The sequence below is a fragment of the Oncorhynchus keta genome, chromosome 4, assembly GCF_023373465.1.
Source record: "Oncorhynchus keta strain PuntledgeMale-10-30-2019 chromosome 4, Oket_V2, whole genome shotgun sequence".
Classification (NCBI taxonomy): domain Eukaryota; kingdom Metazoa; phylum Chordata; class Actinopteri; order Salmoniformes; family Salmonidae; genus Oncorhynchus; species Oncorhynchus keta.
In genome coordinates, this window is record NC_068424.1 from 36,770,270 (window position 1) to 36,914,448 (window position 144,179).

Here is a 144,179-nt window from a genome sequence, read left to right on the forward strand (position 1 = left end):
TTCAAGTGCAGTTGTAAAAACCATCAAGTGCTATGATGATATTGGCTCTCATGAGGACCACCACAGGAAAGGAAGATCCAGAGTTACCTCTGCGGCAGAGGAGATGTTCATTAGAGTTACCAGCCTCAGAAATTACAGCCCAAATAAATGCTTCACAGAGTTCAAGTATCAGACACATCTCGACATCAACTGTTCAGAGGAGACGGCGTGAATCAGGCCTTCATGGTTGAATTTATGCAAGGAAACCACTACTAAAGGACACCAATAATAAGAATATACTTTTTTGGGCTCAGAAACACGAGCAATGGACATTAGAGTGGTGGAATCTGTCCTTTGGTCTGATGAGTCCAAATGTGAGATTTATGGTTCCAAATGCCATGTCTTTGTGAGATGCAGAGTAGGTGAACAGATGATCTCTGCATGTGTGGTTTCCACCATGAAGCACGGAGGTGTGATGGTGTTTTGCTGGTGACACTGTCAGTGATTTATTTAGAATTCAAGGCACACTTAACCAACATGGCTACCACAGCATTCTGAAGCTATACGCCATCCATCTGGTTTGCTCTTAGTTGGACTATCATTTGTTTTTCAACAGAACACTGATCCAACACACCTCTAGGCTGTGTAAGGGCAATTTTACCAAGACGGAGAGTGATGGAATGCTGTATCAGATAACCTGGACTCCACAGTCACCCGACTTCAACCCAATTGAGATGCTTTGGGATGAGTTGGACCACAGACTGAACAGAAAAGCAGCCAACACGTTCTCACTATTTGTGGGAACTCCTTCAAGACTGTTGGAAAATTATTCCTCATGAAGCTTGTTGACAGAATGCCAAGAGTGTGCAAAGCTGTCATCAAGGCAAAGTGTGGGTACTTTGATGATTCTAAAATATATTTGTATTTGTTTAACACTTTTTTAGTACCTACATGATTCCATGTGTTATCTCATAGTTTTGATGTCTTCACTATTATTCTACAATGTCGATAATAGTAAAAATAAAGGAAAACCCTTGAATGAGTAGGTGTGTCCATAATTTGGACTGGTGCTGTATATCCACACTCTCTCAAAAATTAGTACTGTTATAATACAGTGTTGTACCCTGGTGTACAAAAAGGTCAAAGGTACACATAAGGTACTTTCAGAGGTACACATAGCTAACATATGGAATTGTTTACGATGGTCATACCAAGGATAATTGAGCTATTTGATTATGAATTGTAAGACCTCTCCCTTTAGGTATACAAAATATGTATCAAAAAATGTATTGATGAAAAATTGAATTTGGCGTTACTACTATTAGCCCATAGAAATGCATTGAATAAATTATTTATACGTGGAAAAACAGATATAAATCAAAGGAAGTTTGTTTCTGTCCTATATCTGAGAGATACTGTATAAGAAAGATCATGAAATGATGTGACATTTTTTGAAAAGTGTTTGGCACTAATCTACTTCCATATACACAGAGTGTACAAAAAAGAAGGACACCTGCTCTTTCAATGACATAGACTGACCAAGTGAATCCATTAAAAAGGTATAATATATTTTATGTCACTTGTTCAATTCACTTCAATCAGTGTAGATGAAGGGGATGAGACAGGTTAATGAAGTATTTTTAAGCCTTGAGATAATTCAGACATGGATTATGTATTTGTGCCATACAGAGGGTGAATGGGCAAGACAAAGTTTAAGTTCCTTTGAACGGGGTATGGCAGTAGGTGCCAAAAGCACCGGTTTGTGTCAAGAACTGCAACACTGCTGAGTTTTTCACGCTCAGCTGTTTCCCACGTATCAAGAATGGTCCATCACTCAAATGACATCCAGACAACTCGACACAACTGGGGGAAGAATTGGAGACCACATGGGCCAGCATTCCTGTGGAACGCTTTCGACAGCTTGTATAGTCCATGCCCCAATGAAATGAGGCTGTTCTGAGGGCAAAAGGGGGGACGGGACTCAATATTAGGAATGTGTGCTTAATGTTTTGTACACTCAATGTATACTTTCATTCATTTTCTTTAACTGGATGCGGGCTACCTTCAGACGAGTCTTGTGAAGCTTGTGGGCATCCTAGAGGTGTACATGTTCATCAGAGTCTCATCATTCCATGGAGTGGTCATATTAGTTTGTAGGCTAAACTATTCGGACGGTACATATGTTTTTGTAAAAAGACTGGTTTTCGTGACACCTCATGTTCTGAGAACACCACAATAGCTTGGCCACTTTCCACTCCAGATGCGAATGGCCGCCATTGTTAGATGTGGTGGATAGAGAAGTAGCCCATGCAAAAATTCAGATATCCTTAGCTTAATAAACAGACAGATTTTGATGGGGATTTCTTTATTAGACTAATTAGAGGGCACGTGAACATCGGCTCTGGGGGTTTACACCTACATTTAGATGTAAAAATCCATTAGCTAGTTGTAAATTTACCATATTTTCACCACAACTAGACAAAACCTCCAGGGGTCCATGACACAACTTTCTAAAAACAGCCTTGGGGACTTCCCTGTAACAAACCTGGAACTGAACTATACCTGCAGTGGACCATGACTGTTCAAATTTAATGAATATAAATTATGCCTTTCAAAGTAAAATATTCTAAATTACATTTGACACCTGGGTTTTTACATGTGCTCAAATATTATCATGGTATTACATGTTAACATTTTATAAGACCATGTTGTCACATTTATCTCACATGTGATTATGTTTTCACATGTTGAAATGTAGCATCCCCATTCCAGATGTATTTCACTGTGATGGCACACTGTGGTTTTCCCCCCAATAGATATATGGGAGTTATTCAAAGTTGGGTTTGTTTTCAAATTCTTTGTGGATCTCTCCCTCTTTCTCTCTCTGTTTCTCTCTCTCTCTGCGTCTCTTTCGCTACAGTATGTTTGAATTCAATTTCAATTTAAGGGCTTCATTGGCATGGGAAATGTATGTTTACATTGCCAAAGCAAGGGAAATAGATAAGAAACAAAAGTGAAATAAACAAGAAAAAATTTACAGTCAACATTACACTTACAAAAGTTCCAAAAGAATAAAGACATTTCAAATATATATATACATTTATAATATATATATACAGTGTTGTAACGATGTGCAAATAGTTAGTACAAAAGGGAAAATAAATAAACATAAATCTAGGTTGTATTTACAATGGTGTTTGTTCTTCACTGGTTGCCCTTTCTTGTGGCAACAGGTCACCAATCCTGCTGCTGTGATTGCACACTGTGGTATTTCACCCAATAGATAAGGGACTTTATCAACATTTGATTTGTTTTCTTTGTTCTTTGTGGGTCTGTGTAATCTGAGGGAAATACGTGTCTCTAATATGGTCATACATTTGGCAGAATTATAGGAAGTGCAGCTCAGTTTCCACCTCATTTTGTGGGCAGCCGGTCTGCCTTCGGCGGCATTTCTCAATTGCAAGGCTAGGCTCACTGAGTCTGTACATAGTCAAGGCTTTCCTTAATTTTGGGTCAGTCACAGTGGTCAGGTATTCTGCCACAGTGTACTCTCTGTTTAGGGCCAAACAGCATTCTAGTTTTCTCTGTTTTTTTTTGCAAATGATATTCAATGTGTCAAGTAATAGTATTTTTGTTTTCTCATGATTTGGTTGAGTCTAATTGTGTTGCTGTCCTGGGGCTCTGTGGGGTCTGTTTGTGTTTGGGAACAGAGCCCCAGGATCAGCTTGCTTAGGGGGCTCTTCTCCAGATGTATTGTTCTGTAGGTGATGACTTTGTTATAGAAGGTTTGGGAATTGCTTCCTTTTAGGTGGTTGTAGAATTTGACAAATAGCGGGTATCGGCCTAATTCTGCTCTGCGTGCATTATTTGGTGTTTTACATTGTACACAGAGGATATTTTTGTAGAATTCTGCATGCAGAGTCTCAATTTGGTGTTTGTCCCATTGTGTGCATTCTTGGTTGGTGAGCGGACCCCAAACCTCAAACCCATAACGGGTAATGGGTTCCATAACTGATTCAACTATTTTTAGCCAGATCCTAATTGGTATGTCAAATTTTATTTTCCTTTTGATGGCATAGAAGGCCCTTCTTGCCTTGTCTCTCAGATCGTTCACAGCTTTGTGGAAGTTACCTGTGGCGCTAATTTTTAAGCCGAAATATGTATGGTTTTTTGTGTGCTCTAGGGCAACGGTGTCTAGATGGAATTTGTATTTGTGGTCCTGGGAACTGGACCTTTTTTGGAACACCGTTATTTTTGACTTACTGAGATTTACTGTAAGGGACCAGGTCTCACAGAATCTGTGCAGAAGATCTAGGTGATGCTGTAGGCCCTCCTTGGTTGGGGACAGAAGAACCAGATCATCAGAAAACAGTAGGCATTTGACTTCAGATTCTAGTAGGGTGAGGCCGGATGCTGCAGACTGTTCTAGTGCCCTCGACAATCCGTTGATACATATGTTGAAGAGGGTGGGGCTTAAGCTGCATCCCTGTCTTGTCCCCCGGCCCCGTGGAAAGAAATGTGTGTATTTATTGCCAATTTTAACCGCACACTTGTTGTTTATGTACATGGATTTTGTTTTTCGGATGTTTTTCCCCAACACCAATATCCAAAAAGTTTTATAGCAGGCCCTCGTGCCAAATTGAGTCGAAAGCTATTTTTAAATCAACACCTTTTGAGAAGACTTTGCCTTTATTTTGGTTTGTTTGTTTGTTATTTGAGGTGTGCAGGGTGAATACGTGGTCCGTTGCATGGTAATTTGGTAAAATCTCTCTCTCAGATAGACATTGACTAATCATTTTTTGACACAAATCCAACAGTACATAACAATTTATTAAATGTACTAGAGAAAAGACTTTCAGTGCTGCTGAATATCTCCGACCCCTGAAATCTCAGAAAGGAAATATGAGGTTGATAAATGAGTGAGAAGTCAGATGAATCCATTGCCAGAGAGCTTCCAATCTGCACCCAGTCAGAGTGTCAGCTTTTTCACTCACTGAGAGGTTTGGACTGCCATCGAAGGAAATTGATGAGTGCCTTAGAGATTTATGATGCTTTCTCAAGCATATTAAATATTGACTTTCTAACTTGCACTGAGAACCCCTTTTGAAAATGTAATCTTGCAGTAAAGATGCAAATAAATAGTTGTAGGCAGACAGCAATACAATAGATGACATACAGTATTTATATAGGAGAGCATGTAAAACAAGCATTCATAAATCATGAGCTTGAAGCCAATAGATGACAATCTGATTCAGATGTACGTATGTATGCACACGGCAATGTTTTACCCTCTTTCTCCTAGATATTAAACTTTTTTCAATTTCTTTAATTGATCATTATCTCTGGACTTCTATTAGATCAGACCAAATGGCCACTATAAAGACCACTTCACTGGACAACAGTATAAATGCTCTGCATGACAAGTCCCTGGGTATCCATAGAAACATGACACACCTTAGAGCCTTAAATAGTGACTGCAATGTAAGATGAGGGTTAATCACTAAGAGTGGGCCATAAGTATTCATTTCAGCAAGCCTAGGTCTACTTAATAGGGGCAATTTTCTAAAATATCATCTGGTTGTGACATTCAGACAGTTTAAAAGAGGCTGCAGTGAACAACTCTATTGTCCATTCATACTAGCATTAAACATGATTTTTTTGTATATTTATATAGCAATCTGATATGTAATATTCAGGGACCAAGCCCAGATATACACTACCATTCACAAGTTTGGGATAACTTAGAAATTTCCTTTTTTTAAGGAAAAGCACATTTTTGGTGCATTAAAATAACATCAAATTGATCAGAAATACAGTGTAGACATTGTAAATGACTATTGGAGCTGGAAACTAAATGTAAAAAGTGATGGAATATCTACATAGACGTACAGAAGAGCATTATCAGCAACCATCACTTCTGTGCTCCAATGGCACATTGTGTTAGCTAATTCAAGTTGATCATTTTTAAAGTCTAATTGATAATTAGAAAACCCTTTTGCAATTATGTTAGCACAGCTGAAAATTGAAAATAAAACTGGCCTTTGGACAGGTTGAGTATCTGGAATATCAGCATTTATGGGTTCGATTACAGGCTCAAAATGCCTAGAAACAAAACTTTCTTCTGAAACTCATCAGTCTATTCTTGTTCTGAGGAATGAACGCTATTATCTGTGAGAAATTGCCAAGAAACGGAAGATCTCGTACAATGTTGTGTACTACTCCCTTCACAGAACAGCACAAACTGGCCCTAACCAGAATAGAAAGAGGAGTGGGTGGTCCCGGTGAACAACTGAGCAAGAGGACAAGTACATTAGGTTCTAGTTTGAGAAACAGACGCATCAAGTCCTCAACTGGCAGATTCATTAAATAGTCCCGCAAAACACCAGTCTCAACATCAACAGTGAAGAGGCGACTCCGGGATGCTGGTAGTCACATTTGCAGTTGTTTAAGGTGTTTTCTAGAGACATTTATTTGGATACATCCATAACAATGAGCTAATGAGCTGTGATTTTGCCTGGCATAGATTATGTTTTCACTCGTGAGGGCACTGTTGTTCAGAGGAGCTAGCCAACCACACAGCTATAGTGGTTCCTCCTTTAAAAGTTGCGAGCATACACCGCGGTACCCAGTGTCACGGCTTCATTGCTCCAGACCACCACAAACTGACTAGCTAACATTTGCCAGCTATCTAACTGGTGTTATGACATGAAAACAGTATGACATTGTAATTTGTGTTGCTTAATGTTTTAGGGACTCCTGAGAAAATCAGAAAACCAGGCTGGATGTAAAGAATCTAGCTAGCTAATGCATTTACCGCAAATTAAATGTACAATTGTGTAGCTTGCTTTGCAATGCAGCTGACGTAACAATTTACTTGCTCATTGTGTAGTGGAGGATAAAAATAACAGTATGCCAATGGATGTGTAGCTAGCTACAGTATGTAGCCAATCTGTGTATGGACCCTAAAACATTAGGTTCAGAACTAATAATCATACCAATCTATGAACCTTAGCTTTCATAGTTGTTGATTCAACTTCAAGTCTGAATGGCATGAATGTAGCCTGTAGATAGAGTAGAATATAATAACTTCATTGTGCCAAGGATCCAATTCCAATATACGGTTGACGTCAGAAGTTTACAGAAGTTTGCACCTTAGCCAACTCAGTTTTTCACAATTCCTAACATTTAATGAAGTAAACATTCCCTGTCTTAGGTCAGTTATGATTACCACTTAAATTTAAGAAAGTGAAATTTCAGAATAATAGTAGAGAGAATTATTTATTTCAGCTTTTATTTCTTGCATTGCCTTTACATTTTTTTTAATTGGGTCAAACTTTTCGGGTAGCCTTCAACAAGCTTCCCACAATAAATTGGGCAAATGTTGGCCCATTCCTCCTGACAGAGCTGGAGTAACTGAGTCAGGTTTGTAGGCCTCCTTGCTCGCTTTTTCAGTTCTGCCTACACATATTCTATAGGATTAAGGTCAGGGCTTTGTGATGGCGACTCCAATACCTTGACTTTGTTGTCCTTAAGCCATTTTGCCACAACTTTGGAAGAATGCTTGGGACTTTGTCCATTTGGAAGACCCATTTGTGACCAAGCTTTAACTTCCTGACTGATGTCTTGAGCTATTGCTTCAATATATCCACATTCCTCATGAAGTCATCTAATTTGTGAAGTGCAACAGTCCTTCCTTACAGCAAAGCACCCCCCTGCCACCCCCATGCTTCACTGTTGGGATGGTGTTCTTCGGCTTGCAAGCTTCCCCCATTTTCCTCCAAACATAACAATGGTCATTATGGCCAAACAGTTCTATTCATCAGAGCAGAGGACATTTCTCCAAAAAGTACGATCTTTGTCCCAATGTGCAGTTGCAAACCGTTTGGCGTTTTTTGGGCGGTTTTGGAGCAGTGGCTTCTTCCTTGCTGGGCGGCCATTCAGGTTATGTCGATATAGGAGTTGTGCAATTACAGATCAGATGTACAGGTCAATGTGGTACCTTCAGGCATTTGGAAATTGCTCCCAAGGATGAACCAGACTTGTGGAGGTCTACAATTATTTTCTGAGATCTTGGCCGATTTCTTTTGATTTTCCCATGATGTCAAGCAAAGAGGCACTGAGTTTGAAGGTAGGTCTTGAAATACATTCACAGGTACACCTCTAATCAGAAGCTTCTAAAGCACAGTTTTCTGGAATTTTCTAAGCTGTTTAAAGGCACAGTCAACTTCCTGCATGTAAACTTCTGACCCATTGACATTGTGGTACAGTGAATTATAAGTGAAATATTCTGTCTGTAAACATCGGTTGGAAAAATGACTTTTGTCATGCACAAAGTAAAATGTCCTAACTGACTTGCCAAAACAAGTTTTAATGACTCCAACCTAAGTGTATATAAACCTCCGACTTCAACTGTACATGTTCTGTAGTTATTACCATACATGGACCCCCACATTGCAGCCTGTACATTGAATATATTCACTGATCATGTACTCTTCCTTGGCAAATAAAGGTGCGGTTCAGGTATGAATCTCTGTGAGACATTATTTTTCAGGCAAATCCAATACCAGGTGTGTCAAACTCCATTATTTGAATGATGCTGTGTCTGCATGTATGTATTACAATTATACACTTCAACAGGGTTTACAACTCCTGCTCCTGGGACATCAATGATTACACATTGTATCTATGCATTAGAGAAGAAACATGATTTAAGTAAAGGCTGATCTGTAATTCATATATACAGAAAAAAATCCATGCATTTCTAACTCCCTTCATCTGCATTAATCTGAGGACACGGGACAGTATTTCAATGAGATACTTAATTTCAACCAGTGGAGAATGTGAAACACATTATTGAAAGAAGTTCATTATCCTGGTGTTATAAATACATAATACATGCATTATAATTATGATAATTGTAATATTATATTATAAATACGTTCAATTTGCATATGGTGTGCATTATAAAACGAGGAAGTAAAACGAGGTGGGGAGAGAGGTGTAGAAGACAGAAAGGGAAAGAGGTAAGAACAGAGGCAGACAGCATATGATTAATGAATTACAGTGCTACCCTAATATTCTCTCAGTTCATCCCAATTACAGTGTATCTATCGGTGTCTCCTAACCAGCCTTGGGCCCCAGTTGGCCCGAAAGTTGGCAATGGCGGGACTGGCTTCCTCTCTCACATCAAAACATACTTGCAGACGAGAGACAGATGGATAGAGAGAGAGCATGATTTATCCTTTTTTTTATTCTAACATCATCAATCAACATAATCATCATGAGGCGAAATGCAAAACTGACCTTGGATCCTTAACTCTGGGACTACAGCATCTCAATCTGTATTTCAATGTAAATCATCTCTTTAATAATACTTCCTGTTTACCCAACCAAATGACCTCTCACCTATGGTCATGCTTTGCCCTCTGTGTCAGCCAGGTGAGATGCTGGAAGGGTTCACCAAAACAGCTGATATAACCTAGAGGATTTAGGGAGAAGGGGAAGAGGGATGAAGTGAAGAAGATAAATCAAATCAAATCACATTTTATTTGTCACATACACATGGTTAGATAGACTGTTTTTACGTGTGTGTGTGTGACCTTACCTGGTGTCCACACTAAGTGGCTACAGAGTACTTTATGCTGGAAAACAGACACATTTTGAAGATAATGTCATTTTTAGATGTAAAAAAAGCTGACCGTTACACTGTCATGAAATATGATTATATATTGACTATGAAACAAATATGACATGGCCTGCTTATGAGTTGCTATGAAAGAAAGTTAGATTAATTCAACTGACAATGGCGAGAACAGGCGTTCGTAGCTAAATGCTTTTGGTTAGCTTGAGAATAATAAATGCATGATTTATCATTCTACGGTATGTAATACAGTAGAATGTTATGAACCTACACTGAATCGTAGGAGCTAACTACTAGCTATGTAAAAGTTGGACGCCCAGTGCTGCTTACCTGAGATGCCATCTTCACACAATCCTTCTTCGTAGGTGTCCGCTATGACTTCCTTTGTGTCGGAAAAAAAGTTGCTTTCAGGACAATCATTTTTATTGAAAATAAAAAAGTTTTGCTCTCGACAAAAAGACACAAATGTACCTCTATAGCATATAACAATTTGCCTGTGAATAACCACACCTTCATACAAACTTGCTACTGTATGCAGAATATTATTATATTATTATTATATATTAATTCTTGACCCACAACCGAAGATGCTGCCATATCCTGCCAACAAGCGAACCGCTCAGGCGCAGAATACTGACCCGCGAAAGAGAGCGAGGAATGAGATGGGAGTAACAGCAATTTGTTATGAGTTGGGAAGGGGGGCTAATAGCTGAACAATAGAGTATTCAACGTTTACTAAAGAATAGCCTAATAGCCTAGGTAGGTGTGAAAAAAACTGATTTGCCCTAACAGCCAAGGGGTAGCTTGCTACTTAATGTAATAAAGTAATGACTTTTCAAATAAGTTACCATACACGTTATGTTGGCTGACAATTTGATAGCTACGCTGTCCTTACGAACCACATAGAATATCATTACAGCAGTATTTACCAGTATGTTAGCAGTTATCTTCTTAAGGGTCCGCCCCTTTTTTAATCAATTTTCGTCTAAAATTACATACCCAAATCTAACTGCCTGTAGCTCAGGACCTGAAGCAAGGATGACGTTTGTGGAAATGTGAAAAGAATGTAGGAGAATATAACACAAAAGATCTGGTAAAAGATAATACAAAGAAATATACCATCATCTTTGAAATGCAAGAGAAAGGCCATAATATATTATTCCAGCCCAGGTGCAATATATAGTGAATGTGCAAAGATTTAGACTGATCCAATCAACCACTGCATTTCTGTTCAAAATTTATCAGGACTACACAAATATGCCTAATTTGTTTATTCATAACTTTTCACGTTTAAAATGTTGCACTATCGTCAAACAATTGCATGGTATTATTTCGCTGTAACAGCTACTGTACATTGGATAGTGCAGTTAGATTAACAAGAATTTAAGCTTTCTGCCAATATCAGATATGTCCATGTCCTGGCAAATGTTCTTGTTACTTACAACCGCATGCTAATCGCATTAGCCTATGTTAGCTCAAACATCCTGTGGAAGGGACACCGATCCCGAAGAAGTCATACATCAAACTTGCCAGTATATTAACTATAACTATACATCAAACTTGTCAGTATATTAACTACCCAACGTTTATTGACCTGATTATTCCCCCCATTCTTAGCTTAGCTGAATGTTATAGTCATTGTGCGTTCTCAATGGACATTCGGGTGCTTTCGTAAATTCGCTCTGGCTATCTACACCGATTTCAGAGCACTCTCGTCTGACTGTACCAGAGCGCAGAATAATGAATTTACGAGTTCTTAACACCCGGTGAATATGGCCGGTGTCAGAGTGGTCTCGTGTGTCTGCAAGTATCTAGCAAGCTAGCCAACGTCAGCTTGTGTGCTTGACTGCAGTTGTAAGGCCAGAACGCTCAAATCAACACTACTCCTCGGCCCGAATGTCCAGTATGCGCTCCAAGAGTGAAACGTCTGAATTTACAAACTGACAATCTGACAACGCTCTGAATTTATGAGCGTCAAGTTCTTCAGCAAGTTGTTCAGCACCATATTTCCTGTCCCACCCTGACGGAAACCCAGAGGGTTTTCCGTTTTTCCATGGAATAGAAACACTATAATGTTAATCAAATGAATTAAGCAAGTACCAGTCTATATTTAAAAAAAATATATTTTCTATATTGTAGAATAATAGTGAAGACATCACAACTATGAAATAACACATATGGAATCAGTAAAGAACTAATTCTTATTTTCAAGGACAGCCTCCTCTTTCCTCCCACGTTGGGAGATTGTACCCTGGTCTCCCACGTTTCTGCAATATGGAAGACTATCAAATCTGAGGGCTTGTAGGCCTGTTGTAAGGCAGGTCCTCACTAGAAATCCCCGGCAACAATGTCGCCTATCGGCACAAACCCACCGTCGCTGGACCAGACAGGACTGGCAAAAAGCGCTCTTGACTGACGAGTCATGGTTTTCTCTCACCAGGGGTGATGGTCGTATTCACGTTTTTCATCGAAGGAATGAGCATTACACCGAGGCCTGTACACTGGAGTGGGATCTATTTGGAGGTGCAGTGTCCGTCATGGTCTGGGGCGGTGTGTCACAGCATCATCGGACTAAGCTTGTTGTCATTGCAGCTAATCTCAACGTTGTGTGTTACAGGGAAGACATCCTCCTCAATCATGTGGTACCCTTCCTGCAGACTCATCTAGACATGAACCTCCAGCATGCCAATGCCACCAGCCATACTGCTCATTCTGTGTGTGATTTCCTTCAAGACAGGAATGTCAGTATTCTGCCATGGCTAGAGAAGAGCCCGGATCTCAATCACATTGAGCACGTCTGTGACCTGTTGGATCGGAGGTAGAGGGCTAAGGCCATTTTGCCCAGAAATGACCAGGCACTTGCAGGTACCTTGGGGTGAAGAGTGGAGTAACATCTCACAGCAAGAACTGGCAAATCCCGGTGCAGTCCATGAGGAGGAGATGCAATGCAGTACTTAATGCAGCTGGTGGCCACACCAGATACTGACTGTTACTTTGATTTTGACCCCCCCTCTTTTTTCATGGACACATTATTCCATTTCTGTTAGTCACATGTCTGTGAAACTTGTTCAGCGTATGTCTCAGTTGTTGAATCTTGTTATGTTCATACTAATATTTATGCATGATAATTAAGTTAGCTTAAAAAACACACAGTTGACAGTGAGAGGACGTTTCTTTTTTGGCTGAGTTTATAACAAACATACTGTTCACATGTAGGTAATGGTGTAATGGAATGTTTTGCCTTGTGTAGTAGGTTTTGACACTCTTATGTAGGTGTAATAACCATCCATAAAATAACCCAATATATGTCATGACAGTGTTAACATGTTATGTCAGCTGTAATTACATATTATGACATGGTGTTATGACACTGAGTGTCAAGTAAAGTGTGCAGTTCTTTATTTAAAAAATGAGTTACAGTGGCTTGCAAAAGTTTTCACCCCCTTGGCATTTTCCTATTTTGATTCCTTACAACCTGAAATGAAAATAGATTTTTTTGTGGGGGTTGTACCATTTTATTTGCACTTTGAAGATGCAAAATATATATGTTTTGTGAAACAAACAAGAAATAAGACAAACTGAAATTGAGCGTGCATAACTATTCACCGCCCATAGTAAATACTTTGTAAAGCCACCTTTTGCAGCAATTTCAGCTACAAGTATATTGGGGTATGTCTCTATATGCTTGGCACATCTAGCCACTGGGATTGTTGGCCATTCTTCAAGGCAAAACTCCTCCAGCTCCTTCAACTTGGATGCGTTTCACTGATGTACAGCAATCTTTAGGTCACACCACAGATTCTCAATTGGAATGAGGTCTGGGCTTTGACAAGGCCATTCCAAGACATTTAAATGTTTCCCCTTAAACCACTTGAGTGTTGCTTTAGCAGTATGCTTAGGGTCATTGTCCTGCTGGAAGGTGAACCTTTGTCCCAGTCTCAAATCTCCGGAAGACTGAAACAGGTTCCCTCAAGAATGTCCCTGTATTTAGAGCCATCCATCATTCCTTCAATTCTGACCCGTTTCCCAGTCCCTGCTGATGAAAAACATCCCCACAGAATGATGCTGCCACCACCATGCTTCACTGTGGGGATGTTGCTCTTGGGGTGATGCGATGTGTTGGGTTTGTGACAGACATAGCATTTTCCTTGATGGTCAAAAAGCTCAATTTTATTCTCATCTGACCGTAGTACCTTTTTCCAAATATGGTGGCTAAATAAATCACAGACAGTGTCACCAGCAAAACACACCCACAGAATAACGCCTCCTCCTCCTCCATGCTTCACAGTGGAAACCACCAAAAATCGCACATTTGGACTCATCAGACCAAAGGGCAGATTTCCACAGGTCTAATGTTTCTTGGCCATAGCAGGTCTCTTGTTACTATTTGTGTTCTTTGGTGGTGGTTTCTTTGCAGCAATTTGACCATGGTGATCTTGGGGTATTGAGAGGTGTTGGGTTTGCGCCAGACATAGCATTTTCCTTGATGGACAACAAGCTAATTTTTTGTTACATCTGACAAGAGTAACTTCTTCCATATGTTTGGGGATTCTCCCACGTGCCTTTTGGCAAACACCAAACATGTTTGCTAATTTATTTCTTCAAGCAATAGCTTTTTTTCTGGCCACTCTTCCGTAAAGCCCAGCTCTGTGGAGTGTATGGTGTAAAGTGCTCCTATGCACCGATACTCCAATCTCCGCTGTGGAGCTTTGCAGTTCCTTCAGAGTTATTTTTAATCTCTTTGTTGCCTCTCTGATTAATGCCTTGCTTGCTTGGTCCATGAGTTTTGGTTGGCGGCTCTCTCTTGGCAGTTTTGTTGTGTGCCATATTCTTTAATGGTGCTCCATGGGATGTTCAGAGTTTTTTTATATTTTTTTATAACCCAACCCTGATCTATACTTCTCCACAACTTTGTCTCTGACCTGTTTGGGAGCTCTTTGGTCTTCATGGTGCCGCTTGCTTGGTGGTGCCCCTTGCTTATTGGTGTTGCAGACTCTGGGGCCTTTCAGAACATCTATATATATACTGAGATCATGTGACACTTAGATTGTACACAGGATGACTTTATTTAACAAATTATGTTACTTCAGAAGGTAATTGGTTGCACCAGATCTTATTTAGGGGCTTCATAGCAAAGGGGTGAATACATTTGCACACACCACGTTTCCGTTTTTTGAAACGTAATTTTTTTTCATTTCACTTCACCAATTTCTACTATTTTGTGCATGTCCATTACTTGACATATAAATATAAATCCATTTAAATTGCAGGTTGTTGTCACGCCTTGGTCTTAGTATTTTGTGTTTTCTTTAATTATTTGATCAGGCCAGGGTGTGACATGGGTTTATGTTATATTCTATGTTCGTATTGGGGTTTGTAGTATTTGGGATCGCGGCTGATTAGGGGTGTTGTATAGGCTTGGCTGCCTGAGGCGGTTCTCAATCAGAGTCAGGTGATTCTCGTTGTCTCTGATTGGGAACCGTATTTAGGTAGCCTGGTTTCGCTTTGTATTTCATGGATGATTGTTCCTGTCTCTGTGTAGTTTCACCAGATAGGCTGTAATAGGTTTCACGTTCCGTTTGTTGTTTTTGTATATGTATGAGTTATTTCATGTATCACGATCTTTGTTCATTAAAGACATGAGTAACCACTACGCTGCATTTCGGTCCGACTCTCTTTTGACAAACGAAGAACGACGTTACAGTTGTAATGTAACAAAATAGGAAAAACGCCAAGGGGGATGAATACTTTTGCAGGGCACTGGATTTGTTCCATTTCACTGTGGAAAACCTCGCAGTCATACCTATATCTGTCACGCCCTGGTCGAAGTAATGTATGTTTGTCTTCATTTATTTGGTCAGGCCAGGGTGTGACATGGGTTATTGTGGTGCGTTTTTGTCATTGGGTTTTTTTGGGGTGTCTAGCATAGTCTATGGCTGCCTGAGGCGGTTCTCAATCAGAGTCAGGTGATTATCGTTGTCTCTGATTGGGAACCATATTTAGGCAGCCATATTCTTTGAATATGGGTGGGTGATTGTTCCTGTCTCTGTGTTAGTTGTCACCAGATAGGCTGTATAGGTTTTCACGTTCCGTTTGTTGTTTTTGTATTGTTCGTGTTTTTTATTTATTAAAGATGGATCGAACTAACCACGCTGCATGTTGGTCCGACTCTCCTTCACCACAAGAGAACCGTTACAATATCTCTGTTAGTGAGGCAATACAGTGCCTTCAGAAAGTCTTCCTACCCTGTGACATGTATTCCACATTTTGTTGTTTTACAGACTGAATTCTAAATGGATTAAACATATATTTGTCTTACCCATCTACACACATTACCCCATAAACACAAAGTGAAAACATGTTTTCAGATGTTTTTACAACTCTAAAAATTAAATACATTAATATCTCATTTACATAAGTATTCACACCCCTGAGTCAATACATGTTAGTTTAGGCTCTTAGTGCTTTAGACACCTGGATTGTAGAGGTGGTTGTTGATCATTGCAAGACAGCCATTTTCATGTCTTGCCATAGATTCTCAAGGCGATTTAAGTCAAAAATGTTACTAGGCCTTTCAGGAACTAGGTCTTTCTATTTTGTCGAAGCACCTTTGGCGTCGAAGTTAGAATGGGAGTGGTGGCGAACAACAATCTTGAGTGATCATTGTGTTCTTGGTCACCTCCCTGACCAAGGTCCTTCTTGTCCGGTTGCTCAGACATCCAGCTCGAGGCAGATTCTGGGTAGTTCCATATTTTTTTCCATTTCCCAATGATGGAGACTACGTTGCTCTTGGAAACTTTCAACACTCTAGAAATGGTTTTTACCCTTCCCCAAGTATATGCCTCATCACAATTATATATAAGAAATTTACTGTGTATGTAACCTTTATTTAACTAGTCAAGTCAGTTAAGAACAAATTCTTATTTACAATGACGGCCTACCAGAGAACAATGGGTTAACTCGGGGGATTCGATCCAGCAACCCCTCAGTTACTGGCCCAACACTCTAACCTGCCACCTCTGACAGTTGCTTGGACTTTATGGTATAGTTTCTGCTATGACACACACTGTCAACTGTGGGGCCTTATATAGACATTTGTGTTTCTTTCTATATCACTTCCATACAATTGAATTGGCCACAGCCAGACTCCAATCAAGTTGTCGTGACATCTCAAGGATGATCAAAGGAAATCGGATGCACCTAAGCTCAATTTGTCATAGCAAAGGGGTGTGAATACTTATGCAAATTAGATATTTCTGTGTTTCATTTTCAATAAATTAGCAAAATTTTCTAAATACATATTATCACTTTGTCATTATGGGGTATTGTGTGTATATGGGTGAGAAACAAATATATGTAATCAATTTTGAATTCATGCTGTAACCCAACAAAATGTGGAATAAATCAAGGGGTGTGAATACATTCTGAAGGTACTGTATAGCGTTTTGATTATTGGTCTCTCTCAAATGAAAACCATCAAGTGATAGATTTCAAACACATACATGTCTATCATTGAACAACCCCATGGCATGACTAGATAGTAAAAAATAATATTTACCAACATTTCTGAAAATGGATAGCAATTTGGAAAGAAACTCTTCATGTATATAGAACAATTGAAAACCAAACAATACCCAGATATAGTTGACTCTCGATTATTATTAATCAACAAGAAATACTGTATACCAGCCAATTCCCTAGCAAGCATGCATGTTTAATTCCAATATAACCTCATTTTCTTCAAGGTCAAAGCTCACATATGGTGGTCTGTGTTAACTACATTGGCATTTTTCTCCCCTCACTTGCTTGGGCCATATTCTCTGGGATCCATGTTTAATCTCCTCACCTTATTGCCTGCAGAAATATTGTCATCACTATCCTTGATTTCTGGCAGGGGCATAAAATGTAAATCAATATATTCATTACCATGTGTCGAATACAAAACAACTCTGTAAGGGTAAATGGATACTGCTAACAATGACAACACCATAAATAAATAGATAATGCATCGCAAGGCCCAGACTGTCAACTTTCCTTTGAACACTATAGCGAAGAAAGAATCAGGAGCAGATATCTTGGTCATACAGTATATTTATATATAATACAGTATACTTAGTATTCCAGTCTCATAATTATTTTGCTACTGTTCTCATCACTCAGATTGTCTGTAACATGAAGTCAATAAAACTAATTATGACTGAATGCAGAGGAGAGAGATATATCTAGTGGTCTTGCTGGTGGAAATGAATCTCCCTCTCCCCCTCTCTGAAAATAATGTCACACGCTCGGCAGCCCCCAACTTTGTAGCCTTTTTGTTTGATGCAGCCACATATCATTTATTTCATGCAGTCGGTGTAGTACCTTAAGGTGTCATCTGTTCATCTGCTCTGACTTACTTCCACCTGCTGCATAATACAGTGTGTGTCACAAATGGTATACTATTCCCTATATGGTGCAATGCTTTTGGCCAGAGCCCTATGCCTGTTCAAAAGTAGTGCACTACAATGGGAAAAGGGTTCCATTTGGGATGCAGAGTGTCATACTTATGAAGTGTCTCTCACAACACAGTTGAAAGTCACACAATCGGTGTCCAAAGACAGAATCAAACAGAAAGTAAAACGAGTGGAGGGAGTCATTGAAAACTTCTATCACACTTAAAACCTCTCTGGGATATGTAGGACGGCAGCGTCCCAACTGGCCAACATCCAGTAAGAATTCAGAGCGCCAAATTCAAATAAAGGCGCAACACAAAACGCAGATATAAAGATATAAATCATGCCTTACCTTTGACGAGCTTCTTCTGTTGGCGCTCCCATATGTCCCATAAACATCACAAATGGTCCTTTTGTTCGATTAATTCCGTCAATATATATCCAAAATGTCCATTTATTTGGTGCGTTTGATCCAGAAAAACACTGGTTCCAACTCGCGCAACATGACTACAAAAGTTACCTGTAAGCTTTGTCCAAACATTTCAAACTACTTTTGTAATACAACTTTAGGTATTATTTAACAGAAATAATCAATGAAATTGAAGACAGGATGATTGATCTGGGTTCAATACCGGAGGAAAACAAAGTGTAGCATGCTTTCAGGTCACCTGCCTCTAACAAAGAGTACACTTCCCTCGAGCCCCATTCTGAACATGGCTACTTCTTAATTTCTCAAAGGAAAAACATCAAACAATTTCTAAAGACTGTTGACATTCAGTGGAAGCGATAGGAACTTCAAGAAGGTCCCTTAGAAATCTGGATTCCTAATGAAATCTCATTGAAAAAAGAGTGACCTCAAAAATAAAAAATCTCAATGGTTTGTCCTTGGGGTTTCGCTTGCCAAATAAGTTCTGTTATAGTCACAGACATGATTCAAACAGTTTTAGAATCTTCAGAGTGTTTTATACCCAAATCGACTAATAATATGCATATCTTAGCTTCTGGGCATGGGTAGCTGGCAGTTTAATTTGGGCATGCTTTTCATCCAAAATATCTAATGCTGCCCCCTATCCTAGAGAAGTTTTAAGGTGTACACACATTTATAATGAAAGTGTGATATAACAGGTCTTTACATGATTTTGCTTTGCCAAATGGGGAATAACCTCTAAGCCACCCGTCATATAGTATGACATTTGCTTATAAAGGGTTTGTGAAAAATGTATGTAGACTTATAAAGCACTTATGAAGGTTTAACTAAGTCTTTATGAGAATCACCTAATTAGGAGTTTATAGGTTAACTCACAGAAAGATTGTTTCCTCTCTGGATAACGGTCTAAATGCACAGTGGAATGGAGAGTGCTTACTACTTTGCCTATTATGTATAATTGTTTTCAATGTACAACTGTATTGCAGGAATTCAGACACATCAATTCATTACCTCGAATATGCTAAACGAGACAATACTTGGTTTTGCCTCTCCTAATGAATGCAGCCAGTCATATTGAGCTTATAGGGTTTAATGGCTGATCCTGAATAACCCTTATGGAAAAATCACATGATCACATGTTTTATCTGAAGAAACATGTACAGTCGTGGCCAAAAGATTTGAGAATGACAAATATTAATTTTCACAAAGTCTGCTGCCTCAGTCTGCTGCCTCTGTTTGTATGATGGCAATTTGCATATACTCCAGAATGTTATGAAGAGTGTTCAGATGAATTGCAATTAATTGCAAAGTCCCTCTTTGCCATGCAAATGAACTGGATCCCCCCCAAAAAACAGTTCCACTGAATTTCAGCCCTTCCACAAAAGGACCAGCTGACATGTCAGTGATTCTCTCGTTAACACAGGTGTGAGTGTTGACGAGGACAAGGCTGGAGATCACTCTGTCATGCTGATTGAGTTCGAATAACAGACTGGAAGCTTCTAAAGGAGGGTGGTGCTTGGAATCGTTGTTCTTCCTCTGTCAAACATGGTTACCTGCAAGGAAACATGTGCCGTTATCATTGCTTTGCACAAAAAGGGATTAACTAAATTAACCATTCATCTGATCATCAAGAACTTCAAGGAGAGTGGTTCAATTGTTGTGAAGAAGGCTTCAGGGCCCCCAAGAAAGTCCAGCAAGCTCCAAGACCGTCTCCTAAAGTTGATTCAGCTACAGGATCAGGGCACCACCAGTACAGAGCTTGCTCAGGAAAACTTTTGGAGGATGGCCTGGTGACAAGAAGGGCAGCAAAGAAGCCACCTCTCTCCAGGAAAACACATCAGGGACAGACTGATATTCTGCAAAAGATGCAGGGATTGGACTCTGATGAATCCCCTTTCCGATTGTTTGGGGCACCCGGAAAAAAGCTTGTCCGGAGAAGACAAGGTGAGCGCTTACCATCAGTCCTGTGTCATGCCAACAATAAAGCATCCTGAGACCATTCATGTGTGGGGTTGCTTCTCATCCAAGGGAGTGGGCTCACTCACAATTTTGCTTAAGAACACAGCCAAGAATAAAGAATGGTAAAAACACATCCTCCGAGAGGAACTTCTCCCAACCATCCAAGAACAGTTTGGTGATGAACAATGCATCTGACAAAAATATTTAAATACACTGAAGTAGCAAACTTCGTGGAAATTAATATTTGTGTCATTCTCAACTTTTGGTCACGACTGTACTGTAATAACATGAAACTACACGTGACAACATTTGAGCCATGTGGAAACATGGGAATGCAAACTTTTTACATGTGATACCATGAAACTACTTGTCTGTCAAATACAATTGGGCCCGATTCAGAATTAGGACACTTGTGACTTTCCTTTGCACACCTTTCCTATGCATTTCTCAGTAGTTGATATGAAGACTTGCTTTAGACAGGCGCGTAATAGGCATTGCAGGTGTGAAACATAGAAATCTCCAAATCATAGAAAAACAAACATAGACTGCCCACCCCAACTCACGCCCTGACCATACTAAATAACAACAAAACAAAGGAAATAAAGGTCAGAATGTGACACATTCTGAAAGTTGTCATATTCAAGTTCAATCCATTAAATATTGGAAGGTGGAAAAAGTGAACAATAGGGGTTGAACAATAGTCCTATAAATTTACCCTAATTCTCAGTAATCATGAAACTGTATGATAACGGTCCAATCGTTATGAACCGTGCACCAGGCTCCAGCTTTAACCTGCTACATGGGGCCTGAGTTCCATAATTATTCAAATAGGCTACATGTTTCAAATTATTGCACAACGCTATAATGCTAGTGACCCACATGAAAAACTACAGGGACATGACAGAGGAAATAAAGGTAAACATAATGGAATAGAATGAAGCAAAATGTAGGCAAAATATTGAAGGAAACTAACACTAAAGTGACAGTTATAAATCAATGTATGTGGGTATTGCTGATGGTGGCTCTCGATAGTTGCTAATATTTAACATTATACAAATTGTAAAATAAAACTGAGAAAAGCCTGGGCATATAATTAAAACAGTGCATGGAGAATTCTGTTATTTCTATCGTAAAAAAGCAAGTAGATGTTTTTTCCACTTAAAACCGGAGGGTTAGCTAAACCTTATACGCGGTATACAAACCTCCGCCATACTTAATCTTTTTAGATCTCTAGCCCAAACAAATAGCAGGTGAATAACATGCTATTATCATGTTTAATTCAAGGTCAGAATGGTGTGTCATAGTGTTTGCTGTCATTAAATGTGAAGACTGTGATATTATCAAATAATTTCTCTATGTGATTAAACAAATCAAGGAATAGTAATTAACTAGCAAGTCAGAGCACCATGGGAAAATATTGTTTATAGAGTTGCAATTTCCCTAATATAAGTCTTCAGATATTTTATTATCTTATCAATTAGTCTTCTAGTAATGTATTATTACCTTAAATCACGGCTGTGACTATAACAGAACGTGCATTTCATCGAAAAGTGAAGGAAAATCTGATCACTGAAAATGGGAAAATATATCCATGCGCCACTTCAACCAATTGTTAAAAGTGACCCACATTAAATGGGGCTGAGGTTGCAATACCTACAGCTTCCACACGATGTCAACAGTCTTGTCATTTGTCTCGGATTTGTTTCTTGGTCAAACCGAAACAAGGTAGCCGATTTCTTCCGGTCTCCGACAGGATGTATTGGTTGAGAAATATCCGGACATGATTTCAAGACGTGGAGCTAAAGAATATACATCGCCCCGTGATCATTTTGATAGATTATTAACGTTTACTAATACCTAAAGTTGCATTACAAAAGTATTTCGAAGTGTTTTGTGAAAGTTTATCGTCGACTTTTTTAATTTTTAAAAATTACGTTGCGTTATCAAACTCAGTTTTTTCCTTGATTACACAGTCTTCATAGATTGATATCTAGGCTATATATGGACCGATTTAATCGAAAAAAGACCCAAATAAATGTTTATGGGACATCTAGGAGTGCCAAGAAAGAAGCTTGTCAAAGGTAATGAATGTTTTATATTTTATTTCTGCGTTTTGGGTAGCTCCGGCTAACGCAAAATCTGTTGTGTTAGGTGATGTTGCAGTATTTTGGGGGTACATGTTATCAAATAATAGCTTCTCATGCTTTCGCCAAAAAGCATTTTACAAATCTGACTTGGTGGATAGATTCACAACAAGTGTAGCTTTAATTCACTACCTTGAATGTGTATTTTAATGAAAGTTTGAGTTTTATCAAAAACTATACGTGGCGCACTTGAAATTTCCGCTGATTTGATCCCCACAGCGGGAGCACTTCCCCAACAAGTTAAAGGGCAGAGGAGGGGGATGAATGAGGCAATTGTAAACTGGGGATTATTAGGTGACCATGATGGTTTGAGGGCCAGATTGGGAATTTAGCCAGGACACCAGGGTTAACACTCCTACTCTTACAATAAGTGCCATGGGATCTTTAATGACCTCAGAGTCAGGACACCCATTTAACATCCCCCTACACAGGGCAGTGTCCCCAGTCACTGCCCTGGGGTATTGGGATATGTATTTAGACCAGAGGAAAGAGTGCCTCCTACTGGCCCTCCAACACCACTTCCAGCAGTATCTGGTCTCCCATCCAGGAACTGACCAGGAACAACCCTGCTTAGTTCCAAAAGTAAGCCATCAGTGGTTTGCAGGGTAGTATGCTGCTGGTACGGAGATTGCATGGCTGTGTGCATGATTTTATACACCTGTCAGCAATGGGTGTGGCTGAAATGTCCAAATTCACTAATTTGAAGGGGTCGACATAATTTTGTATTTAAAGTGTATGTCGATGTTGGGGTGGTGCTGGAGATGATGAATGGCAATTTGTTGCCAGAAGTTGATGTTATTTTATAATTTGTACTTGAAATACATATTTGAATTTCTTCTGAGTATTTAGTATTTTGTACTACACTGGGCTGAATTACAGTATTTTAAAATAAGATATTTTTGAAAGCTGTAAATTTGAATTTTTCAAATACAAATTACATTTCTTCATAATTGTGTGGCCCCTTTCACCCTACATTGGAATCAAAAGTCTGATGGCAATATGGTGTGATAAGAGTGTCTGCAAAATTAACTAAATGTATATGTAAAAATGTACAATTGCTAGTATTACTCTAATGAGCTCCGCACCAAAACAAGGCCAATGACAATACCTAGTGTCCTTTGCCGTTGTTAAATTCTCACATATACATTTTGGTCATTTAGCAATGCATTCAACTAACGTAGATTATTAACAACAACATATCACAGTCATTGTAAGAAGTTTCTGTAACCGTTAGTGAGAATGGTGTTGCCGTTAGGCCGGGTATTTGCTATTGTATTATTTATAATTATTATTTATTTTTAAATACAATACTTTGCAATAGTAACTTTATATTTTATTTTGATACATTGGTATTTAGAGTATTTTCTAATTGTAATTTATGCCATCACTGCCTACAGTCAACTTGCTGCCACTAGAAATACTTTCCAGTAACCTACTGTGTGTTCACTGACTCTTCTTTTGACCACATGCAATACTGTATCAACGGCAGCCAATCAGAATATTGCAGGCGTGACTTCAACTAGCTCTTTTTGGTCTCCCATGACAGGGAGTTAATCTTTTTTTTTGTATTCTGTTCCTAATAAAACAATTGGGATAGGGGGCAGTATTTTCACGTCTGGATGAAAAACGTGCCCAAAGTAAACTGCCTGCTACTCAGGCCCAGAATCTAGGATATGCATATTATTAGTAGATTTGGATAGAAAAAACTCTGAGTATAGTTTCTAAAACTGTTTGAATGATGTCTGTGAGTATAGCATAACTTAATTGTCAGGCAAAACCCAGAGGACAAACCATCCAGGAATTATTTTTTTGACGTCACTCTCTTTTCAATATGTTTTCAATGGGAATCTAGAATTCTAAGGCACTTGTTTGCATTTCCTATCGCTTCCACTAGATGTCAACAGTCTTTAGAAATTGGTTGATGTTTTTCTTTTGAGAAATGAAGAAGTAGCCCTGTTCAGAACGAGGGTTGAGTGATGTGTGCTGTTTGTTAGAGAGGTGTGAACTGAAGCATCCCCTCTTCAAAGGGGGGGATACTCTTGACCCAAACTGCTACAGACCTATATCTATCCTACCATGCCTTTCTAAGGTCTTCAAAAGCCAAGTCAACAAACAGATTACCGACCATTTCGAATCTCACCATACCTTCTCTGCTATGCAATCTGGTTTCAGAGCTGGTCATGGGTGCACCTCAGCCACGCTCAAGGTCCTAAACGATATCTTAACCGCCATCGATAATAAACATTACTGTGCAGCCGTATTCATTGATCTGGCCATGGCTTTCGACTCTGTCAATCACCACATCCTCATCGGCAGACTCGACAGCCTTGGTTTCTCGAATGATTGCCTCGCCTGGTTCACCAACTACTTCTCTGATAGAGTTCAGCGTGTCAAATCGGAGGATCTGCTGTCCGGACCTCTGGCAGTCTCTATGGGGGTGCCACAGTGTTCAATTATTGGACCAACTCTCTTCTCTGTATACATCAATGAGGTTGCTCTTGCTGCTGGTGAGTCTCTGATCCACCTCTACGCAGACGACACCATTCTGTATACTTCTGGCCCTTCTTTGGACACTGTGTTAACAACCCTCCAGGCAAGCTTCAATGCCATACAACTCTCCTTCCGTGGCCTCCAATTGCTCTTAAATACAAGTAAAACTAAGTGCATGCTCTTCAACCGATCGCTACCTGTCACCAAAGCCCCATATACTACCCACCATTGCGACCTGTACGCTCTCGTTGGCTGGCCCTCGCTTCATACTCGTCGCCAAATCCACTTGCTCCATGTCATCTACAAGACCCTGCTAGGTAAAGTCCCCCCTTATCTCAGCTCGCTGGTCACCATAGCATCTCCCAACTGTAGCACACGCTCCAGCAGGTATATCTCTCTCTTCACCCCCAAAACCAATTATTTCTTTGGCTGCCTCTCCTTCCAGTTCTCTGCTGCCAATGACTGGAATGAACTACAAAAATCTCTGAAACTGGAAACTTATCTCCCTCACTAGCTTTAAGCACCAACTGTCAGAGCAGCTCACAGATTCCTGCACCTGTACATATAGCCCACCTATAATTTAGCCCAAACAACTACCTCTTTCCCTACTGTATTTAATTAATTGATTTATTTTGCTCCTTTGCACCCCATTATTTTTATTTCTACTATGCACATTCTTCCATTGCAAATCTACCATTCCAGTGTTTTACTTGCTATATTGTATTTACTTTGCCACCATGGCCTTTTTTTCCCTTTACCTCCCTTATCTCACCTCATTTGCTCACATCGTATATAGACTTGTTTATACTGTATTATTGACTGTATGTTTGTTTTACTCCATGTGTAACTCTGTGTCGTTGTATGTGTCAAACTGCTTTGCTTTATCTTGGCCAGGTCGCAATTGTAAATGAGAACTTGTTCTCAACTTGCCTACCTGGTTAAATAAAGGTAAAATAAATCAAATAAAATAAAATAAATAAATATTTGCCACCTTATGTGTGGTGCTATGTTCGTTGACATTATACAATGCATTCTGGGTGTCACGTAATCTGTCTGACCAAAGATGTTCTTATGAGGTGAAGAAATGGTTCACTCATCTTTCGGGTAAACTTCCGGAAGTGAATGAAGGGAAGTGAAGTTGTAGATGACACACTCCCTTCAGCATGCATACTATAAACAGACCAAACTCATCTTGTTTCCTATTATTAACTTTGGTTGATGCGGAAAAAAAACAAGCATGGTGGTGTGCAGAAACTACCCATCATTGGATTACCATCTATTTCTAAAAAGTGTTTTACTCAGTTATTTAGATCAATGATGAGCTCACCCGTGATGTGAATAATTATAAATAGTAATTGCTATTAGCTAATTCATATTGTTGTTTCTGTCAGCCGAGAATTATACAAATATGACCGCTTGTGTTTTGGCAATCTTTCCTCAACGCTAGGACAAATGTAGCCTACATTTTCCAGGTTTGGATGATTGTGTTTGCTGTAGCTACTTCTGTGAATGTCTTCACATTACATCCAAAAATAAACTACTCACATTCTGGACATAACTTTGTAAGGACTGTGTTTATGCAAAATGTTTCTGAAAAACAGTGTGACCAGCTCAAATGCAGATTGCTGCATCATACCAAAACTGGATGTTCTAAATAAGCCTTCTAATCACACCGGTTTGATTGTACACTACAGGGACCACTGTAGAATGATCACACCCATGTGTTGGTACATGTGAAAAGGTTAACATACAATAAAACCACTTAAATTAATACAACAGTTCCACTGACGGTTGGCACAAATACCATACATTTTAGACCATGCCCACAAATATGCTAATTGCACGTGAAATCATGTAAAAAAAATAGTTTCTTTAGAACATTTCACATGTGAAATGTCATATGTTAAATTGTTTTTAATAACACATCACATGACATTTCACATGTGAAATAATGTGAAAAAGTGTTTTTTGAAGACTTCACATGAAATTTCACCTCTGGTTTGAGGTGTGGCAATCTTTCTGTTGCACCACAAAGTCTGTAACATTCCCCTACACATTGATTACCTATAATGCATCTCTGTACTTAGCAAAAGAGTGCCTTCTGCACTTCTATTAATCAGTTAACCTGCCTATTTGCTAAACATTGAATTAATTTACTTATATTAGCAATTTTAGAGGTTTTCTGTAGATGTCTATGTTTGGTGGGACATATTATTCAGTTTTAATGTTACTCCTGAATCACTATGATCAATACAGTGCATTCGGAACGTATTCAGACCCATTGAGTTTTTCCACATTATGTTGCTTTATTTAGTGTATTTTTAACAAAGCTGGGAATGTAGGAATACAGGTGAAATTCATGATTGACACAGAAGTGGTGGCGTAGCAGAAATTTCAGAATGTCATGAACCAAGAGGTTGTCAGTTCAAATCCCAGGTTGAAGACATGCTGAATAATAATTACTGTATAAACATGCACAATTTAGTCAAGAGTGTGAAATATGTAAGTTGAACACTGGTAACACTGGTAAATGTCACATGTTAACAGTTCCAAAAACTAATGATTTCAGATGTAAATCATGTGTTTTCCACATGTGAACATGTGTTTTTTCAAATGTATACAGCAAATGTATACAGTATGTTTTCTGTATAATTTCATTCAAACTCAGGAATCCCCACAAGTGTGGAAGTGTTTAGTTTCTATATGAGTTTCTATTGACGAGTAGAAGTTCCATAGAGGCACCACACAGATGACTGGTGGTTGATTGATTGTGACATAAAAACATATATAATAATTGTCTAACCTTAAAAGCTTTTTCAACAGCTTCTTGTTGATGGCTGGGGATTTGGTTTCAATATGTCTTCTGTCCCAAATTAAATAATAGGGGATGGTTCAAAGTTGAAATTGCATGGGTTAGGGTGTCTGCATTGTGACATGCAAAGATTAGTCAGCATGTACAGGCATAATGGGGACCATAGCAGTCCCTGAGTCACTGCCCCAAGGTATCAATATGTATGACAGTAGTTCCACACGTTCCCGCGACACTCATGTTGTGTGGTAAAAATATGATTGATTTATATTTTCTTAACATATATTCCATTATATTCTTACTGTAAAATGTATGTGTGTTGACTGTCATCAGGTCAGGGGAATGTAACTCTGTCTGTTCAATGAACAAAAAAACAAACTATTGCTTTAATGTGCATGGCACAGCCATGTAGCTCATAGGCTGCACAGACAAGTAACATAATGAAACAAAAATATGCTATTCTATTATCTTGAAAATACATTTTATTAGTCTTATAATTTTTCTGAGGACCTGCCTTAATTAATGAATCATATTTCTTTGCAATGGTGTATATTCAATGGATTTATTAAAATAACGTCCACCCACATATGCACAGACCTACTCCCATGCACTCAACACCTGTGCCGGCATTTGGACGGGAGGTATAAAAGGCTAGAATGTGGTAAAAATGCTGGTTGATAGTGTTTAGGTCAGGTATGTGTGCATTGTATCTTGAGACATTTTGTAGTATTTCTCAGAAATCTGTTAATATTAATTCACATCTTCAGAGAGAATACATGCATAGAAATAGTTGGACATTCACATACTTTACATCAGAGCATTTTTTTACCACATGTTTTACTCAGAAGAGTTTCTATTTACTCGTATTAAGCCCAGATATATTCACAGATGTATGTGTTTAATTAATGACATTCTCAGGTTACAAAGTCATTTGATTTTATGGACAAGCTCCGCCTTATCTCAGTTCACTGGTCACGATGGCAACACCCATCCGTAGCACGCGCTCCAGCAGGTGTATCTCACTGATCATCCCTAAAGCCAACACCTCATTCGGCCGCCTTTCGTTCCAGTACTCTGCTGCCTGTGACTGGAACGAATTGCAAAAATCGCTGAAGTTGGAGACTTTTATCTCCCTCACCAACTTCAAACATCAGCTATCTGAGCAGCTAACCAATCACTGCAGCTGTACATAATCTATTGGTAAATAGCCCACCCATTTTCACCTACCTCATCCCCACAGTTTTTATTTATTTACTTTTCTGCTCTTTTGCACACCAATATCTCTACCTGTACATGATCATCTGATCATTTATCACTCCAGTGTTAATCTGCAATATTGTAATTATTCGCCTACCTCCTCATGCCTTTTGCACACATTGTATATAGACTCCCCTTTTTTTCTACTGTGTTATTGACTTGTTAATTGTTTACTCCATGTGTAACTCTGTGTTGTCTGTTCACACTGCTATGCTTTATCTTGGCCAGGTCGCAGTTGCACATGAGAACTTGTTCTCAACTAGCCTACCTGGTTAAATAAAGGTGAAATAAATAAATAAATAAAAAAGGGAGAGCAGGGATCCATGTCTGTTCCCCATCTCGGGTTAAGTACTTTGGTTCCATTGAAATCATTATATTCTCAAGTATCGGTACATTAACATATAACTTTGTTAATAATGGAGCAATCTAATAATCTCATGTGACTGGATCGTAATTGCCACTGAGATCAAATTTGAGTCACCTGTCATATTCATAAGGCTTTCGGCCGTACGTGTAAATATCACGTTACACAATATCACATTTGTTTTATTATGTTATTTTATACTGATACAATTTCTTAGAGAAGGATATTTTGTTAAACAAATAATCATTTATTTTCTCAAAACGGTGTGGGTCAAAATTATAGACACACCTAAAAATTCCAATAAATAATGTAGTAAAAAGTTTACTATTTGGTCCCATATTCCTAGCAAAAACACCTAACAGAAGAATTCCCACTATTGAAAATAAATGGAGAGAGTAGGTAAGGATTAGAGGCAGTCATATCAGGAACTTCAAATATGACAAAATATAATGTATACCCCCTGGGTTTAGTGCAATCATAGTGGGTGTGGAAATAGCCCTCAATCTGTATGAAATAATATTTGCTCGCCGATGTTTCAACAAGTCTATGTGGTGAGAAAGGTGTAGTCGGTAGGAAGGGAGTCAACCGCTATTGACAGCATAGAGCAATATGGAGAAGTACACCATACAGAAAAAAGGCCTCTGTTCCCTTCATCCTTATTACGGTTATTGATTTCTGTTCAAAAGGAGCCGACATCAAAGGATCGCTCAGAAATTCATAAGTCACAAGCTTCAATGTAATTCATTGTGAGCCAAGAAAAGGAATGTCAGAAACGACATTAAAAAGAAATGATTTTTCACATATGAAAGGCAGGTGTCTTTTCCTCCCTAAAGAGACTGTAGACACCAGCCAGTCTGTGGACTGTGGGTCTCTATTTTCTACCGAGGTCGGTACTGTAAAATCTAACTCCATTAGTTAAGCTACAGTATACATAAACAGTGTTCTCATTCCTCTGTGTTTGCAATTTAAATAGGTTATATAGTGATGCACATCTGCACCAATCCCATTTTGCATTTGTTTACCATGTTTATAAATTGTCATGTCACATAAATGTAGTACTGTATGTTTGTCCATTGGAATGCAATGTTAATTAAAGTGCCTCTGTCAAAGTGCCTTCTCTCTCACGCATGCACACATACTTTTACACACACGTGCATACACACACACTCACATGCATGCACGCACACACACACACACACACACACACACACACACACACACACACACACACACACACACACACACACACACACACACACACACACACACACACACACACACACACACACACACACACACACACACACAAACAGAACATTTATTGGCCCAAGAAGAATATCAGGTATCAAATAACTTTACTTAACACTATCTCTAATTCTATTTACTGACCATACCTACTTTTAGGAATCAAGAATAAGATGGTGGAACAATGACACCTCAAGGTGACATGAAACAGGTGATTATATATTGATAACCCTTTAAAACCCATTACCCCTTTAGCTCTGTAGGTTTTCTGTATGGTTTAGCAGGGAGCTGGAGCTTTGTTCTTCAAAGCTAACCTCCCACTTCCCTGATTGATGGATAATGGCCCACCATTGATGCCTGAATATCCAGCAAGGAAAGCCACCCATGATGAATGAATATGTCCTCTATCAACCATTCATCACCTCAACACCAAGTATTGTCCTTTTTCACCAAACGTATTCATCCTTCAGCCAAAGATTGATTAACTATGGACGTGATTGAGTCAGCAATTATGACTTCATCGCTAATCAATCTCCCTTCAGCCAAGGAGGACACACACACACACACACCATTTATTGGCACAAACCTTTATCCCACAGGATCATGGGAAAGTATTTAGTAAGGTGGCTGTATCACAGATATTTAGTAAGGTCCCATTGTAATCCTGATGACCTCAACTCAACAATGTTCAACCAGCTAAATTAACTAGAATAAGCTAAATACGCAATTGTTTCTTTAGTCTCTCAGATGTATTCAAGGTAATATACAGTACATTGAGATCAGTAGAGGCTGGGGGTAGCCGCTATAAGAAGACATGCTCAGTGTAATCACTGTAATGGAATCAATGGAATGTAGTCAAACACATTGTTTCCATGTGTTGGATGTGTTTTTTACCATTCCATTGGTTCCATTCCAGCCATTACAATGGTGATGCATCCTGAACTTCGCTTCATGGTGATGCATTCTTAACTGACTTGCCTAGTTAAATAAAGGTAAAAAAATATACAGTATATATATCCTTCTTAGTGAGCAATTATCCTTTGCCAAGAGAATCCATTCACCAGACAGGTGTGACATATCAAGAAGCTGATTAAACAACATGATCATTACACAGATGTAACTTGTGCTGGGGACAATAAAGGCCACTCTAAAATGTGCAGTTTTGTCACACAACACAAAGCAGGAGACGTCTCAAGTTTTGACGGAGCTTGCAATTGGCATGGTGATTGCAGGAATGTCCAGCAGATATTTTAATTTATCTACCATAAGTCACCTCCTTAGAGAATTTGGCTATATCTCAAACCGGCCTCACAACCGCAGACCACGTGTAACCACACCAGTCAGGACCTCCAGCTTCTTCGCCAGCGGGATTGTCTGAGACCAGCCACCCAGGCAGCTGATTAAACCTTTGTGGGGAAAACTCATTCTGATTGTCTGTGCCTGGCTCCCCAGTGGGTGAGCCTATGCCATCCCAGGCCCACCTATGGCTGCATCCCTACCTAGTCAAGTGAAATCCATAGATTAGAGCCTAATGAATTTATTTCAAATGACTGATTGTCTTATATGAACTATAACTCAGTAAAATTGTTGAAATTGTTGCATGTTGCGTTTTATATTTGTGTTTAGTATACTTTTCAACATCTGTGGTCTTGGTCGGTGCTCAGTGGGTGAGGATGCTTGCTACTAGCAATGTGCATGCCCAGCTTACCTGAGGATCTGTCTTTTCCAGCCATCTGTTTCCTGTGTTTGAGGGGTGCAAAATGCACTTGTCACTGAAACCTCACTTGATTGATTGCTTTCATTTTACTCCTGTGACTTTTTCATACACTTGCGTGTGCCTTTCTTTTTTCCCGTTAACGTCACAACCACAGAAATGTTTGTAATGGCCTGTCAAACACCCCGGTAATGGCTGAAATGGGCTCAATGGAATACATTGGCTTTCTGTTGCATTTATAAGAACGGTAACTCTTCGTCTACGATTTAATAATCTCAACACTTACATCACAAGAAAGAGAACTTTATTTGGATGTTTCTTCATTTTCTGTGGATTTGAAAAAATTAATAATTTAATACATTTGTAATGTTTACAAATTATATGTGCTGAAATGAAATGACTTCCGAAGATGAACACTGATTATAAGTGACATCATGTCTGATCTTGCAAACAATGTAAAGTATGTTTCGATAAGTACAAACTAGAACTAAGCATGTTGACTTTTAATCCAAGGGTATCCTGGTGTGTGCTGCTAGGGTAGACAGAGCAAGTGTTTGGTAGTTACATCCCTGTTCCACCCCTTTGGTATTAATATATTCATATATGCAAATGTAGCACATATATTATTGTCTTTATTTTAACACAACATGTATTTTTAAACATGATACAATAATAAAATGAGTGCGTTTTAAGAAAGAAATGTGAATTTTTCCACTAAATAGAATACCTGGAGAGAGAGAGAGAGAGAGAGAGAGAGAGAGAGAGAGAGAGAGAGAGAGAGAGAGAGAGAGAGAGAGAGAGAGAGAGAGAGAGAGAGAGAGAGAGAGAGAGAGAGAGAGAGAGATAGTCCAGACTGTTTTCACACTCTTGCTTTGTGGTTTGTGACTGCTCTGATTTCCCATTGTAGCCAATTCAATTGCAGTAATTCCCTTACTGATTTGGTAATAGAATTGAGTTTTAATCACTTAATAGTTCATAAATAAACTTGATAAAAGTACAAACACTTTAACTATAACTACTTTACTTTACTTGCTTCTGTGAACTTTATCCTCCTCCACATGTTGGTGCTCATGGGTCCTTTTAGATGGAAATGCACTTCTATGTTTGTATCCCCCGCAATATAAACTCAGCAAAAAAAGAAACGTCATCTCACTGTCAACTGTGTTTATTTTCAGCAAACTTAACATGCGTAAATATTTGTATGATCATAACAATATTCAAAAACAGAGACATAAACTGAACAAGTTCGACAGACATGTGACTAACAGAAATGGAATAAGGTGCCCCTGAACAAATGGGGGTCAAAATCAAAAGTAACAATCACTATCTGGTGTGGCCACCAGCTGCATTAAGTCCCTGCACCAGATTTGCCAGTTATTGCTGTGAGATGTTACCCCACTCTTCTACCAAGGCACCTACAAGTTCCCAGACATTTCTGGTGGGAATGGCCCTAGCCCTCAACCTCTGATCCAACAGGTCCCAGACGTGCTCAATCGGATTGAGAGCCGGGCTCGTCGCTGGCCATGGTAGAACACTGACATTCCTGTCTTGCAGGAAATCAAGCACAGAACGAGCAGTATGGCTGGTGGCATTGTCATGCTGGAGGGTAATGGCAGGATGAGCTTACAGGAAGGGTACAACATGAGGAAGGATGATGTCTTCCCTGTATGCACAGCATTGAGATTGCCTGCAATGACAACAAGCTCAGTCCGATGATGCTGTGACACACCACCCCATACCATGATGGCCCTTCCACCTCCAAATCGATCCCGCTCCAGAGTACAGGCCTTGGTGTAATGCTCATTCCTTCGACAATAAAAGTGAATCCGACCATCACCCCTGGTGAGATAAAATCACGACTCGTCAGTGAAGAGCACTTTTCTACCAGTCCTGTCTGGTCCAGCAACGGTGGGTTTGTGCCCATAGACAACGTTGTTGCCGGTGATGTCTGGTGAGAACCTCCCTTACACTAGGCCTACAAGCCCTCAGTCCAGCCTATCTCAGCCTATTGCGGACAGTCTAAGCACTGATGGATGGATTGTGCGTTCCTGGTGTAACTCAGGCAGTTGTTGCCATGCTGTACCTGTCCCGCAGGTGTGATGTTCGGATGTACCGATCCTGTGCAGGTGTTGTTACACGTGGTCTGCCACTGCGATGACGATCAGCTGTCCATCCTGTCTCCCTGTCTCAGGCATCTTGTAGTACGGACATTGCAATTTATTGCCCTTGCTACATTTGCAGTCGTCATGCCTCCTTGCAGCATGCCTAAGACACGTTCACGCAGATGAGCAGGGACCCTGTGCATCTTTGTTTTGGTGTCTTTCAGTGTCAGTAGAAAGGCCTCTTAGTGTCCTTAGTTTTCATAACTCTGACCTTTATTGCCTACCGTCTGTAAGCTGGTGCATGTTCATGAATTGTTTATGGTTCATTGAACCAGCATGGTAAACAGTGTTTAAACCCTTTACAATGAAGATCTGTGAAGTTATTTTGATATGAATGAATTATCTTTGAAAGATAAGGCACTGAAAATATACAGAACATCCTTGATGTCCTCTAAGCAGTCTGTCTGTATCCTCCTTCCTCCTGAAAACCAGCTGAGACATTCATCTTGAGTTTGACTGCTTTTCCTAAATTACTCTTCAGGGTCACCCAGTAATGGACTGGCTTCCTAATCAGAGACCAAGAGAAATCTCTCTCTCTATTCTATCTCTACTCGATGGTGTCTGTGTCTGAAAGGGAAGCCTATTCCCTACATAGTGCAATTCTTTTGACCAGAGCTCTATAGGATGCCATTTGGGACACAACCTCTCTCTAAAATATGATCTGTCTGTCTGATGCTCTCGTGATTGTCATCTTGTAGTCCCTACAGCAGTGTGACAAGAAGGACTCAACAGTGTGAGAGGCAGGGACAACATCTCAAACCCCGGCCGGCCATACAGTCCAATGTGAAAATTGTAAAGTTATTTCACAGTATGCAAGCTTTAGACCTGCGGTAAAATGTAGTCAACATTACTGTTAAAATAAACATATGTCTGACCCTATGTCAGGTGGTCTCTGACCTATATTTTTAACTCTTAAATAAATACAAATGATAAGAGACAGAAGGTTGTGCTTCAATTTCTGATGTGAAAAAAGAACCATCAGGAAACAGGAGAATGTTCTGTCTCGGAATAACAGGCATCGCCCTCACCCACTCACGCAGTATGAGTGAATGCTAACGCTAACAGTGTTAATGCTGCATTTCCACTCTGCCATACGAAACCTCCATTTAGCTGTAGTGTATTTGCACGTAAGACCACACCTGTTCCAACTGAATCATATGGAAATGGGTCTCATTACTGTGTAATTGGAAACCATCAGCTGTGATCATAACGTTTGAATGGATGATTCTCTCTCGCTCGCTTTACAAAGGGGGTCAGGTAATTGAGTTGAGACAACATTAACTGGGGGGGGTTCATTCAGATACAGTATATGTCAGACTTGAACGCTGTATGGCAATGCTTGCTAGCTCTGTGGGCCTCATGTTGGGGTATTATGCCATGGTGGTGTTACTGCTGGAAAAGAGATGCACAGCAGGAATACTTGCTGTTAAGTGTGGAACAGTTCTGGCTGTGCTATTCAAGGAATGTATGCAGGTTCACCTATAACTAAAAGCAGTGGCGACCTGTTTTGAGCCCCACATGTTTTGCTAAAAAAATACCTGTTTTTCATTTTGTTATTTTGGCATTAATTAATACATGCCACATATCAGTTTGCAAACAATGTAACAAAAATGTATAAATCATTGAGTTAATAAAGCCACATACCCAATAAAATAAAAAAACAGACCATGTTTGTAAGGCAGCTCCAAAATACAGGTGGTTCAGCCTAGCTCAGTGTTTTCTGTGGTGGTGGGGCTATTTTATCAAATAGATTACCTAACGTTTGATTGATTATGTGATTTAATTAAACCATGCAAAAATTAACTTGTTAATAACCTGCAGCACCACGGAAGAGTGTTGATAGACCTGTTGTCTTTTGAAAAAACTCTTAAAGATCTGAATATATTTTATATCAATAGCAGTCAATTGCTAATTGTCACCTTATTCAGTCTCATCTGAACGTTGTAAGATCTTCACAAACCCTGGCTAACAAGTTGAATCAGCAATACAAACATTTTTGTACTTTAAAAAAAACTAAATACCTAAATAATCACACAGAATTACATATACACAGGATGGATCATACATTGATTACTAATCATGTCATAAAAGAAAAAGTCCCTAGCGGATGAAACCGATATGATGGCTGGTTACACAAAGAAATTAGGTTGGGTTTGAATGAAAGAACGGGAAGACTGAAGGACAAAGGGGATTGGATCTCTATTGGACCTTGAGAAGTTATGCTACCGTAAATACAGAATCTTATACATTCTAATAACTGCCCATTCGGAAAAGGAAAATGCAAGATATATATTTACACTGAGCTATGCTTCAATAGGTGGGTTGAAGATGGAAGACTGGTTTGCCCAGCAGCGGATACATTGAAGTACCCTGTCATTCTCAGGAGATTGTCTGTATTTTCCTAGGCCATGTACGTATACAGCTGCAGCTGATATGTCAACGTCTAGGATTTATCACTTCTTCTTTAGTGAATAAGAGTTCAAAGTTCGTGCCATTTTGCCATAATCAGCTCGTGACGAATTCTGGCTGGTCTAATAGAAATTCATCCTTCCATTGTGGTAATCGTCAACTCCACCTGATCTGGTCTCATGTAAATTTTGTTATGTAGAGTAGATATTCAACCATTCACAACCACAGCTCACGGTGGTTTGCTTAGTCTGACATGAATTGGGTCTTGGGGGCTTTTATACTGGAGAAGGGTGTGTCTCGTCCCTCTCCAAACAATGTCTGTTCACTTGGGCATGGCCACTGAGTGAGCATAGTTTACTTATGAAAATAAATTCAAATCAAATGTATTTATATATCTCAATATCTGATATCTGAATAGCTGATATCTCAAAGTGCTGTACAGAAACCCAGCCTAAAACCCCAAACAGCAAGCAATGCAGGTGTAGAAGCACGGTGTCTCGGAAAAACTCCCTAGAAAGGCCAAAACCTAGGAAGAAACCTAGAGAGGAACCAGGCTATGTGGGGTGGCCAGTCCTCTTCTGGCTGTGCCGGGTGGAGATTATAACAGAACATGGCCAAGATGTTCAAATGTTCATAAATGACCAGCATGGTCGAATAATAATAATAAGGCAGAACAGTTGAAACTGGAGCAGCAGCACGGCCAGCTGGACTGGGGACAGCAAGGAGTCATCATGTCAGGTAGTCCTGGGGCATGGTCCTAGGGCTCAGGTCCTCCGAGAGAGAGAAAGAAAGAGAGAAGGAGAGAATTAGAGAACGCACACTTAGATTCACACAGGACACCGAATAGGACAGGAGAAGTACTCCAGATATAACAAACTGACCCTAGCCCCCCGACACATAAACTACTGCAGCATAAATACTGGAGGCTGAGACAGGAGGGGTCAGGAGACACTGTGGCCCCATCCGAGGACACCCCCAGACAGGGCAAAACAGGAAGGATATAACCCCACCCACTTTGCCAAAGCACAGCCCCCACACCACTAGAGGGATATCTTCAACCACCAACTTACCATCCTGAGACAAGGCTGAGTATAGCCCACAAATATCTCCGCCATGGCACAACTATATGCCAAAACTATTCTCTCATTTAGAAGGCTAAAATTACATTTCACCTTTTCACAAATAGTTTCATATTTAAACATTTAAATTGCGCAACAATTCCATGTGAATCTCAGAACTAGAATGTGTAGACTTTCCAAGACACAATTTATGTTGTCCTGTTATAAGTAATAATGTCCCAGACAACAAATGATCTGACATCGTATCCTTTAAGTACCAACGGATACTTTCAACTGGTTGGATTACAGATATTGTTCCATTTCCAACCTTTTGACGTTACTGTATTGCAAAGTCTCTCTCTGTGGTAAAAATGAATTTTCAAAAGTACATTTTTGTCGATTGGAGAGAGAGAGAAGCGGGAAAGGCATAAATGGGGGGGGGGGGTCATAAACCATTGTGTGGAAGAGAGGGAAAGGTGGTTTTATGATACTCACCCAACAGGACAAAGTCATGACAGGGTATACTTCAAATATACAAGCCCCTTGGGTGTTGCTATAGAGTCAGAAGTGCCCATCCAAGAAGGCTCAAGGTCACTGGCCACAGATAAAATGTAAAATCATGTTATATCTACAGTAGCTTTGTTTGGACCTCCAAAATCATACTTTAAACATCTTAGCTAGCAGTGGTCTTCATCGTGAATCAAGTCAATAATATACTGGCAAATCCTTTTTAATCCTTGTCATATGAAGAGAAATAATGAAAATAAATTATAGATAAAATGTATCTGTGCTCATCGGCCATTGGACATAAACATTATGTCCAACACAACAAGTTGCAAATTCAACAAAGAGCATTTTGGAAGGAATCCATGACAGTGGCTAACTGCAAGCATTGCAAAGCAATGCACTAGCCTGTTGTTCAGTGGCGTGGCTGTGTGGTCCCAACTCTGGACTCTGATAACATTGGCATTGCTGTCAATGAAGCATGATTTCTGCCATACTCAAAACAATTGTTAACTTGGAACTTGAAAACTTCAGTGAGTTCAAGACAACTGGGAATTCCATAAAACACTATCTCTGACTGGGAAATATGTTTTGAATGATCATCCAACTCAGAATAGTAAATCGGGAACTCTGGCCTATTTCTAGAGCTACGACATGAAGATCAATGACGTTATCATGATTCAACCTGTTTTTTTTCCTCCAGAAATCCCAGTTGTCTTGAGAGCACCATAAAACCAAAGAATGCTTGACTTTGCAAAATTTTCCCACGAAGGGCCGCCGTGCCACCTTCCTTTTCAAGTGAGCACAGCACAACAAGGTGAGTCCTGTATGCTGCTGCATAAATGGTGCAATATGCCAGGGAGATATGTATACTGTAGCTAAGACAGTAATACTAAGTGCATGTTGTGTAGTAAGCTGTTAGTATCCCATGTGCCTCACTTAAATAATTTGGTTTATTTACCCCTCTTAAATTTGCCTACAGTTCTTAATTGGTGGTACACATGTAGCCTATAACCTGTTTTAGAGAAATGTAATCATCTAATTTTGTAAGAGCTTTCATTGTCTGCTAATATGCCCCCTTTATTTTTCCTACGGTTCTGACTTGGTGTACAAGGAGAACACTGTACGAACGGCCCATGTTCTGAATTCTGTCGCTGTACATTTCAAAAGTGCTAAACAAATTGTTATATTGACTACGTCCGTCCTAGTTCGCTCATTAATGTCTTAATCAAAATTACGGATTGCCTCTTATTGCCAAGACTCCGCTGATAGCCATGTGTAGCAGTGTTAAGCTTTTGGGACTGCTGTTGGGACAGCTTTATGTAGGCCCTAACAGTTTGTGGGCACTGTTTGTCACCATTATAGTGCAAATAATGTGTTGTTTAGTGGCTTTACTGGCATGCATCCCACTTTAATTATTTTGCCCCGCCAAGATGTACGTGCTAAATTCGCCACTGACTAAATAATATATTCATGTAGTGTATTGTGATACCTGGAGTTAATCCCAATCTATTCTGTGACAATGATTATATATCTGTATATTATATTATATATCTTTTATTACACACGGTCAAGGCTTTTGAATTAATTGTAATTGGTCTTATAAGTATTTTGTTTTCTATGACAGAGCACTTTCTAAGTAATGGAGACATTGGCAGGCTATTTACATAGTTACTAGTTTAACATTCTTATTGTGCTCATAGGAGTATGAGGTATTTTCTATTTCTTCCTGAATTTAATGGAATTTGGAGCCATCTATGGAAAATAAAAAAAGCCTATTAGGTATATATATATATATATATATATATATATACCAGTCGCTTCAAAAGGTCAGTTTGAAAAGAGAGGATGTACCAATGCTTGCCTTTGAATAAATACATTTAATTAATGGAGACTTAGATGCTTGAGGCTGAATTTGGCTTTCAAGTGCTAGGGGTCGTTACAAATATACATTTATTTAAAATAAGTCTGGCAAGACCAGGTTAACCTTTTGACTTCGGGATCATCATTTCTATGAAAACAAACCTCAACCTACCATCATATCTAAGCCAATATGACACCAATGTCAATGAATCTTCACAAATCAACTTGAAGGTACACAACACACTACCTGCCTCTCATCATTATTATGTTCTGCCATTACCGAGAACCATATAACAAATGTTTTAACGAAGTTGTTAGCATTAGAGCCGTGAGAATTTCTTGACAAAACATATCTCAAATTTTTGACTTCGGATTCAAATGAGACTACATCATCTATAAGGTGACCATTAGACTTAAATGCATTTGGACTGAAAATGTTTTTAGGGGCAACAGTTTTCATAAAATGTATAATTCATCACTCTCACGTGCCAATTGACAATCAATGTTGTACTACATTTTTGACAACACTAATATATTTTTCAGCCAAATCTCAGAATTCTAAAACAGGGTTCAGCAACCTGGTTGCTCAGAAACACAACAACCAGGCAGCCAGTCATAAGTGGATAAGATCAAACCTAGGCCTGTGTAGATAGCTATATGTTGGTGTTCAAGTTGAGGTTAATAAATGCATACAGATAATTGACCGGCATGAAAACAATGGGTTGGTTGTTATTAGTGAGCTGTTTCCAATGTGATACTTCAATGAATGTGGTTTTGTTTGGATAAGTGAGATAAACAGCTAGCTAGGCAGCAGCTATAGCTAGCAAGCTAACGCTAATGTTATACCTGTCAGATGAAAGCTAACATTGGCTAGCTAGCTAACCAACAAGCGAGCAAAGCTGGCTTTGCTAAGGATGGTTTTTCATATAAGGCTTAAGTCATTTGTAAACTGATGACCGACACTTGCGTATAATCAGAGCACAAACAAATATATACAAATAAGCTAGTGAATGTCCATGGCTGATATGTTAGCCAGTTACCTAGCCAACATAAGACTAACTTTAGCTAACATTATATATGGCCCGTTCATGCACCACAAAGCTGTTCACATAAATGTACTTTGCAATCTACAATGAGATGCATTCCTTACATTTGCTACTGAAATAACTAGGTAGCCAAAATTCTTCCAATAAGACTTTACCACAACTCAATGTTAATAATACAGTATATCCTACATTCTTCCACTAAACATAACTAGCTAGATTCAAAGCCAAAGGCAAACTTTGGGAAGCGCTGCTAGTTACTTTATGCATGCAAGTGACTAACATTACTCCATAGTCCAAGCTACAGCAAGATGAGGTAGTGTGATTTTAGTGTCAGACAGGACAAACACTGCAGCTAGGTACGCTACATTTCCTCGACAAATAACCACAACACAAATCATAGTTGAGAATTTTTTCGCTTTGTTGAGCACCAAACACATATGTAAACAGATTATTGTGTGCAATTGCATGCTCGATAGTGAGTGATAGAAAAAGTACCCAATTATCATACTTGAGTTAAAGTAAAGATACTGTTACATTCCCCAGCAAGAAACCCAAAATGTTCTCTCAAACAGAAGGGGGAGTTTTAAGAGGGGTTCTGAAAGACATTCATTGTGGTGACCACTTAAATTTGACTGGCAACAACAACTGGAACCTAAGACACTCACCATGAGAGCCCACTAAATTTACCCAAGAAGAGGAAAACAATATAAAAACCCACAAGAAACTAAAAGACAGGAAGCAAAACCAAAATGGTCACACAAAGAAGATCAGACAAAGGCTTGTTTTTCTAGAACTCAAATAGGGTTAACCAACTAAAAGTGTTAACCCTCCACATCTCTCAAAACAACTGGCACACTGGGCCATCCACTCTTAAATATCACCAGGGCCAGTAAAGGTGAAACACCTTCCGACTAATGAGATGACAAACATGCACAGGTGTAACCACACTGACTAATTAGGTGACACAAATCGGTGCGCCACACGTGCTAACATGCTAAACTCCAATCTCAAAATATAAATGGAAAAACCAAAGCCCACAATAATACCTGGATTTAAAATAACTAAAGTGAAAGTCACCCATATAATACTACTTGAGTAAAAGTATTTGGTTTAAAATATACTTTTTAAATTTATGGATAGCCAGGGGCCCACTCCAACACTAATTTACTAATTTACAAACAAAGCATGTGTGTATAGTGAGTCTGCCAGATCAGAGGCAGTACGGATGACCAGGGATGGTCTTTTGATAAGTGCATGAATTAGACAATTTCCCATCCTGCTAAGCATTCAAAATGTAAGGAGTACTTTTGTCAGGGAAAATTATGGAGGAAAAATTACACTATTTTCTTTAGGAGTGTAGTAAAGTAAAAAATGTCAGAAATATGAATAGTAAAGTACAGATACTCATGAAAACTACCTAAGTAGTACTTTAAAGTATTTTTACATAAGTACTTTACGCCACAGTCGCTAGCATCAACCGAGACCAGGCTGTTACAACACAAACTGTAGAAGTTAAATCAAAATGCCTTCCTAACGTTAGCTAACATTGAATCAACACCCTGGCAATGAGCATGCAAGTAGCTAGTATCGGCTTTGCATTGCAGTGTACAAATTCTTAGCAGCTAATTAGCTAGCTCGATCAATATAATAGACAGACATGTCACTGTTTGAGCATCCAGAACAAATTCCCTTACCTCATCATACATTAATTAAGTACGCGCCATCATCTGTTAATGCAATTTTTTTCATGCCATTTAATTAAATCCAAATTTGCTCTCAGTGGACAACACAATGTCGAGTCAAGCTACTTTTTAGTGTTTTACCGAAAATCTGAAGTCCCCATGTACAAGTAAAAAGTAGCAAGGGGGTGCTAGCTACGTATAACATCATTGTTTGCTCGGCCAGTTAAAATAAATGTAATGCTTGCTAACTTGATTAGCTATGTGATTAAACAAGGCTGTTTTCAATTGTTTTTTTCTATTTTTTTTTATCAAGTAAGATAAATAAACATTCGATCACTACCGAGTGGATGATTAAAAGCATTTTGGAACAAAAACTTCATATCATCACCAAACTGACCATTTAAACAGTGTCAAGTAAAACAAATATTAACAGGGTTTTTAGTGTAACGGTTAGCGTTGCAATCTGGGGATCTGAAGATGGTGTGTTTGCCTCCCAGAGGAACCATTTTAACCACATTTTGAGGACTGCTTCGTACACCGGGCATGGTGTGTGCCTATTTTTATTAATTAGGTTGCTCTTAAAAGAGCATTTTGGTTTGTGGAGTGGCAGGAAAGTGAGAACGGAAGAGAGAACAGCTCTCAAACTCTCAAAGAAAAGGTCATCGAAAACGTATGTGAGATGGACGCCATCCCGACGGTTCAGCGCAGGGACTGCTCGATGGCAGGGTGGTGGATTGTGGGCATGTATCTGTCACAGAGAAATGTGGACACCAGCTTGTTGACAGAGCGCAGGCTTTGCATTTAGGAACATTTTATAATAATTGAAAAAAATCACTGATTTATGTGAGAGGTAGGGATTGGTCTGAAGCATAGAACAAAAGTAAATTCACATGAGCACCAAAATGTCTACTTCACCCATGATCTACCAAGGTTTTCAAGCACACAGCTTTGACCTACTACTGTAGCTCATTATGCTGTATGTGATTTTAGATATAGGCCTTTAGAAAATGTGTTTTATTGTAGTGTCACCATTTTTTGTAAAAATAAATACATATACAAAATGTAACTTTAAGCTACATATTCATTTGACAGGGGTAATGAATGACCTGTCCATTAATCAGCACAGCAATTGATAAAACAGAACCATGTTTGCAGTAGTTCTGAGTTTATGTCAATATTACACAGATGAGATAGTGGTTACAGAAATCACAAATGCAATTACAGAGTAAAAACATTTAGAGTTAAATTCCCTATTGGAGTCCACTATCTTAACCTTCAACAGAGTGATACCCTCCATGAAGTTAGTGTTAATAACTGGAGTTGTTTACGACTGTTTGAGTACTTTTAGCTCCATTAAGAGATACCAGAGACAGGAAGTTAAGACTATGGCATATCCACATATGTGGGAGGGGTGTTATTGCAATTTTTACCAGCATTTTCTATTGCAGGTTGATTTTTAGAATTGTTTTCGCATTTACATTATTTTTTTTTTCATCATATGATGCACAATAATACACTACTTGACCAAAACTATGTGGACACCTGCTCGTCAAACATCTTGTTCCAGAATGATGGGCATTAATATGGAGTTGGTCCCCCTTTTCTGCTATAACAGCCTCCACTCTTCTGGGAAGGCTTTCCACTAGATGTTGGAACATTGGTGTGGGTCTTGCTTCCATTCAACCACAAGAGCATTAGTGAGGTTGGGCACTAATATTGGGCGATTAGGCCTGACTCGCAGTCGGAGTTCCAATTCATCCCAAAGGTGATCGATCGGGTTGAGGTCAGGGCTCTGTGCAGGTCAGTCAAGTTCTTCCACACCGATCTCAACAAACCATTTCTGTGTGGACCTCACTTTTGCACGGGGACATTGTCATGCTGAAACAGGAAAGGGGCTTCCCCAAACGGTTGCCACAAAGATGAAGCACAGAATCATCTAAAATGTCATTGTATGCTGTATTGTTCAGATTTCCTCTCACTGGAACTAAGGAGTCTAGCCCGAACCGTGAAAAACAGCCCCAGAAAATGATTCCTCCTTCACCAAGCATTACAGTTGGCATTATGCATTAGGGCAGGTAGCGTTCTGCTGGCATCCGTCAAACCCAGATTTGTCCGTCGAACTGCCAGATGGTGAAACTTGATTCACCACTCCAGAGAACATGCTCCAGTCTAATGGTGGAGAGCTTTACACCACTTAAGGCGATGCTTGGCATTGCGCATGGTGATCTTAGGCTAATGTACATTTACTCGGCCATGGAAACCCATTTCATGAAGCTCTTGAAAAACAGTTATTTTGCTGACGTTGCTTCCAGAGGCAGTTTGGAACTCGGTAGTGATTGTTGCAAGTGAGGAGAGATGATTTTTAAGCGTTACACGCTTTAGCACTCTGCGTCTCCATTCAGGGAGCTTGTTTGGCCTTCCACTTTGCTGCTGAGCCGTTATTGCTCTTTGACATTTACACTTCACAATAATAGCACTTACTGTTGACCGAGGCAGCTCTAGCAGGGTAGAAATTTTACGAACTGATTTGTTGGAAAGGTGGAATCCTATGCCACATTGAAAGTCAATGAGCTCATCATTAATGCCATTCTACTGCCAATGTTTGTCTATGGCGATTGTATGGCTGTGTGCTCGATTTCATGGATTGGATTTATTGCAAACATTACTGACAAGGCTTTTCCAGTTTACATGATGTAGGTAGTCTCTACCAACAGTACTCTCCTCCCTACATTCTGAATGTAAGTTGTGGGTTATGTAAAATTGCTTGACAAATACAAATATTCTCACTCTTATCCATAATAATGTCATCATGTATACTAGCATACACTGTAAAAACAAATCCCAACATTTTTACAGTAAATACTGGCAGCAGAGTAGCCAGTAGGTTACTGTAAATCTAAAGTAAATTACTGGCAGCAAAGAAATCAGTAAATTACTGTAGACTTACAGGACCTTTACTGTAACAAACATTTACAGCATATTACTGGACCATCTGACTACGGTAACATGCTGTATTTCTAGAATTTACAGTGCATTACTGGAAGCACAGTGGTTATTAAACTGTTGCAGATACATGTACATGTTACATGTATTTGATATAAGAATTTCAATACTTTCAATATTTATTTTGTTATTTGTATTTCACTGGCATGAACTACAATTCATGTAGCCTATTTTGTAACAATTTCATTAGAATACATGTAATATATGCGCATTCCGCCACCTACTGTGAGTTTGGATAATAAAAATCCCCAAAATGATATAATGTGGGGTATATATACAGTACCAGTCAAAAGATTGGATACAACTACTCATTCCAGGGTTTTTCTTTATTTGTACTATTTTCTAAATTGTAGAATAACAGTGACGACATCAAAACTGTGAACTAACACACATGGAATTGTGCTAATCTAAAAAGTGTTAAACAAATCAAAATATATTTTATATGTGAGATTCTTCAAAGTAGCCACATTTTGCCTTGATGACAGCTTTGCACACACTTCTCTCAACCATCTACATGAGGTAGTCACCTGGAATGCATTTCAATCAACATGGGTGCTTTGTCTAAAGTTAAATTGTGGAATTTCCTTCCTTCTTAATGTGTTTGAGCCAATCAGTTGTGTTGTGACATGGTAGGGGTGGTATACAGAAGATAGCCTTATTTTGTAAAAGACCAAGTCAATATTATGGCAAGAACAGCTCAAATAAGCAAACAGAAATGACAGTCCATCATTACTTTTTTAAGACATGAAGGTCAGTCAATATGGACTATGATGAATCTGGATCTCATCAGGACCACCACAGGAAAGGAAGACCTCTGCTGCCTCTGCTGCAGAGGATAAGTTCATTCAAATTTCAAATATATTTGGATTTGTTTAACAATTTTTTGGTTACTACATGATTCCATGTTTATTTCATAGTTTTGATGTCTTCACTATTATTATACAATGTAGAAAATGGTCAACTTAAGAAAAACCCTTGAATGAGTAGGTGTGTCCAAACTTTTTACTGGTACTGTAGATAAGTAGAAACATTTATAAATAAGTAGACAAAGAGGACAGAAATGTAAATAAGTAACAAGAAAAATGGCCTCATCATTCAAACCCATCGCTGCAGTGCAAATAAAAAAAGTTGTCTTACAGTACATGCATGTTATATAATTACATTTGTTGTGTGACATTGTTGATGGCAAAAAATTAAATAAAAAAATAGCTTTCTATTTACTTGCTTTTTGATACTTGATCTGCTTATGTGCGTAAGCTTGTCAACCATTTCCAAACATATTCATGCATAACACATCTTCTGTATCTTAACCCAAAAATGTACTCACCTCTTGTTCGTTGTTCCACCCCATCCCCTTCCACACTCTACCAGCCTGAGGTAGTAACTCTGCCATAGCCCCTTCCCTCCTGCTGGTGTGATAGCCGGCAACACTGGTAGTGGTACTGTGCTGTGTAACCACCCCACAACCCCATTACCCAACACCCCCAGGTGGTTCCTCAGCCCCATATGTTCTTGCTGCAACCTGCACCTCTGAACGCCACAGCCCACATTCATCCACCTTTTACCAGGGAGAATAACTCAAGACACTCTTTTTGCCCAGCATGCATTTTAACACCTCTTGATTGTCATTATGTTTTTGTTATTTTATGTTTGTATGCTCCATGGATCTCAAGTTCTTGGTCAGTGACAGCGTGGCTTATGTTCTGGTCAAAGTCCTCAAAACAGCTTTTCATGAATGTAATTTTGCATCTTTTAAATATGAACTGTACAGACAGTATATATGTCCTATGCTCTATCCACTAAATGAATGCCATGATCAACTAAATAAATACCATGATCAACATATTCAACATTTTGTATGACTAAAACAAACAAATGTTACTTCAATGATGTGTTATTGATGTTGCATTGTAGGATTGCTATGGCCACGAAAAGGTTAAATAAATACTTTATGCAAGTGACAAGTTAATTATATTCCCAACAATGCTAATCAATTACCGGTTATGACATTTACATTTGGAAATATGTGGCACTCAGTTAAAATTGATTATGATGCCATACAGCAGTGAAAGAGAATGGACTAGCTGCTATGGTGCATTGACCAAATGACACCCTATTCTCATTATAGGGCACTAAAATAGGCAATAGGGAGCCATTTGGGTCGGAACCAACACATTTCTCTATTACACTGATGACTTTGTAAACGGAATCCAAACATTGCAGGCCTTTACTGTCCATTAATCCAATGTTTATTATCCAGGCAACAAACTCAACCTTAGTGTGATATCATCTTCTAACACTGTTGATTAGTATAATACAGACTTTAAACTCTCATATCATAATCGTCCATATAGTCACAGAGAACTACACTGTATAACATTTCCTGTAAAATACAGCAAAATACAGGCAGCACAGAAACAGTACATTACTGTAGATTTACAGGACCTTTACAGTAACACAAATTTACAGCATGTTACTGGAACGCCTGACTACAGTAACATGCTGTATGTCTAGAATTTACAGTAAATCACTGGAAGCACAGTGGTTAGTAAACTTTTGCAGATTCACAGTATAGGTAGCTAGTCCCAACGACGGGCAGTATTTCTGTTACATGTATTTTATATAGGTATTTCCATACCTTCAATACCTATTTTATTTTGTATTTCACTAGCCTGAACTGCAATTCATGCAACCTATTTTGTAAGACATTAATTATACATGTATTTTGTATTTTCAAATATATACTTGTAAGTATCCCATTTAACAACAACATTCTTGGTAACTGTAACATCGTATTTGTTACTTTCTGTGGTATAATCTTGTTAACCTTAGTTTAATACACTGGTACTGTAAGTCGTTCTGGATAAGAGCGTCTGCTAAATGACCAAAATGTACATGTAAAAAAACATGTCAAAACACACTGCTGGGTATTATTCCACCCTCAAAAAGATGAAATTTGACAGAAAATGTTTAATTGAGGAGCTCATTTGAATAATATCCATCAGTGTGCTTTGCAAATATAGATTTTTAATATTTACATTTTGGTCATTTATCAGACACTCTTGTCAGAGTGACTTACAGTCAGTGCATGCATCTAAGGTTGATACAAAAAAACATAGGGTTGAAGTCGGAAGTTTACATTCACTTAGGTTGGAATCATTAAAACGCTTTTTTCAACCACTCGTTAACAAACTATAGTTTTGGCAAGTTGGTTAGGAAATCTACTTTGTGCATGACACAAGTAATTTTTCCAACAATTGTTTACAGACAGATAATATCACTTAAAATTCACTATTTACATTACAGTGAATTCCAGAAGTTTACATACACTAAATTGACTGCCTTTAAACAGCTTAGAAAATTCCAGAAAATTATGTCATGGCTTTAGAAGCTTCTGACAGGCTAATTTACATAATTTGTGTCACTTGTACCTGTGGATATACCTTCAAACTCAGTGCCTCTTTGCTTGACATCATGGGAAAATCAAAATAAAAAAATCAAAAGAAATCAGCCAAGACCTCAGAAAACAAATTGTAGACCACCACACGTCTGGTTCATCCTTGGGAGCAATTTCCAAACGTCTGAAGGTACCACGTTCATCTGTACAAACAATAGTACGCAAGTACAAAAACATCATGGGACCACGAAGCCGTCATACTGCTCAGGAAGGAGACGCGTTCTGTTTCCTAGAGATGAATGTACTTTCGTGGGAAAAGTACAAATCAACCCCAGAACAACAGCAAAGTACCTTGTGAAGATGCTGGAGGAAACATGTACAAAATTATCTATATCCAGAGTAAAACGAGTCCTATATCGGCATAACCTGAAAGACCACTTAGCAAGGAAAAAGCCACTGCTCCAAATCCATCATAAAATACCAGACTACGATTTGCAACTCCACACTGGGACAAAGATTGTACTTTTTGTAGAAATGGTCTGATGAAACCGAAATAGAACTGTTTGGCCATAATGACCATCGTTATGTTTGGAGGAAAAGGGGGAGGCTTGCAAGCCGAAAAACACCATCCCAACCGTGAAGCACGGGATGGGCAGCATCATGTTCTGGGGTTGCTTTGCTGCAGAAGAGACTGGTGCACTTCACAAAATAGATGGCATCATGAGGTGGGAAAATGATGTGGATATATTGAAGCAACATTTCAAGACAAGTTTGGTCGCTAATGGGTCATACTTCTATACTTCAAAAGTTGTGACAAAATGGCTTAAGGACAACAAATTCAAGGTATTGGAGTGGCCATCACAAAGCCCTGACCTCAATCCTGTAGAAAATGTGTGGGCAAAACAGATAAAGCGTGTGCGAGCAAGGAGGCCGAGAAACCTGAATCAGTTACACCAGCTCTGTCAGGAGGAATGGGCCAAAATTCACCCAACTTATTGTGGGAAGCTTGTGGAAGGCTACCCGAAACATTCGACCCAAGTTAAACAATGTAAAGGCAATGCTACCAAATACTAATTGATTGTATGTACGTAAGCTTCTGACCCACTGGGGATGTGACGAAAGAAAGAAAAGCTGAAATAAGTCATTCTCTATTCTATTATTCTGACATGTCACATTATTAAAATAAAGTGGTGATCCTGACCTAAGACAGGGAATTTTTACTTGGATTAAATGTCAGCAATTGTGAAAACTGTGTTTAAATGTATTTGGCTTTGGTGTATGTAAACTTCCGACTTCAACTGTATCTCCTTTTAATAGAAATTAAAAAGTACCTGTAACCGTTACTGTTAATGTTGTTTTAGTCAGGCATACATTCACCTTCAAATTATTCTGCATTTGTAACAAGATACCATTTGCATGTACACTACATGACCAAAGGTATGTGGACACTTGCTCGTCGAATACATCATTCCAAAATCATTGGCATTGATATGAGGTTGATTCCCCCAATTGCTTCTACAGCAGCCCCCACTGTTCTCGGAAGGCTTTCCACTAGATGTTGGAAGATTGCTGCGAGGACTTCCATTCAGTCACAAGTGTTCATGAGTTCTGGCACTGATGTTGGGCGATTAGGCCGCAGTCGGAATTCCAATTAATTCCAATGATGTTCGATGGGGTTGAGGACAGAATCGTCTAGAATGTCATTGTATGCTCTAGCGTTATGATTTTCCTTCACTGGAACTAAAGGGCCTAGCCCGAACAATGAAAAACAGCCACAGACCATTATTCCTCCTACACCAAACTTTACAGTTGGCACTATGCATTGGGGCAGATACCCAGCTTAACACCACTCCAGTCAGCGCTTGGCATTGTGATCTTAGGCTTTTGTGTGGCGGCTCGACCATGGAAACCCATTTAAGGAAGCTCCCGATGAACAGCTCCTGTACTGACATTGCTTCCACAGGCTTTGGACCTCAGTAGTGGGTGTTGCAATGGAGGACAGATGATTTGTACATGATACGTGCTTCAGCATTTGGCTGTCCCGTTCTGTGAGCTTGTGTGGCCTACCACTTCGCGCCTGAGCCGTTGTTGCTCCTAGACATTTCCACTTCGCAATAACAGCACTTACAGCTCTAGCAAGGCAGAAATTTGATGTACTGACTTTATGGAAAGGTGGCATCCTATGACGATGCCATGTTAAAAGTCACTGAGCTTTTCAGTAAGGCCATTCTACTGCCAATGTTTCTCTATTAAGATTGCATGGCTGTGTGCTCGGTTGTATAAACCTGTCAGCAACGGGTGTGGCTGAAATAGCCTAATCCACTAAGTTGAAGGGCAGTATGTTACTGTAATATTCACAAGAACTTGATACCAGCTTCCTGCAAATTACTGGAAAACGCAGAGCATTAGACACAATTTGTCGGTACCGTATGAATGGTGTGACACAATTGCGGAGCCTCCTGAGGCACGCAGTGGCCAAATTGTGCTGCGTACCGCATCTCTGTGTGCCTCTCAAATTTTGTAACAATGCAGAGGGCTCCGAAATAGATCCGTATTGACATGATTGGTTGACGGTAGGTGAGGGTGGGAGGTCCTGTATAAACAGAACTCACTTCCTTGACAACTTCCTTCACAAAAGCTCTGCTCTGCTCCGGGAAGTGAAAGATGAATGAATGCCCTGACTTCTGCATTGGCCATATCACCGTAAATGCTGCTCGGCAATGCAGATGTCGAATTGACCATGCAGCACCTTTCAGCCTACTATACTGTGAGAAGGTAAATGATACTGTAATCATGTCAGTACTTTATTGTACTTACATGGGATTAGTGTAAACAGGTCGAGTGTCAGGTATTTGTATATCACTTGCACTTCTAGAGGCCTAAACAAAGGCTTCCAAACTGGCTGTGATTACAGGGAAAAACAGACTTAAAGGATATGCTTAATATTCACCAATTAAAGGTTTAAGTCCCACTGCCTCTCTGATCTGTTCCCTATACAGTGCTTTCGGAAAGAATTCAGCCCCGTTTACTTTTTCCACATTTTGTTACGTTACAGCCGTATTCTAAAATTGATTAAATAAAAACAATCCTCAGCATTCTACACACAATACCCCATAATGATGAAGTGAAAACAGGTTGTCAGAAATGTCTTTGCCTTTCCGATCTCTGCAGCACTCCACTAATCAGGTATTTATGGTAGAGTGGCCAGACGGAAACCACTCTTCAGGCAAAGGCACATGACAGCCACCTTGGAGTTTGCCAAAAGGCACCTAAGACTCTCAGACCATGAGAAACAAGATTCTCTGGTCTGATGAAACCAAGATTGAACACTTGAATGCCAAGCGTCACGTCTGGTGGAGACCTGGCACCATCCCTATGGTGAAGCACGGTGGTGGCACCATCATGCTTTTGGGATGTTTTTCAGCGACATGGCCTTGGAGACTAGTCAGGAGCGAGGGAAAGATGAACGAAGCAAGGTACAAATCTGGGGTGATGGTTCCCCTTCCAACTGGACAACGACCCTAAGCACACAGCCAAAAGTACACAGGAGTGGTTTCGGGTCAAGTCTCTGAATGTCCTTGAGTGGACCACCCAGAGCCCGGACTTGAACTTAAAATAGCTGTGCATCGATGCTCCACATCCAACCTGACAGAGCTTGAGAGCATCTGAAAAGAAGACTCTATGCTGTAATCGCTGTCAAAGGTGCTTCAACAAAGTACTGAGTAAAGGGTCTGAATACTTACTGTATGTGATTTGATAAATTAACACACATTTTTAGAACAGTTTTTGCTATTTCATTATGTCCTGTTGTGTGTAGATGGATGAGGAAATAAACAATTTAATCCATTTTAGAATAAGGCTGCAAAGTAACAAAATGTGGGAAATGTCAAGGGGTCTGCATACTTACCAAAGGCACTGAATATATTAAATGATTAGGGCACTACTACCACATATCAGTTCAATTGGTATAGCATTCACACTAACTGGTGCAGCAAATATAGCCACAGCAATTCTTTCCCTTCCCTCAAAATGTGTCCACAATGCAACATGATTTACAGAATGCTTCAAACAATAACAAATCAATCCAAGGTAAGCTAAGAAAAAAGAAAAAATGCATTGAATCAAAATTCAACCGTTACAAATGTGCAACTTATTGCCACTCTGATCTATACCTTACATACCTTTAAATGTAATGGAACTGCTACTACATATCACTTAAATTGGTATAGCAATCTCACTAATGGATGCAACAAGTGTAGCACTTACCAAGGCACTCCTCAAAATATATTTAAGAGCCACAACAACACCATGCACCTGCAAAAGGTTTTTGGCGCAGCGGTCTAAGGCCCTGTGTCTTAGTGCAAGAGACGTCACTACAGTCCCAGATTCGAATCCAGGCTGTATCACATCCGGCCGTGATTGGAAGTCCCATAGGACAGCGCACAATTTACCCAGCGTCGTCTGGGTTTGGCCGGGTTAGGTCGTCATTGTAAATAAGAATTTGTTCTTAAATAATAATAATTCATAACACATCCATAAAGACTCTATCGCATGACGCTGTACTTATTTTAAAGTGAGACACCTTTGGTCATTCATAACACGTACATAAATGCCTTATTGTATGACGCTGTACATACTATAAAGTCTGTTACCTTTGGTCATTCACAACACAGGCTTAATGACAAAACCCAAATGCTTTAACACCTAAGGAATTATCACTGACAGCTAAAACAAATACACATTCAAGTTTAAACCATAGATGTCCTTGTATTTTTACATTGTAAACCCCTTCCCTTTAATACTCCACCCCCACTTATCATATTCCCTATCCCTAACATAGGGGATGTCAAATTAAAAAGTTAAAACAATACAAATCCATTAAGTTTCAAGAAGTCCAGCAATACAATTACATTGAACATTGCACAAGGCTGTGAACAGTATACCCTGTACTTGATCTGGCTGACGAAAGGTTCCAACCTTAATGGCTCCAACCTTAATAGTTACAACAAATAAAGTTAGCAGGTCTGTGTCGGAAATGCCTTTGTCACATCATCTGGATGAGGGCATTTCTGAGCTGGACTGATAGGGAAGTGTTTTCTATCCTAATCTGTCAATTTTATGCATATTCTAGCATCTGGTCCTTAGAAATAGGCCGCTTACTTTGGGAACATTATTTTCCCAAACGTAAAAAAGTGCCCCCTAGCTTCAAGAGGTTAAGGACAACAAGTCAAGGTATTGGAGTGTCCATCACAAAGCACTGACCTCAATTCCATAAAAAATGTGTGGGCAGAACCGAAAAAATGTGTGCGAGCAAGGAGGCCTACAAACCTGACTCAGTTTCACCAGCTCTGTCAGGAGGAATGGACCAATATTCACCCAACTTGTTGTGGAAGCTACCCGCAACATTTGTCCAAAGTTAATCCATTTAAAAGCAATGCTACCAAATACTATTTGAGTGTATGTTAGCTTTTTTCAGAAAAGCTGAAATATATCATTCTCTCTACTATTATTCTGACATTTCACATTCTTAAAATGAAGTGGTGATCCTAACTGGCCTAACACAGGGTATCTTTACTTGGTTAAATGTCAGGAATTGTGAAAAACTGAGTTTAAATGTATTTGGCTACGGTGTATGTAAACTTCCGACTTCAACTGTGTTTATGTTTCCCTTGTATATCGTAAGGTATTCAGATGGGAAAAAAAGGCTAATTCATATAAATGACTTTGTAACAGCTCCAAACAGTTGTCCACTACAAGAAATGCTCACTGGTAGCATTTTATTTATCCTTTATTTTACCATGCAAGTTGACTGAGAACACGTTCTCATTTGCATCAACAACCTGGGGAATAGTTACAAGGGAGAGGAGGGGGATGAATGAGCCAATTGTAAACTGGGGTTAATTAGGTGACCATGATGGTTTGAGGGCCAGGACACCGGGGTAACACCCCTACAATAAGTGCCATGGGATGTTTAATTCAGAATGTCAGGACAGCCGTTTAACATCCCATCCGAAAGACAGCACCCAACACAGGGCAGTGCCCTGGGGCATTGGGATATATTTGTTTAGACCAGAGGAAAGAGTGCATCCTACTGGCCCTCCAACACCACTTCCAGCAGCATCTGGTCTCCCATCCAGGAACTGACCAGGACCAACCCTGCTTCGCTTCAGAAGCAAGCCAGCAGTGGTATGCAGGGTGGTATGCTGCTGGCAAACTGTAGTTTGTAGAAAGACCTACATCTCCACATACATACATGTATGCATACATCTCCTAATACATACATCTCCATTAAATAATATACAATTGAATGCATATCATACAGTTAATTTATGAGATTACAAAATATTTAGGCCTAGGCCCAGCTAGCTAACTGGTTTTGGAGATAGATTCACCTTCAATTTTTTAATCGGGACCACATATTTATCACTGTTGTCCTGCATAAACAGTGTCTGTAATACAATTATATATATTATTAGCTATCTAACTTTAGCTTGCTAGCTAGAAGTTCCTTTGAAGTCACCAAAATTATTTGAAATAACATTTTAGGTAGCCATACACTTAACTAATTTCAATTACCATAAATAATGGTAAAAACAATTAGGCAATAAAAATTGACTTATTTAAAAGTGTTTTGCTGTGCATGACTGCACTTTAGACGAAGTGTCATCCTGCAGCACAGCATTTTGGGGAAAGTTGAGGTGAGGTCTAATATTGGCTAAGCAACCAACAGGGAAAGGGGTTAGGCCATCCTAGAAATGTTTTGGTAATCCTAGAATTGTGTTTCCGTAATATAATATATGCCATTTAGCAGAAGATTTTATCCAAAGCTACTTACGGTCATGCTTGCAAATGTAAGTGGTGTGAAATGGCTAGCTAGTTGGAGATGTGCGCTAGTCGCATTTGAACGCCACTCGCTCTGAGACTTTGAAGTAGTTGTTACTCTTGCTCTTCAAGAACCGGGGATTTTGTAAGTGCAATGGGTAACAATGCTTCATGGGTGACCGATGTTGTGTTCAGAGGGACTGGTTGGGGCAAGGAGAGGGACGCAAGCAATACGTTTACACATACATTTTTACGCATGGGTGGTCCTGGAAATCTAACCCTCTATCCTGGCGTTGCAATGCTCTACCAACATGCATGACAAGGTTATAAATTCCTTGTGAAGCCTCAATGAAATATGATTTATAAAGCCTTTATTAAGCGATGCTTATGTCACCCTATATAATGATTGGTGACATATTTATATAATAATATATGGAGGCTTTATGAAGCCTTTATAAGCTACACTTCATTTAAAGTTGGACCATTTAGGGTAACCCTTTTCACTGTCCCCTGCTGTTGCATGTGATCTCATGCCTTTTTTCACCCCCATCAAGGGTACAGACGACTTCTGTCAGCCATCAGTTGCTGTGTGGCAGATGTCACAACATTTATTGTCACGATGATTTATTGCTTTAGTTGGTCGACAGCCACAGGGAACAACACATCAAAAAGGCCAAGCATAACCAGTAGGAGAGAGAACCTCAGATTGCCCACAACCCAACCAAGTTCCATTTTGGCCCCCCGAGGCCCTGTTTCGCTCCCAGTTATTGTTTGGCCATCTGTTTCATATCAAGCCTCTCATAGGTTTTCCAACTAAGCAAACATGTTTTTTCTGCCAAGAATGGTCACCTTCCTTTTGCCCGACTAATATCACCCCTACTGCGGTCCATCATGCCAGAAGTTGGCCACTGGTGGCAAACCATCTGTGGCAGAGGTTCATGTGAAGAGAAAGAAGATGGGTTTTTGTGTTTTGTCTTTTTCCATTTACCTTGCTTTCTGTGGTTCTCTGTGTCTGTCAGAAGCCTCTTGAAGGCATACTATTGCACTGAAATCACTGTATCAACAGCGAATGCCTCAAGCTACAGTATTTGGAAATACTGTGCAAACAATTATTTTGGTAAATGCAGTGTGTATGTGCCAAATATTTTGATTTGTTATTTATTTATTTTCTGTTTAAATTTATTTGCAAACCTGTTTCACACTAAATTGTCCTGAACACACAAAGCCAGCAGCATATTTATCTAGCCAAATGGTGAAAGTGTCATTTCCGGCAATGTATCCCCCTAATAAACCTATTGATTTATTTTAACAGTGAGACTTTATTCAAGCCATCTTCTCTCATTCCAGACATGATGATAGCAGCAGCCTATCATCTGATGTTTCACCTTGGCTGCATCCGTAACAGCACCATATTCCCTTTATAGTGCACTACTTTGACAATAGCCCTACGGATGCTAGTCAAAAGTAGTACACTATATAGGGAATAGGGTTCTATTTAGGATGTAGCCCTTGAGAAGGCTGAGCTCTGGGACGGATATTCTCTGCTGATGCTGCCAAATATGAAAGCTATGAGCCCTTCTCACCCCACCACACCAAGGGCACGCATCATCACTTTACTGGTCCATCTTCCCTATTGATGCATGGATTCTAAAACCAGTCAGAAAGCAGCAGTATGTTTAACAAACCTCTGTATGTGAGTGAGGCAGCAGCAGACCCAGGCTCACAGACACCAAGGCACACAGACACCAAGGCACACAGACCAAACAGCAGAAGAAGCTCTATTTACACTGTATACACACTGGTAGAGGCATATAGGTGAAGCTGGTTGAGAGAATGCCAAGTGGGCAAAGCTGTCATCAAGGCAAAGGGTGGCTACTTTTTAACACTTTGTTTTGGTTACTACATGATTTCATATGTATTATTTCATAGTGTAGAAGTTTTCACTATTATTCCACAATGTAGAAAATAGTAAAAAATAGTTCAAAACCCTTGAATGAGTAGGTGTGTCCAAACTTGACTGGTACTGTATATATTCTTAAATGAGCATGCAGTTACTTGTAAAATTGCCAGATTAAAGAAAATACTTTCACTGTCTTTAATGAAATGAATCCATAATTTGACAGATACCGTTTGCAGTGATGCGGTGATCAGCAGACCTCTATGATCTGCAAACTGCGTATTATCTGTGCAAATGCATAAAATCAATGTTTGCAGGAATGTTGAAGAAAGGTTTTGAATGTGTTGTTGATACAGCTAATCCATACACCAAATATGACATCTGGCCTAACCTTAACCTCACTCCGTGATTGGATGCTCATGGATATACAACTTGGGAGAAAGCATGAAAGCACGGGGTGGCAGGTAGTGGAGAGGTTAGTGTGTTGGGCCAAAGGTTGATTGATCAAATTCCTGAGCTGACAATGTAAATATCGGTCGTTCTGCCCCTGAACAAAGCAGTTCCTCCGTAGGCTGTCATTGTAAATAATAATTTATTTTTAATCATTGACTTAAAAATAAAATGAATGTGGTGAATAAATTAAAATTATTTTTTAAATGCTGTGCATTGAACTAAAGCTATAACTATGCAGCTATGCAGAACACTTGAGTGTGGAGTAAGGACGAACAGCTCAAGACTAGCAGGTAAGTGAACAGCGAGGGATTCTCAATGCAAAAAATAATAATTAGATACCAGTGGGGGACAAAGCACTGACAGGTGTTTATGCAAATTAGCTGTGAATGGATTCATCTTACTAATGGGGAAAACAACACTGAGGGAGTAAGGTGTGAGGTGTGGAGTTGAAGTTAGTCAACTGCTAAGCTCTTTTTGATCATTTAGGACCTGCTGGAACCAAAGACAATATGTGATCACTTTTTATGGAAATGTTTATGCAAAAAATAGACTAATATATTCATCATTTACACATTGAAGATAACATTTTTATGATAGTGACCGTGTCAGTTTCACTCCAATAATACGTCTATCAGACATTCCTTCTGTAGGTAGTAATCATATCATACTGCCAGTGGCGACTCATTCAGGGCAGGTGGGGCATAGCCTGTTTTGAGCCCCCCGTTGCTATATATATATATATATATATATATATATATATATGTATATTGCGTGTTATTTTGGAATTAATACATGTCACATATCAGTTTGCAAACAATGTAAAAAAATCTATAAATCATTGAGTTAGTAAAGATGCATACAAACATGGTCTCTTATTCGCTTTCTTGAGTAAGGCAGCTTCAAGAATGGAGGTGTTTCAACCTAGCTAGAATGGAGGTCTTTCAACCTAGTCCTTTCTGTGGTGGTGGGGCAGCCAACGGAAAATACGGAGCGTAGGGGTTGGGAATGTTCTCAAGTTGCGCTGTGATTGTCCCAGTGTTCTGTCACTCATGGGGACACTATGACACAGCAAAATCTATGGTGAAAGCTAGAAGATTCAAGCCCCTTGTGTGCTGCCATTGAGTTACATTAGAAGTGCCCGTCCAAGAAGGCTCAAGATCATTGGCTACAGATAAAATTACGTCAAATCACTTCAGACAAGTAATCATCATCATGAATCAAGTCAACAGTCTACTGGCAAATCCTTTTCAATCCTTGTCATATGAAGAGAAATTATAGATAAAACGTATTCGTGCCCATCGTCCATTGGACATAAACAAGTTGGAAATCACAAAATTCAACAATGAGTGGTTTGGAATGAATCAGTGGCTAACTGCAAGTGTTGCAAAGCAATCAGTAGCCTGCTATTCAGTGGAGTGTGTGTGTGGTCATTCAACATTCAACACCATGGGCCAAAAAAGGTTGAATACATTAGCCATGCTGTCAATCCAGCATGACTTCTGCTGTGTTCAAACCAACTGGAAACTCAGAATTTGAAAATCTCAGATTTCAGTGTGTTCAAAGTCAACTGAACTGGGAACTCTGAAAAAAAATGAGCTCTGACTGGAAAATACATTTTGAACGGTTATCCAACTCAGAATCCCAAGTCGAGAACTTGGGCCTCTTTCTAGAGCTCTGACATGAAGATCACTGACGTCATGATTCAACATAGTTTTTTCCTGAGTTCCCAGTTGTCTTGAAAGCACCATAAATTCAGAGAATGACAACGTTGCATGGCAGTAAATTAAGCTAAATTAACTGTTTCCCTGCCAGACAAGGATCTGCTGATAGCCAAGTGTAGCAGTGGTAAGGATTCACTCGATGGTACTGAAAATAAAGCTCTGCTGTTGGGACAGCTTTATGTAGTACTTAACAGTTTGTGGGCACTGTTTGTCACCGTTATAGTGCAATTAATGTATTGTTTAGTGTTGTGTTGTTATGTGTAGTGGCTTTGCTGGCATACATCTAAAAATGGGACTTTGCCCAATTGGATTTTGCCCAACCTAGATTTACATGCTAAAATTGCTACTGCATATTGTCATGGTCATATCTTAGTGAAATGACCAGGAATATTATTGTCTTTCATCAAAAAGGATAATGTTGTAATAAATGTTAAAGTGTTTTTCCTGATCAACATACAATGTCCTACAGCATATGTTTGTTTTACAAATTAATATGTAGACTGATAAATATTCAAAAACATTTTCAAAACAACAACATTAAGACTAGACAAGGCAATAATGTGATCACAAGCTGTTGTAATAATGTTTTTCATTCTTAACATAAAGGATCTGTCAATAATGTGCAAAACATCTACAATTTTTATTTTAAAAACACTTAGGAGTCAATCAACATGTTAGACATACAGTAGGGTTTGGAGTCATTGTATTCCTTGAGAAAGATTAGCAAAACATACGTGTATGTATGAGATAAATAATTCAAAAACGGAGACATATTATATGAAAAATTATATTATTTTATACAAATACAATTGTTCAGAGAAAGAGAATAGAAAGTAATACAATAAAAAAATGAAAGGATCTGTAACGGCGTTCGTTCGTCGAAAGAGAGTCGGACCAAAATGCAGCGTGGTGGTTACTCATGTCTTAAATGAAACTAATGACGATACATGAAATAACTTAATAAATATACAAAACAACAAACGGAACGTGAAAACCTATACAGCCTGTCTGGTGAACACTTAACACGGAGACAGGAACAATCACCCACGAAATACACAGTGAAACCCAGGCTACCTAAATACGGTTCCCTATCAGAGACAACAAGAATCACCTGACTCTGATTGAGAACCGCCTCAGGCAGCCAAGCCTAAACTAGACACACCCCTAATCAACCACAATCCCAATGCCTACAAAAACCCCAATACGACAACACAATAAACCCATGTCACACCCTGGCATGAACAAATATATAACGAAAACACAAAATACAATGACCAAGGCGTGACAGAACCCCCCTAAGGTGCGGACTCCCGGACGCACCTCACAACCATAGGGAGGGTCCGGGTGGGCGTCTGTCCATGGTGGCGGTTCCGGCTCGGGACGTGGACCCCACTCCATTAATGTCATAGTTCCTCCCCTTCGCGTCCTGGGATAATCCACCCTCGCCGCTGACCATGGCCTAATAGTCCTCACCCAGAACCCCACTGAACTGAGGGGCAGCTCGGGACTGAGGGGCAGCTCGGGACTGAGGGGCAGCTCGGGAGGTGCGGACTCCCGGACGCACCTCACAACCATAGGGAGGGTCCGGGTGGGCGTCTGTCCATGGTGGCGGTTCCGACTGGGACGTGGACCCCACTCCATTAATGTCATAGTTCCTCCCCTTCGCGTCCTGGGATAATCCACCCTCGCCGCTGACCATGGCCTAATAGTCCTCACCCAGAACCCCACTGAACTGAGGGGCAGCTCGGGACTGAGGGGCAGCTCGGGACTGAGGTGCAGCTCGGGACTGAGGCAGCTCGGGACTGAGGGGAAGCTCGGGACTGAGGGGAAGCTCGGGACTGAGGGGCAGCCCGGGACTGAGGGGAATCCCGAGACTGAGGGGAATCCCGGGACTGAGGGGAAGCTCAGGCAGGTAGTAGGCTCCGGTAGATCTTGGCTGGCTGGCGGATCTGGAAGATTCTGGTTGACTGGCAGATCTGGAAGAGACTGGTTGACTGGCAGATCTGGAAGAATCTGGTTGACTGGGAGATCTAGAAGATCATGGCTGACTGGCGGATCTAGCTGCTCTATGCAGACTGACAGCTCTGGCTGCTCCATGCAGACTGGCAGCTCTGGCTGCATCATGCAGACTGACAGCTCTGGCTGCTCCATGCAGGCTGGCAGCACCTTGCAGACTGGCAGCTCCCTGCAGACTGGCAGCTCCTTGCAGACTGACAGCTCTGGCTGCTCCACGCAGGCTGACAGCTCCTTGCAGACTGACAGCTCCTTGCAGACTGGCAGCTCCTTGCAGACTGGCAGCTCCTTGCAGACTGACAGCTCTTTGCAGACTGGAAGCTCTGGCTGCTTCATGCTGACTGACAGCTCTGACTGCTCCATGCAGGCTGACAGCTCTGACTGCTCCATGCAGGCTGGCAGCACCTTGCAGACTTGCAGCTCCTTGCAGACTGGCAGCTCCTTGCAGACTGACAGCTCTGGCTGCTTCATGCAGACTGGCAGCTCAGGCTGCTCTGAACAGGCAGGAGGCTCCGGCAGCGCTGTAGAGGAGGAAGGCTCTAGAAGCGCTGAACAGGCGGGAGACTCCGGTAGCGCAGGAGAGGAGAAAGGCTCTAATAGCGTTGAACAGACAGGAGACTCCAGCAGCGCTGTAGAGGAGGAATGCTCTGATAGCGCTGAACAGGCGGGAGGCTCCGGCAGCGCAGGAGAGGCGAGGCGCACTGTAGGCCTGATGCGTGGTGCTGGCACTGGTGGTACTGGGCCGAGGGCACGCACAGGAAGCCTGGTGCGGGGAGCTGCCACCGGAGGGCTGGTGTGTGGAGGTGGCACAGGATAGACCGGACCGTGCAGGCGCACTAAGGTGAATGCACCAATTTGTAAGTCGCTCTGGATAAGAGCGTCTGCTAAATGACTTAAATGTAAATGTAAATGAGCACCGAGCCTGCCCAGCCTTACCTGGCTCGAAGCCCACTCTAGCCCGGCCAATACGAAGAGCTGGTATGTACCGCACCGGGCTATGCACCCGCACTGGAAACACTGTGCGCTCCATAGCATAACACGGTGCCTGCCCGGTCTCTCTAGCCCCCCGGTAAGCACAGGGAGTTTGCGCAGGTCTCCTACCTGGCATAGCCATACTCACTCCCTGTAAGCCTCCCCCCAATACATTTTTGGGGCTGACTCTCAGGCTTCCATCCTCGTCGCCGTGCTGCCTCCTCATACCAGCGACTCTCCGCTTTAGCCGCCTCCAGTTCTTCCTTGGGACGGCGATATTCTCCAGGCTGAGCCCAGGGTCCTTTTCCATCTAATATCTCCTCCCAAGTCCAGAAGTCCTTTAATCGCTGCTCCTCACGATTAACAGGGAGAGTTGGCTCAGGTCTGACTCCTGACTCTGCCACTCTCTCCCTGAGCCCTCCCCCAATACATTTTTGGGGCTGACTTTCGGGTTTCTTTCTGCGCCGCCGTGTCTTTCTCTTCGACTCCATTCTCCTATAGCCCTCTTCGCACTGCTCCAGCGAATCCCAGGCGGGCTCCGGCACTCTCTCTGGGTCGACCGCCCACCTGTCTATTTCATCCCACGTCGTACACTCCATACTTCTGCTATCCATAACGTCCTCCCTTCGCTGCTCCTGCTGTCGTTGCCTGTAACCACGCCACTCGGTCCGTGTGTGGTGGGTGATTCTGTAACGGCGTTCGTTCGTCGAAAGAGAGTCGGACCAAAATGCAGCGTGGTGGTTACTCATGTCTTTAATGAAACAAATGACGATACATGAAATAACTTAATACATATACAAAACAACAAACAAAACGTGAAAACCTATACAGCCTGTCTGGTGAACACTAACACGGAGACAGGAACAATCACCCACGAAATACACAGTGAAACCCAGGCTACCTAAATACGGTTCCCTATCAGAGACAACAAATATATAACGAAAACACAAAATACAATGACCAAGGCGTGACAGGATCCCCTGTTTTCAATAATCAAGCACCCTCCCCTTGTAATGATAATGACACTGAGCATTTTTCTAAAATGTTTTACAGTATGAGATTGGAGAAAACATTGGGAGGAATTGTAGACCATTCCTCCATACATCATCTTTCCAGGTCCTTGATATCCTTTACTATGCTTATGGTCTGTCCTCTTCAATTCAAACCACAGGTTTTCAATGGGGTTCAAACCTGGAGACTGAGATGACCATTGCAAAATGTTGATTTTGTGGTCAATTAACATTTTCTTTGTGGATGTTGCTGGTATTTTCTACTATCTATATTTCTATCATTTCAATCGGCTTCCTACAGAATATTGACATTGAAATATCTAGATTACATAAGTATTCACATCTGTGAGTCTTTCTGTATAAGTCTTTAAGAGCTGAATACACCTGTATTGTGCAACATTTGTCCAGTATTCTTTTTAAAATTCTGACCATTTTTTTTTTATTTTACCTTTATTTAAACAGGCAAGTCAGTTAAGAACACATTCTTATTTTCAATGACGGCCTGGGAACAGTGGGTTAACTGCCTGTTCAGGGGCAGAACAACAGATTTGTACCTTGTCAGCTCGGGGGTTTGAACTCACAACCTTCCGGTTACTAGTCCAACGCTCTAACCACTAGGCTACGCTGCTGCCCGAATGTGCTACATTAGGACAATACCAAAATAAATGGTCTAATGACTCTGCCTCCTCACAGCAAAATCTGCAGAGCCGGGAAGATTAAATCCCCCATATCTATCTATTGGTTGCAAGAATTTTGCGTAGTAATTTAAATTGAAAAATTAGACGTTTTGAATCCGGCCTTGTTTTGCATATGAATTCATAAACCATATGCCATGGAATGGGTACATCAGAAATCTCTTCCCAACTATATTGCAATTTATATGGCACAGCTGTCAGTTTTTGGTCCTTAAATGAAATTGGTATATGTTTTTATTTATCACACTCTTCAACAATTTATGGGCCGACATACAAGTTACTTACTTTTTTTCCCCTTCTACTTGTCTCTTCCATTTTTGTGGTAATGCTGCAATTAGTTGGTTGTAATTTTGGGTAGTGCAGACAATTCCATATGTCTGTGTTAGCTGCATGTGTGACATAAATCCACCAGTCCTATTTATGATATCATTCACTAAAATTATACTTTTTTTATTTTCTTTTTTTCTTCAAAAAATATGTTTTTTAATCAATTAGTATATTTAAGTTTAACCACAATATTTGTTGTATTATTTGTTTTGTCTTTTCAGGTGGATTAAACTGAAATTGCAACCGACTTTCTAAGGCTTGTTTTAAAAAAATAACCATATCTTGGAGATTATTTCCTTTTCAAACAACCGAAAGTGAGCAGGTGTAATCTGAATAGAGGGGAAAAGGCCATTCTTGAGCAAAGGATGAAACATTCCTACCCATTGACTAGAGAACCAGTTTGGATTGAAGTATAACTTTTGTATGACTGATGCCTTTAGTGAGAGGTCTAATGCTTTAATATTTAATCATTGCTGCTCTCCGAATTCATTTCCGTTATATAAATAGGCCCTTTACATTTTCTCTGGCTTTCCATTCCAAATAAAATATATTATTTTTTGTTCATATAATTTAAAAAGCAGGTGTAGGCAGAACTATAAGCAAATATGTCAACTGTGATATAACTAAAGAGTTAATCAGGGTGATGTTTCCACAAATAGACAGGTATGTTCCTTTCCATGGTAGCAATATCTTATCTATTTCTGCTAACTTTCTATAAAACTTTATTGGAGTGAGAACATTTCTTTCTTTTGTGATTTGTATACCGAGTATGTCCACATCTCCGTCAGTCCATTTAATTGGTAAACTACACAGTAATGTAAAATTAGCATTTTTTTTGCAATACATAACTTTAACTCATTTTGTAAGATATTCTCCAAAATTTAAATATCCTAGGCATTTATATATAAACTCCAGTCGTACTTTATCAAAAGTATTTTCAAAATCAGCTATGAAAACCAGGCCTGGTGTCCCCAATATGTCATAGTATTCTATTGTTTCCAGTACCTGTCTTATATTATATCCAATGTATCGTCCATGTAAAAAACCTGTCAGATTAGGATGAATAATATCTTAAAATACTTTATAATTCTATGCGCCAAGCATTTTGCTAGGATTTTTGTATCACAACATAAGAGGTCTCCAATATTTTTAAATGGACTGGATCTTTATATATACCACTTGGGTCCTGTTTCATTAATAATGATATCAGACCTTCTTGTTGCGTGTCTGATAATCTATCATTTATATAGGAGTGGTTAAAACATGATAATAATGGTCCTCTGAGTGAATCAATTATTTTTTTGTATTCTTCCACTGGTATGCCATCCAGCCATGGAGTTTTCCCATCCTTAAATGCTTGAATTGCATCAAGAAGTTTCTCCTCTGTAATTTGGCCTTCACATGAGTCTTTCTGTACAGATGTTAATTTTACATTATTATTAGGAAAAAAATACATACAATTAGTTTCAGTTAGTGGAGATGGAGGGGACTGTAATGAAAACATATTCTTAAAGGACTTTATTTCCTCTTTCAAAATATAATTTGATGAATCAAGCGTGACTCCATCATTTGTAACAATACAATACATTTTTTGGTATAATTTCTGTATTGAAGATTGAAAGATTATTTGGTGAATTTTTCCCGATATTCCATCCAGTTCGCTTTATTTTTATAATATATTAACACAGGATCTTTCTTGAATAAGTTCTTCCATTTCTTTTTGTTTATCCTCAATCTTATTCTGTGCCTCTATGGTAAAGTTTGTATTGCTATCTAACTGTCCCGTTAGTCCTTAAACTTCCCTTGTTAATATGGTCTCTTTTGATCTAAATTGCTTTTGTTTTAGAGATGTTTTATAGATGAATACTGAATTGCATGGCCTCTAAAGGCATATTTAAAAGTGTCCCATACAAAAAGGGGGGTCTGCTGTACCTATGGTTGTCATGACTTCCGCCGAAGTTGGCTCCCCTGCCTGATCGGGCGGTGTTCGGCGGTCGTTGTCACCGTCCTACTAGCCACTACCGATCCCTTTTTCGTTTGTCTGTTGGTTTTGTCTTATTAGTTTCACCTGTGTGTATTTTAGTTTAATTAGCATCCTTATATATAGTAGGTTGACCCGCTCTGTCGAATGGTGGTTTTCGTATGGGTATTCTCCGGACTATTTGGTTCTGTGTTTGGGCTGGTCAATTGTATGCGCCCTGTATGTTGGTGTGACTGTTTTGTGCACCGGATAATAAATTGACGATCTACTGAACCCTGCTCTCTGCGCCTGATTTCACCCACCACTCCTAGTATCCCGTGACAATGGTATGTCTGGAAAAAGTCAGTTGTAAATGATTCTGTCATAATTATAAACAATTTATCATCTAGCAGGCTTTGATTCAATTTGCAATATCCTCGCCCACGTGGAAATTCTGTAAGAGTAATATATATATGTGATCCGACCACATTCTGTCCCCTATTTAACACTTTTTTAAAATGTTTGAAGCCAGAGAGAATGGCATTAGAAAGTAGTCAAGACGACTAGCTTGATTAAGCCTCCGCCATATATATCTCACTAGGTCAGGGTATTTAAGTCTCTATATATCCACTAATTCCATGACATTCATGATTTCCTGAGGGTGCCTGACGGTGATAGTTTGTTGTGTGATTTCCTTTCGGGTCCATGGAGGTATTTAAGACCGTATTAAAATCTCCCACCATAATAATAGAGTCTAGTGTTGCTTGTAGAGTTGATAAATTATTATATATTTTCAAAGAAGCTTGGATCATCATTATTTGGACTGTATAGGTTAATAAGACATATCTGTGTATTGTACAATAACATATTTAAAATAATCCATCTACCTTGATGATCTGTTTAGACAATTTGCACATTTAAATCAAAATTACTGTTAATTAAAACCATCACCCCTTATGCATTTCTTTGCCCATGGGAGAAATATATTTTGTCCCCCCCAGTCCTTTTTCCACAACTTCATCTAAAATTGTTGAATGAGTTTCCTGTAAACAATAGATATTATATTACCTCTCTTTTAGCCAGGTAAATACTGATCGTCTTTTTGTATTATCTGCTAAGCCATTACAGTTATAACTGGCTATACTTTTTTCACCATATGAGACACAACTTTCAATTCTATTCATCAAAATATATGTTTGTAAATGTACCATTAAAAAGTAACGTGATGATTGAGTGTTTATATATCTGTACCTTGATATTTGCATTGCTACTAAGTAAACCTCCAATTGGTCTCCACTATTCCACCCGCTAAAAGCCCTATTCCCAAGTTGGGTTGTCATCACAATGCCCGGCAGACCACCCCCGACCCCCCCCGTATCCCATAGCCTTGAAAAGAGTGGGATCCATCCTTCGAAAACAACACACGGTGCCATTTAAAGAACAGAAGTAGATCAACCGCCAAATGCATTTCCACCTCCCTCACCTCGATGTGTATTATATATAGCAATTTAAAAAAGATATATATATATTTTTTTTTTAAATTCTGTTTCTTAATTTCCATAATTAGCTATTAATATTTGTTGTAATGTAGGCAATTTATGCAAATTATTTTATTTTACCTCTCACCAGTCTCGCAACAGTTTTGGGATACGCACATATACAATCAACCCTTTCCCCCCACACAACCATAGTCTCACATTCTCAACATTTGCACCAATCCAGAGCCCAACTCATGAAAGGTCTTGATTTACGAATGCATATACAGTTGTAGCTGTATGAGAAAGCCTGCTAGACTGTGCAAAAAAAGGAAATGGGCAGAAATAGAGATTTTATTAACCATTGTCACATCCTTGATGATGGAGGTTAAATGTACACCTTTTCCCTCTCCCCTGCATTGACCATATTCCCAAGCATCTCCATGCAGTCAGACTTTTGATTTTGTGCCACGAGGGCCACAATAATATACCCCGTCTCTGAATGTCCGAGTGTGACCCCCTCCCCATGGGTTACTGCAGCTAGTGTTGCCAGCACTGCCACTGCCTGGGTGGGGGCACCCCACCGGAATCTCCACCGGCTAGGTATAAGGTCATCAAGGTTCTCATTATCAGCTTTGAGAATTTCCTTGTATAGTATGCTCTCCCTTTAGGGGGCTTTGGCTTTGCAGGAACAACCCTGCCAATCAGGCTCAGAATCTTGATGGGGCAGTGCTGCTCTAGGTCTCTGACCGCATTTTGGCTGCATACAGACCGCTTACAGCAGGCCCATAAAACAGTTATGGACTTCTCCTTATTATCTGGGTCATTCAGGTGGGTGTTATTGTCTTGTTGGAAGATTCATTTTAGGCCAACTTTTTCTGGTACTTGGTTAAGTTCATGATGCCGTTGACATTGACAAGAACCCCAGTAGCAGTGGAAGCAAAATACCCCCATAACATCAGAGCTCCACCACCATATTTTACTGAACACTCTTAGAAGTTAAGATGCCTGGAAGAACCTTTTGTGTTGCCACACCGGTTGAACCTTTCTTGTTAAAAAAAGGTTCCTCAAGGAACCCCTCTGATAAAGGTCTTCGAGCAACTGCTGTTTAAAGGTTCAAACCTTATTGTGGCTGGAGGGGTTCAATGTTGAACCTTTTTAATAATATATTGTAGAGGCGTAGCTATCAGAGTTATTTTTTGCCAAATTGTTATCTTTTGCCAGATCGCTCTACCATTTCCTGGTTGCAAAAATTTGAATAGTTCGCCTAATTTCAGTGTATGTGACAAAACAAGCAAGAATAGTATAGAAAATCACTGTACAATCTAAACTGCTGTGAAATATAATTTCCATATCCAAAAATATTGTATTTTCAGCTGTTTGAAGTTGGTGTACAAAACTAAACGTAAAATACGCATTTACTCTAACGGATGGCCCAAAATATATATACAGTATCTTAAAGTCCTGCTCCTACTAAGGGTTCTTCCAAGCACCTGTTTCTACGTTGAATTATTACAGGTTGTTTCAATAACCCCTCAACTAATTGAAGGTGTAAATGTGAACCACTGACTAGCAATGGTTCCTTGAGGAGCTCCAGGGTTCCTCGAGTCACAACTAATTCTAAGAGTGAAGGCGTGAGGTATTGTTTGCATGTGCTTTCTTCTTTTGTGCTATTTTCATGTCATATTACTATTTCTCTCTCCCTCTCTCCTCCCTTCATCTCCTGCTCTCTTTCCCTCGATGCCTGGCTTCCTCGGCACATTTACATAACTTTGTGTAACATATAAAACCAAACACAACTTGACATGACCAAGTTATTCTACTGACTGAACCCAATTGAGCAGCAAGCTGGAGTCTAACACTTGCCAGTGGACTTGAAGGAGCACAGCAAGGCTGAGGAAAGTGCTGGGGCCAAAGGCTACAGCAGAAATCAGTAAGTTAAGGAGGAGCACATAGCTGTCAGTTGAACTGTATACTCACCAGGTCTCTGTGCTCTAACCTGCAATTGATTCGGTGTTGGGCTGTTGACTCCAGAACTTAGCGGCTTGCCCCTTGCTGCTCTCTGAGGGAAAGGACGACATGGAGGGGAGGGTGAAAGGACCTCCGACTGGACTAGATAGAGCTCTTGACTGTTCTATTGAGTCAAATACTGCCACTGATAGGGGCTGTTAAATGTATACATTTCTCTCTTATTTTATTCATGGATTTTTATTTCAGTCATTCCTGCCAGTCATCCAATAATCTTAGCATTTTTGTGTTCACTGATGGCTATAGGATCAGTTTCATTTTCTCCTTTGGTTTCTCATCTTTTTGAAAACAGAGGTATTCAGATTCATGCAACACATCTTAAATGTGTATTTTTCTTCTTGTGGTTTATGTTGTATATTAAAGATTGATGTGCAATCGATATTCTGGTGTCATACTCGCCTGGAAGACGGTGTGAAGCACAGCAAGAGTTCTGTCTAATCTGTCACATGCACCATACAGAATATGTGTAGCAGACATCTGCATCCACCACAGTTGGGATTCATATAAATATTTGAAAGAGAGGTGTGGCTATCAATCAATATCCAATGTCTGTGGAATGTGAATGTTTGGGAGTACCGGATGCACATAGAGGTCTGACAAGCCACTTGGGAGGTGAGAGAGAAATACTTTCATGTGTACATAACAGTTATTGGGCAGTATGTCATTTTATACTAGATAATTCTATAGTGAAATATAAAGGCCTTCATTTATATTCACAATCGGTGTCAAATGTTTCTTCAGAGGCTTGCCTGTAATCACAAACTTATTAACTGAATTGAAAACAAAATGGTTTTTTTATAACCATTCATTTAAAGGATGTGAGATGTAAATGTTTTAGTTAACAATGGAAATAAAACTTAATTGAAGGTCAAAAGACAGCCTGTGAAGAAAGATGAGATATCGTAACTATCTGCATAACACTGTCACTTCCTATAAATTATAAAAGGGATAACTAGAAAATAACACTGACAGGAGAGACAGCAAGGGAAATAGCCTTACTTATATGTCTTTGTAAAAAACTAAACAAGTATAGAAATACATTTCAAAAGGCGGTGTCTCGAGGGCCATTGTGTGTGGCGGAATAGAATTTAATAACAGTTTGTATAAAGACAAACTTGAGACAATCAAACCTCCTGTCAGTCAATACTCAATACTCACCATTGAGACTAATCTCAAACACAATGGACCCCAACAACAAATAAAGCACTGATGGCCAGGTTGTATTTGTGCATCTTTCATGGAGGTTAATACTGACAGGCATTCAGGTACTCATAACACAGCTCACGAGGGAGCGTTCAAAAGCAAAGACCTGGTAGGCTTGTGTATTATATTACATTAAACATTTCTCTGTCTGTGGGTGGTGGAAGCTTTTTCTTGTTGTGTCCCTGGTTGTCCACCTTGGGCTGCGTCTCCTTCAGGCAGGGAGCCAGGGCTGACAAGCACAGTAGGAGGGCCAGGAGCCAGCATGGATCCCGCCCATCATAATGAACCCCAGACTATCTTAACCACAATCACATGCTTAACTAACAACCTTCAAAAAGACATGGAAATACAGGGTTTGCTTTTTATCTTGTCATCGTTGTCGTTTTTCTCCTAGATGTGTTGCTTTGATTGCACAGCTAATGTGACCACAGGAGAGAACATTATATTATTCAAGAGACATAGATCATGGATTGCTTAATGTGATAGCATTCAGCATGCTAAAGACATGTAATCAAATGCTATGTGAAAGATGGTAAACATATTAAAACAACAATACTTTTGTACATTATTTTGCTGTGGTTTAATGACAATACATCACACTTAAAATACACTTGCCACACTTATACAAATGCATTCATAAGTAAAAGCATACAATCATTATGTATACATACTCATGTACATTGGGGTCCAGACATTTGTATCTTCATGCTTTCAATGGGCAATGCTGAGCAACTCAACGTGAGCTTGTGTTAACTTAAGGATCTGCCACTTTTTTATTTTCTTTTTTTTTGTACCATCATCTTTGAAATGCAAGAGAAAGGCCATAATGTATTTTGCCAGCCCAGGCGCAATTTAGATTTTGTCCACAAGATGGCAGCAGTGTATGTGCAACGTTTTAGACTGATCCAATGAACCATTGTATGTATGTTCAACATTTTGTTGAACACATAATAGCATGGTATTATTTTACTGTAATAGCTACTATGAATTGGACAGTACAGTTAGATTAACAATAATTTAAGCTTTCTGCCAATATCAGATGTCTAAGTCCTGGGAAATGTTCTTGTTACTTACAACCTCATGCTAATCGCATTAGCCTTCTTTAGCTCAACCGTTCGCCCCACCGATCCTGTGGAGGTTAAATTCTACAACCACCTAAAAGGAAGAGATTCCCAAACCTTCCATATGAAAGCCATCACCTACAGAGAAATTAACCTAGAGAAGAGCCCCCTAAGCAAGCTGGTCCTGGGGCTCTGTTCACAAACACAAACAGACCCCACAGAGACCTAGGTCAACAACACAAACCTAACCGATGGGGTGTTACTCATCATCAGAAACAGCACAGGTTATGCACATGGTTAGGGACAGGCGCATCTCCACTGGTATAAACAGGTTATTTGGTTTCGAAGGATATAAGACAATCAAGTGTGGGATATTGACACAGCTCACCTCTGCTGGGAGTTGAGAAAACTGGAGAATATGCAGGATGTTTTTCCAGGAAATCATACATTAAGCTCTAGAGAAGGAGAAGGAAAAGGGGAATGGTAAATCAAATGACTTTTCCCCTTTCATGCCCAATTGATTAGAAGCAGAAATATCTTGGGGAGTGACAAATTGATCGAAATAAGATGTTATCAATATTATACTGCAACAAAAACAACTTACTTTTCCAAAACCATGAGTCATGTAACACATTATGGGAAGGGACAGGCTGTGGTAGTTAGAAAAGCATGCCCTGATAATCTTTCTCCGCGTCCAACAGCTAAATAAAGATAAACTGAGCTCCAATTGTCATGTTCACGCTTGCTCATGCTCACACCACAAAGTATTCTTTCTCAGTCTCCAGTTAAACAGCTCATAATTAAAGTCTGACCACCTCCTCACATTAGTCTCACAAGGCTTAGGCACTTGGCAAATAGACATGGACTTGGGGTGGAATACATCCAAGTACATCTCCTTGTCATAAAATGTATCCTTGTGAGATAAGCCATGTTGACGGTAATTACTCTGATTAATCTTGTGTTAGCAGTCTTTTGGATAATCAGTTTGTCAAAGTCAGCCAGGATTCTATTCCCTCATCCTTTCATCTCTCCATCCCAGCATCCACATCCAGCAGTGCCTCAAGACGTCCTTTTAGTGCTTGTGGGGATATTTTTGTATGCCAAGTAGAGAATGACCTGGCTGACAGTGTGTGACTATGCCAACCCAAAAGGGGCACGGAGAGACACAGATGTGACATTGCTCGATTCTGGCTGTGATGGCACCTTGGCTTTCTCTGTGGCAATGTCAATAGGTGCTTCTCGTAAGATGGAGACTTACAGAAGCTCATCAATACATAATAGATTGTCCCTAATTTGGGTCAGGATGAAGTGTAATCTCTGGGCACTAGGCCCTAGAATTAGAGTTTATATTGTTACACTGTTGAGCATGTTTTTGATTGGAGATGAACATTTCTTTCACATCCTCTTCTTCCCTGCAATTTAAGCCAGGCATGAATGACAGCATTGATAACATACCAGTTATGGAAAAGGGACTCAGGACAATACTATAGTAGTCTCACAATGAGTTTCAGTGAGTACTGAACAGACTCTATTGTTACGGACTCAATTGTAACATGAGTCTGTTTTAAAACATAGTCCTTGAAAACTTGGATTGAAATGGGCTGACTAATCTATCAATTAAGAAAAATATTATTGCACTCTCTGTATTCTACTATTCTAACTCTATAGTAAGTTGAGAACCTGACTGAGTTCCTAAAAATATATATATTTATACAGTACCAGTCAAAAGTTTGGACACACCTACTCATTCATTGAAGTTTTCTTTATTTTTTCATTGTAACATAATAGTTAACACATCAACACTATGAAATAACACATATGGAGTCAAGTAGTAACCAAAAAGTGTAAATTTGAGATTTTTCAAAGTAGCCACCCTTTGCCTTGATGACAGCTCTGCACACACTTAGCATTCTCTCAACCAGCTTCACCTGGAATGCTTTTCAAACAGTCTTGAAAGAGTTCCTACATATGCTGAGCACTTATTGGCTGCTTTTCCTTCACTCTGTGGTCCAAATCATCCCAAACCATCTCAGTTGGTTTGAGGTCGGGTGATTGTGGATGCCAGGTCTTCTGATGCAGCACTCCATCACTTTCCTTCTTGGTCAAATAGCCCTTACACAGCCTGTAGGTGTGTTGTGCCATTTTCCTGTAGAACAACAAATGATAGTCCCACTAAGTGCAAACCAGATGGGATGGCATATCGCTTCAGAATGCTGTGGTAGCCATGCTGGTTAAGAGTGCCTTGAATTCTAAATAAATCACAGACAGTGTCCCCAGCAAAGCATCCCCACACCACCACACATAGTCCTGCATCTCACAAAGACACGGCGGTTGGAATCAAAAATCTCACATTAGGACTCATCAGACCAAAGACAGATTCCCAACGCTCTAATGTCCATTGCTCGTGTTTCTTGGCCCAAGCAAGTCTCTTGTTCTTATTGGTGTACTTTAGTAGTGTTTACCTTGGTTTCCCAGTAACCTTTTGCAGTTACTGTCACATCTGCTCCTGCTACGCCCTCTTTTGTTCACCCGGTGTCTTCTTGACCTGCAGTTACTCCCCCTGTACACTCTCTCCCGCTCCTTCTCTGTGTGATTGTGTGGTTGGAGACAGGTGTGCTGGAGTCAGAGCAGATCCCTACCAGCTGCAACTAGTTCCATAATCAAGACCTCTACAAATACTCAGTCCTGCCACTATCACTCTGCCAGATTGTAATCTCTGATCAGTCAGTTCATGAGTCTTGACATGTATGATTATTCAAGATCCGGTACTCTGCTGTGCCTGTTTCCCTGCCTGACACAGTTTATCCTCTCAATGCAGTTACCTCTCTGGCTCCTGTCTACCACAGCATTCTGGATTTTACTCACCACCACTACCTTGGATTCCCCTCAGGACCTGTTTACCCTGTTCTACTCAGCTAACTCCAACTTCAGTCTCCACATCTGGTTTTTCTGCAACACATTCGAGCTTCTCCGGATCTGCACTCCATATCTCCGTGTTTCCTCATCTGAGTCTGCTCTTGGGTTCCCATGTTTCACTCTGCTTAACAGTTACTGCTAATACGAACTCTGTTTTCTCGAAAACACAATACAATAGAGACAGGATACTTGTCCACATGGTTAAGCATGTATTAGCAAAAATGATATTAACCAATTTTCAAACAAATGAGCAGTTACTTTCTTTTTTCTTGGTAGGCCAGTATTTACATGACCCATACTTTAAGAAATTCTGCATTAAAGAAACAATGTATTTACATTTACAGAACAATAAAAAGGATGAAGAACCCTTTTGATTTGTGAATCGTGTTTGCAACTTTAGTTCAATCGAGTACAGGCTTAACAGCAAAGATGGAATAAGATATTTTATTAAATAGTTTGTGGAATGGCCTCATTTCTGAGGAAAGATGATGTGGTGACAGGTATTATTTGGTTGTGCTTATAGGCTATAACGTAAATAGGCGAATGACATTACGCTCATGGCTAATAGGAAAGAGGACAAGAAACAAGATGCTATGCTGATAAAACATTTGTATTCATTTCCACTATGCCCGGAGAATAGAAAACAAGATGAATTATGTTACGCTTACTGAATGAAGTTAAATAAGAATTCCTGCTTGAACTTTTGTAAACTACACTTTTTGAACAAAGGGGCTATCTAGAACCTACAAGGATTATTTGGCTGTCCCTATAGGATAACTCTTTGAATAGCCCTTTTTGGTTCCTGGTAGAACCCTTTTGGGTTTCATGTAGAACCCTTTCTCCAGAGAGTTCTACATGGAAGCCAAAAGAGTTCTATCTAGAACCAAAAAGGTTTCTAAATGCAACCAAAAAAGGTCCTCCAATCGGGACAGCTGAAGAACCCCTTTGGAACCCCTTTTCTAAGAGTTTATAAACAGTAGATAAACCAAGAAATTAACCCTCTGAACTTTTAAATCCATAACATGCTATTATTTTTAGACTCGTTCAATCTGTATGGTGCTCAAGGCTTGAAAGTGCAGATCAATATTTTATGAGCAAGTGATTGAGGCATTTTGTGGTTTCAATTCTAAGAAAGAAAGAATGGGAAGAGTAACACTGAAAACCACACAATGATCTGTGAAGACCACACAATTAACTTCTTGAAACAGTCTAGCTCCCCAGAAACACATTCAAACACTCACAGTATCAGAGCAGTTCAGTTCTACCAATTCATGTCAATGTTGACTTGAGAACTCAATTTGGTTTCTTTCAACCAAACAACTGTAAACTCTGGACACAATGTTGTGTACTGTGATGACTCATTTATCATGTTATGCACAAGACAGTCATTGTTAAAATCAACTAAAATTGTAAGTTTACAATGAAAAGTAAACTACTTCAAAACAGACTGCAAGAACAATTTAGAGCCTCCATTTGGGAGGAGGGAAAACAGGAGTGAGAACAAAGGTTAAATTGGATTTTGGAAGACCACTTAATCAGGCTTCAATTGAGGGGAATTGGAGAAAAGCAAGACAATAATAATATCATCAAAAAGAGAGGAAATGCTAGTCCTAAATGTTCCAATTTTTTCATCTGAGTAAAAGAGAAGGCAGGTATTGAATTTAATACAAATTGTGTTGGATGTTGTCCAGTCTCGATTGTAAAAATAAAAATATTGGCAAGGCAAACTCAATCAACAAAGCTCATATACATTGAAACCACTAGACATTGAATGCACTAATAACCAATCTCATAAATAATTTTGAGTCACAGTCAGAAATGTTACAACATTTGGGTTATGATCAGTTTATGGCTACTTCCCATATCTTTAGCTGATATTGCAGGGAGTAGCATGGTAGTTGACCATACTTTTATAGAGTAAACTAGCTAGTAATCGGTCTGCAATATTGTGACACAGCGCACATCTGCATGCCTGTTACGAAGGGGCCCGGTTAGCAATATGCAAGCACTTCATAAATTGCACAGTTCCAGTTCCATCAAATACAGTACCGATACATCGTTTGGACACACCTACTAATTCAAGGGTTTTTCTTTATTTTCATTGTAGAAAAATAGTGAAGACATCAACACTATGAAATAACTCAATCAAAAAAACAAAAAAGCAACCAAAAAAAGTGTTAAACAAATATAGATATTTATTATTTGAGATTATTCAAAGTAGCCACCCCTTGCCTTGATGACAGCTTTGCACACTTTTGGCATTGTCTCAACCAGCTTCATGAGGTCGTCACCTGGAATGCATTTCAATTAACAGGTGTGCCTTGTTAAAAGTTAATTGATGAAACTGGCTCTCATGAGGACCGCCACTGGAAAGAATGATCCAGAATTACCTCTGCTGTAGAGGATATGTTCATTAGAATGATGATCTCTGCATGTGTGTTTCCCCGGTGAAGCATGGAGGAGGAGGTGTGATACTGTTGGGGTGCTTTGCTGGTGACACTGTCAGTGATTTATTTAGATTTCAAGGCACACTTAACCAGCATAGCTACCACAGCATTCTGCAGGAATATGACGTTGCATCTGGTTTGCGCTTAGTGGGATAATCATTTGTTATTCAACAGGATAATGACCTAGCACACTTCTAGGCTGTGTAAGGGCTATTTAACCAAGAAGGAGAGTGATGGAGTGCTGCATCAGATGACCTGGCCTCCACAATCACCTGACCTCAACCCAATTGAGATGGTTTGGAATAGGTTGGACCGCAGAGTGAAGGAAAAGCAACCAACAAGTGCTCAGCATATGTGGCAACTCTTTCAAGACTGTTGGGAAAGCATTCCAGGTGAAGCTGTTTGAGAGAATGCCAAGATTGTGCAAAGCTGTCATCAAGGCAAAGGGTGGGTTCCTTGAAGAATCTCAAATATAAAATATATTCAGATTTGTTTAACAATTTGTTGCTTACTACATGATTCCATGTGTTATTTTAGCGTGTTGATGTCTTCCCCATTGTTCCACAATGTATGAAGAGTAAAAATATAGATAAACCCTTGAATGTGTAGGCGTGTCCAAACGTTTGACTGGTACTGTATATTTATAACTAACCCTTCTTCTAAATGTTGTTACATGGGTATTACAGTCTGCCATCAAACATCAACAATAAGATCTAGTCTATAGGAAATTATAGCTATCCCACCGCAAAACAGATGTTAGCCACTGCTCCATGATCCACCACTCAACTTGAATCTTCTTTCCCAACTTGTTTTATTTTCATGGATGGCCATATTTTAAGGTTTAGATGTCTAATGAAAAACAAGATTTTTCATCTCTGCATTTCCTTCATAACGGTAACCTAGAAAAGTATTTGCTAAGACATAGCTAAGCTAGTCGACATGTTTCAGCTAGCTAAGCTACCCAGCTTGAAGACGTGGTAACAGTGCGTAGTAAACAACTATTTAGCTATGAAGTTGACACATCAGTCCAATCAAAGTTGCCATTCATATTGATTTATCTGTGGCCAATGTCAATGAGCCTTCTTGGGTGGGTACTTCTACCGTAAATTAATGAGGCACTGAAGAGGGGCTTTGCTGGCTAGCTCTCCCAGCAGGTGTTGCGGTGACGTAGTGTCCCCATGAGTGACAGCACCCTGAGCCAATCATGCGCAACCAGAGAAGCTCAAGGCTTTGTACTGTCTGCTACTCCAACACAGAAAGCACAGAGCGAGGCTGAAGCAGCTGCATTTTGGAGCTGCCTTACTCAACGAAAATGTACCAAACAGCAATATAATGGGAAAATAGTATTGTTTGTCAACTGATATGATATATTGTGTCATGAAATAACAGAATTTCATGCAAATCTCCTGGATATTGGTGGGGCTCTGCCCACCTGCCCCACATGACACGTTGCCCGTGATCATATCATAGATTGGAACATTAGTGATGTCACTGAAAAGCCTTTTTTGAAATATACTTGTCAGGCAGTCTCAAATTAGATTGAGGAAAGAAAAAAAAGAGCATGCAAAGCCATAACCAAAATGACACCTCACTGAAGCATTGAAGACTTTGAACAGCAGCAGGCAGGTATCCCATTCAGGATGAAGCTAGAGCCTCAAGGTTGAATATTCTCTTGTCTTCGCTTTGTATGCATCTATGTCACGCAATGCTTTCATCAGCCCGGCTTAGTGCTGGAGATGCTGCTCTCTCAACACTTTCTACAATATGACACCATCTCACAAGTTTAATCAGCACAATCCTTCTGAATTTTTATGGCATATCAGGAACGGGGATCAGCTAAAATGAACTTAAGACGAGGGAGATCAGAGGCACTGCGTGCGCTCATATAGTGTGGGGGAATAAGGCAAGACAAGGCAAGATAGAGATAGAAGACCTAAACCTTTCTCCATCTCACCCAAATTTCAATTTCCATATGGATATGAGTATATAGAATTTAACTTTCTTATCTTTACAAATTGTGACATTACTTTGTGTAGGCATTATCTTGATGAACTGGTTTAGTAATGGGATATAGACAGTATTTCTAATCCACATAACATTTATTTTTGGCTCTGTGGTCGACAGGCATGATGGAACAACATGATAGAAGGGTCCAACTGGGCAAAAACTAGTTGAATCAACGTTGTTTACACGTCATTTAAACAAATGTGGAAAACTGATTGGATTTGCAAAAATTAACATAAGGGAATGTTGTCTTTTTTTCACCCAACTTTTAACCTTAATGACATGGTGAAATGTTTTGTTGAATTCATGTTAGTTCACAACTCAATCAAATTTAAATCAAAATTAAACGTTGAAATGACGTCTCCGTATTCTCAGTGAGGGTGATAGCTACTAGGGTTATAGCCTCATATAGGTGGTTGGCAGAAATGTGGATGTCATCTACAGAGATAATCCAAAAACTCTCTCTACTTGTTCCAAATAACACTATGAGAATGAAACACTATATAGCCTACACTGTGCGATTCAATGACACTGACAGGGAACTTCTAGAAATGTTTCCTTAGCACTATATTTGTGTTGAAACAAACTGTTTTTGGGGATATGTAAATGTGCTTTTTGAGTCAGAGGAGTTTGGTTTTGATCTACTGATAGACATGAGTGTTGATAAATGAGAATAGAACTGACAGGACTTTACATTTTCTGTATTTCTTCCCACTTAAATATATTTATATTCAAGTAGTTGTATATATTTTTATACTCAGTTAAAACCCTATCATGGAGATGCACATCTTGTACAACTTTAACAACTAATAAAATAAAAAGGGCATGGCACATCAAGTACCACTTAATCAACATTGGTAAGTAAATAATCAGACTTAACATTGGAATAAAAAGGGCATGGCACATCCATTCAGAGCCTTTTATCTTGCTGTTCAGGAGCCCCTAATCAAAATGTAACAGAAACACTGTATCCAGGAAATAATATGCCCATACCCTATTAATGTGCTGTTGAAAGATATATTAAAGACTATGCCTAGAATACTAAGTTGTGTTTAAATCATCCCTTAATAGTAGGTTTGATGATTACAGTGTGCTCCATGAGGCTGGAAGATTGCCATTTCATGAAATATAATGCCACTGTAAGTGTGTGTGTATGGAGCATGTTAAACAATCATGTTACACAAGCTGGCAAACTTATTTCTAAGAACCTCCTAAGGTTTACAACAATTTATTTAACCTTTATTTAACCAGGTATTGTACGTAACGAAGACCACAATAATAGTTTACTAAAACAACCTGGTTAAAGAATTAATAGTAATAGCTGATAATAAATCTGAACTATGAAAATATTAAAATAATAGCTAACGGTACCTATCAAGGGTTTGTTTTCTCTTCTAAATCAATGTCTTCTGTCTGGCACTGATTTCCTCTAGGGTTGTTCCATTAGATGTCAATCTAATTCAACCAAATCTTCCATACTTATTTGCCTATGGTAGAAGTGGTCCTGAATGCCAAAACATTTAGGAGATTGAGGTGATCAAAGTTGACCCAGTATGCATACCCCATCATACCATGAGACATATATGTTTTCATCAATGGAAAATATAAACAGTTAAGTTTGATATAATTTGAAAGCTTACAAACAGGGTTGTCAAGCTGTTTTATTATTTATTGAAAAAAAAACATACTTTTTTTTCAAAATGATTAAATTTTTTAATCTTTAAAATCAATGACTTAAAATATGTATGTTGTAGTTTAGACCCTAAATGACATAATCTGAGATGTTTGTGTTGTGCCCGCCATCGTTTAAGACACAACATGCTCATGAATACAAGATGAGAGTCGTTTTGTCTTTTAAATTTAGTAAAATGGGAATAAAATTGAAATGGTACTACAAAGACGGTTGGACGTCTACACATCAGATAATGTTAATTTGAATGGGAATATCGGTTAATTTTATATTATATTGTCACTCTTCCATAAGAAACCAATTGAAATCATACAAATGTAATAATAGAATAAACATTCCCATTTAAGATTATATTCGACAGTGGCTGGACCGGCGGCCATCTTTGTGGTAGTAATTGGAATTTTATTTCAATTTCAATGTTATAGCAGCTATATTTCAGTGGTCTGAAGGGATAGGTCCATTCTATGAATTATATTTATATGATAGAAATGACACTCACCCTGTATTCAAGAATATGCTGTGCCTCAACCAATGGCGGGCAAAACACAAACACCTCAGATGAAGTAAATTAGGGTATTAGCTGCAACATATTCAAAAAAAAATAATAATTGGAGTTTACGCTTTTTAAGGCCATGCACCACCCTTTTAACAGATGAATGTGGACACAAATATAATACATTAAATGCAATTTTGATGCATGTTTCAGAAGAAAATTTGAAATTTGACAACATATTAACAATTCCCTTATGTGTAGGTCTGGAGAATATGTCAAAGGATAGTCACACAACCTTTGGTGAATGCAGAGGCTTCTGAGGCAAGGCAAAATAGGTTTGGGTAGAATCAAACTTTTGGGAAATGGCAGTTAAAGTCAAGGATGCTGAATTTAGACTACCGAACACCAAACACCTATTTTGACCTAATCCCCATCTCTTCAATGCCAGTTTGTAACATTCTCTATGAAATGGGTTTCTAAATTATGTGTGATTCAATGTAGTGACTTTTGAAATTATGGATTTATGTCCATTTAAAAGGGGTTACAATTCATGACAAACTTTTTGACATTATACTACTATGAATGGACCAAAATACCAAAAAATCTCAAATGTATAAGTACACGCAAAAAAAATAATTTTAGCCTGTGGTGCCTGACCTTAAAGGTCCTGCACAATCAAAAACGTGATTTCCTGTATTTTATATATATTTCCACACTATGAGGTTGGAATAACGCGGCGCTCCGCACTGCTAAAGCTAACTCTCTCTCCTCTGCTCTCATCCTTCTAGACCTATCGGCTGCCTTCGATACTGTGAACCATCAGATCCTCCTCTCCACCCTCTCCGAGTTGGGCATCTCCGGCGCGGCCCACGCTTGGATTGCGTCCTACCTGACAGGTCGCTCCTACCAGGTGGCGTGGCGAGAATCTGTCTCCTCACCACGCGCTCTCACCACTGGTGTCCCCCAGGGCTCTGTTCTAGGCCCTCTCCTATTCTCGCTATACACCAAGTCACTTGGCTCTGTCATAACCTCACATGGTCTCTCCTATCATTGCTATGCAGATGACACACAATTAATCTTCTCCTTTCCCCCTTCTGATGACCAGGTGGTGAATCGCATCTCTGCATGTCTGGCAGACATATCAGTGTGGATGACGGATCACCACCTCAAGCTGAACCTCGGCAAGACGGAGCTGCTCTTCCTCCCGGGGAAGGACTGCCCGTTCCATGATCTCTCCATCACGGTTGACAACTCCATTGTGTCCTCCTCCCAGAGCGCTAAGAACCTTGGCGTGATCCTGGACAACACCCTGTCGTTCTCAACTAACATCAAGGCGGTGGCCCGTTCCTGTAGGTTCATGCTCTACAACATCCGCAGAGTACGACCCTGCCTCACACAGGAAGCGGCGCAGGTCCTAATCCAGGCACTTGTCATCTCCCGTCTGGATTACTGCAACTCGCTGTTGGCTGGGCTCCCTGCATGTGCCATTAAACCCCTACAACTCATCCAGAACGCCGCAGCCCGTCTGGTGTTCAATCTTCCCAAGTTCTCTCACATCACCCCGCTCCTCCGCTCTCTCCACTGGCTTCCAGTTGAAGCTCGCATCCGCTACAAGACCATGGTGCTTGCCTACGGAGCTGTGAGGGGAACAGCACCTCAGTACCTCCAGGCTCTGATCAGGCCCTACACCCAAACAAGGGCACTGCGTTCATCCACCTCTGGCCTGCTCGCCTCCCTACCACTGAGGAAGTACAGTTCCCGCTCAGCCCAGTCAAAACTGTTCGCTGCTCTGGCCCCCAATGGTGGAACAAACTCCCTCACGACGCCAGGACAGCGGAGTCAATCACCACCTTCCGGAGACACCTGAAACCCCACCTCTTTAAGGAATACCTAGGATAGGATAAAGTAATCCTTCTCACCCCCCCCTAAAAGATTTAGATGCACTATTGTAAAGTGGCTGTTCCACTGGATGTCATAAGGTGAATGCACCAATTTGTAAGTCGCTCTGGATAAGAGCGTCTGCTAAATGACTTAAATGTAAATGTAATGTAAATGAATAATACTGTGAAATTGTACAAATTACAATAATGTCCATTTAGTGTGAAAGCTTTTTAAAAATACAGAAATTTCGCTCCTTTTTTTGGTATGATGGAGGTTTGCGTTTCCATGGTGAAATCAACATACAATAAATTAGGTAGCCCTTTAAAATTACAGATTTGGACACTTATAAGCACCTAGATTGGAAGGCAGAGGCTGTACAGTAGCATACAAGGAATTACGTCAGATCTCATGTTCTCTGTTGCTTCACAGTGCTGTCTGGGGTTTGACTGACAGACGTTCTGAACTTGAGCACTGCACGCAACAAGTCGTTGCCCCCATCCTTCCAGCCACCTTTGCAAATGTTTTGTTGTCTGAGTGAGGGAAATGCTGTAAATTAAGAAAGATGAGACGTGGAGAATACCACTTTGATGTCAGGCAAGCCAAAGACCCTGATTCCAAATGTTCACTTCATATTTGCATATCATAAAACTCATATCATATAGTGTCAACAGTGTCTGAATTACCCTGTGAAAGCCTAACACTGTAAGATAATACTTTATAACTTAAGTAATCATGTTGGCATAAAAAAAATTATGCCTGACCCAGATGGCAATTTATAATGGCTAGTTTTTGGATTGTGTAACCACCAACAGTAATTGTGTGATGGTGGGGAGGCAGGGCTGTGTTCCAAATAAATTAACTACAAGTGTGCTTGCTCTAGTTCGTCAACAGCACAGCTAGGAGAGCTCAAAAAAGCACTTTTGTGCCTTATTAGCATTTAAAATTAAATTATTTATGACAATGCATTACATATACTGTATCATAAGGCCTTTCTTTGAGGGCCTAGTTATACCCTAACACAGTGGTGTTAGAAAAATCCTGGTTTGCAGGCCACATTATGCTGGCTGGCAAAGTGATGTGTAATTCCTATTGGAATCGAGCCAGAGTCAGGACATCCGATAAGTGGACATTTTAATTACATTCAGAATGACTTTTTATGTCTCTATTTTGGTTTGGTTTGGTCAGGGTGTGATTTGGGTGGGCATTCTATGTTCTGTTTTCTATGTTTTTGTATTTCTATGTTTTGGCCAGGTATGGTTCTCAATCTTTATTTATTTAACTAGGCAAGTCAGTTAAGAACAAATTGTTATTTTCAATGACGGCCTAGGAACAGTGGGTTAACTGCCTGTTCAGGGGCAGAACGACAGATGTGTACCTTGTCAGCTCGGTTACTAGTCCAACGCTCTAACCACTAGGCTACCCTGCCGCCCTAATCAGGGGCGCCTCAATCAGGGACAGCTGTCTATCCTTGTCCCTGATTGGGAATCATACTTAGGCAGCCTTTTCCCCTTTTGTCATTGTGGGAAGTTGTCTTTGTTAGGGGCACTCTAGCCCTTGTAAACTTCACGGTCGTTTCTTGTTTTCCTGTTTTGTTGGTGACATAATAATAAAGATATGTATGCTCACCACGCTGCGCTTTGGTCTTCCTTTAACTACGGCCGTGACAGTAGGGACGATTGAATACTAAGACTACCTCAATCATCTGAACTGGAACAACCATCTCCTTAATGGGTGCAATAAGTCCAACTACTAACAGATTGGATTAGTTTAGAAACATGTATTTTTTATGTCTTATTTTAGCATGAAATGAATCAATGTTCATGCAAAAATATGCAAAAACATAGATATGAAAAAAAAACTATTCTGAAAATCACTCTGCAATACAAAATTATGGGAAATATGATGTATGGTTCTACGTAGAACCCTTCCTGCCTTCAAAGAATCACTCCTGCCTTCTAAAGAATGATCAACAAACCCTTTCCTCCAAAAAATGGTTATTGGGAAGTTAAAAGATCGAGGTAGATCCCTTTGCCTTACAAAGAACCATTGTCTTCCAAAAAGGGATCTTCAGATCAAACCAGTTTTTGGTAGAACCCTATCCCTTCAAAATAACTATTTTGGAAACTTTTTTCTATGAGTTTATGTCAGTGTAGGCTGGTGACTTGAAAAATTGAGAAGGATGGGAGACCCATGATATAGGCGCGGAACGCAAGGAGACATCAGGGTGTTTCAAAAATCATCAAAGAGGAATTATTTTAACCTAAAGATTTTAATAAAGACATTTATTGTACAATGTTATGGGAATGAGAGGGCTATTTAATGGGAATGAGAGGGTTATTTACATCAGTTTGGAAAGGGATCACGGCAGTGATTGAATGAGGGTATGAGGCATGAGTTGAGATGTTCAGAGGTTTGACTTAAGTGCAGGACAGAATTTGGCTGAGAAGACAAAAAAAATATAACACTACACAGTTAGACAAAATACCTAAGAATGAGTTAGTCCAAGCAAGGAGTAAAATCATTGATGTTTAATAATGTGATTGTGTATGTGATTGACTCTACATACAATAATGACAGAATATTGATAGCGGTACTTACAGTGCTTGGAGAGGAAACACTCAATATGCCAGTGGATGAGCGGGCACATGAGACGTGGCTTCAGTTCATGTCAGGAGAGAGTTGAAAATGGTAGTGGAGAGGAGCTGTCATCACCTCTTAATCAGGGAACGGGAGGGGACTTAGCTGTAAATACAAATGGCAGACACATTCCATTACAGCTGCGCCATCAAAGGTTTGAACAACAAGTTTCTCCATGAAGTTAAACACAGACTGCACATCTTGCCAACTCGACACATCAAAGTAGCCTAAGAAATGTTCCTGAATAAAGCCCTGATCATCCACACACCTCACGATAACTGACAACTGCGAGCAGACTAGTGGCACCATAAGTCCCAGAGTGGGGGGCAATTTTTATCCCCAGAGTTTTTCCTTGTGTTAATCTAACCAGAAAAAACTCTGGACCCTATAAGGTATGACAGTGATTAATCAGTTGTAAAAGGTGTTATAAGGGCTGTGATGGGCCCCGTTTTTCCTAATCAGGTCACATGGTTTTTAAAAACTGGGAAAAAAACTCCTGGCGGGGGGGTATGAACACCCAGAAACCTTGTACTTGTTCAGATTCATTATATTTAGACTAGATTAGGAGGGGGATTTCCTATACCCAAACACAGAGACAACAACTGCCTCGTCAGCCCAATTTTGAATATAAACCAAATTCGATCTCATTCACATTTTCTCCTGACACACAAATGGACTGAAAATACAGAACGTTACCAATTAGTTACCCTGACCAAATAGACAGTGCACATTGGCAATATGCATCTGCTCTTATTAGTAGCCTACAGTTGATCAGGCATAAAAAATGTCTCGTTTTCATCCCATACAGCTTGTCAGATCTCTAATGTTTAGGTGCAGCCTAGGCTGCTACAACATTTATGTAATGAGTTTTTGCTTCTGTCTGTCCAGAGTGATTAGGTGTTATCATCTTTGCTAAATAAATCCCAATTGAGGGCGTCCGAAAAAAAAATGCATTGCATCAGCCTCTCTCTTTAATCTAACTTTTGATGGATGATGCGATGGAAAATATCAAAGCATTCTGAATTGATTTCGACATCCCAGAATAGACAGTAGAAAGTTCCATATGTTCAGCAAGTAAAGCATCGTAATGTGCAATTACTGCTGCAAGCTCCTTGTAGTTGCACTTGTTAGCGTGTCTCTCTTGTCGTGTCCTCTAAAAGCCCATTCTTGCATATCCAAAAATGCAGTGGTGTTGATAAGCCACTTGAGAACATCCCTGTTTCTTCTTACTTTCTCGTTGTGTTGCGCAGTTTGAATACGCAGACCTTTGTCATGATTGAGGAAGCTTTTTCACAGAAGCTTGAATCTGATGTGGGCATTTATATGCTCCCTGCTTTTGTTTTGCCGTTTAGCTGAACAATCAATGTTCTTCAGGTCACTGCACCCCTCTTTCACCCAAGGCTCCAACTTTCAAAAAATTAGTTAAGGCCAGCAATACAGGCGGATTGATGAAAGGCTCCCTGTTAACCAGCTATACTTTTGATACCAATTGGTATTGAACGCCCTCACCTTTTCATCCTTCTTCATGAAACTAATCTCAGGCAGAGGTCGACCCTTGGTTTTAATTCACACCTTTTCAGTGTACCCCAGAGAATGAAAGGGGTTCTTGCTAGTAAACCCATCCCCATAATAGTATGTGTAAGAACCCCAATACAACACATTAGGTTCATTCTCTGATCATAATCCTATGATTGGATGGACAACATGTCCGTTTATACTGGAAAAGCTTTAAAAGGTTGGACGTCATCCGGAAGTGGTCATAATTACCTTGTTGGCCGATGGAATGGGAAGTCAATGTAGCCAGAGGAGGACAGAAGCTACCTGTCCTCCGGCTACACAATGGTGCTACCCCAGAGAGGGCTGTTAAAGTTACTATAGACCTTATTGCAAAACAGTGTGTTTTAATCAATTATTTGGTGGCATATTAATATATTTAGTATAGTATTATCTAAAAACTTTTTTAGTGTTTCTGTCACGACCTAACCTTAGAGAGGCTTTTTATTTCTCTATTTGGTTAGGTCGGGGTGTGATTTGGGTGGGCATTCTAGTTTTCCTATTTCTTTGTTAGGCCTGGTATGGTTCCCAATCAGAGGCAGCTGTCTATCGTTGTCTCTTATTGGGGATCATACTTAGGCAGCCTTTTTCCTCCCTTTAGTTTGTGGGATCTTGGTTTTGTAGAGGTGCTGTGTAGCCTGCAGAACTTTACATTTGTTTTGTATTTTGTTGTTTTTCGGTGTTCATTTTAAATAAAGTAAGATGTTTGCCTACCACGCTGTACCATGGTCTAATTCATCGAACGAACGGAAAAGTTTCACTATTAGTATTTCACTCCTCTGAGGAGCCTCCACTGGTGTATGTTGCACTTACCCCATATTTTCCAGGAATATTATCATGTTACTGAATGTTTCCAGAGTATTTTCAGATTGCGTTATAAACAAATGCGGGGGAAAGTACAGAAGATGTTGAATGCACTTCAAATAAACAGTGTAACGTTTGTATTCAGTCTTGTGTCAGGTGAACTGTTGTGTCGTCAATTTTGGTCTAATAATTTTCCCATAATCTCCAGTTTTTACCATGCTGATGCATATGATTTTGCTATTTCTTCTGTAAGAAACATTTCAATTTAATAATATCCATACAGGCCAATTCCATTGAGTGTGAAGGGTTAATAGACCTACAAGAAAGAGAGTTCCAAACCTCTGCGAATAACAGATCATTTTCAATTTTCCCTTCCCTACTCAGACCACCAGGCAGTCCTTCCTCCTTGGGAAATGGCCGTTTCCTAAGAAACTAAGAAACGACTTAATTTTTACCCAGAAATGATTTGAAATTGAAAAAGAAATGGCTGCAAGACATTTTTTGTATAACAAAATAATTAAAGAAATTCAAAAATAGTTTGACAACCCTGATTGTTAGCTTTAAAGTTACCTCAAAATCAACCATGAATCTTTTCCAATGATGAGGATATGGATGTTTCATGTCAGGTTTTGGTATGCAAAATGTGTCAACTTTGAACACCTCTATCTCCAGAGTGTTTTGGCATTTATGTCCAAAAAGTCACTTTCTGACCATTTCTGCCATTGCCAAATATCTATGGAAAGTTTTGTTCAAGTCAAAAGGTGATTGAAATAAAAATGGAACGACCGTCTTATGAACTTAATGTTTTACTGGCTTATTGGCTTTGATACTGTTTTTCATGCTATGATGTGTGAATTATAAGCATCCCGAGTAATAAACTACAGAGATAAAAAGGGATATTTTCTTGATGTGGTCCCCTGCTTATAGATGGTGAAAATACACAGATTATTTTATTTAATAACACCTAAAAAATATTGATCCACATTCTATTAACAATGTATTATTTGTTCAGAACTTCCCAATTAGAGTAGAGAAGATGTGTCAGGCATCTACATTTCGCAGTCATATCAGTGTCCAGACAGCAAATACCACATTAGTCATGTATGCCTTTCATGCAGAGGGTTTGCCGTACCCTTTCTTCCTCATTTATTGACTTGTCAATGTCACTCTCAACCTTTTCTCTAATTACACATGCAATTCACTGAATGTTCAAACTGTCTTCTTAATTACAATATAGTATACAAATCAAACACATGCACATGTGATTTATTTATTATTGACACAGAGTCAGTATATATTAACTTTCTATGTTTTTAACTCAATATATTCAATAGTTACGTACATTTCTGAATTCTGAATGTTTTGTGCATGAAGTATCTCCATAGTTTGGACATGCAAAAAAACGTAATGAATTTGTTGGACGTTCAAGTAAATGTGAATTAAATACCTCTATCTTCATCTTTAAAAAATGATTGGGGGTTTATGACAAAGGCCTTTTCAGTTATTATTATTCATTCTGCAGGGAAGTAGAAATCTACGTTGTGATTATACGTGTAATTGAATGTAACCTCAGCAGTAACCAAATACAGTGGGGCAAAAAATATTTAGTCAGCCACCAATTGTGCAAGTTCTCCCACTTAAAAAGATGAGAGAGGCTTATAATTTTCATCATAGGTACACTTCAACCATGACAGACAAAATGAGGAAAACAAATCCAGAAAATCACATTGTAGGATTTTTAATGAATATATTTGCAAATTATGGTGGAAAAAAAGCATTTGGTCAATAACAAAAGTTTATCTCAATACTTTGTTATATACCCTTTGTTGGTAATGACAGAGGTTAAACGTTTTCTGTAAGTCTTCACAAGGTTTTCACACACAGTTGCTCGTATTTTGGCTCATTCCTCCATGCATATCTCCTCTAGAGCAGTGATGTTTTGGGGCTGTTGGTGGGCAACACGGACTTTCAACTCCCTCCAAAGATTTTATATGGGGTTGAGGTCTGGAGACTGGCTAGGCCACTCAAGGACCTTGAAATGCTTCTTACGAAGCCACTCCTTCATTGCCCGGGCGGTGTGTTTGGGATCATTGTCATGCTGAAAGACCCAGCCACGTTTCATCTTCAATGCCCTTGCTGATGGAAGGAGGTTTTCACTCAAAATCTCACGATGCATGGCCCCATTCATTCTTTCCTTTACACGGATCAGTCGTCCTGGTCCCTTTGCAAAAAAACAGCCCCAAAGCATGATGTTTCCACCCCCATGCTTCACAGTAGGTATGGTGTTCTTTGGATGCAACTCAGCATTCTTTGTCCTCCAAACATGACGAGTTGAGTTTTTACCAAAAAGTTATATTTTGGTTTCATCTGACCATATGACATTCTCCTAATCTTCTTCTGGATCATCCAAATGCTCTCTAGCAAACTTCAAATGGGCCTGGACATGTACTGGCTTAAGCAGGGGGACACGTCTGGCTCTGCAGGATTTGAGTCCCTGGCGGTGTAGTGTGTTACTGATGGTAGGCTTTGTTACTTTGGTCCCAGCACTCTGCAGGTCATTCACTAGGTCCCCCCATGTGATTCTAGGATTTTTGCTCACCGTTCTTGTGATCATTTTGACTTCACGGGGTGAGATCTTGCGTGGAGCCCCAGATCGAGTGAGATTATCAGTGGTCTTGTATGTCTTTTCCATTTCCTAATCATTGCTCCCACAGTTGATTGCTTCAAACCAAGCTGCTTACCTATTGCAGATTCAGTCTTCCCAGCCTGGTGCAGGTCTACAATTTTGTTTCTGGTGTCCTTTGACAGCTCTTTGGTCTTGGTCATAGTGGAGTTTGGATTGTGACTGTTTGAGGTTGTGGACAGGTGTCTTTTATACTGATAACAAGTTCAAACAGGTGCCATTAATACAGGTAACGAGTGGAGGACAGAGGAGCCTCTTAAGGTCTGTGAGAGCCAGAAACCTTTCTTGTTTGTAGGTGACCAAATACTTATTTTCCACCATAATTTGCAAATAAATTCATTAAAAATCCTACAATATGATTTTCTGGATTTATTTTCTCATTTTGTCTGTCATAGTTGAAGTGTACCTATGATGAAAATTACAGGCCTCTCTCATATTTTTAAGTGGGAGAACTTGCACAATCGGTGGCTGACTAAATACTGTTTTGCCCCACTGTAAAATGGGGACAGTAAATACTTCTGATTTCAGTAAATCAGGATTTTAATTTTGAAAATGTTGGATTATTGCTAGGGTATTGCAGGGGTTAAGGTCTACAAGCCCTGGCTGTAGGCTTCCTCGGTGCTCTGCTAACATCCATGTGTCATATCCAATTTATGGGAAGGTCTTTGGATGGCAGTACGAGAGTGATCTTATTATATTGTATGACAGCTCATGGTTAATCGTATAAAAAAAAACAGTCCATCTGACCCTGCCACCACCACCCCCATTTGGATTCCTGAAAATACATGGCAGGCATCAGAGGTCAGCTGTAGTACTGACAAGGCCGTAAGCAATCCAGCGGCTGTCAATCTCGATATAGAGTGTCCCAGCGGCAGCAGCTGGTCAGTACACAGATCATTTATGTGCTGGAATTGAGTTGCATCCCAGTCACCTGTTCCCTGCTCCCCTCAATGTAATTGGATCAGATTTAATTTAAATGTGTCATTACACTAACTCATATATTTTCTTGTATACATATATCATATACTGTGTATTATTCTAACTTGAATATTGTCTATACAGATTCTATACAGGTTGCTCCCATAAATATTTTTTAGGACAGTATAGTGACGTAAAACAATAAAGATCTCTATACAATAACAGTTTTAAAGCTACTGGGTAACTTTGCCTGGAATATAATATGCTGAGTTTATCAATTATTAGTTTAACCACGTTGGCACGTTCGACTGACAACAATGTCCTAAGGCCGGCACAATTACCATGGAGCTCCATCTAGCCTCTGGCTTAAGTATGAATAGAAGGCAATTATAAAACCAGAACTTGTTGACCACCGACAGAATGAAACCTTTTTCTCCTCAATGATACTGGAAGGAGAAGAAATACAACAACAACAAAAAATAGTAATTTTTGTGAAAGTTGGCATTGCAGGAGGAACCTATGCTGCCTTTTCCCTGAAATTGTTCTTGGAAGAAGATGAATACTTGTCTGAGTGTAAAACAATGTGGCTGATTTCCTCGGGTCAGGCTGTCAGTAATGTTTGATGTCTTATTTTAAGACGTCTTGTTTAGGATTGCTTTGAGAGGCTTGGGCTAATTAAATTGGCTTATGAGCAATGTGTGACTACTGTGGCTTTGTATGGTGGAGATGTGTTTGGGAATGAGCTTGCAAAACATGACTAAAGACAAATAACTAAATAATGGTTCCAAACTTCACTAAGCCATACATAAGAGTAAGTAAATCGTCTACATGCCACTTTCTGCAGATTTTAAGAGTTGTTTTTTGTTGATGATGTCAGTAATCTAATTCTCACAAGTAAATTAAATGTTCACTCTTTTGAAGAGACAACTTGAGCCCCATAATGAAGGATTGCTCTAAAGGGCAAGCTAAGGATTAGTGTTAAAGAAAAAGATAAGAAAATGACAGGCCAATATGCATAAGCCGTAATTTTGTACTTATGGGGATAATCAAAACTACTAGAAATATGTCCTCATTATGACCAACAGAAACCCAGACTTACAGGTCAATTTGAGTTTTGACAGTACTGAACATGATACATAAGAGAAGTGTCCAAGACCTAAGGGTTACCAGCCATCTACCTGACAGCTCTAAGGGTACAAGTGATTTTAATTGGTCAAGTAGTCAAAACTTGTGATCTGGCTTTTTTTTCACCACAGACATTGTATTTAAATCTCAAACTGCAAGTATTGTAGGTATCATACTAAGACTAGAAGTATGCAGACTTGCAATACCAAAGCATCTGATATAATCTGAGCATCACTGCATCCCAAATGGCACCCTATTCCCTACTGTATATAGTGCTCTACTTTTGACCAGACCCCTAGCCCTGGTCTAAAGTAGTGCATTATAAAGGGAATAGGGTGCCATTTATGAGGAAATGCTCACAGCAGGGGCAAAGGAAAGGTCATCCTGACAGGAGGGGAAAAAATTATGACAGGAATGTCAGGAGGCATTTTTATTAAAATGCCAATATTTTTGCTATATATGTCTAAACAGGTCATCAAGATTAGACCTTTACACTGTTTTGCCATTCTGTCAGTCTCTGGCATTTTCTAAGGGGGGCGTTATGGACGTGTATGTCATTTTGAGGCTGAGGAATTTTCACTGCTCTCAGGCTAGCCTTGCATATTTCTTCATCCCTGGATAATATCCACTAAGTGTTTGTATGTGTACAGTATGTCCATTTTGTTAAAGGGAAATTTTTCAACTTCATAGTCATTTTCACCACCCCAACGTCAACATATATAAAATTGCTTCCAATGACCTCATTGTGTGCGTCGTGTGATTTTAACCAATTATGAGTAAGCATTGCCTACTAATTGGGTGATGATGTCATTGGAAACACTTATCTTCCTCTATATGTTTTACTACAAAACATTGAAACGTGACAATTTCACATATGTTGCTGTTGGGGTGGTGCTGTAGATGATAAATATGTGTAATGAACATGATGGGAGACAAGAGTGCTGGTTTCAAGTGCAGGGCGCAGCAGGTGTTTATTTGTAAAGGACCACAGGAGGAGGCAGGAAGCTGTGTCCATGGACAGGCAGAAGGTCGTACACAGGGGGTCCAAAAAGGCAACAGTACAGGCAGGGAAAAGGCAAGTAACATCATCCGGGAGATCAGGTTGATAAGAGGAGATCTGATAGGCTAAAGTACAGGCAGGAAATAGGCAAAAGGCGTCTTTAGTGAAGCAGGCCAAAACTATCTGGAAGCAGACATTACAATAAGACGTTGAACATTTTTGACATTTCGCTTTAAGCCGCCTTTGTCTCATTGACGTCTTGGTCATGTTTCTAAATATGGGACAAAATCATTGGCTACTGTAGGAACTAGATATCACCACATATGTATCTTTCTAAATCTCAATTCATCATATCTTCAGTCCAGTAGTTAACTGTTTTCTTTCTTCATATTTCCTGACATATATGAGCTCTGGGTGATTTCAGTATCTGGTATCTTTATTATTTGGACTATATATCAATGTCACATCATATTTATTCAAATGAAAACTGTCCTAAAGATGGACATAAAATAATTTCACAATTTTCTCTAGTGGCCAAATTCATATTTTTTTTATTACCTTAGGTTAAATGCAATATTTACATACTGTGATTCTGTGTAAGAGAATATACTTTGTATACTGAATATTGTTATTCATACATTGTATTCCCTTACAGGTGTCTGGTGAAATTGCTGGAATATGTGTCAAATCAATTTCTGACATCTGCTCAAATGCATCAGCTGCTAAGCCATCGCATTGGCACTGTTCATTAGAGTAGTGACACAAAACTCCATCAAGACCTGATATCCTCCTAGCGCTGAGTTAGATTGGATTTTTAAATAAATGTCAGAATGGGTTTTATATTAACTTTAGACAGCCCAAATGTAGTTTTGAGATGGGGTGAGAACATAAAAAAAGCATTGGCATATTGTTGAAAATGATGAATTTCAGGTTGGTACTGTCACTATTTCCTTAATGTATACCAATACATATTATGCACTAAAACTGAAGAAATCAATAAAATATTTTATTCTTTTGAAATGAGCACAAATCTCTACTATCATTCATCTCAGTGTTGTACTATTCCAGGGTCTAAAGATAAATGTAAATATTTGTAATAATGAATGTGTTAAATGAATAACTTGAATCATTTGGTATTGTCTTTCTTAGTCCACTGTCAATACAGTCTGACATTGTTTGAGAAGGGTGCAATTGCAGCTCACAATTAGGGGCGTTCCTTCATGTGGGCATTCCTACATCTGCAGATACCCCATTTTTTAAAGCTAGGACTCCGGTACACGGGCAAGAGGTGGGGGCGCTCCACTACAGTAGGTGGCAGTAATATCTTGAAAACATAATATCTCAAAAACTTGACTGCTGACATGCAAAACACATCCACAACAGTGGACTAATGAAAAAAATACCAACATATAGTTTTGGGGTGGATTTTTCCTTCAACGTCGCATCACATTACATTATTGTAACTTGAACTGTGCTACTGCATCCTGCCCTCTCACCAAAAGGTCAGCCTTAATCACAGATTTATCAGTGGTGTCATTTCACATGTCAGTCACTGTGGCTAATGCCTAGTCTGGCTTCCAACTGCGGAGGGGGAGTATTATACAAAATATTGTTTGATGTCTCGCCTCGTCTGATCCAAATGCAATTACAGTGGATACCTTCTTAATAATTACAATAAATTGAAGTACATTTGATGATTGGAAATTAGAAAATGAATCTTAAAATATCTTCATTCAAGTATTTTTGGAAAGATGATTGCATCAGCCGAATGTAAAGGTCACAATCTGAAGGTCCTTTCCACTTTGCACCGGAAGAAAACCAAACAACATCAACTATATTTAATTCATTAGCCTATTGATAATGATGGGAAGCTCTTTTTCGTATGACAACACATTCAGACCTGCCTGGCCTGAAGCAAATAGGTGTCTGCCATGTAGGTTTAATATGAAAGTATAAGTTAGCCTTGTCCAAGCTATAACTGCCCATATTGCAGGAGCCTGTCTCCTGTTTCTGTAGAGTGAGGCAGCTTGATGTGCAAGTACATCCCCTTGACAGGAAGATACTGTTTATTAATATTAGCAGTGACGTATGTCAGTCAGATCCAACAGTTCCATCTATGGAAGAATTCCAACTATACAAGAAAGAAAAATAAAATAACATCAGAACAATTTCTAAGGATTTCTCTCCATTTAATCTTCACCTTATATGTTATTTTCTTCTCTGAAGTAGTCACCCATGCCCTCCTAAATTGGTCAGAGAGACCTCCTCCGCAGCCACCTGCTCACATCAGAAAAGTACTCATAAGTTTCTCCCTGTTCAAGTAGCCTTACTTTGACCAAGTCGCCAGGGAGCAGCTGAGCCCAGGAAGACTATTACTTCTCCAAGTCTCCAACCAACAGAGGTAGGAAATGTACCCAATTGTTATACTTGAGTAAAAGTAAAGATTTCTCAATAGAAAATTAGGTAAAAGTGAAAGTCACCCAGTAAAATACTACTTGAATAAAAGTATCAAAGTATTTATTTTTAAATACAGTTAAGTATGAAGAGTAAATGTAAATGCTAGAATATACTTAAGAGTCAAAAATAATCCAATTCCTTATATTAAGCAAACCAGACAGCGCAATATCCTCTTTCTTAAAATGTACGGATAGCTATGGGCACACTCCAACACTCAGACATCATCATCACTCCATAAAAAGGGAAGACTCCCATGAACATGGTGTTAGTTTTAGTGTCCCAAGATTGTCCAAACCTTTGACTGGTACTGTATATATAGTTCCTGAGCTTTATTATATATCCTAGATACAGTGCATTCTAAAAGTATTCAGATCCCACGACTTTATCAAAATGTGGTTATGTTACAGCCTTATTCTAAATTAAACCATTTCCTCATCAATACCCCATAACAACAAAGCGAAAACATTTTTTAAAATCCTTAATACATAAATATTCAGACCCTTTGCTATGAGACTCCTGTTTCCATTGATCATCCTGGAGATGTTTCTACAACCTGATTGGAGTATACCTGTCGTAAATTAAATTGATTGGACATGATTTGTAAAGGCACAGACCTGTCTATATAAGGTCCCACAGTTGACAATGCATGTCAGAGGAATTGAGGACGAAGGAATGGTCCGTAGAGCACCGAGACACGATTGTGTCGAGGCACAGATCTGGGAATGGGTACCAACACATTTCTGCACCATTGAAGGTCCCCAAGAACGCACTGGACTCCATCATTCTTAAATGGAATAAGTTTGGAACCTTCAAGACTCTTCCTAGAGCTGGCTGCCCGGCCAACCTGAGCAATCGAGGGAGAAGGGCCTTTGTCAAGGTTGTGACCAAGAACCGGATAGTCACTCTGACAAAGCTCCAGAGTTCCTCTGTGGAGGTGGGAAACCTTCCAGAAGGACAACCATCACTGCAGCACTCCTCCAATCAAGACTTTATGGTAGATTGGCCAGATGGCAGCCTCTTCTCAGTAAAAGGCACATGACAGACCACTTGGAGTTTGCCAAAATGCACTTAAAGGACTCTTAGACCATGAGAAATAACAATGCCTTGTCTGATGAAACCAAGATTGAACTCTTTGGCTTGAATGACAAATGTCACGTCTGAAGGAAACCTGGTACCATCCCTATGGTAAAGTATGGTGGTGGCAGTATCATGCTGTGGGGATGTGTTCCAGTGGCAGGGACTTAGAGAGTAGTCCGGATTGAGGGAAAAATGAACAGAGCAAAGCACAGAGAGATCCTTGATGAAAACCTGCTCCAGAGCGCTCAGGACCTCAGACTGGGGCGAAGGTTCACCTTCCAACAGGACAACAACACTAAGCACACAGCCAAGACAATGCAGGAATGGCTTCGGGACAAGTCTCTGAATATCCTTGAGTGACCAAGTCAGAGCCCGGATTGAACCCGAGCGAGCATCTCTGAAAATAGCTGTGTAGTGACTTCTATGGGCTATAGTAGTAAAAGCCCAATTCAATAATTGTTAAAAAATATGTATATATACCTAAATGGGTCGCTGCTTCTAACAATGAAGGCATTTACCACTTCCATCATACTATAACTTATCAGTAAATGAAAGTAAACCCACTAACAACAACAGGCATTGGGGAAAAAATGCTTACTAAATTATTATGAAGGAAATAACCCCTATAACAAACCTATTTTGAGGCATTTACACACAGATATACACAGGTCACATCATGTAGCGGTGGATAATGTTTTTCCCTGTTCATATACCTTTATAATGTAGAGACCAATTGGTGGCTGGAGACCTGTTAGGTATGGTCAGGATGCATGTGATCTTTCATGCCTCGTAGCACTAGCAGTTAATTAGGATAACTGGTAAGAGAAGTCTAGCTGAGAAAGTTAGACTTCGAGTCTGTGAGCAGGGAATAGGCTCCTATAACCTTTTGGGAATGGCGACAAGATTCCCAGGAGTCACCAGAGAAAACGATTTCCCACAGGGCAAAATAGCTGTGGGCATGTGGAGCTACTGGCAAGACGTTTCTGAAACAGAGTAATACTATTAAGGGGGGAAGTCCCTTTGGCCTCCTGACAGTCTCACAATGTTTGCCTCTCTTGCCGCTAGTCAGATTAAACTTTTCACATTTTCCGTCCATATCCCTTCATCCTCTCGTGAGATTGATAGTTAATTTCTGATTAGGAACTGGTGCAGTGGTAAAACGGAGTGCCCTACAATTACACAGATTTGTTGGATACATTGTAGGAGAGTTAATATGGTTATTCCATCAAATTTTAAATTGTTAGAATAGTACACAACGCAGAACACAATATCCAGGTTAAGGATTAGCTGCCCAAGCCCGCAAAAATGAATATTCCAAGTTCAGACAGAAGGGGGAGTTAGATCACTATGATCGCCAGGAACTTTACTTTCGGTTTCTGATTTCAATTGTTGCAATACTTGTACTGCCTGTTGATGCTTGATGTTAAGTAGGCAGCCACAGAAGCTGGATGATAATAACATATTCGGTTTTTATTTCATGTATTTTATTTAATCTGGGTGCTTACATCACCTACTAGCACCTTGGTACTACCCGTAGCTCCCGTTGTCCTGAGTCAGAGAAAAAAAAGAACAACTTGTCAGATGGTTCTTCTGTGGTACATATAAAGACCGATACAGTTTGGTGCCGTGACCCGGAACAACAGATCAGCTGAAGCTGATCGTCGGGGGACCCCTACACAGAACTGGATTGACATCACATGTTTAGAACGTTTGAGGGCAAGGTGAACTTTGTACAATATGTTGCGTACACCTCAGTTGTATGAGATTACAGAACAGGAGAGAGAAGACGTATCAGGTTTTGGTGATAACAATGTAGGTACATGTTACTGTGAGAGGTCTACAAGGTATTACCACTGGGGTGGTGCTGTGGGGTCAGTTGGCCGGTATGGTGGAACATAGTGTTAGAGCCAGTCATGTTAGATACCCAGCAATCGATACTAGAGTGCCATGTGTTAGCAGTAGCCAACCAGAGCATGATAACAGTAGCCATCCAGGCAATGATAAAAGTGAAGAGTCCCTGAAGCCCATAGGGGGTGAAAATGAAAACCGAATCCAATAGCAAGCCCAAGCAGAGTTAGTCAAACAACTGGGCAGTGAAATAGGAAATCAAGTTGCCGCAAGTCTGCTCCAAGTACTCTAAACCCATAGCACTCCCCAACCCATAGCACAAATACCTGATTGGTCAAAGGTCAATCTAATTCTGAAGTCAGACGTCAGAGAACCACCCCACTTCCGGGGTGATAGCACAGACCAGTGCACTGTGACTGAAAGGCAAGAAATGATGCAAGCTTACCTGAAAAAGATGGGATGCAGTATATCAGAACAGGGGTAAGAGATACAGGACAGACTGATTGGGTGGGCGGGCTGAAGACAGAGTCAGAATTGGGCTCCGTAGAAACCCCCTCGTTAACATAAGCAGAGACCCTGAAGCCATATACAATATCCCGAGACAGCACTTTGGAGAGGCAATCTCATCCACAATTCCATTAGGATACTTCTTTGAAACTTTACCAAGACCATCAGAGAGCTGCTTGGATTAAAAGTCCATGTCAATCTTCTTTGGCAGGTTTGGAGAGGCTGTCCCAATAGCACCTTGTTTTCATTGCATTATTGCATTATGTGTTTTATGGTGTTTGACCCAACTATCATGTCGTCTGTCTGTCCAGGTACAACTAAAACAGACACTGCCATCTTGAAATCTAAAATATCAATGTTCAAGTCATATTCATACTTAGACTGTGTCTGGTTGCCCCCACAGCCTAAAATAACTAATTAAGTTGGCTTTCTTGACTCTGGTTTGATCAAATTACATCTCAGAAGTGTGTCTTCAGCTAACTCACTTAACGTGCATGTCATAGACCCACTATCTATCAGAGCTTGAAGTTCTACAATTTCTTGCACTATTACTTGAACATAGAAAAGACTGTCATTACTCTCTATTTTCAGATAAATCGCCTCGGTTTTCATGGTGTTTCCAGGCCTTATATCCGTTGTGCTCTGTGGGGCTGTGACATGTTCGCCCACACTGACCACCTCTTGGCGTGAGCATGTTAGTTTAAAGTGGGCCCAGGGGGAGCCTCGGTGGCTGCCCCTCCAACTTGTTTTCTTGCTGGACATTCAAAGCCTCTGTGGCCTGTCATGTGACACTTGAAGCATAAACCCTCCTTAAACAGTGTGACGGAGTTGAATGGCCTGAGGCCTTACAAATTCTACAGGGACCAGAGGCTGTATTAGTTTGTGGCTTTCTGGCCGAAAGTTCTCTTTGATTCTGTTCCTGGGTTGACAGAAGCTTTTCCAAGAGAGAAATCACTTTGTTCAATGAAGCCTGATCACTGTTACTGGGTGAGGCTGAATTATCATGACCGACTGCTTGTTGTTGAGTCATATACCAAGAGTTGGGGGTCATCGGGTCGTCTACCTTGGCAGTACATTGCGCCCTGCATCTGACTGACTGTTTGTCTCTGTGTTGGCTGTCAATCATTGCCTGTAAATCTCCAACAGTCCAATTTTCAATAGGCTTGCACCTAAGAGTGGAGTATAGTGCTGGGTTGGGCAGTGCTTAACAAACATCATTGTCACCTCATGACCTGGATCATCCACTCTTTTCCCCTGTATTTGCAAGCACTCATTGGCAAGGTCAATTGCTTTGTTCAGTCTAACCTAATACTCAGCATGCTAGCCAACGTGAACCGCTGGAACGGTGACAATATACCAGACAAATTGGCTGAGTGTGACTAATGTCAAGAAAAGGTGCCGCTATCAGTTGGTAGTACTGTAGTCGTAGGGGCCACTACAGCGCAATCTGCACCAACAAATCCTGCATCCTAGTAGGATGCACTGTATGTCCTTTGAGGAGTGACAAGTGGGTCCCCAGGAAAGTGATCAACATGTTGGACCACCCTATTGTTCTCCGCCGTAACACCAAGTTGGCTGTTGTGCACCCATGCCTAGCCCTAGAAGACCTAGATCTCTATGCCAGCCATGCTGAGTACCCCAGTAAGGTCCTGTCTTCTCTTCAGAATGACACCCAAGCTGGGGAAGAATGCTCAGTGAGTGGGAAAAGGGCAAAGAAGGAGTATCTACAAGATTTGGGCTTAACAGAAGTTGACATAGAGTCCTGTTAAGTGTCTGACACGTCGAAAGGAAAACTAGTGGACCTTATTGCTCAGTATGAAGGCATCTTTTCCAGGGACCGACTTTACTGGGGAGAAGTGAAGAACATCATCCACTGTATCCGACTCAAAGATGAAAAGCCTTTCAGGCTGCCGTACAGGAGGATCTCTCCAGCCGACTACCAGAAACTGAAGCAGACGTTGGAGGAGATGGAGGAGCAGGGCATCAACCCAAAGTCCAGTAGTGAGTGGGCCTCCCCTCATCCTGGTTTGGAAGCAGTCAAAAGAGTTGAGAATTTGCACTGATTTTAGATGGTTGTACCAGACGACAGAGAAAGATTCATACCCATTGCCCCATCAAGCCGATGCTCTCGCTGCTTTGGGAGGGAACTGCTTCTTTAGTACTATGGATTTGACTTCGGGATTCTACAACATCCCCATACATGAAGATGACCGCAAGTACACAGTGCGCACAACACCTGCAGGTTTAATTGAGTACAACAGAATGGCTTAGGAGTTATGTAACAGCCCAGCAACATTCGCCAGAATGATGACCTCGATCTTCGGCGACCAGAATTACTTGTCCCTCCTGTGTTACTTGGATGATCTCCCGGATTTTGGGAAGGGTGAGCAGGAAACCCTGGACCATCTTGAAATGGTGTTCTCCCACCTTAACTTCATATGGTATATGGGACGCTTGCGTCCCACTTGGCCAAAAACCAGGGAAAATGCAGCACGGCAAATTCAAATAAATTTATATAAAAATCAAACTTTCATTAAATCACACATGTAAAATACTCAATTAAAGCTACACTCGTTGTGAATCCAGCCTACATGTCAGATTTTTAAAAGGCATTTTGGCGAAAGCATAAGAAGCTATTATCTGATGATAGCACACACAACAGTAAACAAAGAGGGTAGCATATTTCAACCCTGCAGGCGCTACACAAAACGTGTACCTTTGACAAGCTTCTTTTGTTGGCACTCCAATATGTCCCATAAACATCACAATTGGTCCTTTTGTTCTGTCCATATATATCCAAAATGTTGTTTGATCCAGAAAAAATAGCTTCCAAAATGTGCAACGTCACTACAAAATATTTCAAAAGTTGCCTATAAACTTTGACAAAATATTTCAAACGACTTTTATAATACAACTTTAGGTATTTTTAAACGTTAATAATCGATCAAATTGAAGACGGGTCTATCTGTTTTCAATAGAGGATGAGAGGAAACTAACTCTACTTTTCAAGTATTGGCCAACTCTCAACAGCGTTACCCTTTTCCATGATGGCCCTACTTCTTCATTGCACAAATGAATAACCTCAACCAAATTCAAAAGACTGGTGACTTCCAGTGGAAGCGGTAGGAACTGAAAACAAGTTCCTAAGAAATATTGTTTGCCAATGAGAAATCAGTGAACAGACAGAGAGCTCCAAAAAAAATATCTGAACGGTTAGTGTTTGGGGTTTTGCCTGCTACATAAGTTCTGTTATACTCACAGACATGATTCAAACGGTTTTAGAAACGTCAGTGTTTTCTATCCAAATATATGAATACTATGCATATCTTATATTCTTGGCATGAGTAGCAGGAAGTTGAAATTGGGCACGCTATTTATCCAAACGTGAAAATTCTGCCCCTAGCTTTAAGAGGTTGTAACACAGTGTCCAAGGAGGGGCCAGAAGTATACAGAATGGTGTCGTCTGCGTAGAGGTGGATCAGAGAATAACCAGCAGCAAGAGCAACATCATTGCTGTATACAGAAAAGAGAGTCGGCCCGAGAATTGAACCCTGTGGCACACCCATAGAGACTGTCAGAGGTCTGGACCACAGGCCCTCCAATTTGACACACTGAACTCTATAAGAGAAGTAGTTGGTAAACCAGGCAAGGCAATAATTTGAGAAACAAAGGCTGTCGAGTCTGCCAATAAGAATGTTGTGATTGACAGAGTCGAAAGCCTTGGCCAGGTCGATGAATACAGCTGCACTGCATTGTGAGTTTCTCAGGTTTAGCCAAACCACTGTTTCGTCTGACTGTATGACAGAAAAGTAAGAGGAAAGGAGAAAGAGAAAAGCCTCATGGTGGAACCCTAAAACGTCTGAAACCTGAAGCCTGGACTTTTGAATGTGAGGCGCTGGAGAAGCTAAGTTCAGTCTTTCGAACAGCCGTGCTGGCTCACCTAGACTTTAGCAGAACGTTTCTTCTATCAACAGAGTTATCAATGCATGGCTTAGGTGCAGTACTTAGCCAGACACTTGAGGGTGAGAGTAGGTCAGACCAGTAGCCTTTGCATGCAAGACCATGTCGAGGTTCCAGTCCCATTACCCAGCACACAGATTAGAGTTATTCGCTCTTAAATGGGCTGTGTGTGATAAGTTCACCCATTGGCTGAAGGGGAATAGTCACAGTCGAAACAGATAACAATCCCCTGACATATATAATGACAAAACCAAAGCTAACTGCTTGTGAACAACGCTGGGTCTCTAAACTGGCCCGGGCCCCAGAATGTCTCAGCAGACATGTTTAGTCAACAGCCATTCATTGGAGCTAGGAGGCAAGTGAGTGCCCAAAGTATAGAGCAGAGCATGCGACTTCAGAGTTCATCCAGGAATCTTTCAAACTGTCAGTCAACATCCAATGTGGTGAGATCCTGGCTCAAGTCTCTTCTGAAGGAGTGAAAGCAGTCTAGAGTGGGATGTGAGTGTGCCCGTGCGCATCTTCCATTTAGCATCCTTCAGCATTATGGGGGAGTGGCTACTCTTCCAGACTTTTCTTCTGATGTGATACAGAGAAAACAGAAGGTGGATCAAGTGCTAGCCCGAGTGGCATACTTTGTTGAGAGGAGGAGGAGACCTTCGCAGAGAGAGAGAGAGAGAGAGAGAGAGCTCATGAGACTGAGCCCAAGTGTTGAGAATGCTGAAGCATTGGGATACACTTGAAATCTAGGACGAGATCCTCTACCAAAGATCTACAGAGATGGCAAGAAGAGGCACCAGCTGGGTGCCAGACTCCCTTAAAGCCATCGTTCTGGAGGAAACCCATGATGAAACCGGCCACCAAGGCCAGACCAGAACCCTCCATCTGGTGCGTCAAAGGTTCCTCTGGACTGTAAGGAAGAGGGAACTGAAGAAGTATGTTTCCTACTGTAAGCGCTGTGTGGTTGGCAAGACAATGGATCCAGAGGCTAGGGCACAGTTGGAATCTATACAGACCAGCACAGCGTTGGAACTGGCATGCATAGACTTCTGGTCAGCAGAAGGAAGAGATGGAGAGAGAGTTGATGTACTCGTCGTCAAAGACCCTTTTACGAAGTTGGCACATGCGTTTCCTTGCCAGAACCAGACAGCAAAGGTGGATGCCCAGAAGTTATGGAACCAATTCTTCTGTGTCTATGGTTTTCCCCAGCGGAAAAACTCAGACAAAGGAACAAACTTTGAGTCACGTAATCGCAGAATTGCTAAAATTGTCAGGAGTCAAAAATTCACATACCACTCCATATCTGGGCAACGGTCAGATGGAAAGATTCAACCACATGCTTGGTCGCATGGTCCGATCATTGCCAGCGAGATCAAAGGAAAGATGGCCCCAGATGATACAGAAGCTCAACTTCTCATACAACTGTACCACACATGAAATGACAGGATTTGCACCGTTCCACACCGTTCCAGGATTTGATGTTCCGCTGAGTTCCACGGCTGCCAGTGGACATCGTGTTTGGAAACACCTTGAAAAACGAAGACGCGTTGACTCGTGGCGACTTGTTCCAAAAGTGCATGCGTCAGGCTGTCAGGATCGCCCAGGCCAACACCACTGAAGCTCATAAAAAGCAGGCTAGGCAGTATAACAAGAGTGAAAGGTACTGCACTGGATATTGGAGACGAGCTCTCTTGGCAACCCTAAAGGAAAGGGGAAAGGGAAAACTTGCCAACTTGTGGGATTCAACGGTCTATGTGATTACATGGAAAGACCCGTCTGTGCACATCTACAGAGTCGAAATCCTACTACCAAGAAGAGTAAGGTCGTTCATCGAAACTTCGTACTGCCAGTGAACTTTCTGCCGGTGGGACAGACAGACAAGATCGTTTCCACAGTCATTTCTACTGCTTCAGAGGAGGACATGAATGTAGACAGCGGTGACGAAAGACGAAGGACTGCTGCCTGGATTCCCAAGGGCCAGAAACCTGAGGGGCCCACGGAAGCTGAAACCCAAAAAGCTACGAGACTGGAAGATGGAGTAAACATGAGAGAAGCTAATCCTCAAAGCCCACTGGATTACATGATCTCTGGAGAAGCAGCTAGCTCAAGCACAGGAAGCTCCTCAAGGATGCCTAGTGATGATTCAAGTGATCCTTCGAAAGATGACACAAGTAGAAAAGCGACGCCAGTGAGCAGTATATATGGCATCAGCAGTAGAAGTGCATCAGTCAGTGCCTCTGGATACATAAGATCTACAAAAACGAGTAACCAGAGCATAACATCTACCAGGTGGAGAGAGGAAGAATGCAGAAACAGCCAGACGTCTGAGCTCACTGATACAGTCCTGAGACCCTGTGAAGGCACCCTGAGAACTCGAACTGGAAGAGTTGTGAAGCCTGTCAGGAGACTTATAGAGTCAATGAGTCAAGTGATTGCTGAGCAGGGCAAAAGAGAGCATCTAGCTGAACAGGGCAAAAGAGAGCATCCAGCTGCCCTGATTCAAGCCCTATCAACTTTTGTCGAAGTAACACAGTACACCAGTGAAAAACAGAGGCCTAGAGGATAATAGAGAAATAGATATCAAGAAAGAATCAATAGATTAAGGGAATGAGAAATACTTTATTATAAGGTCATAGGTTATATGTATAAGGACACATTTCTTCCTGGAAAAGTCTCTTTGCTGTCCTTCTGGATTACTTTTGGTCAAGGTTACCTCTGTGGAGGAAGAACTCTTACCTTGTGTCTTATGGCCTCTTTCGGCCGCCTTTCCTTACAGTTCTCTACTACCAATGACTGGAACAAACTGCAAAAATCACTGAAGCTGGAGACTCATAGTTCCCTCACTAGCTTTAAGCACCAGCTATCAGAGCAGCTCACAGATCACTGCACCTGTACAAAGCCAATGTGTAAATAGCCCATCCAACTACCTCATCATTACCATATTGTTATTTATTTTGCTCCTTTGCACCCCAGGATTGTAACTTGCACACTCTTCTTCTGCATATCACCCCAGTGTTTAATTTGCCATACTGTAATAATTTTGCCACTATGGCCAATTTATTCCCTCTCCCCCCTTATCCTACCTCATTTGCACAGACTGTATTTAGACTTTCTCTATTGAATTATTGGCTGTATGTTTGTTTATTCCATGTGTAACTCTGTGCTGTTGTTTGGGTCGCACTGCTTTGCTTTATCTTGGCAAGGTCGCAGTTGTAAATGAGAACTTGTTTTCACCTAGCCTACCTGGTTAAATAAAGGTGAAATATATTTTTTTTTACATTTGCTCAAATGAAGAAGGGGTGAGTGTAGGAGAGCTAAAATGATTATTCCATGAAACTTTAAATTACTAGAATAGTACACAACGCAGAACAGAATGTCCAGGTTAAGGGTCAGTGGCCCAAGCCCACGAAAAGGAATATTCCAAGTTCAGACAGAAGGAGTCAGATCGCTATGATTGCCAGGAACTTTTCAATTGTTGCACTACTAGTACTGCCTGTTGGGTATGCAGCTACAGTAGCTGGATTATATTAACATCTTCGGTTTTTATTTCATTAAATGTATTTTATTTAATCTGGGTGCTTACGTCACCTACTAACACCATTGTACTACCCGTAGCTCCCGTTCTCCTGCACCACTAGTCAGATGGTGCATTGGGGACTGGTGTATTCATTTACATTTACATTTAAGTCATTTAGCAGACGCTCTTATCCAGAGCGACTTACAAATTGGTGCATTCACCTTATGACATCCAGTAGAACAGTCACTTTACAATAGTGCATCTACTCTCCTGTCTATTCATAATATTATTGCAGAACTACATAAAAGCCAAAAAGACAGCCGCTCTTCATTTCTTGGTTCTTCTGTGGTACATATAAAAGACCGCTACAAAATCACCTTAGTGCTTGAAGGCTAGCATTCACAATATAGGTAAAGCATGAGAATAGAGCAGCTAATAACAAACACGAACCTGATTCTGCCCAGTGATTTATCTTTCTTTACCAGTTAAGATGAAGAGACAGAGTACTGTAGGTAGGACTATGGTACACAATGGCTGCATATCTAACATATAATATGTCTTACAATACTGTATTTTGATTTACTCCATAATAGAACAATATCAAAAGTTGTTTTACAAACCTCCCCGGTAACAGTAGGGTGTTTAGGTCAACTGACCTATTGTGTCTATTGTTAGCTAGTGTAGGTAGTGTGCATGTGTGCTTGGCCACTAGTGATCTGAGTGGAAAGTGGATTCGCCCAGTGTAGATGAAAAAGTCAGTAGGCCAGTGTCTTAAATGCACCCTATCCCCTATATAGTGAAGTACTTTGACCTGGTTCCATAGGGCTCTGGTGAAAAGTAGTGTACTATTTAGGGAATAGGGTTCCCTTTGGGAAGCACCCTAGGTTATATTACCACACTTACACAACTACGCTGTTCCCATTTTGAACTCAAACAGTGTTAGATGATCTTGGGATTGATTCTGCTCAGTCATCAAAGCAAGTGATGGATCAATATTATTATAAACAGTGTTTTTGCTCTCATTTGAACAAAGCCAGAGCCACTGATGTCTTGATGGGATTGAGGGCCTTGTATCACTCATTGGAAGAAGATTGGTGAGCTGAGGGAATAGGGAATAGGGACAAATGTCAATAACTCTTTGGTTGTCCTATTTTAGTTTTTAACCTTCAACAAGATACTGTTAGCTGTTTTAAAGCCAAGCGAATTTGTGATGACTTCAAGCAAGACAAATCATGTAAACATAAATATATGGATGGAATATTTAGTTTAATTGTATTTGTGATTTTAGATTTTCAAACTGAGGGCAACCATGGCATCCATGACAGGGAGAAGCATCCATCCATGATAGTCTAGCTAACTACATTTACAGATATTACACATTTCTAATTTTGACAGAAAGTGGTTTCATTTCAAGTTAAAGTATACCGTTAGCTAGCTAGCTAAAGTTAGCCATTTGTCTCGTTTGTTATAGCCTAATGTTAGCTAGCTAACATCGGACCTGATTGGATAGCTACCTGCAGATTCATGCAGGGTAGTAACGTCATGAGTTGGGATTAAGGTTAATTGTTTAGTAAACTAGCCTCTAGTGATTTGATTTGATCCCGCATGAGGGAGCGTAATCATCGACTGACACTAATTAGCATAACTCAACGGATATAAATATTCCTAGAAAATATTCCTATTCATGAAAATCACAAGTGAAATATATTGAGACACAGCTTAGCCTTTAGTTAATCACCCTGTCATCTCAGATTTTCTAAATATGCTTTACAGCCAAAGCTAGACAAGCATTTGTGTAAGTTTATCGATAGCCTAGCATAGCATTTTGTCCAGCTAGCAGGAGGTAACTTGGTCACGGAAATCAGAAAAGCAATCAAATTAAATTGTTTACCTTTGATGAGCTTCGGATGTTTTCACTCACGAGACTCCCAGTTAGATAGCCAATGTTCCTTTTTTCCAAAAATATTATTTTTGTAGGCGAAATAGCTCCGTCTGTTCTTCAAGTTTGGCTGAGAAATCGCCGGGAAATTGCAGTCACGAAAACACCCCAACATATTCCAAATTAGCTCCATAATATCGACAGAAACATGGCAAACGTTGTTTATAATCAATCCTCAAGGTGTTTTTAAAATATCTATTTGATAATATATCAACCGGGACTGGTGGCTTCTTAGTAGGATAGAGAGAAACAATGGCCGCATTTGTCCTTTACGCACCAAACACTCTGAGAGACTTCAGCTGATCACTGACGCAATGTTGACGTTCAGGCTCATTTTTTTAAATAAAAGCCTGAAACGATGTATTGTGACACTAGACACATTAGGGAAGCAATAGAAAAAGGAATCTGGTTGATATCTCATTCACTTCTCAATAGGGACGCATAGGAACGCAGAGACTTCTAAGTAAGAGTCCCTTCCTGTTTGGATGTTTCTCAGGCTTTCGCCTGCAACATGTTTTCTATCCTAATCTGTCAATTATATGCATATTCTAGCATCTTGTCCTGACAAAATATCCCGTTTACTACGGGATCGTTATTTTTCAAAAAATGAAAATACTGCCCCCTAGTCACACAAGGATAGCTACATGTCTTAGAAAAAGACTCCAATATGCAAGTGTCCATTTCAATAAAATGTTACTGCAAAAATTGTTGATAGACGTAACTTGTAAATTCTCTCTGGCTATCTACTCCAATTTCAGAGCATGTGTAAGATAGTCTAGCTAGCTACATTCTCATATATTACACGCTTCTAATTTTGACCTGAATTAATTTTCAGTTCATGTTAAATTGTACTGTTGGCTGGCTAGCTAACATTAGTTGGCTAACTCGCAAGATAACGTTACATGTATGATCGTATTATTCGTATATCAGAGACATTTGTTTTGCTAGTTATAGCCTAATGTTAGCTAGCTAACATTGAACCTGTTTGGTTAGTTACCTGCAGATTCATGCAGGGTAGTAATGTCATGAGTTGGAATTAAGGTTCATTGTTTACAAAGCTAGCTAGCTACATGTCTTAGAAAAAGACTCCAATATGCAAGTAACCATTTCAATGGAATCTCACTGCAAGAACTGTGATAGATGTAGCTGGTAAATTTGCTCTGGCTATCTACTCTGATTTCAGAGCACTCTCGTCTGAGTGTGCCTAAGCGCTGAATAACTGACAAATTTATGAATGCTCAAGCCCCGTCGAATATGGTCGGTGTCAGTAAACATGGGCAAAAAAGTGTACATTGTTGCTAGCAGCACAGTTGCAGTCACCAACGCTCTGCTAGGGCAAACAGCCTAACCAGCTCTGCTAGGGCAAGTAAAATGATCAGTGAGCTGTTCTCTCATTGGTGTCTGGAAGAAGCTAGCATATGTTATGCTGAATATAAAGAATGTATATAAGAATGTATATATTTGCAGGTGAGAAGGCAAATCTACACATTAACAGATCATCTATAGATTTCCAGAGGAATCTGTAGATTTCCCAAATTTACACATAAATCATTACACATACAGTACCAGTAAAATGTTTGGACACACCTACTCATTCAAGGGTTTTTAGGTATTTTTACAATTTTCTACATTGTAGAATAATAGTGAAGACGTCAAAGCTATGAAATAACACATGGAATCATGTAGTAACCAAAGAAGTGTAAAACTAATTAAAATCTAAGTTGTATTTTTTCAAAGTAGCCACCCTTTGCCTTGATGACAACTTTGTACCCTTCATGTGGTATGTGCCCATATGCTTGCCAAGATGGGTGTAGGCAGCAGTTGTGTCAGGCAATGCGAGGCTCACGCTGGAGTCTCTTTTGGCCACCAAACAGATGAGAAGTGGCCCCATCCTTAATGGCCTCAGAAAAATTGGGGAGGCATTATCAAAGGCCTCAGCTTGCCCTGCTCTTCGTCAGTCTCCACTTAGCTAATGCCTGAATCAGTAATGTCCCAGTGGTCGCCTTATCTCCCCCGGCCACTTGGATTCAGTGCCAACCTCCAGTTGATGGCAATGCTCTGATCTGAAGACAGTTGTATGCCAAGGTGGGCAACAGAAAAAAGTGACCCCCACCACCGGCACTCATCGACTCTCCCTCCCTCTCTCTCACACACAAGCACACCAACTGCTCCGTGCTCCCTCAGCACACTCAGAAGGTTGGAGTAAAGCTTGGCTCATTAGATTGACCTATGCTGTTCCTATGTTGACCCAATTTAGGCAGTTGGAGAAACTTACATGGCTCTTTAGACTACTCTTTTCTGTTCCTGTATGTAGACCCAAAGATGTATGCAGGGGTAGGCATTAACACATCCAACAGTCGTAACCTGTAAGGCATATACATTAATTTGTCTAAAGCAAATTAGCTACCTTAAAAGAGTAAGATCTGTTATTTCTATGGAACTTTATTCATATTTTCTGCATATTCACCAAATGGAGATTCAATGATGTAACTTTCTGTAACTTCCTAATATAACATTTGTTCTATTTTAATATATTACAAGTATACTGAAGAATACTTAAATATACACAAATCTAGTATACTTTTAATATGCTATCACACTTCAATGCACTTACCAAAAATGTACTTTACATTTATTGTTTTTCAGTATTTAAGTATATTATATGCTCACTATTATTAAACTTAAACACACTCATTAAAAATTTAATTCAATTTCAATTTCTTTAATTGTAATTTAGTACAGTAATTCAAAATACACTTGGAGTTGTTTTTAAGTTAAAGCATAGCTTTTTTTTACGAAACTGCTTGTGAGTGGTCAAGTACACTATAAGTATACAGTGCCTTGCAAAAGTATTCATACCCCTTGTATTTCATCAAAATGAATTGTGTTAAAACATGGGATTAAAATTGATTTAACTGTCATTTGTTGTCAACAATGAACTCAAAATACTCGAATGTCAAGTTTAAAAATAAATAATACAAATTAGAAAACTAAAATATTGGCATTACATAAGTATTCAGCCCCTTTGTTAGGGCAAGCCTAAATTAATTCAGGAGTAAAATGTGGTTAAAAAAAATCACATAATATGTTAAATGGACTCTGTGTGAAGTCATAGGGGTTGGCATTCATTTTTAAATTACTAACCCTTCCTCTGTCCCCCATACAACATCTGTTAGTGCCTTCAGTCAAGTATTACATTTCATGCACATATTCAACTACAAAGACCAGGGAGCCTTTCAAAAGCCTCATAAAAGGGCAGTGATTGATAGATCGGTAACAATATCAAATCAGACATTGAAAATCTCTTTAAGCATGGTCAAATTAATAATTATGCTGTGGATTATGTATTAAACCACCCAGACATATCAAAGATACAGTCGTCCTTCTGAACTGAGCTGCAGGGCAGGAATTAAACTTGCTCAGGAGGCCATTGGTGATTGTAAAAGTTAAATGACTATGATGGGGGAAAAAGTGGATGGATCAACAAAAGTGTAGTGACTCAGCAATACTGATTTAAATAAAAGTGAAAAGAATAATACAAAAATACAGAATGCAGCAAGGAACTAAAGTATTACTGCACAGCTGAAGAACATGCTTTCTGAGAGTATACGTTCTTATATGTCAAGAAAATATACTTAAGTATACTTTAAAAAGTAATGTGCAAAAACATTTGCATATTACGCAGCATCCTTTTCTGTAGCTGAAATGTTGATTTATAATCTGATATTGTTCCTCATATTTAGCTTATTCAAATATGTAAGTGTTCAATTTCAAACTGAATAATGTTGTACATTTAATTACACATTATATATTACAAATTAAACATTTTATTGAAATGTTAATTTATTACTGTAATGTGAACAACTAAAGGATTAAATGCCCATGGTGCAGTTTTTAAACATGTGTCTTGTATATTACGCTCAAGCTGTAAGTACTTTATAAATAGCATGGTAAAACATTGGTTAAGGAGATGCCTTGGTCAACCAAGGTATCCTTTGTATAGCTAATTACAATAGGTAATGTGGTTTAAAAGTATACTTGAAATGTTATAAATACACTTCTTTCTCAAGAAAATACTGGAAATCTAGTTCAAATACCATTTTAGTATACTTAGAATTTGAGAAATATATATACAATGTACTTAAGATGTATTCAGGTGTATTCAAAGTATATTTGTTTTTCTCATTGTCTATTATTATACTCAGACTATTTAAGTACAAAAAAAGTCACAATTGAAATCATTTTAAATTCTATTGAATGTACTTAAATGTCACGCCCTGACCATAGAGAGCCTAGATATGAGTAATGAAAGCAATTTTACTCAATAATAACACAATACACATTGTATAAATGCAAGGCCACAAATACAGACCGCAATACAATAAACAATTACTCACAAACAAACAAACAAACAAAACAAATAAATAATGAACAAATAATTGGGGAATTGAAACCAGGTGTGTAATACAAAGACAAAACAAATTAAAAGTGGATCGGTGATGGCTAGAAGGACGGTGACGTCGACCGCCGAATGCTGCCCGAACAAGGTGAGGGACTGACTTTGTTGGAAGTCGTGACATAAATACTAAGAAAATAGTCCGAAAATGTACATTAAATGGAATTAAAATTGTTCCTATTTAGACTTTTTAAAATATACTTAAAATATGTTAAAGTATGATTTATGTATATTTAAAGAAATTAAAAAAATTCCGCATGGGATTTTCTGGATATGAGTACATCTCCACAGTTACCAAATTCATAGCAGCACTGCTGTTTCAAACCTACAGTAAGAAACATTCATGCTGAAAAACGTCAATAGACCATACTGTAGTTATTTCCATTCCAATGGTAGTAAACCATTATACATTAATTCATTCCATCACACTGCATTATACCTAAAAACAGATGCTATGGATTTAGCACATGAAAGTGTTTAGGTAAAAAGGAATGCTAATACTAAATCAATATTGTACAATTATTGACTGGCATATCAAATTAATTTCACTCAAACCCAATCTGTCTGTCTTATTAATGAACACAGGCCTCCATTACTTATTTAAATACCTGCATAAATAAATTGTCATCTGATTTGTATGAACGGTATGTTATACAATATGTTATGCACTTCGGCTTAGGGTAGTTTCCATCATTTAGACAGTTCATGTTTTATTGCAGCTATTTTCATTGTACATAGATACTGCTCTCAACAAAGTACTACAACATAACAGGAGAGTTCACAAACAAGGGCTTTTCAAATGAGAATTGATGCCGCAAAGGTTGAGTGACACCCTCGGTAGACAACTGACAACGTCCATGTTTCTGTTTTCCTACTTTCCAACTTTTATAGCATTCATTTGAGGCGCAAATGAAACAATAACAACCCAATAAAACATCCTATAACAATGCTACCTTATATAATGTTACTTACCCTACATTATTCATCTCATATGCATACTGTACTCTATATCATCGACTTCATCCTTATGTAATACATGTATCACTAGCCACTTTAACTATGCCACTTTGTTTACATACTCATCTCATATGTATATACTGTACTCGATACCATCTACTGTATCTTGCCTATGCTGCCCTGTACCATCACTCATTCATATATCCTTATGTACATATTCTTTATCCCCTTACACTGTGTATAAGATAGTAGTTTTGGAATTGTTAGTTAGATTACTTGTTGGTTATTACTGCATTGTCGGAACTAGAAGCACAAGCATTTCGCTACACTCGCATTAACATCTGCTAACCATGTGTATGTGACAAATACAATTTGATTTGGTTTTGATTTGATTTGATTTGAAGCTACGGCTACAGTCTTGTGTCAATGTTAACACTGAAAATGCTCAGTTGCAAAGTTGTTGCTAGAGAATATCAGCGTCTTATTATCTCCCTATCTTGATCTTCCGCCCCCCTTAATTAGTATTATGGCCCTCTGCGGTGCAGAAAGTCCTCTGCATATCACTTCAAGTTACTATGTGTACGCAGATGAAAAAGCTTTCTTTGGTGAAGCTATGAGGCAACAAGGGACATGGTCAGCCACGCAGAACACCACAGGACACCTGATCAAAAGCAGTCTGATCGGTATCTGTCCTCTTAACCATGAACTTTAAAACAGGGTGACGGATACCGCAAAGTCAGATCTCACTTCTGCTCAGTTTGAAATAACCGTGTATGGAAATGTGTCTGAAGGTAAAAAGAGAGAGAGAGAAAAAAAAGCATGACGTTAGATAACAGGCATTACTCGCCCAAACCCACCACACCAACCATGAAAACCAGTCCAGTGCAGGATTGCCTCCTAAGATCCTGCACTCATTATCTTCCCATGCTAAAGCCTAGTTTCTTTATCAAAGGCTCGCCCTTTAGACATATTTTAACATAACGAGCGTTCAACTCCTCACGTGTGCTTCATACTGATTCCAATGCAGTTATATTTCAACGCAATTATATTTTGGTTAGTTCTCTGTGAATAAATCATGGACTGTCTACTTATATAATAATAATATGCACATATACAACTAATACAATTTATACATCTGAAATGGACACCATAACTTTGGATTCTTTCGGACAAGCTTCAGAAGGCCGTCCACTAGGTATCAAACATTATAATATAGCAAAAACCAGTCTGGCAGGTGCATTATTACTTCCCTGTGGAAATAGTGTGGTTATATGAAATAATAACTGAGAAAAATGGCCCATTTCACTATGGCTCTATTAAAGAGCGTCTCCATATGAAGTTGTTTTATTAACCAGTAACAGGGTGTCACATATTTTGCATAGTATGGAAAGGAAATGAAAATGTTCAGTATAAAACTGTCAAGTTTAGTCTATCAAAATGCTTATAAAATGTGATACTCATCTGCACATTTAAAAATACATTAAACTGTATATAATCTCCGACCCACTAGAGCAATATAATCTTAAAATGTATTTAGTTCTGCAGTCTGATGTATGCATAATTGATTCCAGTGCAATCTATGAGTGGTAACATGTCACGCTACACATCGTCATCAATAATGTATCAACCTACATTTGAACTGCTTGATGTAGCATACATTTATCAAAGTCAACAACTGAAGAGAACATACAGTTTTAAATCGTCAGGGAATTGTTCAATGAGGTGCGCTGCTAGGCAAGGTGTGAATTACTGGGGAGCCAGGGGGTGCTCAGCTCCTCTGAATGAGACGTTATCTCCCCTAAATGCAACAAAAATCTAACTTTGGGGGAGCCTATAAATAATTATAATTTAACCATTCTCTATTTGTTCAAAATGTAGTGGTAAATCTGTTTTACAGTGATAAATATGAAAACAAAGGCTTCCAAATGAAACAAACACCCTCACCTCTCTGTCATGGTTTAAACAATTTATTTCAATGTGGTAGCGCTGTCCACTAAGTAGTTCTGAATTCCGTGCCATCCGTGGCCAGAAGTAGTACACCATTTATTTAGCTTTAGTCTTTTTTGCATAAATATCCAAATATAGAATAATATTACAGCTGTTATTTGGACAAATACAGATCACTACCAGCTAACTAGACAGCTTTGTGCTATACACACAGATAGTTGGGTAGAAATAAGTATTACCGATTTACCGCTGATGAAGTGCTTTGAACACACTTACATGTATAGTGTAACTGGAGCTGACAGCTTTCCATCATTGCGATGTGATAGCCTGAAACTACGAGGTTCGTCTAACCTGGTCCTTGGGCAGTTGACAAAATTAATTAGGTGGTCTTTCCTCTTACTGTTGTTCAAACAAACAGTACGCAACAGCTTTTCAACAGTTAGTTAGTTTTATGATAGTCTGTCGGAATTGGCTCTTTTGCTAATAATCACGATGTACATTCCATGCGACAGTATATCTATTCATGCAAAAACTTCTACATTTAGAATGAAAATGTTTTAGATATAAAGTAGTGTGTTTATTAAGAGTGCATGAAAGCATGTTAAAAATGAACAACCAAGAAAATCCAAAATGTTTATAGAATTATAGAAACAATAAAATAGAATAGAGCTGTTGTCAAGTTATGAGTAAGGTAGGCAATTTAACATGGGAGTATTGGGAGTAGCCTATGACTGTACCCTACTTGGGGGTGTGGTCATATTAAACCAAGCCTCGGTGTGTGTATCTATCACTTTTTTTCTCCACAAAAGATGTTGGTATCCGATTGCTAAGCAACCATTTTTTGTTAATCCAGACGAAACCAGTCTGTCAAATGTTGCAAGCTCACATCTAAATCCTCAAAGTAAATACATAACACAATTCCAACCACAAAACCTCTTAGTTAACAGCTAAATCTTTGTTTTAACTTTGTTATAAATTCTAATTATATTGTCAAGTCTCCACATGTCATGGGAAATATTCATGTTATTTCCAATGTTTCAACCAATGAGCAACTTCACCGTAAATCCAGCTCATACTGAATGTTGAGATTGTTCAAAGGCCATTGTCTATGGCAATGAAAAGGAATGGCAAGGAATGGAATGTTAGCTAGAGACTGGTACTCAGTCAGGAGGAGGCAAGATCAGGTGGGACCATTCTAGCCAATGAGAGGGCAGATAAACATGTGAACAACAGGCTCAACTCCAAAATAAAGTGTTTTTCTCAAAGTTGCGGGGACGTCACGTGTCCTACTTATCAGTACACTCATAAGAACCTAAACACTATGAAACATCTATTAGCTCAAATAAGCCATCACAAATTCACAAAATAACCAAATTCACAAAGCTCTCATTGACCTCAATACAAAAATTCCATACTTTGTGAGCTAAAAATATATTTTTTTAAACACCAGCTGCTGGAGAAGACAGATTTTGGACATAATTATCACTCTCTCTTTGCCTCTTCCTCTCTGATGTGACAACAAATGTCAGTTAATTACTATAGCTCCCGTCTTGAGCCATTCAGTGTAATTTTGTAAATCCTGGATCTCTATGACAAGCTGCATCATTCAACCGAGTTTCGTCAAAATCGTGACAGTGCTGTCTGAGCGATTGCATGTGACTAACGTATGAACGAATGGATGGATGGAGACTGATCCCCAGTTCCCTCCCCGATTTCGTCTTGGGGGACAAAAATAGTAACTGTCTAAGGTGCAGGAACAGAACGTACACAAAATCAAAACTCAACTGACAAGAGGGGACTACACAGAGTGAATATATGGGAGTGGACAGTTCCATTCTCTATTTAAAGGGAGTTTCCAAAACATGAATTTTAAATACACATGATCATCATATAACGTTTCAAGGTACTGATCAGATTTTCAAATACATGAAATGATTATAACATTAAGAGTACACAATATCAATGTGAAATTTACTTTGCAATTTCAACACGTGAAGGAAAACAGAGGGGTTGCATTTTTCAATGCCCTTCCGAAACCATACTATAACATCGGAATTCTGGTCGGACCTCCTTTTCCAGAGCACAGCCGGCTTCCATGCTACAGACATGGTGGCCATATATAACTGTGGCAAAACTTTATACAGCATTTCTACTCTTTTCTGTTAATGATAATGGTTAAATTCAAAATGTTGAGTTCAATTATATCAGATTGTTACAACGTAAAGTATGAGGTGTGCATTCAACATACACTACCGGTCAAACATTTTAGAGCACCTACTCATTTAAGGGATTTTCTTTATTTTTACTGTTTTCTACATGGTAGAATAATAGTGAAGACAACTATGAAATAACACACATGGAATCATGTAGTAACCAAAAAATAATAATATCAAAATACTTGTAATATTTGAGGCTCTTTAAATAGCCACCATTTGCCTTGTTGAATCCTTTGCACAATCTTGGCATTCTCTCAACCAGCTTCACCTGGAATACTTTTCCAACAGTCTTGAAGGAATTCCCACATTTGCTGAGCACTTGTTGGTTGCTTTTCCTTCACTCTGCGGTCCGACTCATCCCGAACCATTTCAACCATTTTGTTTGAGGCCAGGTCATCTGATGCAGCACCCCATCACTCTCCTTCTTGGTCAAATAGCACTTACACAGCCTGGAGGTGTGTTGTTTCATTGTCCTGTTGAAAAACAATTGATATTCCCTCTAAGTGGAAACCAGAGGGATGGCCTATTGCTGCAAAATGCTGTGGTAGTTATGCTGGTTAAGTGTGCCTTGAATTCTAAATAAATCACAGACACGTCCTCATATTTCCACATTTCACAATTCTAAATAAATCACAGTGTCAATAGCAAAGCACAACCACATGATAAAATCTCCAGAGATCATCCATTCACCCACAACACATCTCACAAAGACACGGCAGTTGTAACCAAAAATTGCACATTTGGACTCTAGACAAAAGCACAAATTTCCACCGGTCTAATGTCCATTGGTGGTGTTTCTTGGCCCAAGCAAGTCTCTTCTTGTCATTTATGTCCTTTAGTAGTTGTTTCTTTGCAGCAATTTGAGCATGAAGGCCTGATTCACACAGTCTCCTCTGAACAGTTGATGTTGAGATGTGTCTGTTACGTGGGGCGGCAGGGTAGCCTAGTGGTTAGAGTGCTGGACTCGTAACCGGAAGGTTGCAAGTTCAAACCCCGAGCTGACAATGTACAAATCTGTCGTTCTGCCCCTGAACAGGCAGTTAACCCACTAGGCCGTCATTGAAAATAAGAATTTGTTCTGAACTGACTTGCCTAGTTAAATAAAGGTAAAATTAAAACATGACCTTCCTGACTCATTTATTTGGGCTGCAATTTCTGAGGCTGTCTGTGCGGGTGGACCAATTCAGTTTGTCTGTGATGTGTATGCCGAGAAACTTACTACCCTCTCCACTACTGTCCCATCGATGTGGATAGGGGGGTGCTCCCTTTGCTGTTTCCTGAAGTCCACAATCATCTCCTTAGTTTTGTTGTCTTTGAGTGTGAGGTTATTTTCCTGACACCACACTCTGAGGGCCCTGTAGGCCGCCTCGTCGTTGTTGGTAATCAAGCCTACCACTGTAGTGTCGTCTGCAAACTTGATGATTGAGTTGGAGGCGTGCATGGCCACGCAGTCGTGGGTGAAGAGGGAGTACAGGAGAGATTTACAGATCCTCTGCAGCAGAGGTAACTCTGGATCTTCCTTTCCCGTGGTGGTCCTCATTCATCATAGCGCTTGATGGTTTTTGTGACTGCACGTGAAGACATTTTCAAAGTTATTGAAATGTTCCATATTGATGGACCTTCATGTCTTAAGGTAATGATGAGCTGTCATTTTCTTTGCTTATTTGAGCTGTTCTTGCCATAATATGGACTTGGTATTTTACCAAAACAGAGCTATCTTCTGTATAGTACCCTCTCACAACACAACTGATTGGCTCAAATGCATTAAGAAGGAAAGAAATTCCACAAATTAACTTTTAAAAAGGCACACCTGTTAATTGAAATGCATTCCAGGTGACTACCTCATGAAGCTCGTTGAGATAATGCCAAGCATGTGCAAATCTGTCATCAAGGCAAAGACGATTTGAAGAATCTCAAATATAAAATATATTTGGATTTATTTAACACTTTTTTGGTTACTATATGATTCCATATGTGCTATTTCATAGTCTTGATATCTTCACTATTATTCTTCAATGTAGAAAACAGTAGAAATAAAGAAAAACCCTTGAATGAGTAGGTGTTCTAAATCTTTTGACCTGTAGTGTAGTATTTCAAACTGTATTTCTGCATTAATTGTATATGATATAAGAAACAAAAACTATGTGTTGCAATGTAATTTATACAGTACATCACGGTCACACACTCCCCTTCCTCTGGTTTCAGCTGACGGGCCAGTGGGAAATGAATTCAGCCATGGCATTGTCCTTGCTGGGGACATGGCTGATGGTGAACCTGTAAGGCTGTATGGAAAAGTACCAACGGTTGATGCAGGCATTGGAGTCCTTCCTCCTGTCCATCCACTGCGAAGCCCGGTGGTCCACTTGACGAATCCAGAGCCCTCCTTCTCCATTGTCGAATATCGAGCCTCTTTCTCGAACAGCTTCTGACTCACTGTAAAGCCCAAGGCATTTGTTACTCAAATACTTCTAATACGTTGGCCTCAAAGTCAATGAAAAGTCCTTATTACTTAACATGTTTGTGGTACTGATTAAAAACTAAATGAGAAGTCACACCAACATTTTTTTAAGATACAGTATGATAACAAACAAACTTTTTTTCCCAGCATGCTCTATTGCATGAAGATTTTTGGAGAATTGTTTTTAATGTTTGTGTTTTTTCATCTACATTGAGTAATTGATTGATTAAATGCATACAAAAATTTAAAATGAACCATTTCTAAGCTAATCCAATCATGTCATTTTTTGCACCCGTTACTGAAATGCTGGTTTCAGTTCAAATGGCTTAGGTAGTTTCCTACAACTTGTTTAACCCTGACAGTCATTCTGAATGCAGGTTGTTCTTGTTACAAATGTCCACAGTTGGCTTGCCGAATGCTGGCTAAATTCCAATAAGAATAAGACTTCACTTTGACTGCTAGCATAATGTGTTTTACAGTTAACGTTTCAAGAAATTCTGTTTGTTAATGTTCTGGAAAAATGTTTTGGGAAAGTTGGTGCAACCTCAGTTGCAGGCCTAATGTGACCTTTAAATGACCAGTTTGAGTATTTTGCTGCACCAGGACCACCCACAGTTGAGCACAGCTCAATGCTGATTGGCTAATTGTTACATTTTTTACTGGTTACATTTTTGGGGAAGCCTGGCTTGCCTTGGGATTCATTAATATGCCACTGTGTATTGGAACTGTTTGATGACAAGCTGCATAACATTTTACAGAGCGTGATATTAGTCATATTTAAACGTTTTTCACCCCAAAATTAAAGTATGTTAGAGGATTTTAGATATCAAGAATAGACTACTGTCAATACAGTGTCTTCAGAAAGTATTCACACCCCTTGACTTTTTTTACATTTTGTTGAGTTACATCCTGAATAAAAATGTATTAAATGTATTTTCTTGCCACACAATACCCCATAATTCCAAAGTGGAATTGTGTTTTTCATTTTTTTTAATGAATTAAAAATGTAAATCAAAAATGAAGTATTCAACTCCTTTGTTATGGCAAGCCTAAATAGGTTCAGGAGTAAACATTTGCTTAACAAGTTACATAATAATGTGCATGTACTCACTCTGTGCGCAATAATAGTGTTTAACATGATTTTGGAATGACTAAATCATCTCTGTACCCCACACATACAATTACAGTACATATGAGATGAATAATAGGGTATGTAAACATTATATTAAGTACCATTGTTTAAAATGGCTAGTGATATATTTTACATCAATTTCCATCAATTGCCATTATTAAAGTGGCTGAAGTTTAGTCAGTGTGTTGGCAGCAGCCACTCAATGTTAGTGGTGGCTGTTTAACAGTCTGATGGCCTTGAGATAGAAGCTGTTTTTCAGTCTCTTGGTCCCTGCTTTGATGCACCTGTACTGACATCGCCTTCTGGATGATAGGCAGTGAACAGGGTGAACAGGCAGTGGCTCGGGTGGTTGTTGTCCTTGATGATCTTTATGGCCTTCCTGTGATATCGGGTGGTGTGTGTGTCCTGGAGGGCAGGTAGTTTGCCCCCGGTGATGCGTTGTGCAGACCTCACTATCCTCTGGAGAGCCTTACGGTTGTGGGCGGAGCAGTTGCCGTACCAGGCAGTGATACAGCCCGACAGGATGCTCTCGATTGTGCATCTGTAGAAGTTTGTGAGTGCTTTTGGTGACAAGCCGAATTTCTTCAGCCTCCTGAGGTTGAAGAGGCGCTGCTGCGCCTTCTTCACGATGCTGTCTGTGTGGGTGGACCAATTCAGTTTGTCTGTGATGTGTATGCCGAGGAACTTAAAACTTACTACCCTCTCCACTACTGTCCCATCGATGTGGATAGGGGGGTGCTCCCTTTGCTGTTTCCTGAAGTCCACAGTCATCTCCTTAGTTTTGTTGTCTTTGAGTGTGAGGTTATTTTCCTGACACCACACTCTGAGGGCCCTCACCTCCTCCCTGTAGGCCGCCTCGTCGTTGTTGGTAATCAAGCCTACCACTGTAGTGTCATCTGCAAACTTGATGATTGAGTTGGAGGCGTGCATGGCCACGCAGTCGTGGGTGAAGAGGGAGTACAGGAGAGATTTACAGATCCTGTGCAGGTGTTGTTACATGTGGTCTGCCACTGCGAGGACGATCAGCTGTCTGTCCTTTCTCCCTGTAGCACTGTCTTAGGCGTCTCAATTTATTGCGCTGGCCACATCTGCAGTCCTCATGCCTCCTTGCAGCATGCCTAAGGCACATTCACGCAGATGAGCAGGGACCGTGGACTTCATTCTTTTGGTGTTTTTCAGACTCGGTAGAAAGGCCTCTTTAGTGTCCTAAGTTTTCATAACTGTGACCTTAATTGCTTACTGTCTGTAACCTGTTAGTGTCTTAACGACTGTTCCACAGGTGCCTGTTTATGGTTCATTAAACATGCATGGGAAACAGTGTTTAAACCCTTTACAATGAGATTCTGTGAAGTTATTTGGATTTTTTACGCATTATCCTTGAATGACAGGGTCCTGAAAAAAGGACATTAATTTTTTTGCTGAGTTTAGATTAGCTGAACTGTGAACCATAATCCTGACTCGTAACGTTACTCCCTAAATGAATCTGCAGGTAGCTAACAAACCAGGTTCAATGTTAGCGAGCTAGCTAATATTAGGCTATAACTAGCAATGCATTTGGCTCTGAGATACAAATAATATTACTACATAGATCATATATGTAATGTTATCTAGCAAGCCAGCCAGCTAACCATAGCTAGCTAGCTAACAGTACACTTTAACTTGAAATGAACCAACTTTCTGACCAAATTATAAAAGTATAACATCTGAATATGTAGCTAGCAGTATGCACATGTATGGACACTTCTCCCACCCTGTCTTAGATGCCATGGTTTCCCTTAGTTTTAAGATGTATGGGAAAGGGGGATACCTTGTCAATTGTAAAACTGAATGGCTTCAACTAAAATGTGTCTTCCGCATTTAACCCTACCCATCTGTATAAGGTGCAGGGGGCTGCCATAGTCGACATCCATGTCTTCAACGCCCGGGGAACAGTGGGTTAACTGCCTTGCTCAGGGACAGAACAACAGATTTTTACCTTGTCAGCTTTGGGATTCGATCCAGCAACATTTCAGTTACTGGCCCAATGCTCTAACCACTAGGATACCTGCCACCCCATGTAATCAGGAGACAGGTGTTTTATGCAACATCCTTCTGTGTGTTCTCTTTATGACTGCCTCTGCATACTGTATTTGCAATCAAACAGCAGAATTTTCTCGAACTCCTTAGCTTTCAAACTCTAATTCCACTGTGCATTGCCACTGATTTCAAAACTCGGTCCTCCAGAAAGTGGAGAGCAACACTTCTGCAGTTCTACTACATTATATAGTTTTAAAAAAGCAGGGTTAGAAAGGATGACCTACACATATTGAACAGCTCATGTTATAGACAGAAGCGTGATTGCTACATGGCAGACCAGTTCGAACTCATCTTTCGACATGTCCGGCCCATCCATTATCTCAGCCAATCATGGCTAGTGGGAAGGTACCTGTTTTTCTTGGATAAACCAACTATGTTTGTAATTTAAAACATGTATTCAAATTTACAGATGTCATACAAGTTTGTTTTTCAGGCACAAGAAATTTCACATGTTCCAGAATTTTTTTAAACTCTAAAACGCATTTTTTTAAATGTTACACTCAAATGCCTGTCCTGTAAAGTAGTGATGCTCCACATACGCCCAATTTCCTGAAACGAGTCACATTCTAGCAATTACATTTACTTTTGATACTTAATTATATTTATTACCAAATACTTTTAGACTTTTACTCAAGTAGTATTTTACTGGGTGACTTTGACTTTTATTTTAGTAATTTTTAATTAATGTACTGTATTTTTTATTAATGTACTGTATGACAATTGAGTACTTTTTAAATCACTGACCAGCAGGCATGGCAGCTGTGATAGTTTGACATGCTAGCTACTCTTGCTTGATTGATAGCCTGAAATGGCTTCTTGGTAGCTAGGTAGCTGCCATCATTGTGGTGTGTAATGTGGTGCACAATACTGCACTAATGCACCAGCGTGAGATGCCGCTACACAGGGCCGTACTTCAGGACCTCAGACAACGCTAGAATGACCTCCGGCCACCAATGGCAGCGATGCCAGTCCTCCCTACTGCAAGGTCGCAAATTGACCCGATTGCTGAGCATCTTGCACGAAATGCATAACTTAATGGCAAGTATTTGATGTATAGGCTACCCTAGTCTAATCAAAACACAAGCACGTACCACCACTCTTAACCCTACAAAACATAGGCCAAACAGTATTTTATGTGTATAATAGGATTGTAAAACCAATCGCCTGGCAATACTCTAGTCCAAAAACAGGGATCACACACAATATAGTCTAGACAAAGTAGCCAATTCCATTTTTCGAGATATAATTTATTCTTGCAAGAGGGAGAAAAAAAAACATTACAACTGTAAAAAGGAATGGGCTAGTTTTAAGTGTCTAAATTGTGTGCAAAATTCTTTGGATTTTGGGATTGTACGCCGGCTATTTGTTTTATAACCCTATTATACTGCCAACAAAAACTGTTTGTTTTACATTCAAGGTTAAGGGCGGTGGTACATACTTGCCAGTTGAATAGCCTAGGCTACCGTATGCGACAGTAGCCTTTCCGTGCAAGTCAACCATTGTTAAAAGGATACAACCCTTTTTTTCAATTTTTGCCTGTAGCTCAGGCCATGAAGCAAAGATATACATATTCTTGGTACCATTTGAAAGGAAACACTTTGCAGTTTGTGGAAATGTGAATGGAATGTGGGACCATATAACACAATATATCTGGTAAAAGGTAAATCAAAGAAAAAACCAACCGTTATTTTGTATTTTTTTGTATCTTCTTTGAAATGCAATAGAAAGGTTATAGTGTATTATTCCAGCCCAGGTGCCATTTATTTATAGCCACTAGATGGCAGCAGTGTATGTGCAAAGTTTTAGACTGATCCGATGAACCATTGAATGTCTGTTAAAAATGCTGTATCAAGATTGCCCAAATGTGCCTAATTTGTTTATGAATAACTTTTCATGTTCAAAATTGTGCACTGTCCTCAAACAATAGCGTTTTATTATTTAACTGTAATAGCTACTGTAAATTGGACAGTGAAGTTAGATTCACAAGAATTTAAGCTTTCTGCCAATATCAGATATGTCTATGTCCTGGGAAATGTTCTTGTTACTTACAACCTCATGCTAATGACGTTAGCTCAACTGTCACGTGGAAGGGTCACCGATCCAGAAAAACTGTGTAATGGACACATTGTACTGATTATGATGAGCTAATGCGAAGCTATTTGCCGGCTATGTGTGGCGGCATATTTGTTGACATCATACAATGCATTCGGTTTGTCACGTTAGTTTCTGTTAAAGATGTTATGACAAGGGATAGTTCTCTCAAGTGACTTATGGTGCTTTCAAGACAACTGTGAACTCTGAAAAATACTAGGTAAAATCATGACTTCAATAATCTTCAGGTTGGAAAGTTGGAGCTCTAGAATAGGCCCGAGTTCCCGAGTTGGAATTCCAAATTGGATGACTGTACAAAAAGTTGTCCCCCCCCGAGTTCCCAGTTGTCTTGAACGCGGCATCAGATTGTAAATTTGGCACCTCAGGGTTGCCAACTCAGACCCTCCTTTCCAGGGGATTTATTTTTATTTAGCTGATAAACTCTTGTGTTTGCCCCCCATTTATTGATACATCCCCCATCATAGTAGTATTTCCTGCATCATACTGTATCTCCCCACAATACCTTCCCCCTTTTCTACCCCCCCCGCGGACTTGAAAACCCCCCACAAATTAAATGAACCCTCCCCCCACAAACCCCCCTAAAATGGTTTCATCCCTGTTTAGCTTTTGCACTGCAGTAGGCTTGTAATTGATGTGTCAAACACAGTGAACCACTTGTCAAGTCATGTGTTCCGGTTCTTGTATACACTGTAACAAGTACATAAACAATTTGAAATATGCTGAAAAGTGACTAAACTCAGTTAATATTTTTCAGGAAATGAGTGCAGCCATCTTTGACTTTGTTTATTTGCGTTTTATAGTGAATTACATTATGGGATATGGGAGTTTTCGCTTGTCAAAGGTAAACAAACATGTCTGCTATCATAAAGAATTTAGCTGCTGTTAGCTTAGCTGACACACATTTATTTTCTTAACAGCATTACATTAGTCTCTTGTGCTCTCCAGAGATGTGGTACATTGTATACTAATCTAGCTGTTAGGTCGCTAACTTATGTTTCGTTTTTGTGTCGGCGCAACCTGTTATTTAGACTGGTTTATGGAATGAGTTTGGCTGTGGATGTGTTCCGTGTGATGCTTGGATGATGAAGTATGCATATTTCTTTAACAATAAAAGGTCAAATTGAGGGATAAAGTTTAAGACCTTTATTTTCCATCAGTACCAAAAAATATTTAGATGCTGTTCAGACATTGTGTTTGTGTCATACGTTTTGTTGCTACTGTTCCGATCACGGATTTGAGGTTGTATGCGGCAAGGACCAATCAACACTGATCACGAATACGTGATTGTACGTGTAAAAGAGTTAAGAAACGACACAATGCAATAGTGCATGCCAGACAACTCAAAGTTATCCATTAATGAATTATGCTACAGCAAGCATTTTAAAACCTAAAATTGCTAAATAAATCACGGTGTGTTTTACATAACATGTTACTGGTTATCAGCAATGGAGTGTTAAGGCTATCAATGCTTTGGCGCATTGTGTCCAGCTCCCCGCACAGCATTTGGAACCCCTCCAGTTGTTGGGTGAATAAGGACTGATCAGCAGCATTAGCACTGTCGAGGCGTTGCGGGGCTCTATGTTGCTGCCTCAGTTGTGTGAGGGTAGAAATCGGGATTGGACCTGTGTTCACCATTTACTCATTTCTGCTACAGAATCCCTATCTGTCTGAGGATCCCGGACAGGAGGTCGATGAACCGGAGAACCTGATTAGTTAGTTATTAGTTAAGCATTTTAGGCTAGTAGCCTGCAAATATCAACTTGTTAGAATATATTGTTTGATTGAAAACAAACAAAACATTTTCCATTAAACAAGCACCATGCAGTAGGCTTAGCCTAGGACGATAATAATTTCATGGGCACAGCATATTTTGGACACTGATGCTTACCTGGTATGCTAACATCCTCCGAACTAGGGCTGTGGTGATCATGATATTTTGTCAGCCGGTGATTGTCAAGAATATAACTGCCGGTCTCACGGTAATTGATGGTTAATTACCATAAGCAAATGTAGTGTCTTCTGGCTTCCACACACAGCCTACAAGCCACCGATGCAGACCTTTGGAACATCTACAGTTAAAAAAGTATAATAAATCCATGGAATATAGACTACACCATCACAATAAATCCGTTATTTATTTTAGACAGGACTAAAGAAACATGATATGAAGAAAATGTCGTCTATTTCAGAAGAACAAAATAGCATACTTTGTGTTGTCTGCCCTGATCTGGCTATGTCATATGGCTGTGGACTAAACCAGTTAATTTAGCAGACAAGATTTGCTTAGAATTCAGTGACTTCATTTTATAGTATGAAGAATATAAAATTGATCATAGCTTAATAAAATAGAAAGGATATTTTCTCCAAAGGATTTGATGGAGTGTGCCCATGTCGTTATTCTGTGTTGAGTGGTTAACAAAAAAACAGATAGTCCTATATGGTTAATTTTGAGTTATTTATGTAACTAGATTGTTTCTGCATTGACATTAATACATCTTGCTCAGCTGCCACAGCTATTCATCAAAATATAGATATGATCCCTGAGAGTAACCTCATAAATTATAAAAATATAGTCTACCATATTCACAGAATGGACACCATATACAGTAGCTTTAAAATAAACTTGCGATTTGTATCTTTATCATTATTTTTAGTTGCATTATTATTGCTGTTTTATGAGGATAGTGATGGTGTATACATTTTCCTGCTGGCTATACTTTACTGGTGCAAACATGTACAGTACATTACATTTGGAGAATCCTTAGCTCAACAATACGATTGCATTACTGCATTTAACAGTGTATTCTTCGATAAGCTACCATTGAAGTAGTCAATGATCAATTGTCATGGCTTCCAAAAGATGAGCAAACTGTTCCCTGTAAAACTGCTTATGCCTCCTCGCTATCTGCCTCCCCCATATCTGCCAACTCCTCTGGCTGAGCAATATGAAAGAGCTGTATTATTTTTCAACCTGAATTATCTGTGCTGTTGATGCATGGTGCAATTCATTTTTTTAAATGACATTTTCCAAGCTTAAACATTATCCTTGCAAAATGGGGACAGGAGTATTAAGCACAGCTGAATTAAAACTATCCATAACAGTAATTAAAACCACTGCACCAGCAATCATCAGGCACAGAGGAAAGCAGTTGTGTTGTGTATTGTCACAGACTGAAAGCTCTATTCATCTGTACCTTTTAATTCAGGCAGGTGCTCCAAAAACAAAAGATAAGATAATACAACATTACATTACTTTTTAAACTTTTTATTACTCTCACAGGGTTTCCATTATATTTTACAGTTTACGAGTCTTGGAACAATTCAGAACATTTGTCTAGTTTTTCCCCATTTATATATGAGTGTGCCTGCCATCATCTATTGTCAATGAACCAGCTTCAAATCAAATCCAATTGTGTTTGTCACATGCGCCCAATACAACAGGAGTGAAAAGCTTAAGTAAGCAAGTACAAAGGTCCTGGATGGCAGGACGCTTGGCCCTGGTGATGTACTGGGCCATGCACACTATCCTCTGAAGTTCCTTGCGGTCAGAGGCCAAGCAGTTGCAATACCAGGCAGTGATGTGGCCCGTCAGCATGCTCTCGATGGTGCAACTGTAAAACCTTTTGAGAGTCTGAGGACCCATGCCTAATCTTTTCAGTATACCGAGGGGGAGAAGGTTTTGTCGTGCCCTCTTCACAACTGTCTTGGTGTGCTTGGACCATGTTAGTTTGTTGGTGATGTGGACGCCAACGGAACTTGAAGCTCTCAACCTGCTCGGTCCTCCTTTTCCTGTAGTCCACAATCATCTCCCTTTTCTTAATCACGTTGAGGGAGAGGGTGTTGTCCTTGCACCACACGGTCAGATCTCTGACCTCCTCCCTATAGGCTGTCTCATCGTTATTGGTGATCAAGCCTAACACTGTTGTGTCATCAGCAAACTTAATGGTGTTGGAGTCGTGCCTGCCGTTTAGTCATGAATGAACAGGGAGTGCAGGAGGTAGCTGAGCATTGAGGGGCCCCCGTGTTGAGGATCAGCATGGTGGATGTGTTGTCGCCTACCCTTACAACCTGGGGGCAGCCCATCAAGAAGTCCAGGATCCAGTTGCAGAGGGAGGTGTTTAGACCCAGGGTCCTTACCTTAGTGATGAGCTTTGAGGGCACTATAGTGTTTAATATTGAGCTGTAGTCAAATAAAAGCATTCTCACATAGGTGTTCCTTTTGTCCAGATGTGAAAGGGCAGTGTGGAGTGCAATAGAGATTGCATCATCTGTGGATCTGTTGGGGCGGTATGCAAGTTGGAGTGGGTCTAGCTTTTGTGGGATAATGGTGTTGATGTGAGCCATGACCAGCCTTTCAAAGCATTTCATGTCTACAGACGTGAGTGTTACGGGTCCGTAGTCATTTAGGCAGTTTACCTTAGTGTTCTTGTGCACAGGGACTATGGTGGTCTGCTTGAAACATGTTGGTATTACAGACTTGGACAGGGAGAGGTTGAAAATGTCAGTGAAGACATTTGCCAGTTGGTCAGCGCATGGTTGGAGTCCTGGTAATCCGTCTTACATTTACATTTAAGTCATTTAGCAGACGCTCTTGCCCTGCGGACTTGTGAATGTTGACCTGTTTGATAGTCTTACTCACATCGGCTGTGGAGAGCGTGATCACACAGTTGTCCGGAACAGCTGATTCTCTCATGCATGTTTGTGGTTTACTCTTCAATGCCATTGGAAGAATCCTGGAACATATTCCAGTCTGTGCTAGCAATGCAGTCCTGTAGTTTAGCATCTGCTTCATCTGATCACATTTTATAGACCTAGTCACTGGTTCTTCCTGCTTAAATTTCTTGTAAGCAGGAATCAAGAGGATAGAATTATGGTCAGATTTGTCAAATGTTTCTCCTGTCAAGTGAAGTGAAATAAAACATGAGTGCAGTGGTCAGTCTGGTTTCATCAACCACTTCAAAGTGGTGAGATGATAGCAGCGGAATAACTGTCACTGAGTAACTGTAACAAACACAGTAACTGTCAGAACCAGAGTGTGTACAATCAAAGCACTAGCTTGCAAGGTGAGCGGCAAGGGTAATTTTAAAAAAAAGTACCTTTATTTATACAGGTTTTTTCTCATTGAGATAACATTTCTTTTCCAAGAGAGACCTGGTCCAATAGCAGCAGAGGGAACAGTGTTTCAGACAAAACAACTTACATACACTACACTACACACACAACATTAAACAAACATACAGTACAACAAAAACATTGTACATTAAAAACACAAACGTCTTGACTAAAAAGCGCTGGCCTAAAAACAATTACACTCTTCTATGATATATACATCGATCAAGTGTTTAAACTCCACCAACGAAACTAGATCATCACATTTTAAAATGGTCATGACAGAATTCCAGGACCACGGAGCTAAGTATCGAAAACTATTTCTACCATGTCTTGTTCAAATTGTTGGTACTGTTAGAAGCAAATCAGAATGGGACTGTTATTTATATTTATTTACTGACATGACTAAAAAAGAACAGAATTGGCATATTACCCAATATGGCCTTATAAATCAGTGTATACCAGTGTTTAAGTCTATGCAAGGTCAATGACGACCAGCCAACAGCGCTGTAGAGATCACAATGATGTGTTAGATGTTTCTGATTTGAAATGAACCTGAGGGCTGTGTCGTGACGTTGTATTAGTTAATGTGACGACTGTTGTTCATCGAATGACGAAAAGTTTCTAATTGCGTGAATAACTGAATCAAGCAATTATTAACTCATTAACCTGGGGCACCATGGGAAAACTAGTTTTTATTGAGTTTCTATTGCCCAAATTAACTCAAAGAATATACATTTTACAACAGCCGCTAATTAACCAGTTACCTCTACAATCTCGTTCTGAACGTCGTATAGTCCGTGAATCTGCATGGACCCGGGTCTCACCAATGAGTTCGTACCACACCTATTTTAGTTCAAATCAAATCAAATCAAATTTTATTTGTCACATACACATGGTTAGCAGATGTTAATGCGAGTGTAGCAAAATGCTTGTGCTTCTAGTTCCGACAATGCAGTAATAACCAACAAGTAATCTAGCTAACATTTCCAAAACTACTACCTTATAGACACAAGTGTAAGGGGATAAGAATATGTACATAAAGATATATGAGTGAGTGATGGTACAGAGCGGCATAGGCAAGATACAGTAGATGGTATTGAGTGCAGTATATAAATATGAGATGAGTATGTAAACAAAGTGGCATAATTAAAGTGGCTAGTGATACATGTATTATATAAAGATGCAGTAGATGATATAGAGTACAGTATATACATATACATATGAGATTAATAATGTAGGGTATGTAAACATTATATTAGGTAGCATTGTTTAAAGTGGCTAGTGATATATTTTACATCATTTCCCATCAATTCCCATTATTAAAGTGGCTGGAGTTGAGTCAGTGTGTTGGCAGCAGCCACTCAATGTTAGTGGTGGCTGTTTAACAGTCTGATGGCCTTGAGATAGAAGCTGTTTTTCAGTCTCTCGGTCCAAGCTTTGATGCACCTGTACTGACCTCGCCTTCTGGATGATAGCGGGGTGAACAGGCAGTGGCTTGGGTGGTTTTTGTCCTTGATGATCTTTATGGCCTTCCTGTGACATCGGGTGGTGTAGGTGTCCTGGAGGGCAGGTAGTGTGCCCCCGGTGATGCGTTGTGCAGACCTCACTACCCTCTGGAGAGCCTTACGGTTGTGGGCGGAGCAGTTGCCGTACCAGGCGGTGATACAGCCCGACAGGATGCTCTCGATTGTGCATCTGTAGAAGTTTGTGAGTGCTTTTGGTGACAGGCCGAATTTCTTCTGCCTCCTGAGGTTGAAGAGGCGCTGCTGCGCCTTCTTCACGATGCTGTCTGTGTGGGTGGACCAATTCAGTTTGTCTGTGATGTGTACGCCGAGGAACTTAAAACTTACTACCCTCTCCACTACTGTCCCATCAATGTGGATATGGGGGTGTTCCCTCTGCTGTTTCCTGAAGTCCACAATCATCTCCTTAGTTTTGTTGACGTTGAGTGTGAGGTTATTTTCCTGACACCTCACTCCGAGAGCCTTCACCTCCTCCCTGTAGGCCGTCTCGTCGTTGTTGGTAATCAAGCCTACCACTGTTGTGTCGTCCGCAAACTTGAAGATTGAGTTGGAGGCGTGCTAGGCCACGCAGTCGTGGATGAACAGGGAGTACAGGAGAGGGCTCAGAACGCACCCTTGCGGGGCCCCAGAGTTGAGGATCAGCGGGGTGGAAATATTGTTGCCTACCCTCACCACCTGGGGGCGGCCCGTCAGGAAGTCCAGTACCCAGTTGCACAGGGCGGGTTCGAGACCCAGGGTCTCGAGCTTGATGACGAGCTTGGAGGGCACTATGGTGTTAAATGCCGAGCTGTAGTCGATGAACAGCACTCTCACATAGGTATTCTTCTTGTCCAGATGGGTTAGGGCAGTGTGCAGTGTGGTTGAGATTGCATCGTCTGTGGACCTATTTGGGCGGTAAGAAAATTGGAGTGGGTCTAGGGTGTCAGGTAGGGTGGAGGTGATATGGTCCTTGACTAGTCTCTCAAACCACTTCATGATGACGGAAGTGAGTGCTACGGGGCGGTAGTTATTTAGCTCAGTTACCTTAGCTTTCTTGGGAACAGGAACAATGGTGACCCTCTTGAAGCATGTGGGAACAACAGACTGGGATAGGGATTGATTGAATATGTCCGTAAACACACCAGCCAGCTGGTGAGGGCGCGGCTCTGAGGGCGCGGCTGGGGATGCCGTCTGGGCCGGAAGCCTTGCAAGGGTTGACACGCTTAAATGTTTTCCTCACATCGGCTGCAGTGAAGGAGAGTCCACATGTTTTAGTTGCGGGCCGTGTCAGTGGCACTGTATTGTCCTCAAAGCGGGCAAAAAAGTTATATAGTCTGCCTGGGAGCAAGACATCCTGGTCCGTGACTGGGCTTTTCTTTTTGTAATCCGTGATTGACTGTAGACCCTGCCACATACCTCTTGTGTCTGAGCCGTTGAATTCAGATTCTACTTTGTCTCTATACTGACGCTTAGCTTGTTTGATTGCCTTGCGGAGGGAATAGTTACACTGTCTGTATTCGGTCATATTTCCGGTCACCTTGCCCTGATTAAAAGCAGTGGTTCGGGCTTTCAGTTTCACGCGAATGCTGCCATCAATCCACGGTTTCTGGTTTGGGAATGTTTTAATCGTTGCTATGGGAACGACATCTTCAACGCACGTTCTAATGAACTCGCTCACCGAATCAGCGTATTCGTCAATGTTGTTGTCTGACGCAATACGAAACATATCCCAGTCCACGTGATGGAAGCAGTCTTGGAGTGTGGAATCAGATTGGTCGGACCAGCTTTGAACAGACCTCAGCGCGGGAGCTTGTTGTTTTAGTTTCTGTCTGTAGGCAGGGATCAACAAAATGGAGTCGTGGTCAGCTTTTCCGAAAGGAGGGCGGGGCAGGGCCTTATATGCGTCGCGGAAGTTAGAATAGCAGTGATCCAAGGTTTTTCCAGCCCTGGTTGCGCAATCGATATGCTGATAAAATTTAGGGAGTCTTGTTTTCAGATTAGCCTTGTTAAAATCCCCAGCTACAATGAATGCAGCCCCTGGATAAATGGATTCCAGTTTGCAAAGAGTCAAATAAAGTTCGTTCAGAGCCATCGATGTGTCTGCTTGGGGGGAATTATATACGGCTGTGATTATAATCAAAGAGAATTCCCTTGGAAGATAATGCGGTCGACATTTGAGGGGAATTCTAAATCAGGTGAACAGAAGGACTTGAGTACCTGTATGTTGTTATGATCACACCACGTTACGTTAACCATGAAGCATACGCCCCCGACCCTCTTCTTACCAGAAAGATTTTTGTTTCTGTCGGCGCGATGCGTGGAGAAACCCGCTGGCTGCACCGATTCCGATAGCGTCTCTGCAGTGAGCCATGTTTCCGTGAAGCAAAGAACGTTACAGTCTCTGATGTCCCTCTGGAATGCTACCCTTGCTCAGATTTCATCAACCTTGTTGTCAATAGACTGGACATTGGCGAGAAGAATGCTAGGGAGTGGTGCACGATGTGCCCGTCTCCGGAGTCTGACCAGAATCCGGCTCCGACAGAGATGGCCGCCTCGCTTCGCGTTCCTAGGAAACTATTCAGTTTTTTGTTTTTTTACGTGTTATTTCTTACATTAGTACCCCAGGTCATCTTAGGATTCATTACATACAGTCGAGAAGAACTATTGAACATAAGAGCAGCGTCAACTCAACATCAGTACGACCAAGAATATGACTTTCGCGAAGCGGATCCTGTGTACTGCCTTTCACCCAGGACAACGGAATGGATCCCAGCCGGCGACCCAAAAAAAAACGACTTCGTAAAAGGTGGAAACGGAGCGGTCTTCTGGTCAGAGTTGAATATTTATTTACGAGAAAGCTAAAATGATGATAAAAGATACACATTATAGGCTATTGATTAGAACTTAGCATAACGGGCCAACACATTATGACATGTGTTACCCAAAACGGGGTTTTCAAAGAGAGAGAGAAAAAATAAAGTACACAAGAGAAATATACATTTGGGTGAATTTGTCAGTTATGCTTTTCTAACCCTAGCCTTGCCCCAAACTGCCGCTCTTATGGGTCAGAATATAATGATGTAATTACGTGGGGAAGGTCTCCGAGGATTCCCTGCATGGACCGTTCATGCTGTTCAGCCTGCTCTATGACGCACTTCTCCGGCGCACCTTTCTGGTCGTCCTCACGATGTCTGTGTCCTTTTGGCATAGTAGTCCGTTCCCTCACCCTTGCTCTGGAAGGGGTCTTCTGAGGACAGACAGCCCTGTAGCTCAGAGCTCACAGCATAGGAATGAAACCGTTTAGTAAGCAACGATTCGCTGGGATTGGATGCTAGGGGGTTGAATTCTAGGGGATGCTAGGGGGTTGAATTCACCCGCTTAGACAGAGCTACTCATCCTTAGCTTGGGTAGAAAATATTTGTCTTCAAACTTGTGTTGCCTTCTGGTTTTGCTGACTTTTTAGACCTTGGCTGCAGCTTGGGTCACGTAGTCTTCTCTGTAAATTCTTTACTCAGGTTTTATACCCTTGATTCAGAAGTGGGCGTAACAGCCTTTAAGGCAATTCTCTGGGCATACCAAGTTAAGAGCAAGGTCTATTTTTTTCTCAAATCCAACTAACTTAACATTTAATCTTTACCAAAACATTCCCTTTGATTTGGACAATTTCCACACAATGTACAATGTATAAACATCAAACATATACTAGGAAAACACTTCACGTTACAATGTTTTCGTAATAATGTCATCTGTTAACTTTTAACATACATTTTCATATTCCATCTATCGTCATGACCACCATTGTGGCTGACGAAAACCATTGTTCCAAAGTCCCTTTATTTCATTTGTTCTGAGGCTGGTTCTCAGTAACAGGACAAAGGAATTTGTCTGTGGCCTCAGATTTACCAGGGGCGTGAGGGGTCATAAAACCCCCACATCTTCAGACCCCTAGATCTCTCCTCCTCTGTTGGGGTTGAGAGATAATCTGTGGGGTTGTGGTCTCCTGTAACCTGACCTGATCAGGACAGTCATGACAGCTGCACGATACACTGAATCAAATGCTCTCAGGGTAGTGGCTGAGACCTCCATATATATAACATCACTCAAATCTAAAACCGATATTAATGTACATCATACCTGCTCCTTCCTGGCCTCAAAAGAAAAACAAGCCTTATGCCGGTAGTAAACTCTATTTTCAGCTTGAGCTTCCTTATCAAGTTCTCTACATGCACAGTGAAGCTCAGCTTATCATCAACCCACACACCCAAATATTTGTACACTTTAAAACTTGCTCTATACTATATCCAGCCAATGTAGCAATGGCATGATTTGTAACATGCCTGGCATTTGAAAATACCATGCATTTTGTTTTACCCGAATTTAGAATCAGCTTTAAATCATACAGATTCTGTTGTATGATGTTAAATGCTCGTTGGGCATTTTGAAAAGCTAAAAATAAACTACTACCACTTGAATAAAGAACAGTATCATCTGCATAAAAAGTAACATACGCTGTTTCAATAAGATCCCCAATGTTGTTGATATACAAAATGAACAGTAGGCCCAAAATAGAACATTGCGGAACACCTGAGCACACCTCTACGGACTCAGATTTACAAGCATCCTCCATTACACATTGTGTACGATTTGATAGGTAATTTATAAACCAATCTAGAGCATGACCAGTAATTCCACAACCTTTGCACTAACATAGCATGGTCCACGGTGTCAAAGGCCTTCAATAAAATTAATAAAAACAGACACACAATGTAACTTCTTATCAAGAGCACAGTGGATGTCATTTAAAACCTTCAATGTTGCTGAAACAGTGCTGTGGCCAGATCTTAAACCTGATTGCATTCCATTTAAGATATTGTTTTCTTGGAAGTAGAACTTTAGCTGCCTACTAACTAAGGACTCCAGTACCTTTGACAGTACAGACAATTTCGATATGGGTCGATAGTTGTAAAGCAGCGAAGGATCTCCACCTTTCAGGAGAGGTAGTACAAAAGCAGATTTCCATAACTTGGGGATTTCTTTAACATAAAGCGTGATGTTAAAAATACATGTTAATGGGGAGTAATGATGTCTGCAGCTAGGTGTAGGAGGCGGGGGTATAGTTCATCAGGGCCAGGGGATTTTTAAATCAATTTCTTTCAGGGCTTTACACACTTCTGAAACAGAGAAGGATGAAAAGGAGAACCTGGTGAAGGAGTGCACAGGGGTGTCAGGTAATTTCATAGGGGGCTCAATTATACCTTTGACCTTTTCAAATAAACTGCCTGCATCTAAAAAATGCATATTCAAGACTTTCAGAAAGGAGGTTCTCTCAGTTACAATCTGTGTATCGACCAACACTTCTTTGGGAAGCTGTGTATCTTTTTTGCACTCCAAACCCTTCACTACTTGCAGAAATTTGGATGGATTATTTAAATGTTGTGAAGTAGATTTCAGGTAGTGGTCTGCTTTCAATTTACGCATCTTGGCCACATCCATATTTTGAAGATGTTTAAAAGCCATCCATTCATCTGCCAAACCAGTCCCTATTTCTTTACCCCACGTAGCATTTCGTTCCCTTATGATTTTTGTAAGTTCCTTAATAAATCAAGGGTTTTCTCTGCCCTTAATCCTGATTTTGTTAAAAGGGGCATGCCTATTGCATATATACTGGAATGCGTTGTGGAAGTAAGAAAAGGATAGTTGTCACGATCTTCCTCCTCTTCATCTGAAGAGGAGGCGAGAAGGATCAGAGGACCAAAATGTGGCATGGTATGTGTTCATGATGAATGTTTAATTAAAGAAAGAACTGAACACTGAATACAAAAACAATGAACAAATAAAGACTGTGAAGCTATCATAAGAACTGTGCTGACACAAGCAACTAACATAGACAATCACCCACAAACAAACAGTGCAACCCAGGCCACCTAAGTATGATTCTCAATCAGAGACAACTAATAACACCTGCCTCTGATTGAGAACCATACTAGGCCGAAACATAGAAATCCCCAAATCATAGAAAATCAAACATAGACTGCCCACCCCAACTCATGCCTTGACCATACTAAATAATGAATACAAAACAAAGGAAATAAAGGTCAGAACATGACAATAGTTTAACAGCAGGGATTCATTCCATTCTATTCCATTCAATGTTAGATACATCATGTAAAAAACCTTGAATATCAAACTGCTTCCAGTTTCTTTTCGTAATAATACGTGGAGAGGAATTAGGAATTAGGAATTTTACCATCTCTCACACAGATCACCTTTCACTATGCACAGGGTACTACACATAATATATAAAAGACGACGTGACACACAACTTTATTGCAGAAATAGTTTGACTTAAAATTGTGTTGTTATCTTTTCTCTATGTTGAGTGCACACTTCATAGTTTATGTTGTTACAGTCACTGGTATAATTTAAAGGGACACTGTGATTTTGGATCTCGTGAATACCATTTTTATGTCTCTGTATCCAGTATGAAGGTAGTTAAGGGTAGTTTTGCAAGCCACCACTAACTAGCATTTGAACAATGACTGGAAGTCGATGGGTATCTGTTAGATAGTTAGCAATTGTGCTAGCACTTGTTAGCAACTTCCTTCAAAATGCATAAAAATTATATCCACAAGTTCATCGGACTCTGGGGAAGTAGATAAAGGGCCTCATTTCCAAAATCCAGAAGTATACCTTTAATACAATAATCTGGGGGAAGCTGTAACCTGCAGCATACCTCATTTCAGTCTCCTCATTAACCTCTCTAGGCTAGGGGGTGGTATTTTCACGTCCGGATGAAAAGTGTGCCCAAAATAAACGGCCTGCTACTCATACCCAGAAGCTAGGATATGCATTAGTAGATTTGGATATAAAACACTCTGAATTTTCTAAAACTGTTAGAATGATGTCTGTGAGTGTAACATAACTTATTTGGCAGGTCACTCTTTTCAATGGTATTTCTATGTGGATCTAAATTTCTAGGCACTTGCTTGCAGTTCCTATCATTTCCACTGGATATTAACAGTCTTTAGAAATTGGTTGATGTTTTTCCTTTGAGAAATGAAGAAGTAGGGCTGTTCAGAACGAGGGTTGAGTCTAGTGTACGGTTGTGGTTGGGGCGCACGACCTGAAAGCTCGCTCCACTTTGTTTTCATCCGATATTGAACGCAGTTTATCCCATCTTACATTTTATTGAGTATATATAAGTTAAACAAATACATACATTTGGATTAGGAAAGTTGTTTGAAATGTTTGGACAAAGATTTAGAGGTTTTGTATTAGATATTTTGTAGTCATGTTGCGTGAGTTGGAACCGGTGTTTTTCTGGATCAAACGCACCAAATAAATTGACATTTTGGAGATATAACGACGGAATTAATAAAAAAAGAATATTTGTGATGTTTATGGGACATATTGGAGTGCCAACAGAAGAAGCTATTCAAAGGTAAGGCATTAATTATTTCATTATATCTGAGTTTTGTGTCGCGCCTGGCGGGATGAAATATGATTGTCTGTGTTTGTTTGATGGGGTGCTGTCCTCAGACAATTACATGGTTTGCTTTCGCCGTAAAGCTTTTTTGAAATCTGGCCACACCGTGGCTGGATTAACAAGAAGTCAAGCTTTAATTTGACATATTGCATGTGTATTTTCAAGAATGTAAAAATATTTACAATTCTGTAGTTTGAATTTGGCGCCCTCCACTTTCACTGGATGTTGGTCAGGTGGGATGGTAGCGTCCCATCTAGCCTATAGAGGTTAAATAGCAAACCACAAACCACAGACCCAGCTTCCGGCACTGCAGGCAGAGGGGCAGGTTTCGGGTCGAGAGCCAGACCCAGTCCACCGGGGCCTTGCTGCGGTGGCGGACAGCGCCCTATTTTTGCCGCCTCACAGCCCGTTCTATGCGCACATGGGCGGCTTCCCAGGTCTCCTCCGAGCACTTAAAATATTTGTCCACCGCAGGAGGACAAATATGCTATGATGCCCAGGTGCCAGAACCGAGTACCCCAGTAAGCACTGGAAAGGAGAGAGGGTAGTGGAGAAGGGAGTTTTGGGCCATCTCTGCCCAGGGGATGAAAGCCGCCCAATTCCCTGGCCGGTCCTGGCAATATGACCGCAGAAACCTACCCACATCCTGGTTCACTCTCTCCACCTGACCGTTACTCTCAGGGTGGAAAGCTGAGGTGAGGCTGACCGAGACCCCCAGACGCTCCATGAACTCCTTCCAGACCCTGGACGTGAACTGGAGACCTCGATCAGTGACTATGTCCACATGCACCCCGTAGTGCTAGAAGACATGAGTGAACAGGGCCTCCGCAGTCTATAGGGCCATAGGGAGAGCGGGCAAAGGGAGGAGACGGCAGGACTTAGAAAACTGATCCACAACGACAAGGATCGTGGTGTTGCCCTTTGAGGGAGGAAGATCCGTCAGGAAGTCCACTGACAGGAGCGACCACGTCCATTGTGGAACGGGTAGGGGTTGTGATATCCCTCTGGGCAGATGCCTGGGAGCCTTGCACTGGGCGCACACCGAGCAGGAGGAAACATAAACCCTCACGTTCTTGGACAAGGTGGGCCACCAGTGCTTACCACTAAGGCAACGCCATGTCCGCTCGATGCCAAGATGACCAGAGGAGGGTGACGTATGGACCCAAGGACCCAATAGATCAAACGGTCACTGACAGCATATGGAACGTACAGGCGCCCAGCTGGACACTGGGGGGGGGGGTAGGCTTTGTGTGTAAGGTCCACTCGATGACATTTCGTACCACATCATTTGAGTCAACTGGAGGTGTACCTGTGGATGTATTTCAAGGCCTACCTTCAAACTCAGTGCCTCTTTGCGGGAAATCATGGGCAAAACAACAGAAATCAGCCAAGACGTCAGAAAATAAATTGTAGACCTCCATGAGTCTGGTTCATCCTTGGGAGCAATTTCCAAATGCCTGAAGGTACCACGTTCATCTGTACAAACAATAGTACGCAAGTAAAAACACCATGCGGCCGTCATAACGCTCAGGAAGGAGATGTGTTCTATCTCCTAGAGATGAACATACTTTGGTGTGAAAAGTGCAAATCAATCTCTGAACAACAGCAAAGGACCTTCTGATGATGCTGGAGGAAACAGGTAGAAAAGTATCTGTATCCACAGTAAAATGAGTACAATATTGACATAACCTGAAATGCCACTCAGCAAGGAAGAAGCCACTACTCCAAAACCTCCATAAAAAGATCCAGACTAGAAACCACTGCACATGGGGTCAAAGATCGTACTTTTTGGAGAAATGTCCTCTGGTCTGATGAAAATAAAATATAGCTGTTTGGCAATAATGACCATCGCTATATTTGGAGGAAAAAGGGGGTGGCTTGCAAGCCGAAGAACACCATCCCAGCCATTAAGCACGGGGGTGACAGCATCATGTTGTGGGGGTTCTTGGCTGCAAGAGGGACTGGTGCACTTCAAAAAATAGACGGCATCATGAGGAACGAAAATAATGTGGATATATTGAAACAACATCTCAAGACATCAGTCAGGAAG